Source organism: Anoplopoma fimbria, chromosome 19, assembly GCF_027596085.1.
Source record: "Anoplopoma fimbria isolate UVic2021 breed Golden Eagle Sablefish chromosome 19, Afim_UVic_2022, whole genome shotgun sequence".
Lineage (NCBI taxonomy): Eukaryota > Metazoa > Chordata > Actinopteri > Perciformes > Anoplopomatidae > Anoplopoma > Anoplopoma fimbria.
Genome location: NC_072467.1, coordinates 25765545 through 25909723, shown reverse-complemented (window position 1 = coordinate 25909723; position 144179 = coordinate 25765545). Strand labels below are relative to the sequence as shown.

At 40.1% G+C, this 144179-nt stretch overlaps 4 protein-coding genes and 1 long non-coding RNA gene across 7 annotated transcripts in view; 1 reads left to right on the top strand and 4 right to left on the bottom strand.

The window, feature by feature from the left end:
• LOC129108050 (F-actin-capping protein subunit alpha-2) overlaps positions 1 to 21119 on the bottom strand; it is a 23926-nt gene extending 2807 nt beyond the window's left edge. Inside the window, exons 1-8 of the mRNA XM_054619693.1 lie at positions 21046 to 21119; positions 8552 to 8615; positions 6935 to 6986; positions 6114 to 6177; positions 4389 to 4595; positions 2576 to 2655; positions 1067 to 1145; positions 603 to 674 (exon numbers count right to left, since the gene is read on the bottom strand). Of these exons, the coding sequence (XP_054475668.1) occupies positions 603 to 674; positions 1067 to 1145; positions 2576 to 2655; positions 4389 to 4595; positions 6114 to 6177; positions 6935 to 6986; positions 8552 to 8615; positions 21046 to 21084 (657 nt within the window). The 5' untranslated portion in view covers positions 21085 to 21119. The remainder of the gene's footprint in view (positions 1 to 602; positions 675 to 1066; positions 1146 to 2575; positions 2656 to 4388; positions 4596 to 6113; positions 6178 to 6934; positions 6987 to 8551; positions 8616 to 21045) is intronic.
• Positions 21120 to 33876: 12757 nt separating this feature from the next.
• met (MET proto-oncogene, receptor tyrosine kinase) lies at positions 33877 to 111751 on the bottom strand. Of its 3 annotated transcripts, none has more exons than XM_054620097.1 (21): positions 111631 to 111751; positions 108900 to 110100; positions 84650 to 84853; positions 77344 to 77472; positions 76788 to 76964; positions 74577 to 74734; positions 73675 to 73789; positions 73407 to 73543; positions 71865 to 72029; positions 70623 to 70722; positions 59484 to 59693; positions 55122 to 55271; positions 51680 to 51833; positions 50018 to 50152; positions 47532 to 47792; positions 44348 to 44428; positions 41403 to 41584; positions 41106 to 41215; positions 40266 to 40431; positions 40039 to 40175; positions 33877 to 36891 (listed from the first exon to the last, which is right to left on the bottom strand). In XM_054620097.1, exons 2-21 carry the CDS (start codon positions 110097 to 110099, stop codon positions 36597 to 36599), a joined length of 4266 nt encoding a protein of 1421 aa, XP_054476072.1. In that variant the 5' UTR covers position 110100; positions 111631 to 111751; the 3' UTR covers positions 33877 to 36596. The 3 variants fall into 3 exon arrangements, with proteins under 3 accessions (XP_054476072.1, XP_054476073.1, XP_054476074.1); XM_054620098.1 differs by lacking the exon at positions 111631 to 111751 and adding an exon at positions 111227 to 111293; XM_054620099.1 differs by lacking the exon at positions 50018 to 50152.
• LOC129108332 (uncharacterized) lies at positions 83460 to 91549 on the top strand. Its single transcript, XR_008531921.1, has 3 exons — positions 83460 to 83711; positions 90282 to 90346; positions 90580 to 91549. It is a non-coding gene; the product is annotated as an uncharacterized LOC129108332 (long non-coding RNA).
• A 14245-nt stretch (positions 111752 to 125996) lies between the features above and the next one.
• Positions 125997 to 137166, bottom strand: cav1 (caveolin 1). The gene is made up of 3 exons (XM_054620012.1): positions 136917 to 137166; positions 135893 to 136060; positions 125997 to 127934 (listed from the first exon to the last, which is right to left on the bottom strand). Exons 1-3 carry the CDS (start codon positions 136950 to 136952, stop codon positions 127593 to 127595), a joined length of 546 nt encoding a protein of 181 aa, XP_054475987.1. The 5' UTR covers positions 136953 to 137166; the 3' UTR covers positions 125997 to 127592.
• A 3558-nt stretch (positions 137167 to 140724) lies between these two features.
• cav2 (caveolin 2) overlaps positions 140725 to 144179 on the bottom strand; it is a 6110-nt gene continuing 2655 nt past the window's right edge. Inside the window, exon 3 of the mRNA XM_054620548.1 lies at positions 140725 to 143416. Coding sequence (XP_054476523.1) covers positions 143266 to 143416 — 151 coding nt within the window. The 3' untranslated portion in view covers positions 140725 to 143265. The remainder of the gene's footprint in view (positions 143417 to 144179) is intronic.

Genomic DNA, 144179 nt, shown 5'->3' with positions numbered 1-144179 from the left:
TGGTTTATGCTCTTAGATGCTTGTTTAAGAAAGGAGATGCACTTATGACTTCTGGTGACTAGTAGTTCTCTTGAATACCTATGTTGAATACACTTATTGTAAGTCGCTTTGGATAAAAGCGTCTGCTAAATGACTGTAATGTAATGTTTATGTTTCATTTGCACATTTTTTTTTATAAGGAAAGGTCAGACAGAACTTTTGAGTCTCATTTTGTAGAAAGACAAAGACAGAGAATCAGTCAGTAACTACAAGGTCGTATTCCATATTTGGACTGTGCAGTATTTGAACGACTACGGTCCTCGAGATGCACAATATACATCCAAGATGATTTCTCCGGTCAGAGCACATCGAATTTCCTCATCTCCCATTTTTGCACATAAAACTAGATTTACTGCCTCGCTGTTGTTTGCCTCCACAAACCAGTGAGGTTACATTTTACATCCATGTCTGTCCAAAATGTCAGCACTTCATCCCATTAGACATTCCTGTGAAATTGTCTTAATGAGCATATTTAGTGGATGTTTGTGTGAGATATTGTTGTTCATGATACGGATGGACGGACAACCCAGAAACATAACAGGAATGTGTTCGGTTATACTCACAGAAATAGACATGGACTCCTGGACCTCTTTGTGGCTCACCAGCTGAACGTTGCCGTCTTCATAGTAATGAACCTGGAACAGTTAAAAGGATAAGTTTCTCTTTGCACATAAAATTAATTCTGCAACTCAAAACAACACATGCAGAAAAAGGAGTGATAAAAGCTGTGTGGGTGAATTATCAAAATCCCCAGGAGTCTATTAAACACTCTGAAAGATAATGAGGCAATAATATGAAGATGATGAAGTGACTCTGGTGAATTAGATACCAGGAACACACAAAAAAAGTGTGGCAGAAATGATCCTAAAATTGACCAAAATAAACAAGCATTTGCATTTAGATGTTAAAAAACACCCGATACTGAAGCGTGTATTCAATTTAAATGTTCACATGGTACATATGCTAACACACATAACATCAAGCATGTTTGTTTTGTTCACATGGTGCAAGATTTTAATCAAAATACCTGGATTTTCATGATTCCTGCCACTTGAGTGGTGGAGGGGGAGACGGTGAATTTCCATTCTGACCTCCAGCGTCCGTTCCTGTGAGAGACGAAGAAAATAAAAAACAGACATTAATCGATTATGCATCTTTTAAAACATCACTTATGACTCTGTTACATAAAAAAGTGAGTTGGTAATAAACTCTGCTACAAATGATCTAGAATCATTCAGATCTTGAATTTGTAAAGATCCAAAGAGAGGTAGGAAACAGGGCGTTCTCATTTGAATCACCTTATCTCACGTCATATATCGAGATATATAAAGGAGATAACTCGAGATTCTATTCTTAAACATTCAGACAGGCGATTGATTAAAAGAATGAGTGGAACTGATAACTTCTCTTTTTTTTGTAGAATATTTTACTTGTTCAGATAGACCAAGACCCGATTTTGATAATTCTATATCTAAAGATGTAAAGAAGGTAAAACTGGCTAAAACCACACTTCCTGCTCTACGGACTTATCACTGCAAACATATGAAGGTATCCTAGTACTTTGGAAAAAGGAAAGAAGTCCCAACATTGAAACTTTGTCTCACAGAACTGCTCTTTTAAAGCAATAATAAGGCTTATTATTGTTTTCAAGAAAAGCTGTTTTTTCTTTCTTTATAACATGGTTGAATCCACAAAGACAATTCCAGCTGTTTATTCTTTTTTGTTTTTATGAGCACATTGAACACAATTTTGGTTTTTTGGTATATGATGTATATTCCATTGTATATTTAGCAGGGACGATGCACAATACATCCGTCATACCAGATACATTTAAAAGCTCATTTTCAGTATCAAAAACCAACACTTTCAAAAAAGCAGAAACAATAAAATAGCAATCGGGGAACTAAGAAAGCAAACAATGAACAAAATGAACAGCCTCTGCAAAAACAAACCACAGAAAAACTATTCGAAATTCCCAGTAGGGAGCTCAACAGCAACGACCCTTCAAACCATCAACAACAGACTTTCACTTCAGTTTCACATCCTCATCTTCAAACAAATCCGTCCCTTTGGTTCCTCATTGCAGAAACGCAGCCGTTAACGGTGGCAGTTACACACACAGGAGCTGTGAGATCGTTGCACCAAACAAGCCGTAAGCCCAGTAAAAACCCAGCAGCAAAGAGGATTGGTTCAGCTCTTATCCAATCAGATTAACCCGATCCGAAAACGGCTCAGCGACGCTTACGAGGGCCAACATCTACGGCTCCGGCGGCAATTAAATGAATGCCTTTGAAGCATCGTGTACGTATTTCAGCTCATTCAGTGCTTCAACATCTTTTTAAAAATTATTAAAATGAGTTTGTTTTAGGAATCGTCTCTGGGAATCCTACAAGCCCTGTTTGGTCTTTCTGAAAAAGAAGAACATCTTTGCCTGTCGTCCTAAAACTGCAAACTCCTGGAATAAATGTGTTGGGTTTTTTTTTTTTTACCAGTGGTGCAAAATGTACAATATTAAAAGCAGCGGTCTGAAACATACCAGAAGTTTTTTGGTTGAAACTGATGGCACTCGATGCACACGATGAGGGTTTGATGTCCGTCGATGGTTTTCCCGTAAATCTGAGGAGAGAGAGAATAAAAGAATATTCAGATTTTTTCACATGCAACAAGCTTTTCTTCTCACAGCCAATGAAAACGTTCATTCCACTTCACAGCTGTAAATGTGAAGTGACAGAACGAGAGGATGGTTTGTGGTTAACACCTCCCTAATTAAGCTCCGTTTGACGCGTAGCTGAGATAATGAAATACGTACAACAAAGTCACAGTCCGACACTTTCTTTTGTGTCTGCAGCAGAACTGCACTGCTCACTTTGCATTAATAAATAAGTAGGAAAACCTATAAAGCGGACTGCATCCCATTTTTATACCTTTTAATGCTGGCCCACTAGTACTTAATGCACTGTACTGGGTGTTCTTGTTCTTGTAGTCTCGGTTCACCGTGAACAACCACATTATGTTATTAAATAGAAATAATGAAGACTTGTATGTTGAGATGTTTGTCAAAAGAAAGAAAAAAGCTAAAAGTCGAGCAGTTGTCAGACACCACCTGACAAATCAACACTTTTTTACAGATAAAAATCCAACTTTTTAACTTAATTTGTCCTCGTATATGTTATCTTACCGTTAAAGACATCTTGCTACTTAGTGCACCACCCTGTTGTCTTTACAGAGGAATCAGATTTAAATGTGTTTGTGTGGTTTGTTTTTTTTACGCAATTCTTAGATTTCATTCTTCTACTCAAGATTGTACAAACATGTGCAACTTCAATCAGCTTGACTTGACTTTTGTTTAATAGCAAAGATATAGAAATGACTTCATGCATAATGTTCTGTGAGGTCACATTTACTTAAAATCTGTTCTGCATACCTGGCTGTTTTTCTGGGCAGTTACTAGGTTTTCTAACCTTTGCAATGAACCACCCTCTGAATGGCGCAATACAACCTAACTTGCTTTGGTTTTAGTGCACGGGTCATTTTATGCCTTCTTAACTTTAACTATCAGATTCCATTTATATGTTGTTGGAGAGAAGAAATCACATGCTGTTTGATGTCCATTAAGTTTTCATCAACTGACTTTTGGAGGTGAACTGCGCCCTATAAAAGATAAGACCCACTAAGCCGTTAGGAAAAAACCAATGACGTAGGTTACAACAGTATGCTAATGAATAAGATAATAAACAATGTCAACGTCAGCTGTGATAAGTTCGAACAAAAAGCAAAAAGGGTTAGTTCAGATTTTGTGGAGTCTGTTTGCCCTGAAGACAGTTTCAGTTCCGTCTGTAGATGAGAGTATCAAAGATATTTTAGCAAATCTAAAAAATATATATATTTGTATACTCTTGTACGCTATATTTAGGATATTTTCACCACTTTACCTTGAGATTTGAAGCCGTTATATCGCTCTTTTAATAGCCACCATACTCCATTGAAAAAAACAATGATTTTAGTACAAGTTGACAGTCTAACACTGCCTCCATCTGTAAGTTAGTTTAGTTATTGTGTCACCTTTGGATCTGAACAAATGTCCACAACAGTACATTGCTTTGCTTCCAGTCCATGATTCCTGTCTGCTTCTCTAAAACCTGGAGCGTGCCTAATGCCATTTAAATCAACTGTAGGTAAAACATGATGACTATGTATAAGAATATAGGATATGTGTGTATATATGTAGCAATGTCATCATTCAGGTCACATGGGAAAACGTATTAGAAGGGCTTCGTAAAGAAGTGCATCCACCATGGCTTTGTGACATTCGGTACATGGTTGTGGTAGTAAGCTAGGCTGTGACGTACGGTGCAGACTCCACTGGGATAGTGCTCCTTGACGTAGGCCCGGACGGCCGAGTCCACAGCGCTCCTCCAGGCCTCCAGGGAGCCTTCCACGTCCTGGGGCCGCGGGTCGCTGGCCTCCTTCCTCAGGTGGTCGAACTTGAAGGAGATCTTGTTCTTGGGGTCCAGGACCCGGCCGTTACCGAGGTCGCCATGCTCTGTGATTAAGACCTGGGGAGGAGAGGAGGAGAGGAAAGAGTTTAGAGTGAGAAAGAAAGAGGAAGAAGAGGTATCAGGAGAAAGAGGAAGGGACAAATGGATAAGAGTGGAAAAGACAAGAACAACAGGAGACTTTGTGTGCAGGGAGAGAAAAGTCTAGAGATTAATTAAAGGGATGCAATGAGGGGAAAAAAAGAGAAAAGGATGGAGACAAAAGACAGACAGAAAAACAAACGGCTGTCTAACACCTCGACAAACTCAGACGGGGGAATTTCAACCCGTGATGTGGCAACTGGAGGGACATGATGACATCTTTGCATAAGACGCTGCAATCGTTACTGAACACACCACACACACACACACACACACACACACACACACACACACACACACACACACACACACACACACACACACACACACACACACACACACACACACACACACACACACAGAAGATATTTAAATATTTAAATAAATACGAGTTTGTGATTTACCCTCTTCTCTGCTTTAAAGCCCATAAAGATCAGAATATTAGTGCAATAATAATAATAATAATGATAGGAATTAAATAATCTTGTTTCTTTTCCTGCCTAAGTATCTGTTGTTTTCCGTTATTGGCTCTTCTTTCCACTGTTTTAACATCATTAAAGCACTCTGTAATATGGGATGTAACTATTTGAATGCTGTGCTGCTCAGATAAACTGCAAATTATCCTTTTTTTTTTACTACTTTTTTACTTCATTTTTCATGTTGTAGTACTGCACTTTTGCTGAATGAGAACAAAGAAACACTATGAAGCTGCTGTTTTAATTCCTAGCATGTGCAGCAAAAAAAAAGTGACTTAAACCCACATGGATATAGATTATAGAATGCATGATTATAGCGGCTGGAGTTACCCCCTATGTGTCATGATTGTGTATTGTTTGGAGTTATAATATGAATTATTTAAATTACTACTCTTCTTTTAAATAATATTCCAATGCAAATGTGTTATTTTGAACATTGGGCATGATAAATACATTGTTTTACACTTCCAGTACGCCAAAATTATAAAAAAAATAACACAGCATTGAGGAGTCCCGACTAAAAAGCTAAATATTAAAATATATTTTGTAGTATATAAATACATATCGTACAGCAGCAACAGGCTTCTGAATGAACTGATTGAACAACACGTTAAAGACCAGAGTGATGAATGGGGTGGAGAGTTTATGAAGTAACAGGAAAGAAAAGAAATTAAAGGAAAACTTCAACCACAAAATGAGTATTTGTATTTGTTATTAAACGCGGCCTCTATTTACATAAATCCACCTTTTCTCAGATTTTTTGAATCTTCTTTCAACATGGAGGCATGTGAGAAAGTTTTCTTCAGGTATTCAAGGAAACACTGGAGGAGTAACTGATGAACAAATGGTCATTTTGTGGGTGATGTTTTTCTTTAAACTGATTTCAACCCATGATGTCACCCCGTCAGTCTCCGAGCTGCCACACCGTCTCTTTAAGCGAGAAGGTGAAGCGTAAACCCACCTGTTCCTCGTAGCCCTCCACCTTCACAGGGGTAAACTGGTCCAAGTTGTACTGCGCAAACGCACTGCAGAGAAAGAGACAAAGTGTTACTTCATACGCTCCAAACTCAGTACGTTATGCAAACATACTTAGTATTCTGAGCTGGATTTTAAAGATGTTTGACTTTATGATATATGATGACAGTGTTTGGGTAATATGGATGTAGACTAAAGCTGTAATGAGTCTACAGCTGAGGACTAATTCCTCTTTAACTTTCATTGATTGCCAGATTAAAGACAAAAAAAAGGAAACTCAGCTAGAATAAACATTACTAGATGCAATATTACCCTATAGATAAAAAAAACAAACATATATATATATATATATATATATATATATATATATGTATATATATAAAAAACAACAAGTTTATGGTGATGAATTTCCATTATTGAGATAATTGTGAATATCCTCACCAGTGACTTGATAAAGCCGTCTAGCTCGTCATAACGGAAATGATAAATAGAGCCTGACTCACACAATGGTGATATTTTTTTTATTTATCCTTAATTTATGCAGGAGGACCTTATGGTTTACCTTATTTAAGATGTTTTTTTCCTATCTGTGCTACAATCAAAACACTTATTTCTTTAAAAAATAACAAGGTAAAGAGATTCCAAAGTGTTTTAGTGCCATTTTAAGAGTTTTAAATATATCACAATTATCTTAGCCAGGATAGTCGGGAAATTTTCTTATCGTCATTTCATATGATGCGTGTTTTTGCTTCTGACTTTTTTGGGGGATTTTTCAAGACCTTAAGTAGTAGAAGAGGGGAGACTTACTGCGCTGCACCTTCCCTGAGGAGATTGTCATTGTTGAGCAGCAATCGCACATCTGAGGAGAAAGAAGTACAGCAGATCAGCACCATCACCACACACACACACACACACACACACACACACACACACACACACAAAAGACAAAGCTGCTCAGTCTTTGCATCATTTAAACCGAGGGGAGTGAAGCAGACATGGTGAATTAGCTCAGTGGAACGGAGGCTGTGAAACCACACAGAGATGAAAGAGGACAAAGTGGCGAGAGGGGACCACGGTTTTCTGTTTTAAGTGTGTGTGTGTGTGTGTGTGTGTGTGTGTGTGTGTGTGTGTGTGTGTGTGTGTGTGTGGTGTGTGTGCTGCTGTCGGGCCGCGATAAGAGGCAAGACGGGCGGTCCAGCCGGCGCTCCGCTGAGGTGACGACATTTATGGAGGATTTGACGATGCCAGAACACAGACTCATGCTCTCTCTCTCTCTCTCTCTCTCTCACTACTTTGACAGCGTGGCGTCGACGCTGGCGCTGCAGGGCGAGTTGTTATTTGGCCAAAACATCAGAGTCTCATTTTGCTTTCTAGGTGGAAAAAGTGGTACGATAAGTAACGCATGAATGGGGGCAATTTTTCATTTTCAGCTCCTGTTTTAGCAACTTCAAAAATGATCTTAAGTGGGAGTATTGTGAAAATATATGCCCAGTTATATATATATATATATATATATATATATATATATATATATATAAATAAAATAAAAGAAGTTTTTACACAGTATTTTGGTGTTATGACGGGTTAATAAAGCTCAAACAGCCACTTTGTTTTCACGTCAAACTGTTGCTGGAGACCTGATAGTAGGTAAACATTATATTTATACGTTATAATCTACTCACACAAGTTTGACTACTGCTGTGTCTACATATCTGGAGACTGGCGGCACCGTGGTTTTAAAGACGCCACCCTAATAAACATTCTAGCGATTCAGAGAATTCTTGACTACCGAAGTCTCAAAACTTATTTAATTCCCAAAATTTATATTCAATACTCTCCAACACACTTGTGAAAATCCTGATTTAGAAAATATGGTGTATGCAATTTTTGATCCAAAAGAATATTATCTAACGTGTGATAATGAAGGCATAGTAATGTTCCTTTGGCTTACACCTTTAAATTGTATTGATCACAATTATTCAAGCCTTATCTTTTTGTTTTTTATGGCATTCCCTACATAAAAGAATTATGCTGAAAACAATGACGTAAATAAAACATTTAGATAAGCCAAACGTGCACGAACACAAACACTGTCACGGTCAATTTACGTAGAATAAGCCCCGATTTGAGCGAAAACGTTTTCTCAAAAGAGAAAATTTGCAGATTTTCAACCATTTCTTTGTCACTGTGTCACGAAAAAAAAAGATGTGTCGGTTTAAAACTCTGGTCAAATCACTGCAGCACTACACAAAATATTAATATTAAAGATGCAATGTTTTCAAAGTGCTGTGTTTTCAACATCTTCATCCTGTAAACAGAGCTAGTTCTGAGCAATAACATCACATTTTACATGTCTGTAATTGTTATTCTACTAGTCCAGAAAACAAACTGATTGAATAGAGAAAGAGAAACAAAAAGACTCACCGTTGAACACTTCGTTGAACTCTCCCGGCGGGGCGTGGATGACGAAGTTAGCTGCTATGCGTACCTGCAGACAAAAAACAACAACAAGAAGGTGGTACAGGTTAAGAATGGAAGTCCTTTATATGACATAAAATACCAGCAAAAAACATTTACACGATGAATCAATCTTTATTACACATTGTCCAAAATTTGAGACGCCATATAACCTTTAAATATGTTTATTATGGATTGTTTTATTCCGTTTTTTTGACAATTTGCCGCTGTTCAAACTGAGAAAAACAGTGTTTTTTAATCATGAAAATAAGGGTTCGCTTATCCTGGTGCTTACTTTGCAGTACACTAATTCAAAACTCCCAATATAAACCCTGACTGTGTTCACACTGTGGCCAACAGAGGGTGTGATGCTACTGTGTCATAATCAAACTGAGGCGGTTCAATGTCTCGGCGCGTATGAGCAGTCATTTTTCTTCCCCTTCCTCATTTCCTCACTGTTCTTCTTCTGCTGCTGCTGCTGCTTTACCACAACACTTCCTGTTTCCAGGTCACATGTCAAACTGACAGCGAGAGGACGGCGGCCCCTCCCTCCCCACGCATGGTTTGCAGCCATATAAGGACATGAAAATGTGCTGAGGACTCCAGTGCACATTTACTCTCTCGCTGTACCTCTCTACATGTCTCAGCCCACCTCTATCACAAGCTGGTGTATCGGGGAAGTTCATATACATATATATATCTATGTGTGTGTGTGTGTGTGTGTGTGACAGGGTGTGTGTTTGTGTGTGTCTCCTGGGCCCTTATTAGTAGTGTGTGTACACAACTGATCTGGCTCTCGTGCAAAGCTGCAGATTGATTCTTGCTAATGAGCGATGCTGAGAGAAAGGAAGCCACTCGGGGAGGAACATGAGTGTGTGTGTGTGTGTGTGTGTGTGTGTGTGTGTGTGTGTGTGTGTGTGTGTGTGTGTGTGTTTGTGTGTGATGTTGAGATCAAAGTGCATCTGCATTTGTATCTTGCATCCTCTTTCATGAGATTTTCATGACACCCTTATGCTGTGTCAAAATCTGTGTGTGTGTGTGTGTGTGTGTGTGTGTGTGTGTGTGTGTGTGTGTGTCTCACATGCGATCGCTTTGTGAAAACAGCAGATATAAATAAATATCGTTTGCTTTTGTGACTCCACGTCCTCGTGGGAAAGACTCGTTTGCATCGGGTCTCCCTCGTTACACTGGACGGAAGTGTTTAAACAGACTTTCCCATGAGCGGGGGGGGGATCTCCCAGAAGCTTCAGGGGCATTCTAGAGGGTTTTATTCAGCTGCTTCTTGGAACGGGCCCCGAGTGAACGCAATGCGGAAATGTCTTAAAACCTGCATTCTCTCTACTGACCATCAGGGGGCGACTCCTCTGGTTGTATAGAAGTCTATGAGAAAATGACTCTACTTCTCTCTTGATTTATTCCCTCAGTAAACATTGTAAACATGAGTTTATGGTCTCAATCTCTAGTTTCAAGTCTTCTTCAATACAGCATGATGTTCATTTAGTAAATGATGCTCCATTTAGAGTCAAACAGACCATAAAGCAGGGGATGCTTTAGGGCGGGGCTACACACTGATTGACAGGTCAACACCAGAGACGTATACGGCGTCTCTACGTCACTCCTCCACAGTCCAAATACTATAACATCTGTTCATTGGTTTCGATAAAAACAACAAAGCGTACAACGAAAATCGTCGAACTCGAGGCTTCAAAACATCAGTCAACAAACCAATGGGTGACGTCACCATGACTACGTCCACTCCTTATATACATTCTATGCTGAGGATGTAACTGAAAGAACAACACCACCGTCTATCTGTAGCTTCTGTGACCTTAAGGGAAAAGATCAAATATGTAAGAAAGGTATTTGAAAGTCTAGTTTTTGTCTTCGTCAGTTTGAAAGTGTTTTTTCCTCTGTTTTGGTCTCCACACTGACAAATAACAATCTTTTATAAATCAGTGCTTAAATTACAAATAGAAAATGTATCGACAACAACTTTTGATAACGATTAATAGTAATAAGTCAAGCAAAAGTGCTGAAATTTGAGGATTTGTTTTTAAGTGTTACAGTGTAAATTCAATATATTTGGAGGGGTTCTAAGCAATTTGATCATCTTATGTTGAGGATAAGTGTAATAGGAAGGGGACTTTTTTTGACATTTCATAAACTTAATGATTGATTTTTCAGAAAAGTAGTGAATAATATAAAATAAACGCCATAAGGAATGGATGTCAAAATGCTTTATCTGGTAATTAAAGTATAGTATGCTAGTTATAGAAACACGGGACAGTTAATAATTACAAGAACTGCCATTTAAGACAAACCAAGACCCTCAACTTGCTCAAACATCTCACACAAAATTGAACTCTCATCTGGCCGTACCCAGATCTGGTTTCAATAAAGTCTATTAATAGAGTTTAAGTGCAGCGGCACCACTCTAACTGCTGCTGGACATTGAATGCACCGTCTCACAGTCGGGTATAAAGACGTTACGCTTCACTTTTTCTTTGTCTCATCTCGCTGTTTCAATGTAATGTAATATTGTAATGATATCCATGAATCCATTTTCTGAACCTTTATTCAATTCAGGGTCGTGGAGGGTTGGGGGCGGCTGAAGCCTTTTACCCAGCATGCCTTTGGTCTATTACTAGGATAACACGCACAAAAAAGACAAATACAGTCACACCTATAGGAAATTCAGTTTCCAATTTGCCGGCTAAAGACAGACTCAAATCTGAGAAAGCGACTGTTATTACATTTGAGATATTTTTATTCCCTACATGACAAGGGACGGTTTAACAATCTCATCTGACAGCTAACTGTTTTCGGGTTTCATGGAGAGAAGAGATGAGATGAAGCCGAGGGAGCGTTGTGGTTTGAAATGAAGCACTGACAGAAAGAGGAGGAGGTAGATGGATACTCCATTAGCGGATTATGAGTACGGCATTGACTGTTAAAAGCTAGTTAAGAACAGAGTAATACTTCCTCTTCCCTCTAAAGTACTTCAAACCCATTCTACTGATGCACCGAGACAACAGCCTGCGTCCTCCTACGGCAACAGAGCAACGAGACACTGAATCAAAAACTACCGTTATTTATATGTTAAACAAGCTGGACACAAAACTGTTTCTATTTTTGGCTCACTTCCATTTTTCTGCCTTGTTGCCTGCACTTTTACAGATCAAGAAAAAAGAAAATATCATTAAAGTTCTGCAGATGTTGAGGGATAGCAAGAGCCTTTTATCTTTGTTCTGTTGTGTCTGACTGGTTTCATGTATTCTGTGTTTTTTTAAGAGTCTAACAATGCAACTTAATTATGTCTTTAGTCCATGTTTCTATTAACATAATTATCACTCATTTATTGGATTTGCATGTCTTGTTTTTTGGAGCTTCTGTGATGCATTAATATTGCTTGACAATGTCGTATAATGGTGTTCTGAATATATAATAATATTATCTCCTGTTTTATTACTGTTTCTGCATATTGAAAATGATAAATGATGAATGACTGTCATTTTAATCATATATTCTGTGTTTTAGAGTAACAACTGTCCAGGGACAACAGATCAAAAATAGCCTCTTGGTGCATTAACAGTGAGGTTTTATTAATGTGCACTTTTCCTACCAAATAAACCAATGAACAGACCACAAAGACAAAAGAAAGTTTAGGCTAAATAATGTTATTTGAGACTAACTGATAACTTCAGACCAAACTTTTCTTAAAGTCTAATGCTAGCAGCCAGATGGAACCAGAATCATGGCCTCCTTTGTCGAGGTAATTACTGTTGAGCAGTAATTTGATTGTTGAGCTGGAGGTTAAGTATTCCTTCCAGTGGCAGTGTGTTACGCTGGGACTCGGGCCACTGGGACACTTCAGGAGCTCCGAGACCGAAATTTAGCTTCGAGCTTCTGACTGCTAACGTGCTACATGAAGGAGCGAGTTTGGTGGTGTTGAGCCCCAAAGAGGGATTGGACAATATAGGACTATATCCAGGAGGCAACATCTGGTTCTGAAGGGTGAAGCCAATGATGAAGTGTCTAAAAGCTGCATTCTCTCTCCTGTCCATCAGGGGGCGACTCCTCTGGTTGTATAGAAGTCTATGAGAAAATGACTCTACTTCTCTCTTGATTTATTCCCTCAGTAAACATTGTAAACATGAGTTTATGATGCTCCATTTAGAGTTTTCTTTTTTGGACGGTATAACTGTGACATAAAATATTCAAATGGTTACATACCTGGCCCCAAATCCTTTTTAACAAACATTTAATACAAATGTTCAACAGCTCTGAAGCTGAAAAGTTGTTTTTACCGATCTGTTTGTTAGAAAGACATCTCAAAAAGTTAAAGATTAGTTTGAGACTCAGTTCCTTTGGCCCTATGAATCTATATTTTTGATCTAGATCCCAGCTTATAAAACGTGAGGATTTACTGCTGTTTGTTCTGTTATTTGTAAATTAAATAGCTTTGAATTATTCACTCTTAAGCTATTTGAGGATGTTACTTTGTGCTATGGGAACTTTCCAGACGTTTTATAGACTAAACAATGAATGAAATAATAAAAACGTAATGTCAGATTAGCCGTTTGTTAAAGTTTAATATCTTGGACTTGCAAGCGAGCCGATGAGTTTTGCATTTAGGTGCAATATTCAGAGAAAAATATGTCCCTGAGGATAAATAATGAACCACTTTTTATGGAAGGTGCGGCATAAAAAAAATAATTGCACTACAGTTAATAGTAATATCTTTCTGCATTTAAAAAACACAAAAAAACTGACAGCAAGAGGCCGATTATTGCTGCCGTGAGTGCTTTGAAGTGCGAGCGAGCGTTCTCTAAATATGACTCAGTCATCATCGACATTATGATCTTGGAGAACGTCTCTTTTTTACTGTCTTTTTTTTTTTTTTTTTTAAACCAAAAGGAGCTGCAATAATAATACTGGAGCTAAAAGACACATTCACAAACATGGTACATAAATCCCCCCCCACAGAGCGGTGGGATCCTTGTATCTTTGGTCTCAGACACCAGCTGGTCTCTTCTCTTTCAACTCGCACACTGTATATTCATCCTCATATTACCCAGCAACCCCTCCTTTAGCTCCCAAAACAGACTGCACACCATGCCCCATAGTCCCACCCTCTGATGGAGCACCCTTTCCTTAATTCCCAAAGGACACCCGCTGACACTGAAACCACACTTAAAACTAATCCTTACATCTAAATCGCCTTATCACCCCCAATCCAGAGCGGAGGAAATAATAAAGAACACAGCAGGAGTAAACTGAAAGCAGTATTATTTATTTTTTGGGCCCAGCGGGCATTTTTAAGCTGCATCATCTCCCTGAGTTTGATCCTCTTCCCTGGCGTGCATCCATTTCAATATCCCAAATGGAAGAAGAAAAAAAAGACGGTGAAATGCTTTAAACGGAGCCGAGTTTAGAGGAAAAACCTGTCTGATTAGGGTGAATATTGGTGAGGGTGGGTGGGTGATGGGCTCGGGTGGGGGTGCAATAACTTATGAATAATAAGTCTACAGAGAGGAGGTGGAGGATCGTCAGACAGCCGGAGGCCAACTAGAAATGTTCCTCTGCTAATCGAAAAGGAGGAGGTGGAGGCTGGTGGGCTGGAGATTAAATTGAAGAAATGATGAGGGCGTAAATACAGTCGGAGGCAGATGTTTTAATGAAAGCTGGGGTTTCCTGATAGTAAAGATCATGACTTTTTCAATAATTAGGACTCTGTGGTTATACAGATTAATGCCTTTCTGGGGCCACTTCCTGTATATTCAGGTTGACACAATGCAACCTGCTCTACTGTCTACGCTGCAGGGTCACACATCTGTGCAAGTTTCAGTCCGTTAACTGCAAATCACGTAGAGACTGCACATCGTAAATGGGGTTTCAAGTTCTTAAGATTGATTTCCTTCCTCCCTTCCGGGCAGCCGCCAGTTTCGGTTCGTCTCAGTCGAGCTTTAATGTTAACTTTGGGAGACTTCAAACTTGCTCGGTAATCTGACATTTTAGAATTATTTCTGTCAAACGTATGTGAAAGTTTTGAGAAATGCAGCCTCTCTCTCTCTGTATGATTTATTGCTGTCTGCTACTTTGTCTTTTCTGATATTCGTCGAAAAGACATTTTTAAAATCCTCTAAACAGTCAATAAAAATGTCAAACATCTTGCAGAAGCGCATCACAAGTTACAGAGAGAAACCTATACAGTGATCACGTCCGTCTGCGTGAAAATTGATCACTATATTAGGATTGAATTTGATTTATTTCTCGTGCAGATTTACCATCTGATTGATATTTGCATGTTTATTACATGAATATAAAGTGATGAAACTGACAGCTTCTCTATTTAGTTCCCTAATTTTATTGACTGTTATCAAAATACAGTCCAGCTTTTTCAAGAGCAGCTTCAACCCCAGGCGCTTTCCTCACAGACAATGCATCTCTAGCAGCCATAACTAACCACCTTTCACACAGAAATGCGACATACTGCTGTAAAAAAAACATCCGCCGTCTCTTTAAGATGCTGACTGCTGCGAGTGCAATTTTTTTTTTTACATCTGGTGGTCATCAAAACTGTGAAAAAAGAGGATACTGTTTCTCAATGTTCGAGTGGACTACACAAGGTACCCTGAGGGACGCCGTTTTTGGCAGTTTGTGATTATCTCCAGCAGACTGGGTTTTTAATTTGGTGAAAAAAATGGCTCTAATGGGATGTTGACAAACTACTTCGATTCTGACAACAGAACATGCAAAGAAAAAAAAAACAGATATTTTGATGCTGCAAACTTTTTATAATTCAATGTTTAAAGCTTGCTAACTTTTCTGGATAGCTGGTGTAAAATTCAATTTCTGTTGCCAACACATGCATGCATATTTTTAATGATTTTAGCTGTAAAAAGAGACTATAATCAATGATTAATCTTACTGTTTATAATGACACAAACATCCAGGGATCAAACTTGTGTCCTCCCTGTACGGACTCTCACTGTGCTGCATAAATACTGCTTCCTCGTCCACTTTAGATGTGTACGTTTGTAACCTTCAGCCAACAACCCCAATGACCTCTCCTCACTCTGTGCTGGTAAAAGCAGTGTCATTTTACCCCCCCCATCAGCCAGCTATGCAATATACAGACTATCACTGGCGTTCATTACCACCTCCAGTATGCGGACACCACATCGCAAAGCCGCCGGTCTTTACACGTCAACATTTATCAGTTTATAGGAAACTCCTGGGTCAACCAGGTTGTTATCTGTCGTAACCCTTACACAGGGCATCAGTTTGAAGCCCCTGTACTCTTAAATGGTTAAACTCTCTCTCTTGAACTGCTGCAGGCGAGTACAGACAGCCATCCTCTGTGTATGCATTCTTCAGTTCAAGGGATGTGCTTCTGAGTTTCAAATTCTCAACTTTGCTATATCCTCTACGGTCTGATACAGCTGTTCACGAAGGGAAACTATGGGACACGTGAGGTTGTTGGGAGTTTCCAAAAGGCCCTTTAACGTCACCATTATCCAAAAAGGGAGTATACTTTGTCTAAGGTTTCTTTATCTCTTCTTTTCCAGACAGCAATCAAACATTCAAACTGGATAATTTGAGAATAACCCATAATTAAGTGAGTCATAAAGCAAGTTGATCTACACTAAAAACTATATTTTTCTACCTCCAGGATGGGATGCGTAGCCTAAATATCCAGACAGGTGTTATTCTTAAAATGGGATGTAGTAGATGCTTTCATTTATAATTTCCTACTGTACCGTGACTGCATGCATTATTTAAATAGGTGCCCCTGGTAGGAACCAAGCCTCGATCCCTGGTATTGTCAGCACTCTGCTATGCGTTGAAACAATTCACCTTCTTCTCCGACAGTATAATAAGTTAACTTAACTGCCCCCGTTCAAAAGGGCCAATAAAAAAGGACTAGCCAGCCACTTATTGAGCAATATCTAACAACTTAATGCTTCGGCCAATCTCTCTTATCACAGCGTAGGAAAGCATATCACTAACTGTACGACTGATAATCGAAACGGCATTTCCGCCACATGACTTTTGTTTTACGATTTATGGACTGTTTGAGTTTTGCCCGTCGTGAAACCGGAAGCACAAGATATTCCTGCTCCCTCACGGTGCTGGTGATCGAAAAGTCTGATATCAATCAATCGTTATTTTAAGATGCTCTTTCTTTGAAAATGGTAATTGAAACCAATTGTTAACCGTCTGGAGTCCTACATACGTATGCTCTACGACTCTGGTAAAGAGAGATTTGGGCTGAGTACCACACACAAAGACACTGCTGATTACATTATCTAAAAAGTTAAAGGGGGTGCCGTGTCATATCTCTTCTGGGAATTTTGTTGGCCGAAGGTTGAGCCGGAATATTTATTCAGCTTCCTCGTTTATCTCTGCTCACCAACAGACACAATGGCACTTATAGAAGAACTCACTTAAACTCTTTTTGCAATCAAACAAATAGTGAAACTCTGAAACATGCTGATAACTATATTGTGAATTCAACCAATCCACAACGGATCACAGTGCCTCATCAGCACTATCACATCCATAAAGCTTTGGGGAGAACCAAGACTATAAATAAACCATTTTACATCTCCTCTGGAATAAATGCCGTTTTCACGAGATTATGGATTCTCACAAAACCTGCTGACAGAATAGTCTGCTCTTTCTGAAACAGGAACCAAAGCGCAGACACCTCAGGGTTACTTTTGACCTAATACAACTCCGAAAACGCTTGCGAGAAAAATGTTCCTCTTGTGTAAAATACAAAGTAGACTACTCAATGGAAGCGTAAGCTACAGCTAAAACAAGGCGGGCTGCTGCGTGTGCATATTAATCTTGGTTGTAGGTAGTGGGTGTGTCTCCTCTGTCAATCATTTGGCCACGTAAACAGATTATTGTTTCAGGTATTTACTTGTAGAAAAAAAAAAAAACAATCAAGTTGACAGGTAATTGTAGTTTTAATCAGTGGTTGGTTTCTGGTTCTGGTACCTGCACAGTCACTTAAGTACAGATAAAGTTACCAACGCACATTTGAGTAATAGCAGTTTCCTGTTATACACATGTGTGGTTTCTTTGTTGTAATCAGGAAGTGGGCAAGCTGGTGCCTAAATGACTAAAAAAGACTAAAGCGGTACTTGTTATCCGTGTCAGAGACTCACTGTTTAATCATTTACAAATGGAAGAGACGCGTTAGAAATCCCCCATCATGGAGCTTTCAGGTGTTTTTTTCTGGGAAAGCAAAGTGACGCCGACACTGACAGCCACAACAGCAACAGACACAGAGATTTCTCATGGGACACATTCGGGAAGCACTTCACCGAGACAAACTCAAAGCTATTTATTGTATTAAAACACACTTTTCTACGGCTACCTGTCACAACAGCGTCTTCTTCTAAATCAGATAAAACAGTCGTCACAGGAATGAGTCAGATCACAGCGAGAAAGGGTTCCCACTAAAAGGAAGTTTGCAGATTTCTCGTTCATATGTAGAGGAAAGTACCAACAGATGTGTGCCAGGAGATTCAGGCTTTAGATGATCATTTTATCAGTTCACCACACATTTGGAGATTAATTCTGTGAATCATGAGCGGAGGAATTGTTCAAATTGACTAGCGAGTTTTCGGAAACTATTACTCAGTGTCAGTGTTAAAAAAGCCGTTGAAAAAGGGCTCATTTCCTCCTTTTGCAGTTTTTCTCAGCACTGGTCTAAAAAAAAAAAGAAGAAATGTCTGAAGGCCCAGAGCAGATGGCTGATAGCTCGGATCTAATACGCCAGAGAGACAGCCCTTCAAAGTACAAAAACACAACTGCGGTGTCTGCATGCAAAACTTGTGTTTTTTACAGCACAACAAACAATGCAATGGATGTAATCATTCATAACAGAGAGCGATCCAGGTCGCCAACCATCATTCTCAGTTTCAGGTATACAAAATTAGACTGTCCAGTCAAAGAAAAGTGACAAATGTGGTCAAGAGAGATCAAAATAATGTTCACAACACCAATACAGTTGTTACTAGCTTAACCACAGGCCAACACGATCAGCACCTGAAACCATTCTTTATATGGTGAAGTTGGCACATCACACGAGGTGACCACAAATCGCTCACACGGCCGAGGCCTCTGTAATGGAAACGCCTCGCTAACAGCTGATGTTTGTGTGTTGACGAGGACGACGCAGTCACACCCGAGGTTTAATGAGCTGCCTGGACTCTAAAGAACCTTCTGACTCATGGTGAAGAGATAAAACCAGGCCTCGTTCTAACTCTGAACCATTACATAACCTCGCCGAGTGGCAACTAATATAACACCTCATCATTTACGGTGGTATTAACAAGCTCGGTAGGAATTTAGGCTGCGAGGTCAGGACACAACATTAGGAATGGATCGCTTTAACTGTTTGTTTATTTGCCGTCTTTTTGCATATTTAATATTTTTGAGAATTTACTAAACATTTGAATGCACATAACAAGCAACCAGAGCTCAATGAGAGGCCTACAATTCGCTTTAAAAAAGGACATAAACAGAAACTTGACATCTGTACAATTGTAACTATTGAAGTATTGACTCTTTTTTTAATCAAATTTTCAATATATTGATAAATAGTCTCAGCAGTTGTGCTTCAAGCAGCACTTATGGAATAGATATGACTCTCTCAAAGCTGCTGTCAATGCGCCAAAACAAAAGGCAAACTATATCAACACACTTATTGGGATATTTCAATAAAATGCAAGTAGCGTTTCGTGTAAACAGCTCAGACACATGCAGCTGAACACTCATGTTGTTTCAGCGTATTGGCTGTTTTCTGTGCCGTTTTACGGAAATTAGAAAAAGAAACAGCCAGACAGTAACATGGGGTGTAATGGGAGTACGAACAGTGCTTCGGGTTAAGGGTATAAACCGTTTATAGCTGTATATATAACTTTTAAATGGGAAACACACAGATTTTAAATTGTATTTATATGTGTTTCCACATTTAAAAGTTAAATATATACAGCTATAAACCCTCTGTTTCAGGGTATTGGCCTATAAAAAGTTATTTATATACAGCTCTAAAGGGTATAAACCCTTTAGAGCTTTTACTTTTACACATACATACAGATGTTAAACTGTATTTATATGTTTCTCCATTTAAAAGTTAAATATACATATATATATAATAACTTTTAAACACATAAATAAAGATTTTAAACTGTATTTATACGCGTTTCTCCATTTAAAAGTTAAATATACACAGCTATAAAGGGTTTATACTCTTTATAACATCAAGACATGTATATATATATATATATAACTTTTAAACATATAAATACAGATTTTAAACTGTATTTATGTGTGTTTCTCCATTTAAAAGTTAAATATACACAGCTATAAAGGGTTTATATATAACATCAAGACATGTATATATATATATAACTTTTAAACATATAAACACAGATTTTAAACTGTATTTATGTGTTTCTCCATTTAAAAGTTATATATACATATATATACATACATATATATATACATATATATACATATATATATATACCCTATATACACAATACACACATATATATATTAACATATATAACACATATATATAATATACATATATTATATAATACATAGCTATAAAGGGTTTATACCCTTTATAACATCAGACATGTATATATTTAACTTTTAAACATATAAATACAGATTTAAAATGTATTTATATGTGTTTATATTTGTTTTCATACCATTAAAGCTAGTATATATATAACTTTTAAACACATAAATACAGATTTTAAAATGTATTTATACATGTTTCTTCATTTAAAAGTTACATATTATATATATATATATATATATATATATATATAGGGTGGCTGTATACATTATATATAAATAAATATATATATAAATAACTTTTAATATTTGTATTTTTCTCTTTTTGACATTTGTAAAACAGCACATTAATTAATAACAACAATAATAAATCATTATTTCTTTAAAGTGGTTAGCATGCTAGCTGCTAGCCTGCTACCCCTGAGCAGCTGTCTGTTAGCATCGCTATGCTAACCCTCTGAGCTAGCGGAAAACTTCCATAAACACAGAAACAACAGCGGACACGGTGACGGTGCGACAGCCCACACGTGGACAGCCATTAAGCAGCAATGTTGGGGTGGGTTTAGGGTGTGTGCACGGTCCCTATTCTGAGCCCGGACCCTACAAGGAGCCCCCGTCTGGAGGCTCGCAAAGGAGCGGAAGTTAGAGCTAAAAATAATGACGAGCGGCGGCGGCGGGTTCTGCTGAGGCCTGCTGGGAGATTCTGGAAAAACACGCGTTCTACGGAGCCCCGTGAGGGAAACGGGACGAGCCGGACGCATACGCATTCCGTGTGCAGGTGGAGACAATAGAGCGCCGGCAGAGCCGTCAGAACGGGCCCGTCCGGAGAGCGAAGCGGGGTTTTTCTTTACCTTCTCCTCGTCGGATAGCTGCTCCTCATGATCCGCCATCTTTTCTTCCGGCACCACCAGCTTGTCAGAGCGCCGTGACGTCACCGAGCGCGGAGGGGTGGATTCCCAGCCCCTCCCCCTCCCCCCTCTCCCCTCCCTCCTCCCCCTCCAAAATAAAATAAAATAAATAAATAAATACAGGAAAATAAAAGTATGAATAAATAAGGAAAATAAAAGTATAAATAAATAAAAAATAATTGTATAAATAAATACAGGAAAATAAAATAAAATTGTATAAATTAATAAATAAATACAGGAAAATAAAAGTATGAATTAATAAATAAATAAATAAGGATAAATAAAAATAAATGAATTAATAAGTATAAATAAATAAATGAATACAGGAAAATAAAAGTATGAATTAATAAATAAATAAATAAATACAGGAAAATAAAAGTATGAATTAATAAATAAATACAGGAAAATAAAAGTATGAATTAATAAATAAATAAATAAATACAGGAAAATAAAAGTATAAATTAATAAATAAATAAATACAGGAAAATAAAAGTATAAATAAATAAATAAAAAGGAAAATAAAAGTATAAATTAATAAATAAATAAATACAGGAAAATAAAAGTATAAATAAATAAATAAAGGACAATAAAAGTATAAATAAATGTATAAATAAATACAGGAAAATAAATGAATAAATAAATACAGGAAAATAAATGTATAAATAAATAAATAAATACAGGAAAATAAAAGTATAAATAAATAAATAAATGTTTGAATACAGAAATAAATAAGTAAAAGATTAATTAAATGCTTAAATAAATACAGTAATAAATAAATGCTTAAATAAATACTGAAATAATTAAATATATAAATAAATAAATAATTGTATAAATAAATACAGGAAAATAAAAGTATAAATAAATAAATGTTTGAATACAGAAATAAATAAGTAAAGAATAATTAAATGCTGAAATAAATACAGTAATAAATAAATGCTTAAATAAAAAAATATATAAATAAATGCTGAAATAATTATGGAAATGAGTACATTAATATATAGATAAATAAATAAAAGTTAAAATTCATGTTAATAATATTGATTCAATAATTTGCATGCTGCAAAATTATTATTTTTTTGTACATGCATTTGATTTATGAATACTAGTTAAGTTAAGTACTGTGCAGCTCTCTGACTTTATATATTTGTACATATATATCCTTCTGGTCTATTTTTGTGACGCTGTAATGCTACATTTCCCTCCTGGGTGTCAATAAATAAATAAAGTCTGAACATCTGCCACATATTTTAGATTACCATCTCTGTATATTGCTCTTATTTTACACATTTTCTACTGGGAACTTGTGCACATTCCTGAGACATTGTTTCTGCATTGTGCATCATTGCTGCACAAAAACGTGCTGCTCTTCATTTTTAAAAACAGATATACATCTTTTTTGTTGTTGTTTTACATATTTTTGTTATCAGGTTTCGGTTCTATTTGCTGTAGTACTTCCTTTTATCTTTTTTTATGATTTGACTATGTTTATTGCCATGCACCAAAACACAGAAGCAAATTCCTTGAATGCGATATCTTATTTAGCAAAAAAAACATGTTCCTTTCTTTCATGATTTCATTATCGGTCTCCTCTAGCAGTGTAAATTGTCTTCTTACTCTAAACGTCTCACACTTACCTGCTTAAATAAGCACATTAAAGTGCCTTTAATGCTGTATAGAATATACCAGAATTAAGGTTATTTTGTCAAATGCAACCTGACTGAGCATGCATGCTCTTTAACAGCAATATCTTTGTTTCATGTTCATGTAGACCCTCACAATTACATCTGAGCTTAAGTGCCTTGCTCATGGGCAACTTGTAATTAGATGCAACGGATAAGAGTAATTGAAAGAAAGCATTCCTCTTCCATACATGAGGGAAACTTCATATTTTAAGGTATAAATATGTCTTTTCATCATCAAAAAAAAGAGATGCTGCCACATTGTGTACATCATGTTTTTCACCACTAGAGGGCGAGCTAAGATTATATTCTGTAAAAGAATATTTTACTACTGAGGAATGAGGTCATCTTCATGGTCTGACTCATTCCCTTTCACACTGCCAGTAACCAAAAAAAAGATAGCATGTAACTTAATACTCAATACAAAAAGAGACAGAGGGAGGGTGAGACAGAGGGAGGGTGAGACAGAGAGAGACAGAGAGGTTTGTTAAATATTATCACAGATGGTGAGATGATTGTTAGCTTTAGGAGGTCTTCAAAGAATTCAGCTCCAGCAGTGAAGAAGAAGTCTGATTGAAAGGATTATTTTTAGTCACTGAAGTCTTGTTCTCTGCATCTTCCTGATCCATGCAGTATGAAACCTCCAAATGTGCACAAACACACAATCCAAATCCAACGTTTACATCAGCATTTGTTGCCTTAAGTCATGACGGAATTTTTGAAGATCCTTTGCAGGTAAAAGTAGTAAAACCACAATGAATAAAATACTCCATTTCAAGTAAAAGTTTAAGGTTTTCTTACTTAATGAAAGTAATTTTGTAAAATAGAATTATTAAGTTGCGTAAAATAGAAATATTATACTTAAATACTTTATGGGAGTAAATACTTTAAAGCTTACAACACACACAGAGAGGGGGAAGTGCTCCACTATATCTTTGTATAGCAAATTCTACTTCCTCTTTTTAATCTTTTTATGATCTTAATATGTTCATAGTCATGCATCTAAAAAAAACAAGAGACATGTATTGTATGTGAAACCATATTTGGCACAAAAAAACCCATGATTCTGATAATCTTATTTTATTTTATTTGAATATTGTACAGCACGTCTGAGATGCATATTAAGAATTGTTATATATTTTCTCACTTTTAGTACAGCTTTTTGGTATTAAAACAAATATGTTGCCTTCAGTCATTGAATAACTTTTTATGATCCTTTGCAGGTAAAAGTAGTAATACAACAATATAATAAAATACTCCATTTCAAGTAAAAGTTTTCAGGTTTTCTTACTTAAGAAAAGTAATGTTGTAAATTAGAATGATTAAGCTGCTTAAAATGGAAATATTATACTTAAATAGAGACTTTAAAGCTGAAAACAAGACAAAATTCAGAGCCCAGGTAGACATTACTCCACTATATCTTTATAAAGCAAATAGTTTTTTGCTGCTATATTAATGCTCTGAATATTTTATAGAGATACTTTAACATAAACCCCCTTTTTACATCTTCCACCTCTACTGTAGTACATCACAACAACTTTTTTTTTTCTTCACAGGTAGATTTGTGAGGTAATGTCAGGTTAAACCCCCATTTATCTACAAAAATAACCTGTCAAAGTAAACTGCTGCCTCACGGCCATGACTGTGATCTATAGCTCCTTTTGAAAAGACTCCAGTCCTGAAGCGATGCCAACACCTGTAGCTGTGTGTTTGTTTTGGTGGGGTCACATCATTACTCCCGTAGTCACCGTATTACATCACTATTACATGTGACAGCTGTGAAATTATAATTTGTGTCTTACAACAAGCCCGACTCTGTTCGTACTCTGTGTCATTACCGCATCTATCGTTACGGATCTGACACATTTAAAATCTATTCAGTCATGTTTTATTATTTTTTTGTCGCAGCTGTTTCTCAAAATCCCTTTAAATACTTTCTGGTCTTGGGGTTTGAACTTATTACATGCTTAATATATATAAATTATATATCAATACAATAATTATTCTGTCTGTATATACAATATTTTAGTTATTGTGGATTTTTTTTACATTTTTTGAACTTATTTAATATTCTTTACTGTTTTATTACTTATTTACTTATTTATAATACTTGTTTTGATCTTTTTTTTTTACTCATGTCTCTTGTTTGCACTATCCTCTCTGCTGCTGTAATCCTGCACATCTTGTATGTCAAATAGAAACTTGATGAAGCTCATAACAATCATCCAGTCTGTATCTTCCTCCTTTATGAAGCCCCTCCACCAGCACTGAATACTTCTGCTGCTTCAGATTTGGGATGATGAGGAACGCTGGAGCATCAAACCTGAGGGATTTTATCAAAAGTCCCTGTAATCTGCCTAGAACTTGAATGGCCTTTGTGTGGCCACTGGAGCCACTCATCACCTCCGGGGACTAAAGGGAGGCCCATTGAAAGCTCCCAAGTTTCTCTGCATCTGAAAGGGCCCGCCGCTCCATGACTAACTAACCCCCCCGGGTTAGTCACCTCGGATACTCATTACACTGCTCCCACTTGGACAATAATCAACGCCCGGCAGACTCAAAAGAGACTCTAAAACGTAGAGGTGTTAAAGACGCAGAATGATGAAGTGCTCAGATATATTAAAAAAAAAAAAAAAAACAGAACCTTTTTGTGTGAGTATCATTTTGGTTTCACCACGCTGAGTGATGGCGTCCCTCTCTGAGAGTATCAGTGTGAGAAATGTCTTCTTGGCAGTGCATGAAAGTGGAAGGAGGCAGCGCCATGGGGGATGAGTGAGACTGTGTTTCCACACCTCCTGACGGTATCTGGTGGAGTCTGCTTTGTGCCAGTTCAATAGCTGCCCGTGTTGAAATGTGGGCAGCAGCAGCAGCAACGCAGATGGATGAGGGTTTGTATAGTTATCCAGGATGCGGTTTTTGGAGATAGGTGATATGAGAAAGACGTTTTTTAAGCTGTTCTGTAGGCGTATAGCATGTCGATCTACCACTTTGGTGCAGACTAAAGTATCTCAACAACTATTGGTTGAATTCTCATGGAGTTTTGTGCAGACATTCATGATCCCCAGAAGATGTGATCCCCTGACTTTTCCTGTGGATTGGCACAAAGTTTTGCACAAGCATTCGTAGTTCCCAGACAAGGAATCCTACTGACTTTGGTAGTCCCCCGACTTTTGCTTTTGCACAGCGATACTGTGCATGCAGCCATAAATGAGCACCCAAAACAATATGCAGTTTTGGTGCAGCATTATGCGAGATTAGCTGTGGACAGACACGGAGATGCACACTCACTCACACACACACACACACACACACGCAGAACCAATCTCCCCTGCATGAGACAATAATAAATGAATTCACAGTGGTACATTTTTGTTTGTATTTGAATGTAAATAAGGTGCCATAGTGCATAAAAAGTATAAAATATAAGAATAACTGCAAAACTAACGGCATTCCCATCAGCCTGAGCTGTTCTTTGTGTTTCAATTAGCAGATGTTAACATGCTAAAACTGTGAACATTGTCATTGTGAGCATGTTGCTACGTTGGCATTAGCCTTTAGCTCGAAGCATTGCTGTGTCCAATCCTCACAGGACTGCAAACATGTCTGTATGGCTTTAAGATGTGTTCAATGTTTTTCCTTTTAGTTTTTTTTTATTATTCATTTGCAGATTTATTTGCAAGATATTGGTTTTGCTTTTGATGATGCTAGCGCCACCTGCCATGTGTGTGTATAGAAAAACCCACTGGTTAAAAAGAAAGAAATACCACTTCCACCTCCAGCCCTCCACGTGGTCTTGTGGGACTTTGGTGCCCCACTAAGCCACAGATATGGGCTTTCAACGGCAGTCTGCCCGTGATCACACTCCCCTGGAATTCTTCGGTTGGCCAGCACTCCCAGTCCTGATTATCGGCCCCTTTCACAGCGATTACATTTTTTTGGTCTGCGTGATTGCGGAGTTATTCTGGTGAAGAGGCTTCAAACCACACCGGTTAGTCAGTGAGAAAGTTGAGGATTTGAAACGTTCCTCAACTTGTCTCCAGGGTCATGCTCTAATATATTCTGACCTTTGATGCTGGAATGAACATCCTCAGCCAACAAGCCTGTAGGTCTGAATTTAAGAGGTGCTCACCATAAAGCACCATGTTGAATTATGGGTTTTCAGCCTCATCACACACACACACACACACACACACACACACACACACACACACACACACACACACACACACACACACACACACACACACACACACACACACACACACACACACAGGTTGCAGCTGAAGGTGAAACATGTGAGAAGTAGCTCACTTTTGATTTGTTGACGGTGGAAAACAGGTAGGTTGTGTGTTAAATAGCGTCTAGAGAGGGAAAAAATATAAATGTGTGCCAAAGTGAGACGTTAATCAACGGGAAAGACACATTGTTATGATTCAACGTGAGGGAAATATACAGAAATCATGTCGTGTTTTAACAGAATGGCCAACTAAATGCCTCTGAGAAATATTGACGTAATATTCTAAACATCTATAGAATAAAACTCTACGTGTGCATCAGAGGACATCCAAATGTCTTGGGAGAAAACTGTGTTTTGGTCAAAGGGTCACAACTGGGTCCTCTACTTTTTCTACTTCCACACTCAAAGGTGTAAAGAAAAAGACACCAAGTCTTCAGAAAAGCAGACATTTTTCCTCAAATATTATCATACCATTTATGGAATGTGTGGCTTTGGTTACTGAACAGATGTTCAAACATGTTTCCAGTTTGTGTGATGACACAGGCGGCAGGACTTTACACTTGTTTTTTCCCATAAAAGTTGATGTTCAGGTCTGATAACTGAATGTGGTCCATGCAACAAATTTAACATTTTGTGTGTGCATGGGTGTTTTATGGGACAATGGGTCCCTGGGCAAAGACATGCAAGAAGACTGAGGCCCAACCAACTCACACAGGAGCAAGAAACACAAACTTTACAGGTGTTCATTCTTTATTTGTAGTCATTTTGTGTCACTTTATAGGTGCTTTGTATCTCTTTGTAATACTTTTGTGTGTCTTTGTTGTTGCTTTGTGTCTTTCTGTGGGCATTTTGTCTCTCTTGTAATCATGTTGAGTCTCTTTGTAGTTGCTTTGTGTCTCTTTGCGCTAATTTTGTATCTTGCTTTTTGTCTTTTTGTGGACATTTTGTATCTCTTTGTAGTTACTTTGTATCTCTTTGTTGTTTCTTTGTGCCTCTTTTTGGATGCTTGAGTGTCTTTGTAGTTGATTTGTGTCTCTTTGTCGTAATTTTTTGTCTCTTTGTAGTTGATTTGTGTCTCTTTGTGGACATTATGTGTCTCTCTGTAATCATTTTGTCTCCCTTGATAGTCATTTTTAATGTCTTTGCAGTTGATTTGTGTCTCTTTGTGTTCATTTTGTATGTTTTTGTAATAATTGTGTCTCTCTTTGTGGTTGTTTTAACACTTTTTCATAGTCATTGTGAGTCGCTTTGTGTCTCTTTGCAGCTGTTTTGCATTCCATTATCATTGTTTTGGTCTCGTTGTAGTCTTTTTGTGTCTCCTTGTAGTCATTGTTTGTTTCTTTGTGGTCATTCTGAGTTTCTTTGAGTGACATTTTATAAGGGAATGCAGTGGCAGACTCAGGCTTTCTGAGGAGCAGGGGCCAAAAGAATAAAAAGGGAACCAGCTACATGCAGCGAGGCACCAGTGCGCAGAACGTTTTCTCCCTTTGAAAGGCATCCACTGGCTTTATCACAGTGTAAACTTGTTCATAAATATGGTGAAGCATGAAACATCAGACTCAGTTACTCTCCTCCATTGCTCAGGGCTTTGGTTTATTGTTCTCTTTACACAAAGTTATGTGTCGGCGTGAGCTTCAGTTTGATAGAAGTGGTTTCAAAATGGCAGCCCTTCCATAAACCCAGGCTCTGTGAAGTTCACGATGTCACGTTTTTTTATTGAGTTTTCATGGTTCACAGAGTTGCTGATTTAATTCTGTCATGAATCATGATTACTGAGTATTCTGTGGCATTCAGAAATGATGTTGTTTGCTTTCTATCCCCGTCAGTGAGATTTGATTTACAACTACTTTTTTACTACTATCTTTATTTTGTTATACTTCTTTTTCTGTCGCCTTTTATGTGGTTTATTCTGCACCAAATTTAAAGAATGGTCCTCTTGTACATATTTAATAATTTTGCTGTTGATGTGAATAATGCATGTGCAGATAGACATGGTATTTGCAGTCTTAGAAAAGTAGAAAAGAAAGTTCTACAGTACAAAATAATGAAGCAGATGCTCCTAAAACAAGTGTAACTTTTTATTTGCCTACTTTTGGATTTAGTTTTTATTGCAAGAGGAATAGAAACATAGAAATTCAATTTCTTTATATGTTTTGTACTTCTTTATTTGCTTGTTCTCGCTTTCTGTTTTTGTTTTTATTGTTTTTTTAAATGCAATTTTTATGTTGTCTTATTGTCTCATGTTTAATACATTTATATGTCCCTGTAAAGCACTTTGAATTGCCTTGGAGTCTGAATGTTGCTCTATAAATAAAATTGCATTGCCTTGCCTTTGGAAACTCACAAACTAATTCAACCCCTTGTTGTTTTATGAACTCCCATATCAAGCCGAGCACTAATTGTAATCTTTTATAACGGATAAGTGCAGCGAGTCGGCAGCCGATCTGTGACTCACTGCTGCAGCTGTGGTGCAACAATACTTCAAAGATAAAGCACTTCTCTCTCATGTGGTCTTCTTATTATTTTATGTGTCCAGCACCACTAACTCTGGATGAAGAGTCCACTGAAGGTGTAGGAACGGTGCAGAATCAATAGGGGGCGCCAACAATCCGAAAAACCCTTTGCTTTGGTGTGAAAGTTTCATTCTGATAGATATCTGATTGGTCTATGTATCAGAGGTACGTGTGTGAGTGTGTGTGTGTGTGTGTGTGTGAGTGTGTGTGTGTGTGTGTGTGTGTGTGTGTGTGTGTGTGTGTGTGTGTGTGTGTGTGTGTGTGTGTGTGTGTGTGGTTGGGGGTGGTGGGCATACTTCACCATCCGGTACCATCCACCTCCCTGGTTCCTCATACGCCAAAACTCATTAACAGTATAATGAGCCTGAGTTGACTCAGAAGGTCAGAGTAGCTGCTTCCTTATAAGTGTGTGTGTGTGTGTGTGTGTGTGTGTGTGTGTGTGTGTGTGTGTGTGTGTGTGTGAATGTGTGTGTGTTACAATGATACTCACTCAAGATATTTCCAGTATCCCGTTGACGGGAACCTGTTAGCTTAAAGGTTGGCAGTTTCCTCTTTTAATGGAGAACCAGTATTGGCATAAATTCTTGTCAGTTAAAACAGATTCTGATGATTTAATTGACAAATAAATAAATAAATAAATCTAAACGTCTATAGGAATTTTTTAAACCTGATGCATAATCCAGGTTCCAACTCAGTACGTAGCGGCGGAGGAGATATTTTACTTTAGATCTTTTCTTAAAGGCAAAATGAGTAGGACTTTCCTTAAAACAATGTAAAGACGCATTCAAAAGTAATCCCTCTTGACCCTCACATTAAGCTCCGCCCTAAAGCATACTCCTTTATTTATCATGCTGTATTGAAGAAGACTTGAAACTAGAGATTGAGACCATAAACTCATGTTTACAATGTTTACTGAGGGAATAAATCAAGAGAGAAGTAGAGTCATTTTCTCATAGACTTCGTGCAATAATTAATAGTAGATACATTTATACAAATATATAAAAGCTACAGAAATATAATCATCAAAATGTACTTAAAGTATTAGAAGTGAGTAAGATTGTGACACTGGGTTTTATTAATAATGATTGATTAATGCGTAAGCAGCTTTTTATGGTTGTAGCTGGTCGAGATAAAGCACATTAGAACTATTTAAAGGGGAACTCCACCAATTTTTACGCATTGAATTCAGTTTACTCATCACGAAGGAATGAAAACAGCTGCATGATTTCATCATCACGGTTATCTCAATTTGCACTCACATATTTACTTAAAACTAAATAATGACAGTTATGATGAAGTGCTCAGTAATGAGTCTTTTTTACAAACTGGAGTGTGGAGTTTAAACAATTCTTTTAATGAAAACAAAACAAAAGAAGCTACTGAGTTGCATTATGGGAGAATGTAGGATCAAATGTTTTTGGAGTTTGTCCCATAACAAAGTCTAAAAGTTAGGATGTTTCGACCTGTACTGCATTGATTTTGACTTTTTTTTAAACTTATTACGACAGCTGTCAAATAAAAGTAGTAAAATAAATATCCCCGCTGAAATGTAATAGAGTACAAGTTTAAAGTAGCATAACAAACTTGTCCCTGTTGAAATCAATTGTTAACTTAGTGAATTTAAAACATGCAAGTGTGTAATGTGAGTGTATGAGGTGTGTGTGTGTGTGTGTGTGTGTGTGTGTGTGTGTGTGTGTGTGTGTGTGTGTGTGTGTGTGTGTGTGTGTGTGTGTGTGTGTGTGTGTGTGTTCGGGTTCAACATACCGATGCTGCTGAATCACCTGGTGACTCCCTCGTACAAGAAACCTGCATCCTTTAACTTTTCTACTGGGATCCTGTCAACACCCACACCTGTCCTCTCTTTGAACGTGTGTGTGGCCGTGTTTTTAGCATGTATCACTTACAGCAGGAGACGGTCAAACACACACATAGGTTACACACACACACTGACACAGGTAGAGAACATGGAGGGGGGGGGTAATGGTGTTGACTTTGGAGGGGAACAGGAAGGAAAGTGGGGAGGTTGAGACTGTTAATGTGTTATTATGTCACTGCTGCTCAGCTTGCATTAACTAAGTATTTATGAGTCATTTTGAGTTTTTTTTATTTTCCATATAAGTCTCATGTGTTATGGAACAATTCTAGTGGAAAAAGTGACACTTCAAAAGTCATTTTTGCATTTCATTTATTAACACCGGTGCATTTTTTATGAGTAACAGCACAATTTTTGTTATTAAAGTTGCTAAATTTGTGACGTTTAGTAATTAAAATGTCCGCTGTGTCCCGTGCATACATGAGGCTTTGCTGATGTCAAAACACACGTTCTTAAACTGGTGATCAGAGGAGACCAGTAGCTGCTGGGAGGGCCAGGGAATGACTGAGAGTGAAGGGTGATGAGAGACACGAGGAGTCTGGTGCGTCAGGGAGAGATGGATGCTCAGAGTGAGATGCAAAGACAGACATGCCTCATGCTCGTGTTAGCCGGGGCTTAACATGGATTTCGTTGGGATAATTTAAGCCTGCAGGCGAAGATACTTCAGCGAGGTGGATGATAACTACGTCTGATGGCCCGTGTAGTGCTGGAAAATTCCACCACCGACCTCCTTACCTGTGTGTCTGTTTATCTCAGTCTATCTCACTCACAGCAGCTTCAGCTGTGATAAAAAACTAATTCTACCGAGAATCAACTTGGTTTAATTCTACCAAGTATAAAACTCACCTCTTCAAGAAGTACTACCCTGAGCCTTCTTATTGGATGTCTGCTCCTCACCGTATTAGTTTAAAACCTATTCTTATTGCTTATTAGTTTGTTGCACTTATTGCATTCGTATTAGTTTGTTGCACTTATTTATTCGTATTAGTTTGTTGCACTTATTGCATTCGTATTAGTTTGTTGCACTTATTGTATTCGTATTAGTTTGTTGCACTTATTGTATTCGTATTAGTTTGTTGCACTTATTGCATTCGTATTAGTTTGCTGCACTTATTGTATTCGTATTAGTTTGTTGCACTTATTGTATTCGTATTAGTTTGTTTCTGTACTTTTGCTCTGGTTTATACTTTAAGATGCTTGTTTAAGAAAGGAGATGCACTTATGACTTCTGGTGACTAGTAGTTCTCTTGAATACCTATGTTGAATACACTTATTGTAAGTCGCTTTGGATAAAAGCGTCTGCTAAATGACTGTAATGTAATGTAATGTATAAGGTTTGAAACAATGATAAAAAAGGCATTGACAACAAGAAAAAGTGAACTCAGTAGAGTGCAGATCTCTGCCAGGTGTGTCTGCTGTAAGGCAACTGTGACTTAATGAACAAAAAACACCACTGCTCCCTCCCCTCCGTCTAGACCACAAGTGTATCAGACATGTTTTTCACTTGCACATCTCACGCAACAGATAAGCTCTCATTTTAATCCATGCAGCTAAACTGCAGGTCACTGTGTAATGCTAACTCTGAACATAAACTGTTATTCCTGCTGTGTGTTCAGTTCCATTAGCAAAAATCAACGCAAGACTCAGCTAACAGCTAACTAGCTCTTCCCTTTAAACTTAAACTTTATTTTGATTGCCATATAGGCTGCAGAAACTGTCAGTCCTGCTGTGTGTTTAGTTCTGTTAGCTTTAGACAAAAACAACCTAGTTAGGTGAAAGAAAAGATCGTGGTTTGGGTTAATTTGTAGTTAAAATAACTACGATAGTTACGTGACAAATAAACCTAACGACTCTACAAGTTGCAGGTGACCGACCAACGGTCTCCTGGAGGAAAAACAGGTGTTTGTTGTATTTAAATATAACTCATAAGCCTGAGTTCTCTCATTTCTACATCGGAAAAGTTCTTGTAAAAGCTATTCAACTTTACAAAACTCCTGCGTTGCCGAGCAACCGCGAAAGGACAAAGCACACTCTCCTGAAAGCCACGGTCACGTCTCAGTTTTTGCAGAGGGAGGGGAGGAAAAGTCTAGACCGCCGCACTTACAGGGATCAAAAGGAGAGAGGGGAGCGAGAGGTGAAGGGTCAGAGGTCAACGCCAACCAGTGGGAACAAAGAACGGCGACTTCGTGTGAACAAAAGGCAGACAACAAAAGGCCAAAGACTGTGCTAAAAATGTTGCACAAACATGGACAACGTGAGGACGTATGATAAGTCTCTACAGCATCTAGAGTCTTATTGTGGCTGCTGCAACTCAATTGCAAAATGCCAATATATATGGACAGTATGATGCATGTGAGCAGATAGTAATTTAGACCTCAAGAACTTGTAATTACAGTCACAAATCCGTGCATTACGTTTGCCTCGAGGGCAGGTTTTGAGATGTTAATCTTGGAAAAGAAAGAATGTAAAGAATCTCTGATAGTATAGCTTTATTACACTGACAAGGTTGATTTGACATTACATAGGAACATGTACCTTCAGGATTTCTTATGTACAACAAAAATCATAGACACACACACACACAGAACAGACAGTGTTAAGAACAGACAAAGTGGTGGAGAGTCACATGATCAAAGTGACTTTTGAGTATCGTGCAGGGTTTCTTCAACTCTCTTATCAGCGAGATGCAAAACCCCCAAACAGATCCTCTACGATCCCTTCGCTTTATTTACAAGATGGCAGTGGTTTCGTCTAGAAAACAAACAGATTGATTAGGCGGCTTTGTTCATTGTTCACTTTTTTCACTCACTACTGGTCTTTAAATCGGACCAGATCTAAAGAAGAGGCTCATCATCATCGATACAAAAATATATAGTACAGCAATTTTTCTTGTCATAGCAAACATTCATTCCTGTCCGTCAATGGCCCAGTCACATCAGCAGCCATTCAGATAAAATAATAAAAACAAAAAAAACATAATCTGCTACACAAAGCAGACATAAAAGGGGGGCAATGACCTCAGCAAGTTTTAGCACATTTGCGACAAATGACGTTTAATTTGCATCACATCGAACCATTTAAATCAGAATTTTATGTGTTTTAGAAAAAAGAATTGTTGTTCAAAGCAGCCATTAGTTTCCATTCATTTCAGTTAAATATGAAAACCTTTAAAAGTTGATTGAGATGTGTAATCTATCATCCTATATCACTTAAAGATGTCACTAGAGGCGGCTCTTACTGGCGGCTTGAGGCTAGCATAACACACCTGTCAATGTTCAAGTTGCATTGTGGGTAACGTAGGTGTCACTTTGTAACAAGAGAAAATAATGTGTGTATATGTATATATAAATATACATATATATATATATATCAATATAAATCATTTAAATGACAAGGTTGTTATTATTACCAGTACACGAGTACACTAGCTAGCATGGACTCATTTTATGGTTCTGCTGTAAAACCCATATTTAGGAAATTAGTAGTAGATTACTACAGATTTTTTTATTTATTTATGAATACATATTCCTGAAGAATATTCTTCAGAGGGGATTATGCTGTTTTTAGGTCACATTTAAAGAAATCTATTTGCACTTAACAGTTCTTTTACACATAAGTGTGAAGTTTGTGCATGTTGTAACTGTTTCTATGTTTGCAAGAGATACAATTTTGTATTATGTGGATATGTTTTTGGTTTTTACGTGTAATGTTCCAGCAAAGAGGGTTCTAGTTTCAGAAATTGTGTTTTAGCAATTGCAAAAAGCTGTAACTGCTGACAAGTATTGTCCACGTAATCAAAACTTATTGTACACTCGATGTTGAATGTGATGGAGCAGCAGATTTTCATACCGTACAGAAATGAATGGAAGTTGGTGACTGCCTGGAACGGAATAAAAGTTGTACAGCATGCTTTTGAAATTGGTCAACAATTTGAGGTTAAGAAACTCAAATTTGCAAACACACTGTTAACACGGCCTGTTAACATTAAAATATATGGTCGTCATAAACATACAGTGATATACAGCTGATAGTCACATAGCAACACTCTGAAGCACGATGAACACGTTTTAACATGAAGCTCTTAGTGAAATCTTTGTGTTTTTTTGTTGGAATTTTGACAAATGTTGAAGATTAACAGCGTCTGATAAAACGAACCAAACGCGATTTAAAAAACGATCATGTCCTTTGTTTAAGGATCATTTTATATAACAGATGCTCTCTGTCAATCAAATGAAGGTAATTTGCTCCAAACCTCAAAGCTTTCATGTGTCTGCATGTTGTAACTGTTTTGAAATGATGGGACGTTTCAGATAAAAAAAAAAAGGACAATAAAAGGTGCTACCGTTTTTTCTCACTTGGAAACATCTGGGGATTTCACACAGATGAGTCATAGCGAAGCTGCAAGACTGTTTTATTTTGCCCCCCCAGGCAAATTAAAAGCTAATGGTCCAAATGTAATTACACAAATAAAGCATCCAGTGAACTGCACACAGGCAGCAGGTTTTGGTTTCCCTTCCTCTGTCACCAGCAAAATCCATCGACCTCGACAGAGCCTCGGCTTTTCCTCACCTGAGGGCGTCGCAATCTATCAAAGCAGGCTTTCCGTAGGAGGTGTGACATTTTTCTTACGCGACACAATGCACGTCCATTTGTCAAACATTCACATTACACAGACAACGCAAAAAAAAAAAAGAAGGTCCGAGGGCCACATCCGAGTATCGAAGAACGCAATGCCACCCAGAGAGCAGCAGAAACAGAAAATCGATCCTCTCAGTCGATGAGATCTTTTTTTTTGGGGTAGTTTTTGTCGAGTTGTGCTTCTCTCCGCTGGGAATCTTCGAAGAGGCGTTTTAATGCGTTGTGTAATCGTCTTGTAGGGGACGCGGGACGGTTGACCTCACGCTCCCCGGGGGTCAAGGAAAGGTCAGAAAAGTCGATAAGGTCGGCCCTATAGTTCATGGCAGATCCTGTCGTTTAGCGATTCCAGAGAAGGTCAAAGTTCACACGATCTATGTACATTGAGTGAACAGTCAAAGCTCCAAAGAAACTGTGTTTTTCCTCAGCATACAGTGTCCAGTGTTTGGCAAGTACATACAGTAGTTCTTCATCACCTCACTGCTTTCTCCTTTTGCTTTTTTTCCTCAATTATCTGAGTCTTTTTTTTCCACCTCCACTCTCCATTTTTTCCCCTCTCAGGTGCAGCATTCTCGCTCCGCCCGGAAAAAGAAGGCGGATTGGGTCGGCAGGGACGTGGAGGTGGAGGGGTCGGATGATGAAGACAAGGAGGAGGAAGCGTTGGTGGACGTGGAGGAGCTGAGGAGAGGTTGGTAGGGGCTCATCTTCTCGATGTTGACGTAGGTGGTGTTGAGCAGGACGTAGTGCTCCCCGCTGAAGCTGGAGAAGATGGCGGAGATGCGCGACTCCAGCTCGGAGAAGGAGGGCCGCCGCTCCGGCTTTGGATGCCAGCACTCGATCATCACCGTGTAGCTGGAGGGAGAGGAAAGGAGTCTTTTTTAAAAGCTGTTTAATGCTTTTATTTACATTATAGGGCTCATTGTTCCCTACTTCACACTATTTTATAGGCTAAACAATTAATAAGTTATTAAAAAAAAGTCCACGGATAATCTAAAAAATTAAAGGAGACATATAATGCAAAAGTTTTGGTTCATAATAGTATTTTGGGTTTCTACTAGAACTTATTTACATGCTTTAATGTTTAAAAAACACATTATTTTTCTCATACTGTCCATCTGTATGTACTTGTATTCAATCTCTGTCTGAAACGCTCTGTTTTAACGCCTGTCTCTTTAAGAACCGACTTCCCAAAAAAGCCCAGTCTGCTCCGATTGGTCAGCGTTTTCCCATCTTCCACATCTGCACTTTTTTACTTGCTATTTCAGTAGTGATATGTTTTGACGTTTTTATTTTAATTTCTTTACATTTTTGTGGGAGCATAAAGTTCTGTTTCTCCTCTCTCCTCTTGTAGAGTTTTTCCATGAAACAATAAATCATCTATTAGCCACCATTTGAACCCGTCTACCTTGATATTTTTAACTGTATCAGACGGGCTTTAATTCTGAAATGCTGCAATAGATATTAATAGTTATTTCAACACTCAGTCTTCCTCAAACATGCTGTAATTTATGCCTTCCTGTCAGGTGTAGTGCACGTGAAATGAAAAGGTCTTTATTATGTCAACCTGTCTTGAAGATAACTTTGCCATGGACCATCAATCATTTTTATCATTTTGCAAAAGAACTCTTTCTGACATCTCTGATATTGCCGTCAGTGATTCTCTCCAGAGTTTCTTCATTGTTAAAAATGAAGAAGAATGGCCCCATTACTTCACGTCAGAGGTATCTGCCAGCGGCTGCTATCACCCAGACGCCTCGTCAACGATCTGGAGTGAAGGATTGCGGGAAAGTTTTTCTGTTTAACTTACAGCTTGGGAACTTTGGGCCTCTGCCTCCCTCACCTGAACACTCCCACTCCCACTCTCTAATTTGCACTCACACTTTACTATAGACATGCAGTGAACACCGTGATGTTATCGGCATGGCATGAGATCACACTTGGCATTCGTTTTTCACTGTAGTTGCGGGTCAGAGGTTAATGGATAGACCAGTCTAGTTCAGTGAGTGCTGTATTGACACTGAAATACTTCGCTGTGATTTGATGTGAATTTTTCTAATAAATCAATGAATGTTTTGCTTCTTTCATACCTTATTACATGGAGGTTGCACATGTTTTAACTACGTCTGATAATGGTGGTATTTTATCGGCAGAAAATATATGTTTTGTCAAAGATGTGACTAAGGTTCAGTTCGGAGCTACCTCTAATTAGACCTGAAATAGTTACACAATGTCAGCATCTTTGATATGGACGGAACTCAAACTTCATTGTCATATATATATCAAGAAAAAAGATAACCATAGAAAGAGAATAGGAGTAGAACAGACATTGAACTGTTTTCAGAGGGCATTTGACAAGTACATAAGAAAATGGCGATTGTTTTTAGCTGAAATGGTGACAACACACAAGAGAGCGGATGGCTAGGTAGTTAGCTAAGTGAGGCGGTGTGGGTTATGGGCTCATTTTCTGTAACCTGCGTATCATTAAATCATGGTGGAATTAGCAAGCTAGCTAACTAGCCAGCTGTTCACGAGCTACTGAGCCAGCTAGCTAATATCACGATATGTAAATGCTACACTTGTTGCAGAAATAAGATGAACACAGTTGTCACTCATCTGGCGATAGCAATGTGTTTTCCTACGCTATAACAAGAGTTTGTGAATGAAGCGTTAAGTTGTTCAATTTTACTGATTATATCTGCTTTGTAACGTTACTACTCCACAACAAAAAGAGACAAATAAATAAATATCTGGCATTAGATTTTGATTCGAAACTTTCTTTGTGTTTTGTGGTGAAGCAAGAAAAGTGACTTCTATTTGACCCACTGCTGTGATGAGACTTAACGCTCGACTGTGAGTGTGTTTGAGATCGTTGCTAAGGTGGATGATGGATGATCTCGACTTGACTGGTTTATATTTATGACTTCAGCTTATTCTGCTCTATTTTTCACTTCCACCGGTTCCCCCTGCTGCCCTTTCCCGACTTCAGACTTTCCTCGTGATGTGTTTAAGTGCAGCTCTACAGTATATCACTCAAACTAAACGAGCTGTGGCACTTTGCGAGAGGAGGCGAATGGCAGGTGAGTACTCGTATGTATATATCAGGGGTCTCCAATGTTTTTTTCCCTCTGAGAGGGATTGATTTGACAAAATAAAAGCATCGAGAGCTGCTCATAGCAGACATAACTTCTGCCTTACTTTTATTGTGCTTTAATAACGCTTTCAGCCACCACAGTCATCACCTTTATTACAATCACATTATAGGCGAAGGGTTTTTTGTGTTTTGTTGAGTTGTTCACCATTAAATGAAGCCTCTATTGCTGCGCTAGCCTTCTTCTTTGGTTTGGTAAACAGAAATATTGTCTTTTAAGCATAGTTTTTTAGCTTTTTTACCTTCTCTGTTCGTAGACTTTTGGCCTTTTATTGGCCTCCATGGCTATTTTGTGCAGACATTGTCAAATCTTGTAGAAGCAACAGCATGTCAATCACAGTAAGTCCCGCCCTAAATGGAGCATCATTTACTAAATGAACATCATGCTGTATTGAAGAAGACTTGAAACTAGAGATTGAGACCATAAACTCATGTTTACAATGTTTACTGAGGGAATAAATCAAGAGAGAAGTAGAGTCATTTTCTCATAGACTTCTATACAACCAGAGGAGTCGCCCCCTAATGGTCAGTAGAGAGAATGCAATTTTTAGGACACTTCCGCATTGGCTTCACTCTGCAGAACTAGAGGTTGTCGCCTGGATGTAACACAAACTTCAAAGCAGCATAACTCTTTAAATTGACAGCTTATAATCATTTATATATAGTCATTTTGGGTCAGAAGGGGTTGTTTTTTTCTGTGAATTTGACTGAAAGGAAGTTTAAACGAAGTGACTTTGTGTTATCATATTTATTTATATATTCTTTGAACCTTTGGTGAGCGACTCAGAAACAGGAAGCTACTTGTTGGAATAGATATAAATGTGTTTGCGTGAGTGTGTGTGTGCACTTACAGAGCGTCAGGGCAGAACTCGGGCTGCAGCAGCCTCCTCCCCTGCATCAGAAACACGGTGATGTCAAAGGAGTTCACATCCGAATACGGTGGAGCTCCGCGGGTCATCAGTTCCCATAGCAACACGCCAAACGACCACTACGGGAAAAAACAAGAACATTAACTCCCACATGTTATTTACATCACATTTTTGTTGTACTGTATAAAATAATTGCCAAGAGCCCTCACCACGTCTGACTTGGTGGTGAACTTGTGCGTCTGCAGACTCTCCAGAGCCATCCACTTCACGGGCAGCTTGACTCCGCTCTTGTTGTGAACGCTGTAATATTCTTTATCGTAAACGTCTCTAGCCAGGCCGAAGTCTGCCACCTTCACCGTGTAGCTCTCATCCAGCCTGTCGGGGCAAAGAAAGAAATCACTTTTATTTATCATACTGGATTTTATTGTTTCCTGTTCTGTCCTCTTTCCTTCCCATTTGTATTTACTAAATATCACAATTTTAAGCTGAGTTTTGGCTGCTTTTTCTGACTGGAGCGTTCGTTACACGAAGTATTCAAGGACCGTAGAAAATATGAAAATCTTATGATTGTGACAGTTTTTTACAGCTTCTGGCTCACACACTGTAGATAAGAAGTGGACGTAGTCTTCGTGACGTCACCCATTGGTTTGTGGACTGCCTTTTTGAAGCCTCAAGTTTGGCGATTTGGACATCGCCATGTTGTTTTTTTGCAACCAATGAACAGAAGTTACCATATTTGGAATGCGGAGGAGTTACGATGAGAGCCCGCCCTAAAGCATCCCCTACTTTATGGTCTATTTGACTCTAAATGGAGCATCATTTACTAAATGAACATCATGCTGTATTGAAGAAGACTTGAAACTAGAGATTGAGACCATAAACTCATGTTTACAATGTTTACTGAGGGAATAAATCAAGAGAGAAGTAGAGTCATTTTATCATTGACTTCTATCTGTTCAGTGGGTTAATTCGATTTCGGTCTCATTTATAGTACCTTGCTGTAATTATTCTGTGATATACAGTCATGTGACATATAGATGTGAACTTACATGCAGTTCCTGGCAGCTAGGTCTCGGTGGACAAACTTCTTGCTGGCCAGATACTCCATCCCTCTGGCCACCTGCAGCCCGAAGCCCATCAGGTCCTTCACTGTTGGGTTCTGTTGGTAAAAAATGGCCATCAGAGGTCGGGAGACAAACAAATGACCTGGTTTGACATTGTTTCTATTTCTACTTGTGCTGTGTTGACTGATCTATGAAGAATATATATATATAAATGTCTTAATGTGCATTTCAAGAGCCTGGCAATAAATCACTACATGCATTGCGTCCATCTTGTGTACATACATGTCCTTCATCGCGTATGAAGTTGCGCAGGTCTCCGTGTTTCATGTAGGGCAGAACCACCAGCGGCGAGCCCTCCGGCGGGAGGCAGATCCCCAGCAGAGAGAGGACGTTCGGGTGGCTGAAGTCCTTCATGATGATCCCCTCCTTCAGGAACTGGGACACCTCTTCCAGATCCGTGATGCCTTCATAAAGAAATGTAAAGAAAACAACGTTAATAATGTGTAGATGAAGAAACCACAATGGCGTATTATAGTCACTGAGGGTGACTTTTGTTTTTTTAAACTACAGAGCCCCGAGAGGGGGGTAAAAAACTCTTTCTCTTTAATTTAAAGAAAATAAACTTTAATATTGATGAAAGTGTTTAATTTGTGAGAAAAAAAAAAATCACAAATTTACTAGAAAAATGCTAAATATTCTTTGAGATTACAATTGGGAATTTACAAGAACTTTACGAGGAAAAAAAAAGATTAAAGTAAAACATTTGGCCAAAGTCTGACTTTCATTGCACCAAAAGTTTTGTTCTTTGATAAGGACGGGGAAGATCCTGTTCATTTATGAACATAATGTTCAGATCAGTATGCATTGCACTTTATTATCCTCATGTCAGACCTGTTGTATATTTAATTTTTGCAAATTGGTTTTCCGTTAAATTCTAAATACTCCTGTTTCCAGTGTCCTCTCTGACGGACGGCCTCAGAGAGGAGAAGGCCCCAAAATACATATCCAATTTTTTTTCATCTTCTTTTTGTGTTCTTTTATGGACATACAAATATAATTTACATATTTAACACTCGGCTCAACATTGCAGGGATTAACGTTGGCGTCTGTGGTGTGATTTGGTTTCTCCAACCTTAAAAGAAATGGGGTTCATTGACCCAAAAAAACATTTTTTACAAGGTTCCTTTCTCTTTATTTATTTTTTTCATTGGTTCTTTTCTCTTAAATTTAGATTTTAATCCCCCTCCCAAAAATCTCTAATATTCATGTTTCATCTCATAAATTCTGAGTTTTGTCTTGGAATATAACCACCCTCTGCCTCTGTAATAAAAAAAAATGTAACCCACAAAAAAAAAAAAAAATGTAACCCACAATGCCCCTAATAAAACAGTTATATATATATATATATATATATATATATATAGATATATCCTAGAGCAAGTAAAGGACAGAAGATTTGGCGATTTGTTTGTTTTTTATGAAGTATATATTGAAGAGATCATTCAGACTACAGTTGAAGAGAGCAGCAGCTCTGCTGTACTGGAATCATCAGGAAGGTCATTCCTTATATACCTTTGGGAAAAAAAGGATGATGATGGTAATCAAGCAAAAGAAACCATATCCTCACCCCGACCTGACCCACGGCAAACTCCCATTTGCCAATTGCATCCCTGCCTCTGATGTCCCGCACTTTAGCCCCACTGACTCTGCTGTAATCTGGTTAGAGATGGAAGCTCTTTAGGCCTGGAGAAACCAGCCGATTGGCCTTCAATGGAGGTTAGAAACCCCCAAAAGATAGAAAGAGATGACGTTTGATTTCAGAGCCTCTATTATAAAAAATTACGTCATTTCATCTTTGGCTCTTCTACCTTCAACAACTCGTCTTACTAATAGTTATATTAGGGTAAAAGCTCTGACTCAAGGTCTCCAATATAACAAAAGAATGCCAAAAAACAACGACATGGCGCCCTGAGAAATCACTAAACTTAATAAAAAAGGTCCAAATCCCAGAGGACCAAACCCCAGCAGGCCAGAGCTCATCCCATCCCGCTGTGTTTGGTGGCTCCTCAGCGTTTCCTCCACATTACTGCTGCATCAATCTCCCCCGGACCGACTGACAGGTTACACGATTAGGGGGGACCCTAATGCCGTCCTCACCGTCGGACGCTCGTTCATCACCATCAGCTCGGCAAAAAAAAGGACGGATGAGATGAGATCCTTAATAACATTGTAGCGTTGTGATATCATACAATGAGTATGAATTATAAGCAGATGTAGGATGGAGAATAATTACGGTTGGATGTGAATATGTTTGGATAAAGGAGCGGGGGAATCTAAAAAACATAAGCTGCATTATTGTGAGTCTTAGGACTCCCCAATCCCTATATAAGAGAAATATAACATAATACGTCACTATAAGTTGGACATCAGGAGCCTTTTGTTGAACTTAAGCTTATGAAAAGACGTTACATAAACATGGAGTCCCATGCAACAGTAACTACGTGCTTTTGTAAGCAACATTCAGGCTGTTTTCATACACCTTTAGTAGCTACTATCTACAAAAAGATAATTCATTCATAATCCACGCGTTTTGTATGTGAGCCACGTTATTGTGAGCCATGGCGGGTGACGTAGTAGAAAGAGCAACAAAGTCTCCATAGGGTGGAGGTCGGGCGGTTCTAAAAAGACCAGACTTTCAACCAAGAGACTGACGTTTGTGTTCTGAAACCAGAAGTCAATGTTCACTAACTTCTTTCACTTCTGTAGTTATTTGAACCCAAACGATGACGTATTTTTTAGGTAACTTCCATACTTAAGTAATACCACAGAGTCCGTGATGTTGGACCACCATGTTTCTACAGAAGCCCAGAAAGGACAAACCAAACACTGGCTCTAAAGTCAAGCTTTTCAGCGCTTTTACATTACCTGAAGGCCACTGAAGTGCTCCGACATGCTTGTGAAACTGCGCTAACATGAGCTGCAGAGTGACGTATGTCTTCTGTTGCTCCTAAAGTAGGAGCACTTCACCCCCAAAACTTCTCCAGTAAAACTACTGCAGCTGTTGTACTGGGAAGATGGTACGGATGAATCTGAGAAAAATCTTATAAATGTGAAGAAAAAAAAAAGGCTTTTATGCCTTGTACATTCTTCTTGTGTCAGTTAAGAAGAAAACGTGTGATTTCGCTTATTTCTAAAGTCTTTTCCATGTAAAGTGGGATTGTACTTACGGTTCAGGGACTTGACGGCACAGTGCTGCTTCTGCCCGTCCGGCTCGAGCAGCGTTCCGTGGAAAACACATCCGAAGTGACCTGCAGGTTACAACACGACACGCCAATCAGAATTAGTCAGCTTCATTGAATTCAACAGCTCGTGTTTAAACCTGTGAAGCCTTCTGAATCAACCCACACATAGAAAAATAAGCCTCTCTGAAAGACATTTTATACAGTGACACATGAGATGAGATTTAAGTCCTAATGACGATGAGGTCCACCTGAGAAGAAAGGTGAACGCTGGCAGCCAGGATCAGTTTGTAGTCTGGGATGTTAACCAATCATTTCTTGTTATTAACTTTTTTCAAGGGGTGTAACGATACATCAATCTTGTTCGATATATCGCTTCAATGATCAGTGATTCAATATCATCGATATACATCATCATATTTAAGATACGCCTTTATTTTGACATTCCCAAGGCGCAGTCTCCCTCCTACAGAGCCCAGAATTAAAACTGTCAAATACTTTTTGAGTTGCTTTTGTAGTTGTATTGGAGGCCGGAGCCGAAACATCACCAGAGCCTGGTCATTTATTTGGCCTCTGCACAGAAGTACACCGAGTGCTTCTCACAACAAGATTCAAACTCCTTGTACAAGTGAACATTCTCGTCCAATAAACAAAAATCTGATTCTGATCATAAGCCTGTTGCTTAATGTTCTTGTCTTGATAGACGAGCCAGTGAACATCAGGTTTCCGGTAAACAGTAACAGCTGTATGGCACAATCTAAATGACTGTGAAGACCTTTGCCGGCCGTTTTGGGGATGTTGCGCAAGATTCCATCCCGATTTGTTGAAGCCCTCTTTTTAATTTTATTTCCAAGGCCAGAGCCACTATGATTAAGATCATGCATCCTGCCAGTTGGCTCCATTCATCACAGAATATCCAGAAATCAGACAAGAATATATCTATCCAACGTTCACGGGTATGAAGTAATGTTTAGAGCAGAAGCATGGAGGCGACGTTGTGCGTGCAGGTTTGAAAATGTCTGACTGAGTTGTTTTCAAACAGCTAATTCAGATTCTCTTAAGTTACCGTCACCCTCACACTAAATCTGCCCCCTCAAGTAACCCAGTATGAAGCTTTATTCATTAATGCCCCTCGCAGGCTGTTAGCCTATACCAAACCCCCCCCCCCCTTTGACTTATTGTGCATTTTATTGAATTATATCCTTTAAGTCGTGAGGGTTTCACCCCAGACTGGGAGGGGGGAGTGCGGGGAATGAAATGAGCGCGGCGTTCTCCTATCACGTCCTCTACAGATGTGTGAGGGTTTCGCATTACGACTCCCAACAATGGAGCCTGGGAATACTAGCTGTGAGCAAATCATCCAACGCCACTGCACCGAAATCGAGGCTCCTTTCTTCAGAAGGTTGCGTTTAGGGGTCTTTCTCTTCTTGATGTTGAATCCGATCCTCGGGTCTGACTCGCCTACTTAAGCGCCCACAATGTGAGGTGATTTTTGAGGCAATTAAGCTCCCTGTGGGCGACTTTATCTTTTTGCAATGCTGCACATAAATCTCAAATTGAATCTGAGCTCTCTGGATAATAATATCACTCCCACCAGGAATTGTTTGCAAAGGAACGTTTTTGTTATTATTTCTCCTTTTTTTTAAGCACCAAAGGTCAGAAGTGACAACATGCTGGATGCTAAATTGATTGGAATAAACAGAAAAGACTAAAAACTGACTTTTACATTTTAGAGATGGAAATGAAGATAGAGGCTTAAGTTGTGGTTGATGCAATTAAATGAATGTTTCATGCAATTTTTTATTTAATTTTTTGTGACAAATATGTAATGTTTACTAGCTGATTGAAGTAAGAATTATTTCTATACAGTTTAGGAAGCTTATAGTTTTCTCTATATTTATTATATCAAATATTATATTATATATATATTATTTTAATTATTGTTTTCAGGAAAACACTTATGGATCAGAAAATCTTTCATGTTTTATTGAATTGTGTATATCTTTTTTTCCCGTTGTTATTCCTGATAATGCTCAACCAAAGCTGTAGTAATCTTCTTAAATGCATTCTTCAGTGGTAACAGAGCATCATGCCCTGAATATGTTCTACCGGCCCTCTGATTAATGATAGTCAGTTCTGACATTCTGCTTTAAAAGCTTTGACACAGCGGTTTGTATTGACTGGATCGTTATTGATAACATTTTCTATTTAATAAATGTCTGTCGCGCTGTTTTATTTTGCACATTAGCAGCCAGTAGCTCCTTCCTGGAAAACGTTTTGTGTTTCTAGGAAATGGCCGAGAAATTGTTTGTATTTTACATATCCTCTTGTTGAGTGTAAGTAGAAGAAGAACTGGGTAACTATTATGAGAAGTACCATTGATGAACAGACAATAAAAAACACTGATGTTAAAAAAAAAATGAAAATGAAAAGTACATAAAAATACAATAATTACTTAATTGTTTGTGCAAGCAGTGCTGAAAGAATAATGTTACTAGAGCTCAACTTTTTGAACAGATCCAGTTCTGGAAGGGAAAATTTAATTCCTTCACTCTTTCGAAAATCCTTATATAAAGAGTTTTAAGCATGAAACCAACTACGAGATGAATCATGACCATAAAACATTTGGATTGAAGCAAACAAATAATCATTTCAAAATGGAATAAGGGCAATAGTACAAGACTGTGAACATAAATATTTTAAGAGTGAAAGAAGTACTCATCCCATAATTCATTACAAATGGCGACTCGCTGTCTTTTAAACTAACCCTTGTCGATCGAAAATGAGGACAGATTCAGCTCATTTCTATTTTCTAAGGCTAATGTCTCTCCTAAAATGTTTTCAGAAACATACTTCCGTGAACTTTCGTATTATAAGAGAAAGTTTCTAGACGAGCTGCCATGTTGGTCTGGTTTTTCACCAGAAGGGGCGGGGCTTAGCCTCTCAATATCGTAGTTTCATGATCTTGTAGCTCGTGGTAAGTCCACCTTGGATGGTTATGACATTATGTCTAATAATCAAAATCCTTGATTCACTTTTACTTATGGAACCTGAACTGTTGAGCTTTATTAACCTGAAATATTTTACCAAAACAAATAAAAACATAACCCAGTGATATTTAATACTTTAAAACGTTCTATTTTAGAAGTGAAAAAGTATTTCTGTGACCGACCTCTGCCGATGACCTGGTTGAGGTGGAGCAGCAGCTGCTCCCGGGCGATCACCACGTGCTGCACCTCGGTCAGCAGGTCCGGGTGGAGGCAGGACGGGTCGATGTGGACCGGGGCCATCAGCAGGGGGGACACCAGCTCGCCCTCCATTCCCAGACTCAGACCGCCTCCCAGTCTGCCCAGTCTGGGAGACAGCAGCTCCCCGTTGCCCCCGTAGATGGGAGGAGCCCCGCGGCACGTCTCGGGCCTGTCCATGCCCTGATCTGGAGAAGCAATGGAGGGGTCAAAGGTCAGTGACTGTATCAGCGGGAACCCTACAGAGGTCAAGGTGTGTCACATGATCAGAAAAGAACAGCTACAAAGGCAGAGAGGAACTTGACACTGTGGTGGAGGGAAGACGAGCTGGACAAAAACAAAAGTCTCTGATTTCTCCTGAGCTGCTGTTAGTGGAAAGAAACTGAATGCAAAAATATGAAAAACGTTTCCAAAGAAGGTGACAGAGGCGACTTAAAGACATAATTGTGAGCTCAGGTTTACGTTTACAACTGTTGAGACTAGACCCCAACTTCTCCCTGAGGACAAGCATTAGTTCATTAGTAATATATCTACTTTTTGGACACTTTTTTTAGGATAATTGCCCATCATACTCAGGATCATAATACATGAGGGATCCTCACGCCCTCAGGACTCAAGCTCAAGAAACCGAAACCATAGTAGTAGGTCAGTTTAAAATTTACAACCAAAAGGTTACTTTGGATCATGCTGGTAGTTATGTTTTTGAGTATGATCAATGAGTTCTTAGCAAAGCGTCCGGGGTTCAAATCCGACTGTTTGTTATATGTCATCCTCTCTCTCTAAACTTTCTAGACTATCACTATCAAATAATTGCAAAAGCCACCCAATATATTTAACTAATAATCTATAAAAGAAGAAATAATTAAATACATAATATATAATATATATGTTTAAAGTATATATTATATATAATAATATATAATGTATATATAAAGTATAATAAAGTATAATAATACAAATTAAAAATAATACAAATTAAAAAAATAAAACAACAAAAAAAAAAATTTGTGTGAAAGTGATACTTTCCAAAGCACCTACATCTGTGTGAATATCTACTTTGAGAGAAAAAAATACTTTTTTATCATTTAACACCTGCAGAATACCCCTAGTTAGTTAGTTTTCTAAATAATAAATCAAATCACACTGCTTGTTATATGAACGGGATCGCTTTCAGTGACTAACCAACAGAGAATTATCATTTACTCTGCAACTCTTTTCAAACCTTTATTAGTTTTAGTTTCATGGCTCACTAACTCTTTCCTCAGCGTAGGTTCTAGTGCTGACAATCAGTTGTTTGGTATTAGTCGACTACACTCCTTTGAATTGATTAGTCATTCTTTTTGCCTTTTTCATGCTGAATTACTTATTTCCAAGAAACTTATCAGCACATAGTCGACAAAATTGTATGAACTCGTTTCCAGCAACAACGGACACATTGAGATGAATCATAACCACGAAGGCCAAGAATTATTTGATGACTTTATCTACTGAAGAAAAGGTTTGATAAAAAGGACTAACAGGGAAGATCTGAAGTCCTTCTTTAACATATATTCTAAGCAAATTTGAGGATGTTTGTTCGTTATGAACATCAGAGAGACGTCAAGGAAAGAGTGAACAGCATGTATATAATATCTGTGTCTTCTAATCTGACTGAATTAAGACTCTGAAAAGCTTATAATTTAAAACAAATTAAATAAAAAAAGTAAATTTAAAAAGTAAACAACAAATTTAAATAAAAAAACCTTACACTTAAATACGTAAATAACTTATAAAACCTAATTAACTTTAAAAACGTAAACATTTTTATTAAACTTAAATAAAAAAAACTGAAACTTAAAAACAAACAATAAAAAAAACTTTAAAACTTACAAAAGCTTAAAACTTAAAATAAATAAAAAATCAAATAAAAAAAAATAACTTAAAATAATGTAAACGTAAAAGCTTACAATTCTAAATAAATACAATTAAAACCTAAATAACTTTAAAAAATGTAAAACTTAAAAAAGAGAAACTTCATTAAAGTAAAAAAACAACAACCTTAAACTTAAAAAAAAAAAGAAAATCTAAAACTTAAAAAAAGAGTTTCAAACTTCACTAAACTAGAGATAAAAAACAACCTTCAACTTATATATTTTCTTTTTAACAAAACATAAAACTTAAAAAACATTAAGGTTATGGGTTCTATGCTACACGGAGGATTTTGATCAGTGGATAAAGAAAAACATTTCCTTAAACCTGCGGTTGTTAGTTCAGAACTTGTTAAAGCATGCAACACTAGCATAGCATTCAGCCCCACAGGGAGGGAAGCAGGTAGATGGGAGGAGGGGAGGTAGGGAGGGAAGGAGGTAGGACGGGGAAGGAAGATGTCAGGAGGGGTGGTGGGAAGGGGGAGGGGCTTATCTGGTTGACGTACCCTCCATCAGGGTTGTTCTATAGTCCACCGACTCGTGGGACACCAATTCGTTAGTGGGGCTGACGCTCCTCGCGTTAGCCAGCCTGTCCAGATGCTGGATGTGACCCCGGCCATCATACCACACCTCAGACAGATCTAGAAGGAGAGGGAGGAAGGGGGGGGGAGAGAAGGAGTGAAGGAGACATAAAGGGGATATAGGAAGCGCGTAGAAGGAAAGGTGAGATAAAAGATAAAAGGGAGGGGGGGAGAGATGAGAGAATTACTCAGGAAGGCAAAGCGTTTCACCAGCTCACCAACTCACTGTCATAAAACCACCAGGCAGAACAAAGCCCAGCAGACTGACATGCACACGGGTTAGAGAGGACACGCTGAACTACAGGAGCATGTGTGCAAACGTATGAACACACACAGGCCGCTGCAGGGATGACATCATTTTGTAGTCCAACCAGGAAGTTAGCATCACACTGGTTCCCTTGCAAAAAGCCAGTGGGATTTTCCCCCATTCGATATTGGATTTTTGCAGAAAATAACCTCTGTGACAAACACACGTTTATGTTTCTTACAAGTTTTGTTCAGCAAGATTATATTAACAAATATAAACCACTTTTATGGTTTTTGAAGCACGAATAGAATCAGCAGACATACTGATGAGAGCGGTAATTACTGACTGTTTTACAACGAAGTGCAAAAATGCTGACTCAGTTGCTGGTTTCACGACTCATTCCTGCAGCATGCGATTGTATAGAATTAAAGATTCCATTTAAATGGAAGTTACAACGTCTTTATCTTCTGTCCTGTGACGTATCGCCCAATGTGCAGTGGCAAGAGAGGTTTAAATCAAAACCTTTGCATTTAATTGGGCCACTAGTGTATATGATGTTTTGTTTGTATACGCCCATGAGTGCAAGATGAGTCATCCAGGATGGTTTCATCCAGCATTCGTAGCAATACCTACTAAAAAATAACGCACCATAATTTGTTGATATCCCACTAAAGTTTTCATATGTTATCTTGTAAAAAAGTCTGCTAAAGCCCACACGGAGCGGACGGTAGGAGAGGTGGATGGGTCCAACAAACAGCGATATTTCAGCTGCTTTTTCCCCGTGTGAAACGAGAAGTCAATGTTTATGTTTTTGACACATAACTTTCTGACACGTACTTCAATAACGGGCACTTCCATGGTAATTTTAAACCAAAAAACTATCCGTTACTGAACTTAACCAAGTAGTTTTGTTGATTAAACCCAGCTGAGTTTATTTTGAAAAGACCGCATGCCTGTAATGAGCGTAAATTCACACGTGTTGTTGGACTTTTGTAGGAAAACGCATACAAAATTAGTCATTTTTTCTTTAACCGTTGTATGAGTATTCGATGAGTCATCAAACATTTGAAAACGCAACATCTTGATTCACTCACATATTTCATTGTCTTTTTACAGCTCACACATTTGTGTTGCTGCCTCTTCATTGCAAAATATTCAGAAAGTCACTCAATTTTTCAATATTCTGGCTAAACACAGTTGCATTTCACAAACCTCACTGGACTGGAGAGTCATAATATTTCAAAAGCAGGACTGTGAAATCGATGCCAGTCGGTCACTGTCTAAGATCAAAGCTGACCTTTGACCCCCTTGGAACCCCCCCGTCATGTCTCTTCTCTTACCGTCGATGTGTTTGTTCCTCCTCCACATGAGCAGCGTTCCCAGCAGCAGCAGCAGCAGACTGACGCACACGCAGCCCACGATGAGGCCCGTGTAGTCTGGCTCCTGAGCCAGCGTCACCTTGCCCAGGTGACGGATGGAGTCCGCCTGGCGCCACTGAGAGGAGGTAAAAGGAGGTTTGGGCCGTTAAGTACCATTGATAAACCCTCCATGCATACGGAGGTCAGAGGTCAGTGTGAAAGTTTGAATCCCAGCTCTACAGGATCGATATTATGTCATGCATGTCATATATACAAGAATTTAAAAGGCATTAAACTGGCATTCAGATATATGGTATGCAATAACACACACACACACACACACACACACACACACACACACACACACACACACACACACACACACACACACACACACACACACACACACACACACACACACACACACAGTCTGATTCCATAGTCTGGAGGCAGATTACAGCAGTGATATTGCTTCTGCTATTATTAAGTTTAGTGGAAATGAGGTTTCTGCTGCTGCAGATGGGACAATGTGTGTGTGTGTGTGTGTGTGTGTGTGTGTGTGTGTGTGTGTGTGTGTGTGTGTGTGTGTGTGTGTGTGTGGAGCTAAGGGATATTGGCTGACCGTCCCCTGAGATACAGGCTTTTTTCCCTCTGAAGGCCAGTTCACAAGTCAAGAGCGATGCAGCCGATAACGTGTCGGTCTGGAGAACGGCGACCGCTGGATTCTATCTTTGACGGATCGCAGCGTCTCATATTAGTTTGCATCATAACAGTTAGACGTGTGTCGCTTATTAAAGCTTCTATAACCCACCTGGAGGTTTGGAGGTTCATTTCATGCAAAATATGATGCTAAATTTGATACAGATTGTATAGAAGTCTATGAGAAAATGACTCTACTTCTCTCTTGATTTATTCCCTCAGTAAACATTGTAAACATGAGTTTATGGTCTCAATCTCTAGTTTCAAGTCTTCTTCAATACAGCATGATGTTCATTTAGTAAATGATGCTCCATTTAGAGTCAAATAGACCATAAAGCAGAGTATGTTTTAGGGCGGGGCTTACTGTGATTGACAGGTCCCTGAGTCACAGGTGCTAAACGTCCGTCCTGTTTAAACCCTCATTAATAAAAACACAGTGTGAGTGGAGGGGGTTTCGGTTCCTCTGACATTTCTGTCCTGTCTGTCCTTCTCATGACTTATATTAAAGTGACAGCTGGATGTTGAGCCCTTTCACTCAACACACTGTGTAATAAATTCTCCCTGAGCTGTTTTTTTTTTCTTCATTTTTTATTTTTTATTTTAATAAGGGACTTGCATTAGGACAGGAGAGTTATTGAAGTTTCCTGTAAATGATCTGGAGCGCTGAAGGAATGTGGTGTTTTCCATGAATTTTCCCAGAGAGCAGAATGAATATGAATCAATACGGCTGATCCTGAGACTGCTGTTAGAAAACTGGTAGAGTTAAGTCTGTCTGTACTTTCTGTTTTATTAATTGACAACCTCGAAATAAAAAAGGACACTTTAGTTAAATTGAAATAAACTAAAAATATTCAGTGCTAAACCACTTCTTGCACATCCATCTATTTGGATTTGATACGATATCTTTTATTGCCAAAATTCCTCCTTTGAGCCTGATAATACAAACAGTGTGGGATTTTCATATGAAAGTATTACAAGTGGATTTATGGATCTCTGCTGCACCGTATCCTCTTGTCTCAGAGCAGATGTTTGATACAGAATATTCTTGTTTGGACATCAAAGGGTTTTGATGTCCAAACAGGAATATTTGTGCTCATAGAACGAGGGTTTAGGGTAAAGAAGTTAATAGATATCACCATGAAACTTCCCCAGTTTATAACTAACATTAAGGAAATTATTCTTGTATAACATGTTTTGTGAAAATTGAATGTTTAAATATGCAAATGAGGTATTATCTTATTAAATATGTGCTAATTTAGATACATTTCCAAAACAGAAATCTGGAGATTGGCATGAAACACAGGTTTAACATTTTTGTTTTTGTTTTGTTAACATATAAGAGTTAAAGTTTTACAAAGGGATTTTTGGATATCTCTTTGTATCATCAGAAAATACCGTCAACAGCTGTAAAAAAAAACAGTTTTCTTCATATTTTTGGGAATAAAATGTTGTATAAATCAGGCTATGAATGATATATGAACAAACCCCTCTGTAGAAACCTTCAGAATATAGATCGGAATGAAACTGTAAAGTTTGGTGTATGTAAGAGCTACTGAAGTGGAGATTTATGAATCAGAGTCTGAGTAAAAACTCATTTAGAGAAAACGGCCTTTAAAGATATGTTTTGTCCCTATTCACTACAGTTGAATAGGGACATTTTTTTACTAATAGATATCAACATGAAACTTCCCAAGTTGATTATTTACATTAAGACAATTATTTTTTGTATTACAAGTTTTCTGAAATGTTATGTTTAAATAAAAAAAGAACACTGTCTATTAAATGATTGAAACATGCAAATTTGATTCAGATGAAGGTCATAATGATCTCCACGTCGGTATTTCGTTCAAGAGGTTTTAAAGGGAAAATACATTGGTAATAATAAAGATTCACAACAAGGGGAAAGCTCAAAGGTTGATTAATTAATTTACTGTTTTTCTTTGTTTTTCTTACTTTCTGCTGCTGGAGAAGAAACCGGTGTGCAAACTCTTCTCTTGTGTTCTTTACATCAAAGGAATAATGAGCTCATTCACTGACATGCAAATCAAATTAATCCGAGCATCAATAAACAACACACCCTGACACACACACGCACACGCACACACACACACACACTGCACTGACGTACAAACAGCACTTCAAACACACACTGAAGCTTTTCTTTGCTGGAACAAGACGTCTATTGATATGAGTGAAGAGTGTGTGTGTGTGTGTGTGTGTGTGTGTGTGTGTGTGTGTGTGTGTGTGTGTGTGTGTGTGTGTGTGTGTGTGTGTGTGTGTGTGTGTGCATTTATCATAAACTGGGTGTCACTACAAACAAAAGTCTTGCGGTGTCTGTTTAGATCAACTGTTGCACAGGCGATGGAGAGGTGGTGTGCATGTATAGGTGTGTACACGTGTGTGTGTGTGTGTGTGTGTGTGTGTGTGTGTGTGTGTGTGTGTGTGTGTGTGGGAATCTCTATACATGGCTTTGTAGTCTGTCTGTTGGAATATGTTAATGTGTGTGTTTCTACATCTCTATTTGTAGGTGACAAAGTGCAGAAGTTAATCTGAGGAGAAAAAAATATATATAGGCAATAAAAAGGTGTATAAAGTGAATTTATAACAATTTAAAAAAAACTGCTGAAGATCGAATGAACAGACGGACTGTTTCTTGTCTTAATGCAAAGTAAAAAAAGTACATTTCAGGTGTCTTGGCGTCTGTTAATGGAAGAGTGTGTCTCACCTCCACCTGCAGCTCCTTGGCGGTGGCGGCCTGCAGCTCGTTCGGGACGGTGCACTGCAGAGTGTTTCCAATCAGGATCAGACTCTCACAGCTGTGGTTGGAGACCGTCAGGACCTGACACTTCATCGCCTCCCGGTCCATATGGTCGCCCTGTGGGGGAGGGAAGGGGGAGAGAGAGAGAGAGAGAGAGAGAGAGAGAGAGAGAGAGAGCAAAAAGGGAAGGATGGAGTGAAGGATGGAGAACAGATTGAGATACAGAGGGAGAGAAAAAAGAGGGAGACAAATCAGGTCAACAGTTGCAAAAGGCTTGATTTCAAGTGACTAGTGCTAAGGTCAAAGGTCAGTGTGTCCAGACAATAGACTATATAAGAAGTGGATGTAGTCACCATTAACTGAAAACGAACTGTGAAAAGATTAAGGTTGTTAGATGAAAAAAACGGACAACTCCCAGATCAGCAACGTCGTAGTAGAGATCTGTCAATCACAAGGTAGCCCCGCCCTAAAGCATCCCCTGCTTTATGGTCTGTTTGACTCTAAATGGAGCATCATTTACTAAATGAACATCATGCTGTATTGAAGAAGACTTGAAACTAGAGATTGAGACCATAAACTCATGTTTACAATGTTTACTGAGGGAATAAATCAAGAGAGAAGTAGAGTCATTTTCTCATAGACTTCTATACAACCAGAGGAGTCGCCCCCTGATGGACACTAGAGAGAATGCAGCTTTAAAGCACTTCAGCACTGCTTGGTCAGCAGCTGGAACCAACAAAATGTTTAATTTCAAAATAAGTTGGCACCAAACTATTAAAAGTGCATAAAGAAATTTCAAAATTCAAGTTCCTTTGTGGTTTTTAAGTTAAAAGATACATGTCAATCGCCCTAAGCTGCAGGAGAGAGCAGCATCACTGAGATAGTGTCAGTTAAAGGCCTGTTCTCTGCCTGCAGGAAAAAAAAAATCAGGAACAAGAAGTGTCCATGCACACTGCAACTCTAAATAGGTTGCAGAAATGTGCATGCAATTTGGGAATACTGGGACACAAGATAGGGACAGAATGGGAGCAGCTTTAGGAGAAGCTCTGTGTTATGTAGAACGACTCTATTTAAAGGTACTAGAAGGAACATTCTGAATGTCATACTGATGCCTCTATATGACCTACATAAAGAAACCAGACCATCAGGGAGAATATTGGCTATTTTCTATATAGTTATTCTTGACGCCTGTATTGCTGGCCCTGATAGAGGTTTCCTAAATGGAGTCCGGTGCTCGGAAACAACACCTCTTTTGTCCACAGGGGGCGCCAAATCCACACAAAATGAACGTTCCTCGTAGTAGCTTTAATATTTAGTCGTAAGATCCGTATTATATGTACCGTGCTTGTAATTTTATAAAGGACACAAACAATAAAGTTGCATTCAATTTAGAGTGGAAGATGTTGTTTGACTGTTTGGTAAGTTTACTTTGGTATAAATCAATCACAGGCCACATAAGTGTGTTTGCAATAATGTAAAGACCTCCATAACTGGAGTCCTTAAACATTGACACTCTTCAAAAGGTTCCTAGTGAAGCTTTTAAACTATTTATAGGAACTTTTTGACACGGGTGCACGGTCTACAAAATGATACGAGTTTTATAGTCTGAAGCCATATTTTAGTAGCAACTTCATGGCTTGTTTAGGATGTATTTGGGATTTGGAAACAGAAGGCTGAAGTTAATCAGGAGCAGGTTTCTCCCTTCTGGCTGGAGTTCATCATGATTCACAGTGATGGAAATGACTGAGCGTGAACAAAGCTCGCTGCTGCTGCCGATGTGAGTAAGACTCAGCAACTTGTTCAATATTTGGGACGACACCAAACACCCCCTCTGAGATCTGACTGGAAGCACACACAGCGATTGTCTCACGTGAGCGCATGCTGTTTGACGGGAAGCTGTGAGAATACAACGCAGCATAATATGCTCTCTTTTCTCCAATCTACGAATCATTCTCTTTCACTTGTTTTTTTTAATTCCCATTCACTTTACGTTCCTTTCTCTCTCTCTCTCTCTCTCTCTCTCTCTCTCTTTCTCTCACACATAAACACACTTGTTTGAGTGCAGCAGAAGGCAATAAAGAGAATGATCACATTCCTTGCGTGACAGCTTGGGATTTTCCAATTTGACACAGAGTGGAGGCTCACACCTGTTCCTGCACTCTCTCTCTCTCACTCTCTCTCTCTCTCTCTCACACACACACACACACACTCACACACACACACACACACACACACACACACACACACACACACACACACACACACACACACACACACACACACACACACACACACACACACACACACACACTGCAGCAACACAGACCGCTAATTAACTTGCATTGCTATTAGTGGACACACACACTAAGACAACACTGCGTAACAAGATCGTCCAAAGCTAACCCTGTTCGGTCCACAAGCGTGACGGTACTGTACACACACACACACACACACACACACACACACACACACACACACACACAGCGGAGAAGGGTTATTGAAGTTATTAAAGAGCCGTCACAGTGGCTCTGAATACACTGTTATGATGATAAATGGAAGCGAGTCGCAGTCTCTCGTGATGTTATTGAGCCTGGCAACGCGCCAGAATCAACAGCATGGTTGTTTTAATGTGCTGCCTGGTGCCGAGCTGTCAGTCAACGTACGGACGTCCCTTTATTTGTCCTTTTATTGGCAGACATTTTTTTTGGGGGGGGTTTGAGTTATCAGATGGCGCTCAAATGAGCCCAGAGCTTGCTCTTTTACTGGAGGCCACTGTAAGGGTCAGGGTTATCAGATGGAGTTAAATGTGGCCTGTTTTGGTGCGATGCATTTTACCAACCCCCCCATCCTGGGCAAAACTAGGGGGTTTGTCTCGGTGGTTGGATTTAGCAGAGGGGCCAAGGTCATGTCTGGGAAAAGGGAGAAAGAAGAAAAAAAAAAGAAAAACCCTGCAAGAGGTTCAGAACAGCTGCTTCAAACCTTCAAGCTGCAGTCAACACAACAAGAAAACCACAATCGAAAGAAAGAAAAGACGAGAAATATGTTTTTCATTGTGTTTTTTAAAAAACAGGCTCAGGGGAATGTCGTGGGTAGCTTGTTTGAAAAAGCAAACAGCATTAATATGTCAAAAGCTTTGACCTTGGGCCGGCAGAACAATGCAAGTCAACGGAGAGAATATACATAGAGAGGTGTAGCAGTGGTGGAGGAGGATGGGGAGGTCGGGGTGGTGGGGGGTGTAAACGATGGGAAACAGACTCAACTTCCTGTTTTTCTTTCAGTATTGTTTCCTTCCCGACTTGACCCGGACTATGGAAGTGGCTGTACGTGTGAATGTGTGCATTGGGAGGCATAAACATGAACCTGCTTCCAAGTTGTGAATTCATCCCATTCAGTAAAACACCTGTAAACTACATTTATGAATTTAAATGAAGTGTAAAGTCGAACAAATCCGCAGTGTCGATTTTATTAACACAACTCTGCAGATCTGTAGCTCTTGCTGTTCTGTGAAGCACTTTCCAAGCGTTTCAAATTTGCCACAGCCCATACGAGGAGGTTTTATTACAACCTTACAATCGACCATTAACGTTTCTTCAGGTGTCTTGAGTTTCTGCACCTGTTTTCTGCAAGTGTTCGACCTGCTGGAGTTCACTTTGAGTCTTGTAGAATGCAGTTCTGTACCTGACATTTGCTCCTCTAGTGATATTTTTATACACGTTAGAGTAAATGAAAGTAAATAAAGTCGTAGGCTTCTCTCTTTAAACAGCCAATCGTGGCACAATTGACTAAGCCCCGCCCCCTGCTGCTACTCTATCAAGCTGTCAGAACTACGTTACCATGGAGCCCACACTGTCACTAACTGCACCTCGCGTAGAAATATTATCCAATTTTTGGGAAAACAAAAAAAGCAATTACAGAAGGGTCTACAATATGAGTTTGACAGATTTTCTTTCAGCAGTGAAACAGGTTAAAAAGATAAAGATCAAAACTAAAGCTACAGATCACAGTTTACAAGTGAATTATCACCTGGAGATCGAGAGAGAAGACAATGAATTTAAGGAACAACACTGTTCCTGTAAAGATGGGTTGGACTTTATTCACCGTTTCATTTAGTACCTTCAGTAGCTAATGTAGCATAGAAGTGCTAACGCTATTGAACGATGTGCTTATGTACTCCACAGGTTTTTATGTATAAACGCACATTTTAGAAACGTATATACAACCTCTCCTGGTTACGAGTATCACAAATTACTATTAAACCACGACATGGGGCAGGACTTAGCGAAGGGTCATTTGAACCTTTTAGCAGCTGGGTGTTTACTTCAGTCTTACCTTGAGCTCCACAATGCTCTTGTTGTCCTTGGAGGTGAGCTTTGGGTCCTGGAACTGGGGGTCCTCCACGTAGATCAGATCCCACTGATCCGTGTAGAAGCCGTCCAGGACGAACGCCACCTTGGTGACCACTGGCGGCTGCAGAGCCAGTTTGGCCAAAGAGGGTGTGGTGCACTGGATGGACGTCCGGTTCTCACCGTACACACAACTCTAGAACCAGAGAGAAAGAGGAGAACGTTACGGTTAGAAAAACGGTACTTTTGTAAAAGCAGGTTTTAGGAAATGAAGAGTTTATTAACATTAAAATAATTTCAACTGGCTTTGTTTGTATGTTTATCAGCCTGTCTCCTTTGATATTGTTATCCGAGCCAGGCGTAGGGTGCAGGGGGATCATGCGTTGGGTTGTGTGTGTGTGTGTGTGTCTGTCCACAAATTATCTCCCATACTACTGGATCCATCAGCCTATTTTTTTTCTCTGCTCAGTTATGACTGTATGCCCAAGAAAAATAAATGCTGACTCCTCGCTATTCTTGATTTTTTTATAACCTGGAACCCTTTCCGAGGTCTCTACCTTAAACCCAAGGTGAAGCGTTGTACCTAGAACCATCTGTGAAAGGTTCAATACAGAATCTCTCTTCAGACAACCCTTCATTAGTGTAATCCTCTCTGGAGGTTTCATTTAGAAACTTTAGACTTTCTAAGGGGGTCTTGTTTTTTTTATTTTACCAAGAACCCATTTATATTCAAAGGGTTTGATCCACAAACCACCCAGGGCGTTCTACAAATAACCCTTTTTTTTTTTATTGTAAGAGTTATTTAGAACCCCTAAAGGGTTTGATGTGGCGCAGTGCAACTACAAAAATCCTGGTTCACAATCACATTTTCCTTGAAGAACTCTTTCCCATAACGGGGGTTCATTGGATGAAAAGGGGTTTCAATGGAACCCTTGATCTCACAAAGAAACATTTAATCAAGAAAAAGGTTTCTGCAGGCTCAAACGGTTCCTGGTAGAACCTCAGCCCTTCGAGAATAACCCGTTTTTAATCCTTATCTCTAGGAGTTTACTGACTCTATATGCTTTCTGATCCCTGCCCCTAAATTTCACAACCACTGCCACTGTACATACCAACATCAAAACTCTTACCCATAACCTAAAGCTGATCAGCATACCAAAGTTGTTCCACACATACTGTTTGTATAAAGAAACACCAGCACACCTCAACCTCTTCCCTCCTACTCAGGTTAAAGACAGCTCCCTCCAGGTCTTCCCTCAGTCACAATGCAGATCCACCGTTCGGTAATCCTCAGTTTGGCAGCTCCCTTTATACTCAACACATCACATGAGACACCACCTGTTTTTTGGAGCCACTGCAGTGTTTACACGCATCGCCCAAGGGCACAACAGAGTTTTACCCCGTGTAGGATTCAGCCCACGTATAGGCCTCCAAGCGTTTGTGCTCAGTAAGAACCCCCAGTGAGAAACAGAAACACCCTAAGTCTTTATTTATTGAGGTGTGGAAGAGTTTCGTCTTGTTGAGGGTTGACTTCGCTTGTTGCATGGAAGAGTTCTAAACCTTATGTGTCAGAGTTAAGGTCTGACTCGTTTTGGCGGCTAAAGAAACACTGGACTTCATGTCTGTGTTAAAAGCAAGGTTGTCCTTTTTCTTGTTCCTCTGATAGTTTATGTTGAGATATTTTATAACACAATTACTAATTGAGTTCGGAAACTTCATGCATTTATCAAACTTTCTTTTAAAATTTCTTTTTTTTTTTAATATCTTTTTAATAATTAGATGAATAAACTTGAAACAACTTAAAACTATATATATTGTATATGTAAATTTAAAGAAAATCAAAACAAATTAGATCAAAATAAATAAGGTCAACTATGTTCAATATATTAAATAATATATCAAATAAATTAGACCAATGCAAATTAGATCAAATATGTCGTAGTACGCTGCCACAACTAAACACAAATATTTATATTTTGGTACACTGCACTCAACATTTTCCAGTTAGTAACTCAGCCAAAAAAAGGTGTGATGAGCTGGATTTATAGACAAAATGAAAGCATCAATTGTTTTCCTTATCTTTGGAAGCCGAAATCCGTATTAAAAAAAAACCGATTGGAAATAACTTTGATTAATCAACTATTCTGTCTTCTTATAGTTTATTATGATGGCAAATATAATTGACTTTGGTGCAACTGAACTTCATCAACTGGCTCATTGACAAATACCTTTTAAATGATCTGCATTTTTTGTTTCTTGTGTTGTTTCACCTGGTTAAACAGTATTTATATAGTATACTTGACTGGAGGGTGGATCAGGTGGACAGCTGGGCAGAAACCGTTGAAATCAAGCTAAAGCTTTAAGAAAAAAAGCAGTTTTTGTTTGCAACGTGGCTCATCTCACTCTGTTCTCTCCTACATTTCGATAAAGTAAATAAACAGTAAATCCACTGAGCTGTCAGTCGTTTTACAAACAGATTATTGGAGAGAATTCTGGGGAAGGAGCCCGGTTTTTATAATGGAACAGAATCCAAACGGGGGAGTTACTGGGATCTGGATCTGGGGCAACGTTCCCAGAAACAAGAAATCAATAGACAGACTGTAAAATACGGACACGGAAAATAAATGGGAACACTTATAGGAAAGCTGTTGTTGATACGTCTTGACAAGTAACAGTAGAATAAGTGGTTATGAGGCCAATAGTGTTTATAAAACTATCTATTATCCTCTTTTTCTTCCTGTCAACATGTGGTTTCTCTCTTTCCACCTTTATGTCTTATCTTCCATACTTCTGTGATCAGGCCGAGGTTAGGATTAAAGGAGGATGTGCTCTTTTTATCACGGAGGTTGTGGTTTATTAATGCAAACATGCATACAAAGCCGTTGTAAGAGGTGGGAAGGTGTGACATTTCTCCACTCAGGTGCGCATGAAACAAACAAGACTTGTTTGGCTGCACGCCGCGAGATCGATGCTGATGTTTGCGCTGCGGTGGCCAATGGTTGCGTGTTTTTATCCTTTGGGCTACAAAGGTAGATGTGTCCTTGAGTGGATAGTGCAAGAGGACAGGAGGCAGGAGGGAAAAAAGTGATCAATGGTTTATAATGGTTGTTGCAATACTGTACATTTCATTAGATTTAGAAGCCACTGCACTTTATCTCTAAATGTATTATAGATGTTGTACTGTTCTTTTATAGTTCCATACATCACAGACAGTGTAGATGTTCGGGGTAATATATACAAAACAATTACAAATCCAACATATTATCTATTAACTCAAATGCTTTCAGTTCTAAAAAATGTATTGCTATTTTGCCATATGCATGTTCTGTGTGAAAGTATTGATTGATTGATGATAAAAACAACTGTTTGAAAAAATATCTTGACTCATACCCGCTGTGTTAGTCCTTTTATTATTGTTTTTTATTATTCTTATATGAGATTTGAGGTCAATAAGTTGAAAACGACCAAAATAAACTAAACCAAACTTGATCTATATTCAAATTTAGTGAAATAAACACACATAAAACCTCTTAAAACAAACAAACCTCTGACATTAGACCAGTTGGGAACAATTGCGCTCACTGGACTACAGTGAGTAAGGTTTGTAACACTCCCAAAAAAAGCTCAACAAACTGGTTGGAATCTGACCTCCAGCACTTTGTCTGCCATCGGTCTCTGCCTACAGTAGCAGCAGCTCTGTCACTGAAACTTCCTCCTACACTTCCTGATCCGACTCCCCAGTGAGCTTCAGCGGCCCAGATGGACGCACGCGAACACAAGCACTCAAATCAACACAAGAATAAAGACATGGACACGTTTAAAAACACACGTTGAATGTGTCCATGTGTGTGTCTGAGGGTAGCGCCGGGTCGCCTAACAAAAGCAATCCAATTAACCTCAAACCACCAATAAGGAGCAGAGCAGGACTTCAGGGTAACCCCCCTCCACCCTCCACCCTCCTCCTCCACCACGTCTCCCACCGGTGCGTCGAAAAGGAAAAATATCCTGTGAATTAGTGGAAAAATCAGTCAGTTTCATTGTTCAGCGGACGTCTCCTCTCATTTAAGGTCGAGGAGGTGAAGGGCTGGAGGTCGGCGGCAGCTGTAAATACAATCGCTCTGAGGGCTCGGGGGTTGAGAGTTTCTTTTTTTTTTTCTTCTCCGCGGGGTGATGAGAGAACCAGCGATCCCGAAAAAAAAAACCTCCGCCGTCCCTGAAGGATCATTAGTGTAACAGCCTGCGAAAAGGGCCAAGTCATAACGGAGCTCCCACGTACAGAAGGGCCTGTCACATCGAGAGTGATTTATACCGGCGGAGGTTTTTTTCCCTTTTCTCCAGCGTTTCCTACCACGCTGTGTCGTGTTATTGTTTTCTTTGGCTTTAAGGCCTCCAGTTCAGCTGTGTGTCTGCTTATGATCTCAGTCTTTGAAGTGTACATTTCACTCACTTTCTTCTTCTTTTGTAACTTATGAATGTTAATAATAATAATAATAATTATGTGTTTCGCATCACTTCCTTATTTCTTTCTTCTTCTTCTTTCTGGCAAATGACCAGCTCTAAACTGCAATCATTAATCATTTATTGATGCTCTCTGAGTCACAGATTGACTTGTGTTAATACAAAATCTCCATTCTCCATTCATTTGACCCTTTTTCAAACTCCCATTTAAGTAAGTAAGTTAGTTACTTTGAGGAATAATGTCCCATCAGCACCTAGCTTGATGTTGCAGCAGATATTAAAAGGATCTCTATACGTTATTAAGAGCATTAATATAGCAGCAAACGTAAAGAAGAGTAAACCTAAAGTAACCTGAGCAGAGAATGAAGTTGCTTTCTATTCATGTGTGTTCTGTGTTTTGTTCACGTAGCCTGGCATGCCTTTTTTAGTGCATGTTAGCGCATGTTAGCATGTCCCACTGGTTAGCAGTTACAACTGTTATCGCCGCCCTTAACAACGGCGCCCATTCACCAGTTCCCCATCAGTTAGACACTGTTAGCTCTGTCGGCATTGTTTGCATGTTTCCTGTAATGTCATAAATATGAAATGTTACCAATTCCCCTCATTTTTAGATACCCTCCAGCTGTGGGAGAGGAAAGAGGCTTCGTGAGGCGTTCAGGTGTCAGTCGTTGGGGTAAGATGGATGGGAAGAGGAGTCTGAGATGAAACGAGCTGATTGGTGAATGCAGGCGACAGGTGTCTGGCTACGGTGAAGCTCCACCAAACCATCACTGGGTGCAAAGCAAGAACTGATCTGTGAACATTCACTGTTTTTTTTTTTCATGCAAGCTTTTCACGACGGATCGTAAAAAACGCTTTCATGTGTGTGGGAAAGCTGAGATTGGCTGAGACCAGGCTTTACTGGAGATCTGAGAGACAGATATCAAGTCTGGGTGGTTTTGTTTTTTCATGCCCAGACTCTGACGGAGACCCCTGAACGTCTCTCCAGTCTTCGGTGTGCAGATCTCTTGGATATGTGGAGAACAGATTTTCACCAACTGAATATTGCACGGCCGTATTGAGGGTCCGCGAACGCAGCTCCACGAGATGCTGGCTCACGTTACCCATGGTGGCGTTCCACTGGCGATGTAAAAACCTCTGGAGACGTTGGTTTGTGAGAGATCCTTCCCTCTATTCTGAGGGGTTAAGACAATAAGACACTTATACTGTCCCCTCCCAAGGCTGAGCCTCAACTCATCCCGTTTACTGGAAGGAATTTAACAGGCGACAGCTGTGGCCCAACGGGGCATGATCCCATCCTAAATCATTAGCAATGATAGCTTCATTTTATCCAGCGCTGCTCGCTTCAGGCTCTCACGCTTTCTCTCTCTCTCTCTCTCTCTCTCTCTCTCTAGGAAACTAGAAGTTTGTGTTTGTTATTCCTCTCCGGTCTGTTATTCCAGTTTAAACAAGAATAAACCGTCGGGGCCAAGGGTCTGCTTTAACGTGCCGCCTCTCAGTAATGCGAGAGATGTTTATTCGTCACATCGTCACGGAGAGGATTTACAAAAAAAACGGTTTCAGCGGTTTGCACGGTTTTAAAAGACTGTCGCAGCATGTGTTGGGAAAACTTGAAAGTGAACCCCGACTGCTGGTGCAAACTGTGCAATGCTGCAGCACCAGGTTACACATAAAGACCATTTGAACATGAACAGAGTGACCCTACTCCTCTGAGATTACAGCTGAAATTACACCCAGAGAACTCAAGCACAACGCAGAAAAAAAACCAAACTGGAGACCACATGTTTGGTCATTTTCTACTTGGCGTTTAAAAAAAATCCTAAAAATAGTTCCAGTCAGTTAACTGGAGATCAGTGAGCAGAGTATGTTAAACAGCAGGTAACCATAGCGACAAAACGGACCTGACCAAGAGTGAAACTGACTGCAAACAAACATCACACTTTTTCAACACAGCAATGATTTTCAGCAAAATCATTCATTGATTTAAGGGACAAAGCCTTTTTTTGAAAATCACTTTCACATTTAAATGAACAGAGCAAAGCTTTTACTTGGAAGTTGTGGGATAAGTTTCTGCTAATGTGCAAATCTTTGCATCGAATAAAACTTTAGTCACAGCTCCTGGAAGCAAAACTTTCTACCAAAAACATAATCAGGAAAGCAGACAATCCTGCTAATTTACAAATTTTTGCATCTAAATAAGAAATAAATTAAGTTTCTTCTTCACCTGAAAAGTGAAGCGAAAACATCTGGATCTCAACCTGGTTGATCCAGATGGCGCTTGATTTGATGTCCAGCGGAGTTTTGTACTAGCGGAGCATTTCAAAAGTCAATATCGGAGTCGATCATGTTTATTTAATTGTGGTAAGCCAAAATTCTGATATGTATTCAAATATTTGTGCAGCCCTAACACAGCTTCACCTTCAGCCAGACTTAAGAAATATATTAAATAATACATTTTCAATTAGTTTGTTTCATTTATCAGGACACTTTGTTGAATGCGATCACTACCAAGGTATTGAATGCAATGTGAACAGATAATTACAGCCTTCAAATGTCCAGTTTGCATGTTTTCTGACCTTTAAACTGTTTTTTTAACCTTCAATCCATCCGGAGAGAGTTGACCAAACAAACTGCTTCGCCACACACAAGAAAAACTTAAACGTGCATCAACAACTCGTACACTGTTGACCCCAGAGCAGAACTTAAGTCCACATGGGTGTCAGGTGAATTTTGGATTTCGAAGCGGCAATTCTTGGATCATAAACCTGATTACAGAGCGCTCCAGCTCAGGCACGTTTGTGTGTAACGAAGCCCCCGAGCTCTCCAGAGAGCCATCAACCGCTGACCTGAACACAGGTCAATGACCAGGGGAAGGGGAACTGAAAGACGAGACACTGCAGGGAGTGTGTGTGTGTGTGTGTGTGTGTGTGTGTGTGTGTGTGTGTGTGTGTGTGTGTGTGTGTGTGTGTGTGTGTGTGTGTGTGTGTGTGTGTGTGTGTAAAACAGAGAGAGAAACAAACAGGGGAAGAAAGACGGATTGCATATTTACTGAGCACATTATGATCTCCTGACTGAACCTGCAGCAGCGTGTGACTCAGGATGACAGATAAAAACCCTACAAAGCACTGCTTGTCCTCAAACTGCCTCCCTAAGGCAAACATCACACGCGCAGAACAGAGAACAACACACCTTCTCTATGTTTGTGTGTTGTGACTCACAGAGAAATATGTCACCTCCAGTCTGACACAATGAATGCTGTTAATGAGATATAAGGTGTTCAAAAAGTCCTCAATTGGTGGAAAAACCTTTGAAACTGGACTTGATAACAGGTTCAATTACTTTCATTTACTTGGAGTATTTTTTTGCAGTTCAATCGGTAGAAAATGTTGCTTCATTTATCTGTTTCCTTTAAATGATGTGGTATAACTTCAGCAGCAACTGCAATGAAAGTGAAGCTGTGAGACGGTTATCTGAGCGAGCTGTGAGAATGGATCAGGAGGTCAGTGAGGTCACAGAGTGAAGCCATGGAGGGTAGATACTGTGGTCAGTATCATTACTGCAGATAGCGGCAATTCTTTTCTGGCTGAAAACTTTGGTAGAAGTTCACAACAATCGCCAAATTAATATAGTTTTTTACCCTGGATGTTGCATTGGTCTCTAAAACTCTTAATATTCTGTTAGTTATTTTGTTCCAAACAGTGTTTATATTGTTAATTAAAGCTAATGTCGATGACTGCTGTTGTTGTCATTATTACTTTCACACAGTACTTCATTATTAAACGGCTAAAACCTAAAGTAAACTTTCACAATAAGAGCCCTAGAGATATAGACATTGTAACTGTTTACTCACTCAAATTCACTCAGAGCATTTTGCTGAAAAAAAAACTCAATAAACATATCTTACAGTAGTTTAGTCTATACAACAGTTATATATCTAGTCAGATGGTGCTCTGGGTCAATAGGATCCTGGTAGTTGGTCCTCAGACCTTTTATTGAAAATGTGTTGCAACTGTTGCAAATTCACATCGCTGCTGCTATGAATAGTTTAAGTGTGAAATATTCACATTTTTGAGTTGTTTTCTCGTCACGCCCCCCCGGTGTGTGAAGGATACGATAACGAGACGGCATCAACGTCATTAAACACTAAGAGTGACGTAGTCAACATGCAATATTGTTGACGAAAAAAAGACGAGACTATAATGTAGTTTAAAAAATAAAGACTTCTCTTTATTTTCTTTAACGAATAAAAAGAGAAGAAGCTTTTTTTTTTTTCTTCAATGCAGCAGTTTCTCACAATGAGCACAGTCAAGGAGAACTTGGAGTAACTTATTGAGTTAAAGTTAACAGAGGCAACAACACGGCTTTAGAGAAAGAAACAAGGTGATGTGTTGGCTCGACTAGATTGACTGAAATGTTCAATGTATTCAGAGGAACCAAGGACCAAAACAGTTTTCATTGTCGTTAAAGTTATGTTTTCTTTGACCAAGATAAAAACTTGACTTAAAGACAACAGGATGAGATTGATTAAATATAATATATTAAGACTAAATTAAAAAAAAGTTCCAAAACGAAGAGACAGTGTCTTGAGACATGAAATAATAAAGGACATGTCTACGCTAGATTCAAGAAAAAAATCCACTTGAAAGATTTGAAACATGTCTTTGCAGTGAAAACCAGTCTTGAACACTTTTAAAAACTATGGAATATTAGGGAGATTTTTGCAGTTAGACTTGCAGTTAGTGTATTTAGCCTTCCTCTGTCCATGTATGATCCCATATTATAACATATATGCTGTAGAATGGCTGCGATCAGACAGGAGCACTGATGAAAACCTTTAAATGTCTTTATAACTAAAACCAAGCATGGCTGCGATCAGACAGGAGCACTGATGAAAACCTTTAAATGTCTTTATAACTAAAACCAAGCACTTTGACTTATGACCTGGACGACACATTAAACATCATTTTAAAGCCCTTATAATTAAAATACATCAATTCTGGACATGTTTGATGATCTGCAGACAGCGCGGTGAAAGCCTGGAGAATGTCAGGGTTGAATAATTTAAAACACCTCCAGGCCGCCTCCAGTCTAAGGGAGCGATGACGTTCTCCCAGAATGCAGAACCATTTCCCTGCAATAAGTAGAATAAAGTCTGAGAGGCTGAGCAGAAACAGAGCGTCCTCCAGGCCTCGCTCCGCTACTGTGCGTGAGTCAGACGTGACAGCTGGTTCCTACAGATCAGACCGTGGAGTTTCCATTTCCTTTCTTCTCCAGTTTACACTTTAGCTCCTTTTCTCTGTTCATTCTGGATGTTTTTTTGGGGGGAGCTTGTGTGTATAATGACAAAACCATGCATGTGACAGCGAGGTATTTGCCTGCTGTTCAACATGTGCTATTCCAAATGGGGTCATTTTTTAAAAACCTTATAAGGAGACACAGGAACTAAACTTAGGAACTAAAGCTGAGTTTTCTGGAAGTTTAAAGTTCCGACAACTTTTCAAGGACCTTAAAAGGTTCCTTCAGCCCGTCGTAGTCTACGTTTCAATAGCGGCAAATAAGACAAACTAGTCCGCTGATGTATGAGAAAGCAACATGTGATGCCTGTTTCATCTGAAAAACAAGTCCAAAAAGCCTTGGTTTGTCTCACTGAACGACATTTACTGCTGCACAATATTTGCAATGTAATGAATTAATCGCAGAAGAGGGAAATGAAACTAAGAGCGTCCGTCTCCACGGTAAACCATGTGTTGAGTGTTTGATGGTTATATCTTTAGAAGATAACCAAGTCAAGTTGCAGTTTATATCCATGTCTTTAATAATGTCATCACTTCATCATTTCATGCTATTAGACAATTGTGTGAATTTCTCATATGAATTCATGATTAATGCCCAAAAAAAGTGTTTTGTGAGGTCACAGTGACCTTTGACGCCAATAATATAATCAGCCCGGGTGTGCATTTCTGCAATTTTTTTCCTTTTCTTGTTTACACCAACCTTAGATCTGTTTTTTTTTCTTGATGCGAGCAGATGCAATTGGTTTGCGCACATTGCTTTTCTTTACGAGTTTATCGAGCCAACGACTTTAGTTTCTGATGTTCAAAAATTCCAATTTGTCACCAATGAAATACCCTCCAGGCATCCTGAGATATTGCATTCACGAGAATGGACTGACGGACAACCCGAAAACTTTCAGGAAGTACTACCTCCGAACCAGGGACCTTTCTTGGGGGAACTTAATCTAGATCCTGGTTCCTTAAAACGGTTCCGAGTATCTGGGGAAACGTCCTGCGGTCTACAAGGGGCTTAAATCATTCATTCATGTTTGCATTTCCACTTCATTTCAAGAAATCCTAAATTAAAACATTGGTTTCCGCTCATGATGTCAATGTGATGTTTGAACAGGTGTTGGAAAGGAGACGAGCAGGGATGTTAAAGAGAGATTGAAACGCCAGCAGGGAAAGAAATCTGTCTTTGAACTAACACTGACTTCTTGAGTGTTTTTATGCTTCTTTCCCCCAAACAATTAATAAATCAAATGTAGGATATACACTGTAGACGGGTATTTCTTTGCTTCACCAAAGCTTAACCTCAACTCAGATTGTGCAAACTTTTGTAATCCAAATGACGGATATCTATTTTGGTGTTATGACACCCTACTTGTACTCACCACATGGAAGACCTTGGCGTCCTGACCCGTGGTGAGGACCATCTGGGGCTGCAGGCCGGACTGGAGGAAGAAGCCGTGAGCCGACACCGTGCAGCCTCCACTACAGTGATGAGAGAGGATGTTAGCGTTAGCATCAGTCGGAGACACAGTAGATCCCCACTGGGAGAGACCTGCTGTTAGCATTAGCAGTTTAGCCACTCATCACCTCCCACTCGTTTCCTCCTGCTGTAAAACTACAGCATGAATCTTTCATTTCCAGTCACACTCACATTCTCATGCTCCTGTGCCTCTGTAACGGTGAAGAAAGATGCGAGGGCTCATATTAGGAGGAAATGTTTTCAAGTTGACTTTGACAAATTATGATCTCCAAACCATTTCGGAAAAATGCAATTGTATAAACAGCTCATTGCTGGCCACCGGACAGATGTGGATGATACAACGATGAACGACTCTTCACAAGGACCATGGATTTTCAGCCAATTGGACAAATGAAAGTTGAGGTCGACGGATGTAACGGCGCCGATTGGACGTAAGACACATCTCGTACTTCGAGTTGACATATGCGACACGTTTTCAGATAATTTCTTCCCGCAAAAGTTATCTCTCAAATATAGAAAGCAACAACTTCAGGCAAAGAAATCCTTCAACTGATTGACGATCTCTCTTTTAAAGTATCCAGACACCAAACTCTCCATTCATGATATGAAGTCTCACACTTTCGGATCGTCCTTCCAACATGAACAGTTTGGAAGAGAGGCATTTGACCAATTAACAGAATGCACAGAAGACCTAATCCTGGTTGTGGGGGAGGGAGGTATACCAGCTGATTAACCGGCTATCAGCTTTTTTTCCTGAACGAAACTATTGGTTTTACATCATTTTGTAAAACTATGGTCGTCCTCTCAATGAAATCCTTTGTTCCAAGTGGTTTCATGCCTTTGGGTTAAGCTCCAAGTAGCTTGGTGGATAAATAGGGGGGACGACTTATCAATTTGGTTTCTCATCAGACAATATTTTAAGAGAAACACAGCCAAACATCAAAAGAAAGGACAATATATGGCTGAAGATCACCCAGCAGCTGGGATATGATGAAGATGGTAATGTAGCTAATATGCTCTTACTAACGTTATATTTTTTATATAAATGAACAGATGAGGGATTTTCCTTCACCATTAATTTGCATCACACAGATGAGAAACAGCTTTAAGACTAAAATCCATATTTTGAGGGATTAGAACCAACCTGACGAAGGAGCGTGAGGGCTGGATGCTGTTGATGATGGGGTCTTGGTTAAAGGTGAACGGCGTGGGCGCGTGGCGCTCCACCGAATCCACCGTCAGCTTCACGGGTTGCTTGGAGGGAACGGCGTGCGGAGGCGTCTTGCAGGTCAGCATGGTGGAGGACACGCTGATGGTGGAGGACGGGGTCAGAGTGAGGTGGGGGGGGGGAGAAGGAGTAAACACACAGAATATGTTGTCGTGTTAGCGTGTACAGTGGTAGCCATTGTCCTCCATTCATGCATTGCAATTCACGATTGAGCGGGAGAAGAGGGAGAATGACGAAAAAATGCTGAGAGAAGAATGAAAAAAAGACCTTTGACCGACTTTAACCTCCATCTCAGAGGAAAAATGTTCCCAGTAAAATGACAGTAATGTAAGACACATTTTAATTTGTTTACCAAACACAGTCCCTTTACTGAACATATGTCCTGATTTGGCAAACTTGCAAACCTTAAGACTTCAAAAATAGGGAGGATTTGGGAACCAAAGCGTGGTTCAGGGGTCCTTTGTTAGACTTTGCTTCCTGAATTCTGGTGACTTTTATAGACTCGAATTAGCAAAATGGAACTTCAACAGCATTTTATGTTAAATACTTTAAACTTTACTTTTAATCCTTGGGAAAGAATACGGAATAATTATCTTCTCTGACGTGAACTTGCGTGAATCAGTTCATTCATTCATTTTTTGCCCCTGCTTGACCATTTCTTCCTCTTAGTACTCTCCATTTCTATATCAGTCCCTCACTTACTGAAGGCCCTTTTCAAAAACAACGTAACAACGGCACCACAGGGATCTCTAACCCATGTTTTCAAATGGCTTCGGCAGGGCCACAACGTTTTTTCCCTGCGTCGCGCAAAGCCCAACTTTGACCTGAATTCGGTGCATTTTCTTTTGCCGGTAAAGTATACATAGAGCAGCCTATATTACACTTCTATTTGGTGCTGAAGCTGCAACTTTCAGTAAATCTTTTCACAGGCTGCCCTTGTAGGTTGAGCGCACAGCGGCAGTGATAGTTCCCCAAAAGTGAAGCCAAAACATCTGGATTTTAAACGTCAACATTGCAGTCGATCATGTTCATTTAATTGTGGGAAGCTGATATCCTGATCCCGATTTATATTTGATGTATTGTGCAGCCCCGTTGATGTAAGCGCCGCTCAAAACGTGTTGTGTCGTGAGCAGCCTCTCTTTCGCTGGTAAACGACCTTTGGTGAAGCTGTGTTGTTTTCTTGGTGAAAACAGTAGGGCTTATACACAATGCACAGTGCCAGAAACGGGATGTGATAACAAAAAGGAAAAAAAAGGTGTGAAAATTTGTCAGAAATCGGGATAATTACAGGAAAATTGGGACTCAGGGAGGAAACCGGTTAAATCTTAAGGGGATGGCAAGTATGTGTACCGTACAACCCCCACAATTCCTTTCTAGGAAAGAAAATATCACAAGCACTCGATATGCATTGTTTTTGAAGAAGACGAGAGGGAGAAAGAGAAAGAAAAGAGAACTGACCTCTGGATCTTACAGGCTGCTTTCCCTATCGTCACCTCACGCTTGTTCCCGGTGTCCAGGAAGGCTCCTCTGATGGTCAGCATGGTGTTTCCGGACTTCGGCCCGAATGTGGGGAAGATTTCGTGGATAACGGGGTCCTGGATGCAGAGAAACTTTCAATAACTCTGTCTAATGTTTAGCAACTAGCGCTTTGCATACATATGTGAAATAGTCCACGTATTCTGCACAAAGTGGAACTGAACAGAGGGGGAAAAGACGGCATTCTTACCACAAAGGTGAAGCCCTCCATCGTGGCGACCTTGTGGCCACTTGTGACCTTCACCGCGTGTCCTGATGGGGTGAAGTTCCCACTGAACACTGGGGAACACTGCATCTCAGTCCACCTAAACACAACCCCCACCACCACCGATACAAGACAACACACAGACCAGACATTATACTCTACCGCAGCCTACCCAGCGTTTATCCTAATTCAATGATGACCCACTGCACAAAGAGGCAATCTTCATGTTGGATTGGGGAGGTAGTGTGTTTTTCCCCCAGTTTGTAATGAGGTTGTTTGCAGCAAAGAGGGGTCTTTTGAATGGGACATGGGCCCCGGTGGATTTGTGAGAGTGGAAAGTTTGGATTTCTTTTTCCCAGCAATTTTTCAGTTAGGGGAGTCATGTGTTGAATGTGGAGACAGAGGGAGGGGTGGAGGCTTCTTAACATTCTTCCTTCAACACAATACCCCCCTATTAAACTCCCGCTCTGCCCCTATAGGACGCCAGCGTACGGGTCGCTTTATCTCGTAAACACCCGTCTCTGTCTCTATCTTTTCACAGACGCCGAGCAGGAACGGACACGACTTTCAAAAAAATATGGAAGCCCATTTCCACCACTGTGATGACAAAAATAAAGATCCTGTGAGTCATAATAATGAGATAGTAAGTCATAATTATGAGATAGTAAGTCATACTAATGAGATAGTAAGTCATAATAATGAGGTAATAAGTCAGAAATATGAGAAGCTTTCTCAATATAATGACTTAAAGGATCTTTATTTTTTTCATCACAGTGGCAGATATGGGCTTCCACACAAAAACAAAACAACCAACCACAGAACACACACAAAAAAGGGAACAAGATGTATTTATGAAGATATGGAGGCAGAAAAACAAAAACACCCACCTGTTGATGTTGTCCTGTCGGGGCAGTCTGCAGGGAGCTCCTCCCACCTCCACCGTCACCATGGAGGCCTTGAAGCTCTCCGACTTGTCGAAGCCGAAGCTGCTGCCGCACATCGTCACGACCGTAGAGCCTCGAATCGGTCCGGAGGGCGGGAAAACCTGACGGCACCGACAGACAACATTTAAAACTTATAGTATGAGATCGTGATAATACAACACTTTATTTGATTCCTGTTATAAAGAGGATGTTCCTCACCATGAAACTTCCTCAGATGATTACTTATTTTTGGGCAAATGTTTCTTTGTTTGACAGATTTGTCTGAAATATTATGTTTACATATGCAAATGATGCCTTATCTTATTAAATATGTCCTTATTTGCGAACATTTCCAGATCAGAAATCTGCACATTGAATAAAGCCAGGTTTCATTTGTTGACATATTAGAGTAAAACGTTTTTACAGAGGGTATTTTGGATTTTCTTTGTATAACTCCATCAGAAAATACTGTTAATGCCAATTTCCATGTTTTTAGTAACAAAATGATGTATAAATCCGGCTATGAATGATATATGGACAAAACCCTCTGAAAAAACTATTACAAGTTTTCTGAAATGTTATGTTTCAATATGCAAATGGGGCTTTATCTTAGGGTAACTTGGTGAATTTAGTAAAAATCTATGGACGCAGATAGACAAAGAAGTTAAATAAACACCTAAATCTGTATTTTTCATGCTTTCTTTGGATATTACAGAAGCAAAATGGCCCCAAATCTCAAGCAGTGCATGAAAACACTGTTTTTTCCTGTTGTGTCTCCCTTAATCCTCTCAATTCAATGATATTGTACATAAACTCTTTCCTTCCAATAAAGCTCAATTATTTCCTTAGATGGGTAGTCAATACATTTCATTAGGTATCAAATGGAGTTGGATTTTGTTTCTGTAATGCATTTTTTCTCAAGAAATTATGTTCCGAGACCTAGAAAGTAAAACAGTGTTGAGCACCATGCAACCTTTCTGCAGACGGTTACAGCTCTTTTTAAAATATTTCCAGAGGAAGAGGTGTTTTTTTCTCGTCTCATTAACCCATTTTGTTGCATTTAGGGCAGCGGAGGTAGCTTGGTGTTGTGTCTTTTTTTTTTCTATATATGGAGACAGTCTGACAGCATGAGGTGCAACATTAAAGTGAGAAAGAATGAACGCCACCCACTCTGAGCTCAGTAACGTCTCACTCAGTCAGAGCTCAGTGGTAAAATAGGACGGTGCTGCTGTAAAACAGGCTGGTGATGACCTTCACAAAGGTCACACCGTCGAGACAAATACAGCGCAAACATACAGATGGAGAGTTCAAAGGACGGCAGGTTATTGGGGCTATTTTCGGAAGGGGACGAGAGAGAGAAAGTACAGAATGTAAAACCATCCTTTGTGATATCAGACGCTGAGAGCCACTACTCTGGAAGTGAACAGAGTCCTCGTTACGTAAGAAACAAACTTCTTTTAACCCAAATATGATTTACTAAACTTAACCAAGTAGGTTTTGTTTTTTTCCCCAAACCACATTGACCATAAACTGTATATAAAAAGTGGACGTTGTCCACCCATTGGTTGGTGGAATGAATTTTTTAAGCCTCGAGTTCTGTGTTTTGGCCGTCGCTATCTTGTTTTTTTAGTAAACAGTGACCATATTTGGACTAAGGAGGAGTGAAGTACAGACGCCGTAGACAGCTCTGGTAGAGACCTGTCAATCACAAGGTAGCCCCGCCCTGAATCCGAATCAGAAACCCTTTATTTCCAAGTATGTAAGACATACAAGGAATTTGGCCAGGTGATAGGTGCGTATCAGTAGACACAGTGCAATAGTAGTAATAGTCAAGTGTATATTAATATTATACACATGACTATTTAATATTTTTATGGTCTATTTGGCTTCACTTTTCAGACTTGAAAGTTCCATGCAGCTTTACTAATGCGCATTAAAAATGACAGACTTTCCTTCATGGATCGTTGAATGCAGCACTTCAAAATACGACAAAAGGGGCAGGAAGCCGATCCTTATACGATATCATAGGGGCATTTATTATGCTAATCTACAAGTATCATGAACTTGTGCTCAGTTATGCACGGGTGGCATTCAACATAATTCAATAATACAAAAAACTAGGTCAGTGAACCTGCAGCCCTGATCATCACCAGGGTGACCGGTCGCTGTGGTTACCTTAGTGATGACGGGTGTGCAGTATTCCTGGGTCCAGAGGGAGGAGGAGGGACACTGGTCGGCCCTGGTGCAGCGTCCGTCACACCAGCCGCATTCGGTTACCCGCGACGACAGCAAACAGGAAGTACAGGTGGTCAGCTGACCACAGCCGGGGCCAATCAGAGGGACCCTGGTGATCTATAGAGAGAGGAAGACGAGATAAAGTCTGTTTGTGTGTCGGACAGAAGTGAAGAAACACAACAGAGTGTTTCCCCCGCAGAGAGAAGTGTTCGGTAGCAGAACGCTCGCGGTGAAACCTCCAGGATCATTATTCTCTTTGATCTGTTGGCTCCGATCCGTGTTTACTGTTATTGTGATCACACACTAATGCCAGACATTCGTACAGATTATGTTCCTGATGTGATTCAAAGGAGAACACAGGACAGTCTTAAACTACTGAATCTGTAGAATACGACATTTTCTCTACTTGACATTAAGTTTTATCTGTAAACTGATCCCCAAAGAACCAAAAAAGGTGCATTTCTTTTGTTCTTAATCTCCGTGGTTATTGACCCACCTTGTTCCCCGTCGCCATCAGCAGGGCTCCGTCCGAGCCGTTGGCGTCCAGAAGCGCCACGCTGGCAGAGACGGGTCTCAAGTCCAGGTGTACGTTGACGTGTGGAGTGGCAACTCGGGAGAACAGCACCTGAAAGAAGGAGGAACGTTGTGATCATCTTAAAGGGGCATTTATTTAATGTGACTCATAAACGGCATTACTTGTAGCCTGATTAGGTGGATTCTGGAGTTATAGCGAGAGAAACAAGCTGCAATGCGAGGTAATATTCAAAATGCTTTAACAAGAAAACTACTTTTCTAAGACACTTATCTTGCAAATATACAAACTACTGGTTTGGTATAGAGAAAGAGCTTTAAACCAGCCATTTGGGTAACTCAAGTATTGAGTCATTGCGGCTGCTCAACAACCTTAGATTTCTTATGAGCAGTGAAATCTGGATTATTAAAACTCCAAAACATCTCCAGAAAGACTCCACACAAATTGTAAGAAATATTAGTAAACTGTTTTCATGCATTCAACTATAATCTGTTCTGAATTTGGAGTAAATTACATAGAAATCCACCTATATATATATATATATATATATATATATATATATATATATCTTTACTCTTTAATGTTCGACCTGCTGCAGTAAGTCGTTCGTATTTCTCAACGAATAATCACGCATGTCAGCTGAGGACACCTGATTGTTTCCCATTGTCATTGTGTTTGCACACCGATACGCACCACGAATTTCAGGAGAAGGAAATATTACACGTGTTGAATATACAACAACAGATCCACAGCATCCCCTCAGGGCGAACCAAGCCACCAGGATGAAAAAACTGGAACAGGTTTTTTGTTTTTTTTGGCACGATGGCCGGGAGTTTGGTTGAAGGAATATGATCCAGGATTGTGTCATCTTTACTTCTTTCACTGGAGTTACAATGTTTGCTCTAAATCCAGTGTCATGGTCTGGAAAACAAAGTCTTAATAGACCTTTCTTGGTTTAGACATTTTCAATTGGCACAGCAGGAGAGCAACAGATGTAACTAATACTAGTGATCTGTTTCCACCAAGACCTTCCTGGTAATTTCAGCCCCGGGGAGTCCTTTTTTAAAGGACCTCAAAGTTTCCTTTGGCTCATTGTCATAGCGTTCTAAAGACCTGCAAAGATTAGGCATATTAGTCCGCAAGATGTGTTTCATGAAAACGCTTTCAACAAGGTCAGTGGATTATGTTGAGGTACTGAGTCATGATTTCTGGAAAGAGACATTGCTGTTGAGTTTTCTTTTTTATTTGGCGCTTAAAGCACCACAATCCGACTGATGAAATCTAGTTCTTTTATTTTTTAAGAGAAAGCAGACATCCCTACAGCCGATGTCGCAAAATCTTTGCAACTCTCACCATAAAACAGTCTGGATCGATAAAGATCCCTACAGTTGAGGAATAGTTCACCAGCAACTTGGTTAAAAAATCTTCAGAATTAACAGGATTTATTATATTATTTCAATGCAAACTTTTTTTAACAACTTAAACAGGAATTAAAATCCATTATAAAGTTTATATTACTTAAATAGAAATGTCCATCGACACCGATCCTTACAGAAAAGTACCATTAAAATAATATCAAGGTACATTTTATGTCTTATATGTTTTTTACCCCTTAGAATGAGTACAAAAAACACCTTTAACAATCACTATCCTCGCTTCACAAACACTGGAGTCAGAGACACTTACAATCTATTCAGTAGAATTCATGCAATTCGCATTTGACAGCTACAAAAATAGTCTCAGCTCCTGCTTTTCACTGCCTGCAGGCACAAAACATTGATGTCATGAATTAATTGCATTTCATTTGAAGTACATACTCTGTCTTAAGAGAGACTTTAAACCTAAACGGTTACTTCAACATTGTGTCCTCTGACATGTCGGTAGGTGTTTCAGACACACAAATGCTCCTTCCCATCTTTCCATAACATACACTTTTGTTTGACTATCTCACACACACACACACACACACACACACACACACACACACACACACACACACACACACACACACACACACACACACACACACACACACACACACATTTACACATTTGCACACACGCACACACACACAAGCCTGGGCAGTCAGCACACACCTGGAACAGCATTTATCATTTGCGGTTACGCTGCAATTACAAGCCTGGGAGCAAACAGAACAGAACAGGGTCTCTAATGGGGGTGTGTGGTTGCTCCAGTTACAACCGAGCCCCTGAAATTATACACACACACACACACCACACACACACATACACCACACACACACACACACACACACACACACACACACACACACACACACACACACAAATAGATGTAGTCCATGCGCACACATGTCAGGATGAAGCTGCAATGCTCCAGAAAAACAAAGCACTGACGAGACTCCGCAGGGACGGGAGTATTCCAGTAAATACCTCTGCATTGTGAACTTTAAATGTGATTTTTGTCGGTTGGCTGATACCCCGCTCGCCCTCTTGCCCCCTCACCCCCTCACCCCTTCACCTCACCCTCAGAAAAAGGCCTTGTTTATTCCAGCGTCATTCCTCCCACTGTTTGAGCCGTCATGATCAACGCTGGCTTTGTGACAGCCAGTATAATGGGTGGCTTTCCGCTGGGGACGAGGCCATACAACAGGCATCTCTCTGGAGGTAATAGCGGTGTAAATTACAGCTTATTGTATTAAGCAGGCTGGGGGGGGGTTTGGCCTCCAAACACGGCCACTGTGTTATTCCCACAGTGGCCCCAAACTGAAGCCGAGGGAAACACTTCCTGAGCCAGAAAACAACGCTCTTTTTCTTTTTTCTTTTTTTTTTTTCTTTCTTTCACTGCCTCGACTCCACGTTTACCGCTGGGAGCCACCAGGAAACCGATGTACATGAAAAGTTGACAGGTTCGGGTTAACAATGAAACGAGCTGCCGAGGAGGGAAAAGACGAACGCCCCTCACAGATTCTTATTGTGGCTGACCTTTGGGAGAGAGTAGGTGGCCGGAGGGTCGCCAGTTCAAGTGAGCAGAGAAAGTGAATGAAGCTACAAACCTTTGAGCGAGGTTTTCAATAAGTTATCCAGATAATTACAACTTGGGTCTTTTGAAGCCATTTATATCCGTTATAATAACATTTTACCCCAAAAAGTAAGTGCTGCGATCTGGGAACAACAAGTTAATCAGAATATCTAAACCATTCAGCCTTTTCTTATACACTATTTTTCATACATACAAAAAGTAATGCATTAAATTTGTGAAGAGCGACAAGGGGCTCAGTGTGCATAGGTAGGTCCAAAAACACTGGACTTTCACCCAGGAGACCGTTGTTCCTGTCTCTTGTGAAACCAACATTGACCTAGTTGTCACATACTTTTCTACTTAAGTGACGGCATTCACGTACGTTTTTTAACGTATTTTGTTACATATCTTACATGCTAATTTTACATAAACATACTTATTTTGACCCAAACCACAGTCTTTTCCTTAACCTAATAAAGAAGTTTTGATGCAAAAAGAAATCTACGTTGGGAGTTTATTTTGAAAAGAGACTGCATGCATAAAACAAGCAGATACTGTACATTTCCTGGGAACAAGCATAGTTTATTTTGAAAGTGGAACCTGAACCTTACACGCCGTCCCTGACGCAACCAATCCTGACTGATTATTAGCGTTAGAAATGGAAGCCGAATCTATGAGAATAAGACCAAAGTTGAAAGACTGCAGTCGTACTGTGCAAAACACAAAGATCCATGAATGAGGAGGAGGAGGTCACTGAAAATGAGTCTAAAGATCAAAAACAAAATCCTGTTTGCTCTCCGAGTTTTCTTCTACCTATCATCTCTTTGTTGCATCGTTCGTTTAGGTTTCTTGGAAAGCTTCTTTCCTGCTTTGTCTCCTTCTCCCCCATCTCTTCCTCTACCTCCACCCTCTTTCTTTGGTGTCTCTCTTTCTCTTTTCTATCTATTAAATCAACTCCAATCTAATCAATTCATTTGTACCTGTACGATCAGACAGAAAACTGTATCGCTAAATCATCAATACTGCTGCAGTCATACTAACGACTTATAGCTAATGAAAGTGAAGAAATATCAGCGTTCAGTTCTTTTCAAATCTTTCCCTCTCGTGCTTCTCCGTCAGATGATAGGCAGAACATATTTGATAAAATGCAGAGTTTGGCAGTGCGGGACAGCTGCTAAAACAATGAAGCTCGGCCAACTCAGCCAACCATCAAAAAAACAACCGAAAAAGAAAAAGTGAAGAAGCCCGAGTGAGGGTTGTGTGTGTGTGTGTGTGTGTGTGTGTGTGTGTGTGTGTGTGTGTGTGTGTGTGTGTGTGTGTGTGTGTGTGTGTGTGTGTGTGTGTGGAGTTTGATGGTAGAGAAACACACAGCAACAGCTGCACGGGACGCTCAGCGAGTAGAAAATGCCGTGTGAGTGAACGTGTCAGCGAGGCCCGCCGTTCACCATTAACGTGCCGTTCCTCTTGTAAGCCTCCTCGCCCCTCATACCACCCCCCTCATACCACCTCCACCCTCCTCCATCCTTCCCTTCCCATGCAGCTGTCGGCCTTTCTTTTTTTTCTTTTTTACACGTCTCTGTTGCCTTTTTTTTTTTTCATTTTTTCATGCGTGTCTTTTCATTCTTGTGTTTCAAAAACACGTGAGGTAATTCAGCTTTTCACTTTGTTTTGTTACATTTGGTGGTCGTTGTATTTTGGTAGTCCTGCACTGGACCGATGCACCGACACGGCTTCACTCACTTCACTTTACTCTGCAGCTGTAACCACTGAAGGGGTAGAGCGTACAGTTAAAACAAAAGAATCTGAAACAACACATGAAAAGGGAAAGGAAAGTGAGTCAGCCGCTGACATGATGCCTCGTCATATTGACTTAATTAAGATAGATGCCAAAAATGCTATTCAGCGCTTCAAAACAACAGCAATGCAATCATCAGATCTCCAACAGGCTAAATCCAACATTTGAACAGCAGGTGCACTGGCACAAAACAGCTACAAATTTACTTCATGTGCCAAATCTGAGTCTGGAAAGTCATGAAAACTTGTTCACTTAACATTTATGGGGTGATTTGTATGCATTTAGTTGAAGGACAACTTTTTGTTTAGACAACTAAGTAACTAGAAGCCACTGTTTCAAAAGTATTTGATTCTTTTTTATGTAAATAGTTTAAGAAACCTTTATATTTCTGTAGAATTTAGCCTTATTTTAACATCTTTTGACCTGCAAGTTACAAAATCAATGCTTACTTGGAAGTCAAATACCTGCAAAAAAGGAGGAGCGATCTCTAACAAGACCTTAAATTCTCTGCGGCAGTCTTGGCCAAAAACTGCTGATCAAAGCTTCAGAAAGCGAGTTTAAATGTCAGCGCTGCAATTAAAAGATAACTTGCAATCAAGGCCAGCTGCTCAAAGACGCATAAATCTTGGCATAAAAAGCACATCACCTTTTATGGAAGAGGGACGAGGAGTGGAGTAGGAGGCGGCTACTTCTGCAGACCTTTGAAGGTGTTTCAATTATTTTGACCATGTTACAAAGTCGATCATCTTGTCCGTGTATCATGTGTACCAGCGCTTCAAATCCACCAGTGTCACCAAAATAAAAGCCTGCAAATTCATGATGGTGGAGTCTGAGTCCAGTTAAGTCTTTATGATGAATTTGCACGTAAATCCAATAGAAATGGCTTTGAAAGGAATCTAATTATAGCTCGACATTAATCAATTAGTTTTTAATTGTGCAATAAAACTTTTTTTATTAAATCTGGATTTACTTTCTAGTTTTGCTAAACTCTGATTAGAACTTATCTTAGAATACAGGAATCCTTGCTGGTGCTACCCAGCCTTGAGCCCTATTGACAGGCCGTGTATGAGACGTTGAAAGCAGCTGACAAACGATCAGGAGCTTGTAATCCACTGTTGGTTTGTACAATGATAAGGCCAAATGGACTGTTTGCTCAGATGGCAGACTGGAACGTGGGGCCCTTTTGGAGGCTCGCTGAGCACAGGTCAAAGGTAAGCAAATTGTGCAAACAGAAAGGTCCTGGTGCTCCATCATAGTTTCCCACAACCTGCCTGCTAGCAGAGGACACCTGGAGCTGACATGGGTGTGTATGTCGAGTCTCCTGCAGGAGCGCTTTCACTGCTCACATACCGACATCCTGCTGAAATTTACATGAACGATGAGCGAGGGGAAGCCGCACCGAGAGGCTCTCTGTTTAAGCCTAACTGCTAGTATCTTCCATGCAAATGTGGTTCCTGCATGGATGGATTATCATGAACACCGGAGACCATAGACTGTATATCAGAAGAGGACGTAGTCATCATGACGTCACCCAATGGTTTGTGGACTGATGTTTTGAAGCCCCGAGTTTGGTGATTGAATTACAGCTGTTGCCATATTGTTGTTTTTTGCAGCCAATGAACAGATGTTACCATATTTGGAATGTGGAGGAGTGACGTAGTGACCCCGTATACGTCTCTGGTAGCAGCAGCGACCTGTCAATCACAGTACGCCCGTCCTAAAGCATACCCTGCTTTACGGCCTATTTCACTTAAAAAAAGAAAGGTTTTATTGTGACCCTGAAAAATGCAAAGATTACAGCATCTAGTATGATATCTGCTAATGAGCACTGGCACATTGTTGGCACAGTCTTAAAAACATCCTTGATGGAGAGTTTTGGAGTCTGGTAGATGTGGTTTTGATGACTTGAAGGTGAAAAGATGGAAACTAAAACTAAAGTTAAAAAAGATTGTAACGTCTATTTCAGTTGCATTTTGTAACAGCGTACTCTCCTTTATGGTCTGTTTGACTCTAAATGGAGCATCATTTACTAAATGAACATCATGCTGTATTGAAGAAGACTTGAAACTAGAGATTGAGACCATAAACTCATGTTTACAATGTTTACTGAGGGAATAAACCAAGAGAGAAGTAGAGTCATTTTCTGCTGGTCAGTAGAGAGAATTCAAGATTCAAGCAAATTCCGCATTGGCTTCACTGGGCAGAACCGAAGGTTACCGCCTGCCAGGGATGCAAACTCGCCACCTGCCCAGAGCTAAACACGTAAATTCATAAATGAATATAAAACGCCCCTCCAAAAGCAGCCGAATTTGGTTGCACAACCCACAACCACACAGCATTAGGACTGTACTGAAAGGTTTGAAGCTTCATTCATAACATTGACATTGGAATGATTATCAATGAAGTGATCTAGCAGCAATCTAACTGCACCATAAGTTACATGGTCTCCTGCCAGCTTTTTAAAGACTTCTTTACCTGTATGTGGCGTCCGTCGGCGGTGCCCAGGTATGCCACTGCACGGCCGTGCACTGGCACCACGGTGATAGACGTTACCAAGGTGTTCGTCAACTCTTTGTGCCAGTACTCGAGTCTCTGGACGAACTGGGTCACCTGCAGGCGGTACTCTCCCTCTTTCCCCAAGTGGATCCCCTCGTGTGGGCCGCAGTCGTCCGATGAACTCTGCAAAGAAATGACAAAAAAGGCCTCAGTTAGAATGAAGAAATCCTTGTGGTGTGCACCAAGAATAACAAAGAATACAGAAAGAATAACAGTGCAGAGAGCTTCTTATTGTGGTTACAGGCGTGATATCGATATGATTCAAGGCCCCGCCAAGAAATGTCGCCAACTTCATGTTTAACATTGACGAACATCCACTTTAAAGTCGTCACATTTTTCATTTTCTGGGAATCGTCAGCAAGATTCAGATCTCCTTATCCAAACACTTCGCTCTACTAAAAAAACACTTGTTATATAATATCATCTCCTTTCATATCTGGCCACAGATGGGGGGAGGGTTAAGAGCCAAACCTCCTATGCCTCCCCCACCCTCCTCCCTCCTTAGCTACTCTTTCATCAGGCCCTGCTCGTAATGGAGGTCTCGGCATGATAGCACCTCCGGGGCGAGTACACGCTTTGTTGAATAGAAGTTTAAGGGGACGGCAGGATTTCATGGGAAACAGCGAGAAGACTTTCCTGCTGTTTTTCTTTTTTCATTCCATGGGAAAAAAAACAACTTTTCTCCCCATCCAAACTGAGCAACCACATCTCGACTTTCTCTACTTTCTCACATGAGTTTAGTTTAGTTTTCAAACGTCGCTGGGTTGAGCAGATTGTTGTGTCTGGAGCCTTTGGAGCATACAGTGAAAGCACCGACTGTAGCCAGAGCTGGACTGAGGGCCTTTTCTCTATCCCCCCCCCCCACCACTCTCTCTCTCTCTCTCTCTCTCTCTCTCTCTCTCTCTCTCTCTCTCTCTCTCTCTCTCTCTCTCTCTCTCTCTCTCTCTCTCTCTCTCTCTCTCTCTCTCTCTCTCTCTCTCTCTCTCTCTCTCTCTCTCTCGCTGCTCCGGCTCTTTTTGTGTTTAGTCATGGCCTCCCGTCCCAGCCTCAGGTTTCATTAATTATTAATGACCCAGAGGGTGCCGGGCCTCTTGTGGCTCTTAAGGTCCTTGACCTGACTGCCTGACCAGTCCTGAGCTTTCTGTTGTTTTCTCAACTTCAGTGGATGATGACCTCTTCAGTGGAGTCACAAAGAGGTGAAGGGGACGGGGAGGGAGGGGGGGGGAGTACAGGTAGAGAGGTTATGAAGACCTGTGGACGGCTTCTTTCAAAGCGCCTCACTGTGCCATTAATGCAATAAAGATTCAGCAGGAAACTTCGCCGAGATCACGGGAATGATTGTGACCTTGGTTTCGACCTTTTGTTGTGTCTTAAGGCCTTGAAACACTGCGGACATTACAGATAAAGAACTCTAAAAATGTGAAAAACTAATAATATAAATCTAGAGCTCTTATTTTGAAAGGTAGGAACAGAAGGAGTGGATCTGGTCTGCCCTGCCTTTGTCAAGGTTGAAAGAAGATATTTTGCCCTTTTGTTTCAGACTACATAACCTCCCTGTTGTCGTTTCATAAATATAGATGCAACTAAAAACATTCTGCACAACGTGATTGGTCGATGCTTTTATTCACGTTGCGAAAGCTCAGAAAAATAAACCTCTTTACAGTAGCTGTGTAATATTCGCGTTCTGTGTGAAAGTATAGTTCGTAAAAATATATTAACGTGCAAATAAACAGCACAAAAGAATCACCTCCACTGTGTAAAGCCCTTAAAAAGGGACAGTTCACCCCAAAATCTAAGATACATATTTAAGATTTTAAGATACTATTTATCATCAATCTAGATTGTTTCAATGGAAGATTTTGGCCTTAGACATGTCTTACTTCTCTCCAGTATAATGGGACTATAAAGCACTTGGCTTGTGGCGCTCAAAGTGCTTAAACTATTAGTTTCTACAGTTAACGGCTTGGACCAAGCTCTGTGTTTTTTGGGGTTGTTTTAAACACTACAAGCCCAGTGGTGAAATCTAGTCTGATTGTATGGGATAGAAAGCAGACATCATTACACTCAAAAAACTATCTTACTGAGAAATAGCACTACAGGTAAGAGGACAAATATGTACTTTTGATTTTGGGTTGAACTGAACCTTTTAAGGGTAAAGACTGATCTTGATGCATCAAACAAAGTTGGTTTTAATCACTCACAGACACTTATGATCTCTTTCTGCCTCAACACCTAAAGCACTACCTCATTATTTGTGGTTTTTGTGAAACACGCTGCATTTCTTCGATGTAGATCTCAAAGGCGAGCTTTGAAGATGAGGAGAACAATGGAGTAATAAATCAGCAGAGTTTCTTCCCCTGGTGACATCACACAGCTGAGGCAGAGGAAAGCAGAGAAATCTGGCAAACTGGGAAGTAAACCTCGGCTAAATGAAATGTCCTCGTGGCCAGTGGCAGCAGTTGGACAGACAACGGGAGAAAAATGTGGAGGAAATTGAAAGCTGGCTGTCAAGGCTGGATGTTTTTAACGAGTTGGTGCAGCCAGCTGATCTGCACTAAATTACTGAGGGGTTAAAGAGAGTGTAAACCGGATGAGAAGTGACAGTTTGTGACTGAAGTTGGATAAAGATACGGACAAGTCGGAAGAGTTGAGGGTTTTGATGAAGTCTGAGGCAGAAGAAACGTCTCCTCCTCTTCAGACATGATGGACAGGTTGTCCTTTGATGTGCAAAGAACACGTTTCAAATGTCTACTTTTAGCCAGAGCTTCAGTTTAAAATACGATCCATCGTAAAAAAAACATGAGAGTCTGCCAAAGCAGATAGAGGCGTCATCGCCGTGGAGATTCTGCCACGCGGCTCAATAAACAGGCCCTGGGTTGATTATTTTCAGAGCAAACAAACAGGACTTTGGGGGTTGTTTGGTTGAAGCGGAGCAGGACGATGGGAGGGAGGACTGGAAAGGTCTTGGAGGCATTCCTCTGCTTAAGCTGAGGTATGTCTGAGGATCAAGGCAATGGAAATGGACAGTGGAAAAGGCTGTTATGAAAAGCTCCGTTTGAAGCGCCGCTGCTGTTATCCATGGCTGCTTCTTCGCCCGGAGAGAGAGAGTTTAAGAGGACGTCAAACCGTCATGGACACAGAAATGGAGGCAAACGGGTTCCTCCAGAAAGCAATGAAAACCTCTACTGACCACCGCAGAGTTGAGAGAAAGGTTTACAGCTCAGTTTGTGATAGAAAAGAGCGGGGAAAATGTATTTTTCTTTATTGATATATTATTAAAGATGTCACAATACCAGAATTTTTGGGGTCAATACCATTACCCGTGAAATTCACGATTTTCGATACCCTACAGGATCAAAACAGGCAGCAATCTACGGTTCTGAAGAGTGAAGCCAATGCCTGCATTCTCTCTAGTGTCCATCAGGGGGCGACTCCTCTGGTTGTATAGAAGTCTATGAGAAAATGACTCTACTTCTCTCTTGATTTATTCCCTCAGTAAACATTGTAAACATGAGTTTATGGTCTCAATCTCTAGTTTCAAGTCTTCTTCAATACAGCATGATGTTCATTTAGTAAATGATGCTCCATTTAGAGTCAAACAGACCATAAAGGAGAGTACGCTGTTACAAAATGCAACTGAAATAGACGTTACAATCTTTTTTAATTTTAGTTTTAGTTTCCATCTTTTCACCTTCAAGTCATCAAAACCACATCTACCAGACTCCAAAACTCTCCATCAAGGATGTTTTTAAGACTGTGCCAACAATGTGCCAGTGCTCATTAGCAGATATCATACTAGATGCTGTAATCTTTGCATTTTTCAGGGTCACAATACAACCTTTCTTTTTTTAAATTTAACACTGTGGTTGAATAAAAGTATAAAGTATTGAGGTCTGGTACCCAGCCCTAAAGGATGATTAATCATCTAGTATGAATAAAACTATAATTGTCCATTACTCTATTACTTATACTGATTCCATTTGAAGTTCTTTCCCCTTTCATTCATCTCTTGGAAGATTTATGATTTTGACAAGTGCCCCTGATGTTCTACATCTTTCAGGTCGTTCTGTGAGCGTGTCTTTCAGCCGTAGAACAGGCACCGTGGGGCAGATAGTCGTGAAACATCGCACATCTTTTGCCCCATTTCTAACCAGCAGCCATTGTCCCCCAAAACAACGGTGTGGCGATAGGGTTTCGGTGTCGTGGGGCTCCTAAAACCCCTCGCGGCGCGGCTCAGAAGAGTCAAGAAGAAGGGGGGGTGAAAGGCGATCCGCGTGGTCTAATGTTGTTTTCATACTCTCACTGTGGCCCCTGGGTCCCGTGTGTGTGAATAGACACACTAATGCCTGAATTATAAACCATGGACTGGGTTACCAGCAGCAGAGGGTTTGGATACAAACACTGTCACTGCCGTGCAGAAAATAGTGGCGAAGGCGCTCTCGCTAATGTACAAAATACACACACACCGTGCTGCGGAGGCTTAGCCCGAGTTAGCAGACTTGCACGCATGCACAAAGTGTGTGTGTGTGTGTGTGTGTGTGTGTGTGTCTCGTCGCCGGGACGCTCAGCTGGCTCTCTCACTGGAATAACAGACCTTTGACCTGCGGATTGCTCCGGACAGCAGCGAGGTTCGGTTGTCGCCGGGGTGTGTGGAAATGCAATTTTTGTTTAAAGAGACAGAAAGTGAAATGCAAAGGAATGTAGACTGCAGAAATAGGTCTATGTGTGTGTGTGTGTGTGTTGTTGCGGGACACACATTAAGAGCACTCCACCTGGACTTACGGTGCACGTTACTCTGCAACCTGACTCTCAGTTGCTGTAATGACCGTGAAATGTGTGTGTGCGTGTCTCGAGTATACGCAGGTGGTTGGTTGCACCAAGCGCATGGAGCCATGTGTTAATGTGTGTGTGTGTGTGTGTGTGTGTGTGTGTGTGTGTGTGTGTGTGTGTGTGTGTGTGTGTGTGTGTGTGTGTGTGTGTGTGTTGCTGTCAGGGTGTTAGGGACAGTTAAGGGAGTGAGAGAAGCTGACAATAAGGCGAGGACACATTCGAGTCACCAGACAGGACGACAGCTCTGTTTGTAACAGCCTCACACATAAACAGGTCCAGCAGATGACGAGGAGAGCAACATGTGAGGTTGGCAGTGAAATTCGACTTTCAGAAACGTGAAACGACATACAAAATGAGTAAAAAGGAGGGACTGTAGGGACATATTTTAAATATCTTTTATATATAATATGGTAAAAACTGTGATTACTTACATTAATATTTTTTTGTATGTCAAGTTTTCTGAAATGTATGTTTAAATATGCAAATGAGGCATTATCTAATGGTAACTTTTGGTGACTCTAGGAGAAATCTTCAGACACAAATAGACAAAGTAGTAAAATAAACACCTACATGTGTATTTTTGTTTTCCAGTATTTTGAAAAAAGAAATTAGACCAAAATCTCATAATTGGTCAGCCTAATTTTAATGTATTTGTTGACTACAGTGATTCACCGCCCACAAACTACAATTATCCAAAAATAGCACTCTTTTTCTAAAACAGATCACTTCCCCCTGACCAGAAGAAGACTCTCACACACTACTGGCAGAAGAATATTCTCATGTTCAGTAAGAAGTTGTTGTTTCATAAAATCTGAAAGCCTTTCTGCCCCCCCATCCCCCTTTCCTGAGTTTAATTTTGCCCCTTTTGCCCACCTGCTCTCCTAACCCCTCCTTCAATTCTTCTCTTGACTAACCACCTTCCTCTCTTTTTCTCTGTTTCCTTATCCTCCCTGCACACACACACACACAGAAACAAACACACACACATAATAAATAATCTGTGTGTGTGTGTCCTCCAGGTTTCTCCCACATATGAACAATGCAGCTTCCATCCTCTCAGCACCACTAAATCACCGACCGGACTGTGAATGATGATCCTGCATCCTCCGTCTCCTCCGCCTCCAATGGGAGACTTTAAATATCATCTCTGAGAAAACAGTGACGGGATGATTTTTCACCACCGCTCAACACTGCTTTTTCTGCTCTTATAAACAGACTTTCCCCCCCCTCTTCTTCATCATCGGATATCTGGGAGTTATGGGATTCAAAACAAGCGGGAAGAATGATGGACTGCTGAGGTCGGTGATTTCTGGGGGCCAGAGGAAACTTATTTCTGCCTCGTCTGGGAACTTTTTTGATTCCACTTCCACTTAACAGCAACAGATGAGCTTTCCAGAGTCGAAAACCCACATTTGGGTCAGACTGACACAGTAGCTAAAGTTACAGTTTGCAGATCAAAGGGAATTAGGAAGGTCGACTCCTTAATAAATTCTTACATGCAGAGATAGAGATGAGTTATTAATAATTTCACATGGAGAAGTTAATGAAATTATTCAATAAGACCACTTTCTGTGGTATTTACATAACAGATGGGTCTTTTTCCCGCTGATGAGGATATTGCATTTCATCCGTGCAGCTCTTATCCTAGGTGTTCCATAAAAGCTCCTGACATATGAAATACTTTACACCACATAAACCCGGGCTTGTCATGCTCGACTTGCATTTTCTGGATGAATCGTACAATAAAACGTCCGCGAAGGGACTTGCACGATTCTCCCTGACTTTTATTTGTTGGAACGCTGAGGTCACATCGATAGTTGTGACATCTGCTGTGAGGATGCTGAGACGAGGACCTTCATGATGGTTAAAACAGGCTGCTTGTGATGGAAGCGAGTCAGGATTGTTAGCTTTTTCAACTGTCGTGCTAATGTTAAGATGCCCAGAAGCACAAATTTAATTTAAATCAGAATGATATTTAGTTTTGGTTTAATTTTCTAGCACACAAAAGTTTTTCTGCAAAGAAACTCAAACTTTCAATGTTTTATTTCACTGATATAGCTAGTTGCCTAAATAAAAAAAACACGTGTTGAGATAGTATTGTTATTGTGCATTGATGAGCTGGTAGTTTAAAATCAGTACCCTGCATTTTGTGGTGTTACAGGTGAAGAAAGATGCAGGTAATTACGGCACAAATAGCCTAAAAATGTTTATAATTAATATTATTTTGGATTATGTAGGGTAGGGAACCACTTCCTGAATTTAATTTGATATAATACCACAACTTTGAGGTTCAAGTGGCCTCAGCTTTAAAAAGGTAATAAGAGCCTGTCATTTGTAGTTTCTGACATACGATACTGGTGTGGAGTAAGGCGTCGCGATATGACCAAAATCTTCTATCATGATACAGGTCATTCCGTGTCCAATCTCGATATATATCACGATATAGGTGATGGCTTCTTTCCAAATCCTACTGTTCTACTTCAAGCCTCTTTGCTCAAAACCACACCAGTCTTCAAACTCTCTGTAAAGTTTTCTGACTGCAAATACTCAAAACCACCTCTGTGGTAGTTCCTGATACATCCCTTCCTGAGCTGTACACACTATTTTATTCTGGGTTAATGGATCTTAAAGGTTGGAGAAGCTCGAGACTGGAAGGTTTCCAGGTAATGTAAAGTGTGATGTAAAAACAAAACCGCCTTCTTCAGACGATAATTCATTCCTGAGGAATGATTGTAGGCATGTGCTTGTTTTGACAAGATTCCATAGAAAGGAATTAAATGATCCTTTTGAATTATTGCTCAACTCTGTTATCACGCCATTCAGATTGGTTTCATTTGTCAAGGTTTTGTGAACTCTGTCTCAATACATACCTCATGTCATGTCATTTGTACTCTGACTCAAAAGCTGTCCTCACTGTGGGACCATCTTCTTGTAAGTAGTACCAAACATGCACATCTATTTTATAATAAATGTCATTTTTTTAACAGTATGAGCACCAGAGACAAAACTCCATTCACCCCCATTGTATCTCAAATCTCAAAACTTGGACAAAAACCATCTGCTTATAGAAAACCACCATGTGTTCTAGAGAAAGTATGTTTTTGTCCAGACTGCAGATCTGGTCCTCTGGAGCTGCAACAGCAAGATGGAACGTTTCATTTTCTTGAGTGAACCCAAACTTTAAATTTATTAGCGTTTACATTCACATCAGATGAATGGTGAAGGTAGTGCGTGCTTTTTATATATATAGTCCCTGAGGGGTAAAAAGGCTACAAGCGTAATGTGGATGAAGATGGCTGTAAACACCCTAAAACACTCTGTCTTAATACTTTCCAACTGCTCTTTTGGGATTTTTCAGGTTGCAAATGAGCGGCACGTCTTGCTCTGCTTTTTCCACCTGCATATTTATCACTCTGGACATTATTTTAGAGCATTAATGTCTTTCTGAGGTCAGATCAATCTCAAATCTTGCAGCAAAGCGGCGTGATTAGTCGTTTTTCACTGAAGCCGCTGTCTTTTCCTACATATGCTCTTAATTATAGAAACACACAGATGTAAAGGGGCGGTGGGCGGGGGTGATTTAGTGTCAAAGGCTGCCTCGGAGAGTTAGCACCGATCATTTATTGCATGACTTTATTAGCATTAGCGTAGCTCTCACATTGATTGCTACACTCAGAGCTTGGGTGGGGGGGTTAAAAGTACATCTGTTCTCTTCATTGAAAACGTCAAAATAATTGATCCTTCATGCCGAGGAGGACTGCATTCGATTTGAAATGGGGGATACGCACGCAAGGATTAAAACTGACATATTTCAAAGTTATTCAGCAATGTTTTTTTTGCAGAATTCCTTCTTCTTTGCAGTCAGAATAATGAAATCCACCCCGACGGAGCAGATCGTAGCGTAATCTTCATGATTTCCCCGTGAGTAGAAATAGCCCAAAAAACCCTTTAAAGCATCTGCTATCACGAATATAAGCGTCTCTTTCTGCTCCTTGTTTTTTTTTCAGATCTGAGGAGCAACTTTATCTATCTTGGATTGAACTGCAGGGGCCTTTGCTCATATATGAGGCGAGGGAGGGGGGGGGGACGACAACAGGCAGCTGGAGAGCAGCAGCCGTTGAGGAGCAGCCAGATAACCTCAGGTTGTAAATGCCGCCGGCTTATCAACCCGAGGGTCGACACGAGAGGCAAAACACGCAGGTTTCTACGTCTTGGCTATGGATCCTGGATGAGAGGAGGTCACCGACGGGAAATCAGACCAGAGCCTGATGAGGAAAACAAAACAACAACGAGTGCAGAAGAAGAATCTGAAATATAGCGGGATGGAAAGAAATGTCCTGTGTTTTTTTTATTGCTCACTGGCACGGCCTTTCATAATTGTCCCATTTCATAAGCGACACAGAAAAAGCAAATGTAATATTCCAGAAGCTTTGCATGGAAACAAACTAGAGCTAAATATAACGGCGGGATGCCACGGACACGCAAACAGCCAAAACCTCATCAAAACCTCATCAAAACCGCCTCAGAAAACAGAAGGGGAGTTTTTTTTCTTCTTTTTTTTTCTTTTTTTTATAGGAGCAAATCTTTATGAAGTCACCATAAAATAATTCACTGCAGGCCGTGACAGCTTGCAGGTGGCGGACGTTCCTCGCGCCGCTTCAGAGACACGGAGCAAACAAAAACCAGCCTCCGTCCTCCGGGAGCCGACCGTGAGTGCAACAATGCAGAATTGTGCTACATTTCTACACACTTGTTAAAACTCCTGGAAGTTGGCATCTGGCTTCTGCAGCGTTGCTCAGCCTCATTCTTACACACTTGCACACATATATAAAAAGACCCTCAGTGTATCGGGCTCTGAATAATTTTTGCTGCAGCTGCTTTGCGCTCACTTTTCTGAACCGAGCGGGCCCGAAGCCAGAATTTCTAATGCCCAGGAATGGAGGATCTCAGAATACAGACTTCAAGATGAGGGCTAAGCTCCATGTTTTGCTTTGGAACATGTGCAGGCTGGAAGGTGTGTGATGCAACCTAACTATAACAATGGTTTCTTGACCTGAAATAAGACTGGTAATCATTTTTCCACCAGAATAATAAACAATTTAGGACTTGGAACCTAAGAAAAACTGATCCTGCATTCAAATTAAACTAGAACATACCACTTTAAAAAGTTATTTTTAGCTTTAAACCAAAGCAATCTTGTGGCAGAGCCCAGCTGCTGACAAAAGAAGGCTTTTAACCGTAAAAAACGCAGCACTCAGTTCCGAGAAAAGCCACTCAGACCTCTCAGGTGTGAGCTTGCCTTCCTCCTGCGATATGATTCAAGCCGAGATCACCGATGAGGAGGATAAGATCAAAGCCCGCAGAGACAATATCTTCCGTTTTCCAGGGATTGACTAGATAGCCTCTCTGTTTGTGGTGCATTGTTTGGGAGAGCGGACGGAGAGATGGGGAGGAGGGGTTTTCTTCTCTCTTTGCCTCCATTACTTGAGTACACAGTCAGACTCAATCCCTCGGCTGGCATTGTGTGGGGATTACTGGTTGAATGGAGTGGGGGGGTGGTGGGAGGGATTAGACCCAGGAATGACGCTTTGTCCACTTCCATTTGGTTAAGAAAATGTAGCTTATCTGTGTGTTCGTGGAGGGATGTTGAAATGGTTGATAGAGATGTAAATGAGACCGAAGATGTCCACATCAGAGGAAATTTAAAAGGGCCAGTTCACCAAAAAATGACACTTTATCACTTAACTCTGAAGGTAAATTAATATGCAGATGATTTTTGGTTGTATTTGTCCAAGTTTTGAGACTTATAAAACTTAGATCAACCCTTAGAGGTTTTTTTTGTCCTCTTTAGGGGCAGATAGCAGGTTAACAGTATGTTCCAAATAGAAGTGTTGTCATTACTTTTTTGAGTCATAAATCTGTGATAAAACCAAATTAATTAATTTAAATAATTTGTAAAAGTGTATAAAGGTTTAGAGCTTTATGATGGAGGTAAATTATGTCCATTCCCAAGCTCTGTTGGGTCTCATAGGCAATTTTTGGGTTGATACCATTTGTTACACCGATTTAATGCTACATTCAACCATTTTTTCCACTCAAGAATGGATTAAAAATTTCAAAATACCACCAAAATAACACATTAAGACACCAAGACCTTGAGGAACACTATGTTAAACGTCAATATTCAGCAATTGGTTGGCGATCCCTTCTGTTCTGGAAACTACTCAGAAAATCCCTTATTGTAAATATAGCGATGCAAGGCATACATCCCATGAATTCCCCAGATCTGTGGTTTGTGGTTGTAAAGTTTCATGTGGCTGTGATTATAATAGAGGGCACGAAGGGTAATTTTATACAGTAATGTTGAGTTCTAAAAAATGCTCATCCACAAATAAATGGCTACTTAGGGTCCTACTATTCATGGTATTGCTAAATTCTCAGCTCTCTAGTCATACCCAAAAGGCCCAGAATAGGCGAAAATATCACAACAACACGATTGGTACCAGCGGATTCATTAGGTCATCTAGTTTCATGTGATACCATGATGGTATATAACCCTAGCTGTACATTCTGTCTGCTACAGCCTCTTAAAGACGGTAAAGTCGGTGGGACTCAGTGGGTTAAGTCCTACAATATGAACCACCTAAAAGTTTCTGTCCACTAAATGGTATCAACCTGTTCATCAACCAGACTACACAAACAACCTGCACCTTGCCTCTTTCATGTTCCCCTCACTGCAAGAACTAAAGCTTGAGAAATATGGAGATGAGGTAAGCTATCATTTGTATCTCCGCTGCTTCTTCTTCTTCTGCAGCCGCAGGCCTGCCGGAACGATTTGCTGCTCTGCTGAACTCTGCGATTATGAGCGTTTTTCAAAGGGCCAGACTGAGACCTTATGACAAAGCTTGGAAGGACCCAGAGCCAAGGAAATGAGAGTGATCCGGGGGTCGAGGTGAGGCCGCCGCTCGGGACGGCAGCAGGAGAAAAAAGGAGATTGCTTTTTGTCCTTCATTGGGAGCGCGGGGGGATGACAGATAAGCATCCACACGCCTCGTTTCAGTAGAGAGCAGGATATCACCATGTGGTGAAATGGAAGAGGAGGAGGCACGCCGCTGATTAGGAAATAGCTCGGGGGCCTTGACTCATAAGCTCAGCGGAGCAGATCTCCTTCATATTTGACACTAAAACAACTGCACCACCACCAATGGCTTCTGGGCCTGCTGGCAGACGCGTTTAAGGAATCCAATCAGAGTGGAGTCTGTCAGCGGGATGGTATTTGAGGTATCTCATCTACCTTAGATTTGTTCCAAAACAGAAGAAAAAGATAATGACTCAGTCACAACGATCAAGGAGCTTTGTGTGGCTGACTGGAAACGAGTACTCGCAGACTTTGAGGCGTTTTCAGGAGAAAGTTTAGTTCTGTCCAACTGTCAAATCGTGGAATGCTTGGAGGCTCCCTCAGACATTTTGAGCCCTTTATAAGTCCGCATTTCAGCAGACTTTTCCCAAGGGAATTACCCACAATTCATAGCGACGTGACGTTAAACACAAGGCGTTACAAGTGGAAACGCTGAAGCCGGAGACATAAAAAAAAGGTTAACAAAGAGGACGGCACATTGGTTTTCAGCCCCGCAAATTATACTTACTCAGAAACACTAAGGACTAACGATGCATACAAACTCTATATTACTATAATACACAGATTTATTCATCAAACATTTCATTTCGTTATTGAAACAGTTTTGACAAAACGAGTAAATCGATTATTTGACAATTACCTCTCATCTCGTGAGGCAGGAGCTTTGAGGATGTTCAAATCAGGGAGAATTATTAAAAAACAAAATAAATAACCACAATTGTCTAGGAAACGTGATATGTCTCAGCAAAGAGCTGTCCCATTCGTATTTACACCAATTCGAGCACTTGCAGCCTCTCACGCTTAACCATTTAACAGGTGAGTTAAATCCCTGGACTTTGTGATTGGGCCGAAGTATTTTATCCATCAACCAATCACAGCGAAGGAAAGAACTAAAAAATTCACCAGCATCATTTTGCAGTAGAGTTGCAACTTACTATTTCTTTATTTCCTAATTGATATTGTAAAACTGCTTGTTTTGTCCCACTAACACTCAAACCCCCCAAAAGATATTACATTTACAATGCTATAAAAGAGAAAAAAAGCAGCAATGACTGACGTAAAAACAGAGACGTAAAAGCGCTAAAAATGTTATCAGCTGTGGCCTTAATTTAACAGTATTTGGCTGATGTTGGCTGCTGGTAATTTCCCACCCTGCTGTATTGGAAGACATCTTGCAGGCACCGGCAGTTTGCATATTTACTACTCCACTCGTTATCTAGGGAACAAAGATAAGATGTGCACACAAAAGCCTCTGCAAAAGGATTTACACACACCACACACACACACACACACACACACAACACACACACACACACACACACACACACACACACACACACACACACACACACACACACACACACACACACACACACACACACACACACACACACACACACACACACACACACACTTACAGCTTTTGAGCTAAAAAAAAAAAAAAAAAGAACTCCTGGGATAATTATTAACTTTGTGGATTCAAAACTAAACACAGTGAAATCATGTAGAAAACCGTCCAGGAAATGCCTGCAGACACGGATCGACCCGATGCTAAGGAGGTGAACGGGCGTGACTGTTTTATCTTCTTTAAAATAATTCTGACATCTGTTGATCTGTAAGGTGATGATTTGTGAGATTTATGAACTGTTGGGGCACCCGGTTGCCACGGCTTCCAGGCGAGTTTGATCCAAGGCTAACCTTTAGCATCAGGCCATGACGTTGTGTAAAGTAAATGTTTTTGTTCCTGATGTGCTGTGCAGCTGGATGTGGGTGCTGACCGAGACTCGCCTCACACAGAGGGAGCTGCCTGGACTCGGCTGCCAGGTGACGCAGCCGTACACCTGAGGGTGGAGCGTCACTGGAAACACAAGGCGGAGTTTTCCACGATGTTTAAACACGTAAACAGTAGCTGCACGCACTGATACGGCTGATTGTTGCACTGAAGCAGCCAATTGTATCATTTTTCTTTTTGACTTCGACATTTAAACTCTTCACTGAAACACCAAATTTGACAATTAAAATAATATTTAATGGCTGCACATAACTACTTTTGTTGGACAATATATTAGTCCCAGAAATAATAGCGATAAATTATATTATTGTCATTTAAAGACCATTTTATGCCACTGATAAAATGATAATTATATAGCATAAGAATGCAAGTTAAGAGAGCAAGCTTTTAATTATTGAGGAAATTCATTTGGAATGTTAATGGAAAATTAAAATATTCTAAATGAATAAAACTTGAATAAAATAAAACCCCACAGCCAAAATAATAAGTAAAATGGACCCTCTGGCTCTGTTAACAAAAAATGTGCAAGGCTAATACTTGTGTGAATTCAGGCATTAAGTTTGCTAAAATGTTGGTGCTATTTTTATGTAAACCAACATGCATGTAAACAATAACAGCAATATTGAGTTAAGCAAAAATGATCAAGGTTATTATTTATTATTTTCTCAATTAATGGAGTAATTGTCTGGTCCATGAATTGTCAGATCTTTTGATAAACTGATCATCATTCATTATGAGTTCATAGACCAACAGATTGAATCAAAAAATAGTTTCACCTCTAGAATATCTAAAAACGTCCAAATCAAGTGCATTAAATTTGCTATTATTTCGCTGTTATTTGATATTTTTATAGATTTAATGTCCGCTGATCTGACATAAAAAAAAAAACAGCTCCAAAAAAAACCGTCAACAATGTGTTCAACTCTGCTGTGTGTGAAAGTGTGTGTCATGATGAGACAGACGCAGGTTCACAAAACACAACGGCTCTAATCTCATTCTCCTTACACACACACACACACACACACACACACACACACACACACACACACACACACACACACACACACACACAACACACAACACAGCCTTTATATCAAAATGGAGTAAAAAAGGACAGGACTGGACAGGAACGTAGGATTTTCATTCTTTTGTTGTTTACTGTACGCCTCTGGAGACCAGCCCGATCTCTGAGAGCACCTCTGGGTTCTGCGCCCGGCTTAGCGATGGCACGGACAGGCTCGGGCATGCGGGACAAAATCTGTGACATCTGTGGTGGAACGAACCCGGAGAGGGCAGTGGTGCTTCTTCACTAACTTTGTTTTTATGTTTATGTCGATCCTAGGTAGGATCTTAGGGAAGACTCGCTTCTTGTGTGGCATGCCACAGACATAAAATCTAACAGACAAATTCCTCTAATCATGAGCAATCACATATAGAAAAAAAGAAAATTTGCCATCCTACATCAACCCAGGTAGATTCCAAATCAGGAAACCAAGGACTCTTTTTATACAACTGAAAAACAGACTTTTATATATCAGATTTCTGGGAAATTTATCAATGTTTTTAAAGTAATAGTTCATATGTGATTTTTTTCATTATAAATTGGGTTTTTGTCTCCAGTTAAAACACTTTTATAATCATGTTTCTCCCTACTACTTCTGCATACTCCTATTTCTCTGTACTTGCAGCACTTACTGCACGTCAGTCTCTCCTGGACGGGAAATAGGAAAATAGTTTGAGAGCTTAATCCAGCGTATTGAGTTATAAAAACAGTATTTCCAGTGATGCATTTTCTGGCTGCCAAATAGCGGTAAATGTTTATATACTTCATTATATCACCAGTTCCAATTCAAACACTAAAATGACACCTCAGCTTATCTAATGTCGGCTTTGCATCATCTAAAAAGAAGAAGAGACTCCTGAATATGTTTTCTGGATGATGGTAATGTTGATGTTAGGTTGCATCTGGTTCATGCAGAAGGAGAGCTGAAGCGAACAAATACCAGTTTAGTGATGGCATGAGCAGGCTCGGGCATGTGGGGCGAGAAAACGTGACATCCACAGCGGAACCCGTTGAATCAGCAGCATTACTGAGAAATATTCACAGCACTGAGTCCGTCTATTGTCATCCGTCGCTGGAAAACTACCATGAATGCATGAAATATCAGGGGGCTTTTAAACTGATGACTGACTGATCTGTAATTGGTGTTATTAGAGCACATCTTTTATAACAGCAGGGGGATTTTTTTATAGCTTCGACACATGCTGTGTTATTCGCTGTAAGGCAACTTTTGCAAACTCCTACATGTCTGATAAAAGCAAATATACATTTTATATGACAGTTTCATGTCACAGCTCCCAGTGAAATATAGATTAGAAGCAGATTTGCAGTGTGCTTAAAGCTCCTGCATATTTCCCACGTGGTATTTTTATGTGTTTCATGTTTTCATGCTGCAGCTCTTTGAAGCTGTTGTTTTGAAAAGTGCAAGGTGAATTAAGTTGACTCACCCTGTGTGTCATGAAAATCTAAATTTGGAAACAAATGCACCTACAAACAGAAGTTCTTTTGATGCTTTTAGGGCGAGTTCAAGTTAAGTTTTTAAGGTTCTATAAGGAAAGACAAGTGAAGTCAAATTGCAAAGTAAAGATGTGATTCTTAACTGAATGCTGACCAATAAAAACACCTGTGTTAGTAGGTTTTATGTTTTTAGATTTTTTGTACTGGTATTTATCTTTTACTGTTTGGGATTTTACCAGGTCAAATGTCTGAAGTCATGTCAAGATTTTGTCAAGTCTCAAGTCCCCATTTTCTTGTCTTAAGTCTGACTTGAGCCTAAGTTTTAAGTCTAAAGTAAAAAATCTCTTTTTCTAGTCAAGTAAAGTCAATATTAGGACTGTCTCTGTATCAGATTTTTTTATTGTTAATTATTGTCATGGCCAATAGAACTAACACAACAACATTAGCGGTATACTTTAATCTATAGAAAATTTGATAAATTTAATTTAAAATGTTGTCTGTGAAGAAACATTGCTGACTCCTTGAAGAGGAAGCTCTTCCTATGTAGATATAAACGGCTTATTCTAAGCTAACGAAAACACAAAGATTCTTAGTTTCAGGTGATTGTTAAATAAAGAAAATTAGTCATGAATATCATAATCAATAAATCCCCCATAACGCTAAACAATGCTCCTTTAAGAGTGGCATATGCATGGTGAGTACTTGTCACCTCTGCTGAATGCTCATCTCTACATTGTTTGATTTAGAGTGTATGGAAATTTCTCACGCGTTAATAAAACGAAATCATATCTTATCTATTGACCGAACAATGACGCCAATGTAATTCTTGGAAGTCACATTACTGGATCTTTATATTGTATTTCATAATCAGAAACTATAAGGAATTCCTTAACACAATAACAGAAAATGAATGGGCATCTATGGCAGCTTGTTTAGAGCGTGTTCATTTAAAACAGGCGAGCTAATTAAAATGACTGTCGGTCAAAAGTGTCTCCCAGCTGGAATTATATTACACACACTACAATCAATCAGGACGAAGATTCAATTTAAAAGCAATCAGCATTTGGTGGGTTTTCTGGAATCAATGGTAATCCGATGATAATTTTGACCCGTGGCTGATCTTTTATTTTTAGTCTCAAATGTTCCTGCTCCCTCAATAGACTTATGGGAATGGGTGCCATGTGCGTCCACAGGCCGGCCACGGCTCTGCACACTACATTACCCAACAAAATGGCCTTGCTTGTCTTCTTTTAGGCAATACTATCAAGCCACAGCACATTCTGGGGGTCGGATCAATAGTTTAAAGAGCGCTTTTGATATGAGAGGTAGTTGAGCTACTGGGATTATTTACTCAAGAATGATTCATATTATGTTGTTGCTCGACTCAGGGCAAGTTTTGACATCCATGCTTGTAAAAAATAATTAGTTAGAGTATCATAGTGGCTCAGTAAGTGCTCAAAAATGCAAGTAGTGTGTGTGCACCAAGATTAATGATTATGCATTTCCACGAGGCCTTTGTAAATAGTAGAATGGACTCACTATCAGCTCAACCGTTTAAAATCGGTTCTCCTTTTGCTGAAATTGCGAACTGAGGCCTTTTTTTTTTTTTTTTTTTTTTTAAAGGAACTCCTTTTTAGTTTTTTTGCTTCTATAAATGCTGCTTACATCAAAAGCTTAATTATTAAAAATATATTCTAAACTTCTCCTTGAAATGGAGGTTAATGTTTTGAAACTCCGGCACAGGAATCAGAAGTCGTATTCAACGCCTCACCATGACGAACAACAATTATGACTTCAGTTTCATGCTCTTCATGTAACTGAGAGCAGCCCGAAGACAGAAACAGCCCCGGAGAAACAATCAGAACGGCAGATTTGTTCCATCACGAGACGGCTCGAAAAGAGAGCCACTCATCATTACAACATTTATCATATCTCGCTGCCTAAACTGGAGTTAAGAAGCTGAGCCATCATGAGCTGACAACCAGCACTTAAAAAACTTCAAACGAGCTCTTTCGCGGAGCTTTCGACCTCTTCCAGACCCCATTGGGAGTTTTCCACCACAAACACACAGTTTTGTGAAGCAAATGACCAAAAACAACCTCCGGTGTGCTTCAGAATTCCTCCTCCGAGTGTTTTTGTCCTTTTTATGAATTTATGGTTGCGCTTATCTCTCACAAAGCTCACAATAACAGAGAGTCTACCTGCCATATGCCACTGAATACAAGTCATAAATCTATTAGGCAGTGCTATGATTAGGTGATTCAACAGGCGTACAGCACGAGCATCAGACGGACAGTTGTTCAATGGTCTTTCGTCGTTAGAGCTTGTTTCTTAACCTGGCAGCAAGAGGACAAGAGGATACACGTAAGGCTGTCAGCAATAAAAAAGAGAACTTGGGGGAAAAAACGGCTTCACAGTTGCACGGAGATAAAAGCTCTTTTGGCTGCGGCCGTTCAACACTTGACCTGCTGCGTCTGCGTGTTTTTGGAAGTTCAAACTCAAACAAAATTTGAAACAGAAGTTTTTTTGTTGCAATTTGTCTTCGCTGAGTCCTGCAGAGGAAAAAAAAGTCAGTGGTCTGTTTTGGTTTTGAAGAAACTAAAAAGGGATCGTTGAGTGAGGACAGCATAAAAGAATGAAGTCACCATCATTCAAAGTCAACTTTTAAATCACATCAAAGCTGCTCAGAGTACTACTCAGAGTTAGAAACAGAAGGACTCTACGATAATTATACAGCACAGAGATGCTCCTGTACCTCCTGCAAATACTGAAGTCATGCCTCACGCCGACCCAGTAATCAAGTGAGTCAGGAGGAAAGAATGTCTAATAATGGAATAGCACACTCTCACTCTGAGAGATCAAAACAACAGTTTTCATACCACCAGTCACTGTCAAGAGGTGGATGAAGACAATCACTGTTTTGGGGTTTCAGGAAAGAAAGGTTTTCCCAGCATTTGTCGCTGCGTATAATACAACAGTACAAGTAGTAGTAATCATTCATTTTCTGTCCTCATTTTCCAATAAAGCGTTCAATTAAGTGAGACAAACCGCCTTGCTGTGGTATTCTTCTGCCAACCAGTCAAGTTGCAGTTTACATCTATGTCTCTCAAAAATGTCATAATTTCATCCTATTAGACATTTGGGTGAAATTGTCTTATTTTACCCTTTCTTATGCCCTCCCCCTGCTGCTACTCCTACAAGCTGTTAGAGCTACCATGGAGCCCACACACTGTCACTACCTGCACTCCCTGAAAAAACATGATCTAATATTTGGGAAAAAAGGCAAAGCAAGGACAAGCAGACAGGAAAGGGTCTACAATGTGTGTTTGAAGGCTGTATCCAGGATGTCCAGCTGATTCAGGAGAGAAAACAGGTTAAAAAAGTTAAAGATAGAAGAATGAGCCACCACATCGCCTGGTGATTGACACGGAAAACAATAAAATTAAGGAACAACACGGTTCCCGTAAAGCCTGGTAGGTCTTTATTTACTGTTACAATCATTAAAAAGTAACTGCACCATGTGTATATATTCAGTATACTTTGCTAACACTAGTTAATGATGTGCTAATATACTCTGCTAGTTTTAGCTCAACAGGTTTTTACGTAGACACATAACATTTTAGAAACCTAAATCCTTGCAACATTTCAGGTTAACAAGTATCACTTTTACACAACGTTTAACCATGACCAGCTCCAAATCCAATAAACCAGCCTGAACATGAAGAACATCTGAAACCATTGACGAGAGTCTATGGAGCAGAGACTGATAGATGTCGGACCCTGGTCAGAGCTGACCAACGCTAATCTATGATTGGCCAGTCTGCTTTCGGGGGGTGGAACTAAGGGCCCATTAGTAGATCAACAGAGGAGCATTGACCTTAACTTCTGATCATCAAAATATAAGCAGTTCATTCTTCAGTCCAGCTGGAAATTTGCGCCAAATTTTAGAAAAACTCCCTCCAGGCATTCCTGAGAGTTCACCTTCACAGGAATTGGACAGTAGAGAACTCGTTCAACCCAAAAACATGAGGCCTCCTAACATTTCTGTTTACGATGTGGTGGCATTCAAATGCTTATTATACCTACCCTTTTACTGAGCATATTCTAACAAGCAACTCATTCACCACTACATTTTGGTTTTACAAAAAAAAACTAAAAGCAGTTATTACACAGTTTGAAGCCGGAAAATGAGGCATCAGTGATCTGATTTGCAACGGGATGATTTTGACTTTGATCCAGAAGCTCAACAGCCTCTGTGAGTAATCAGTTTACAGCTGAGGACTCCTGACTTTTACAAACTCCAAGTAAGCACAAAATGTGTTCACTGTTAAGAATTAAAAAAAGGTAAAAGGTCGTCAACTATTGAACTCTTTCCACATCATTCTCCCTGACCACAAAACGTAGCATCCAAAATTCTACAATTCACATTCAAATGTGTTCAAAAATGGGTTTCCCCTGAGTGTACCAAATAATTGACCTGTGTGATCAGCTCAAGATGCCTCGAAAAGTCGATAGATGATCATACTGTTCAATCACAAACAGCCAACCAGATAAAAAGGCTCTTTGGTTTTGCGACTTCCACTTTCCCACAGGTGCTGGTAACAGGTGGGGGTCGCGGTGGAGAGGGGTAAGAGGCCTCGCCAGCGTGGCCGGCTGCCACAGCGGGTCAGGGGATCATCTTCCGCCCAGCTGCTGATGCCCTGTTATCCCCGAGCCATTCATCACGGCTCGCTGAGAGTCAGATATGCGCTGCCCCCGAACCCCCCCAAAGCTCCCAGCATTCCTCACTTTCCCCTGTGGATCTCCTCCACCGCTGATAGCTGTCAGGGCTGTGCTGTGGTACCCAAACACCCACCCACCATGTATTTGCATGTATTTGCAAAGCTGGTTCGAATCCTTTCTACGAACCACATGTCACTCTTCATGTCTGTCCTTCTGATCTCTTCACTGCAGCCCATGTCCACCAAATCATCACACACAGTACTGAACTTTTTTGCATCCTTTACACTTTTGCCAAACGATTTGCAATGCATGCCTTGAGTTTTACATTTTTATAATCTTTCCAAGCAGCCACTGGTTTCCATTATGTTCTGTGTAGTATGAAAATCAGTTAGTTGGCTTTATTAAAAACTTGCTTGTGTTGTGCAATCCACCCAGATCTCAGTTTATTCTATATCTTGTGTTCTAGTATTACGTCCAGGAACATACATGGGTCATGCTATTCAACCTATGGACGTTTAGTGGAGGGAACTCACCAACAAAGAAGAAAAAGCAGGGAAGGAGTAGAAGAGATCTAGTTGATAGATACATCTCACTATAAGACAAGGAATCTCTATCCTTCTGTCTGTCTGTGTGTCCTTTGCATATCTCAAGAATCCGATCAACTGATCAACGATTGCTGAAGACCCAAAGGAGTGCAGTGTCAAATTTGGTGCAATTTAGACATGCAACATGTTTAATATTAAAGCAAAAGATGATCTGTGCGGCAGCGGTGGGCGGGGCTTCAGGGCTCTGAGGACTGAGCCAAGCATTTCGTCTTGGCTTTACAGAATGCAGCTCATTGACTGCTGTTTACTTTTGCCACTGGATACACTAACGTAACTAACGTTACAACCAAACTGTTTTTCACCTGGTTTGAAACCAAAATGCTTTCTACCCATGGTGTTATGATGCACGGTTGTGGTTTGCTGCCAAGCAACACCAGCAATACATATTCCTACAATGATAGCACATGCTGCAATGTTCAAACTAGTTTCTAATACAAAAAATATCCTGCAAACACACACACACACACACACACACACACACACACACACACACACACACACACACACACACACACACACACACACACACACACACACACACACAAACACAAACACACACACACACACACACACACAGTGTTTTGACAGACGTCTTTGTCAGGGTCCTGTATGTGCTTGCACTTTGACAGCGTATTCAGTGTATTAAAGAAAAATCCAGGAGACTAAGTTAATCCGCTGCCTGACTGATGCCGAGGTTAAGCAAAGATGAAGTCAGAGAGGGTGCAGCACCAAGCAGGGCTCACATCGACGGACCCTCTGACAGTTAACTCCATGTCATTATTGATTAGGGTGATTCAACCAATTGATTGAGTCAATGTTGATGGATTGGAGGTGAGTGACTACAGGCGAGGTAACAACTGGCTTGTGGCAGCATGGAGAGTGGGAGTGGGAGGGGGGAAGGTTACATCAGAACAATGCATTTGAAGTCCAACACAAATACAACAGCAGGCACTTACAATATTCCCTAGTGATGCTCTGCAAGGCCAGTACTTAAATCATCTTAACTTTCAGCATGTTTAACTGGCTTTTCCCCCTCAGTACTCAACAACTGAAACACTAATGATTGAATAACACAATGATCAGCTGCATAGAAGTCAGGTGACTGACCCAACCAGTGGAGACCCTCCCAATGGTCTTTACTGTACGTTTAGGGATCATTGTCTTGATACTTGGCTAAGTTGACCAAATATGGATGTAAATGGCCTCAAATTTAAGCTGACAGTCCGCTCTTTAACCTCGTAGTCACTGTTCCATTTCATGTCCAATGTGTCGAGACAAGACTATGAAAAAGGGGCCATTTAAATCCACGACCATGAGAATGCAAAACCGGCATTTAAGGATCTTTTAAAACACTTCAAAAATAATACTAATCACACTATAATCTGGAATTTGTTTCTTCACATGTTCTTATGATACAGACTTTCATGCATGAATGCTTTGTACGAGAGGGGTCGGAGGTCAGGGGCAGGTCATGCTCCAGTGTCTTGCTCAAGGACACTTGAACACAATGACACAAGGACACAAAGGGTCCAGTAGACACACTGGCTGCCTGAACCTTGAGACCACCCAGTTACTGAAACAAGTCTCTCCAGCCAACAAGCATACCTGCCTGGGGTGAATAAACATCCAAGGCCTGTAACTCTTAAAGATAAAAACCAAGCCATGCATATATCACAGATGACTGTAAAAGGCTTATTTTATGTGTCTGAAAGACGTCGTAAAACCACATCATGATGACGCTCTAACTGTTGCTGAGACTGTAATTTGGTCTTTGGGACTCAGTCAACATCACTCTGGATAAAAACTAAACGAAGAATTTTGTCAGGGCTTGGTGTCAGCTTCAGTGTGAAGAAAAAAAATCAACATATACAGTATTACCTGGACACAAAGACAGGCCACGCAAATGCCTTGAAAGCCCACCCTAAAGCATCCCCTGCTTTATGGTCTATATGACTCTAAATGGAGCATCATTTACTAAATGAACATCATGCTGTATTGAAGAAGACTTGAAACTATAGATTGAGACCATAAACTCATGTTTATAATGTTTACTGAGGGAATAAATCAAGTGAGAAGTAGAGTCATTTTCTCATTTTTGCAACCAGAGGAGTCGCCCCCTGCTGGTCAGTGGAGAGAATGCAAGTTTTAAAGAAACTTCTACATCGGCTTCACTCAGCAGAACCGGAGTTGCCACCTGGTTTGAAGCTACCACGTTTGTGCAGGCTGTACACTTATAATTAAGCTCCTTAAAGAGTAATCTATGTCTCTGTTGAGTATAAAAAGTGTCTTATATGTACATATGAATACAGCAGTACCCATTGGAGTGGTTGCCATCACACATAACTTCAGCCAAAAAAAAAAGAAATCATACATCTTTGCTGAAAATTGCTGAAAATCTGTCAAACCTTTAGCAGAATAGACAAATGTCTTTTCCAGCTTTCTTTAATAAATAGAGTTTCAATATTCATTGTGCTTTTTTGTCAGTTGAGCAAAGACCAACATTTATTTTGACTTCTACAATGTCTACCTCTACACAATAAGCCCAGCCCGCTCCCCGCACTTACCACATTGTAGCAGGACTTCTTGACTGATCCAGTGAAGTGATACGGGTCTACTGTGTTGCACCTCTGCATGTACATCTTGAACATGTTGTTGATGTGATTCAGGGACATGATGCAGACGGCTGAGTTCGCGGTCGGCTCCGGGGAGTTCGGTTTTCCCCTGGCGAACGCGGCAAACAGCACGTCGTCGGCTTCCTCCACTTTCAGCTGCTTCTGCAGCTCAACGTCGCCGCCCACCTTGGTGACGTGTGCCGCCTGGAGGATGTTGAACACCTTCATGTCTTCCACGGAGCGCCGTCGCCTTTTATCGGTGCTGATGCACTCGAGGGGCATCTCCACGTAGCGGCGGATCTCCAGGTCCGAGGAGCACATGCGGACTATGCGGGTGTGGTAGGCCTGGGAGTCCCTGTTCACCTGCTGAACTGTGAGGAAGTAGGTGAAAGGTCCACTGTGGAAGGAGTAAACGTAGCGCAGGTAGTAGTTTCCACGTAGAGGCGGGATCAGGTCCATGTGGGAGCGGGCGGAGAAGAAAGTGAAGCCGTCCTGGCTCGTCTTCATCTTCCGCAAAGAAATGGTGTGCGGATGCGTCGCAGGGCCCGATACGTTTCCAAAACCCGGGATTTCAGAGTTCCCAACAAAAAACTTCATGACGTTGCTTTCCACATTGAGCACCTGAGAGCCAGAAGGGCTGACCACGACATCCAAGTCGCTGGGCTGACCCTTGCGCTGCCTGGCCTTGTCGACGAAGCATGACACTTGTTCGTCTACGGTTTTCGGGCTGATGTCGTCATACAGGACGTGGCGGCGGCAAATACCGTTGTCTGCCGAGCCGCAGCTGTACAACCCCTTGTCGTAAATGTTCTCCAACACCAAAGCGATGTTGTGGTTGTCCACCCTGCCGCCGACGCTTTCGCCGGGCAGTTTCTTGCCACAGGTTTCGTTGGCTAGCAGCGGCCCCGTGTGGTACTCCGACAGCTTTGTGAGGTTCGGGGCCAGAGCGTAGATTCTGTTCACGGCCCCGACGTAGACGATCCCATCCAGCGTCACCATGTTCTGGATCGGGAAGTCTGCAGTGAACGTTGGGAGCTCGTAGGAGATGGAGAGGTCGAGAGCGGTGGTCTGGGATGATTTATCACACTGGCTCTTCGCGTCGGGGCACAAGACCCACAGCAGCATGACGGCATGAAGCGAGCGGCGATTCATCCTGTTCCAGAAATAAGAGACATGAGAAATTAGTTGGTGAAACATGCCTGCTGGAACACAGAGAACTCAAAACGTTCATCATGAATATCTCTGAATAGGTGGCCTCAATTGTCTGGAGTGTGAATGTGTGGGAAAAAAGGCGCAGGCTGTGCTGAATAGGGGGGAGGAGAAAATAGAGGAACACCGAAATCCCTTTTTAGACTCATAAATGGAACCGTGTCAGGGTATAAAACCAGGGTTTACTCACTCCACCACAAGCAGTGAAACCCATTCATTCTGAAGTGACTGAAGGCTCTATGGCGACACAAAGCTCCAACATCAGCCTGCTGATCATCAGCGCTGCAACTTCTGACTCCACTGACCCAAGACCAACCCCGCAGCCAGACCTGGGTGAGCACTTCTGCGGTGCTCGAGCTCCGCTACTCCGAGTGACCACAGCGGGAGGCAGAGCAGTGAATCACCCAGAGAGAGCAATTGCTCTGCAGGGCGACGCAACCACAGGCCTAAGTTTAGACAGCAAAGGGCCCAAGGGAGCGGAGATAAACTCAATTAAAACAAACAAGGCTGGAAGGGAGAAGGCAAAGGGGGACCATCCTGCAGGATGATAAATAACCCCAGCAAACTAAATGGTAATCCACTGGGAGATGCTTTTAGGGGGGGGGGAGTGCAACACCAGAGAATTTGCAAAATGTGCATTTGCATGCTCCCTATCTGCATGCGGTTTGACCACGAATCCTTGTAAACCAAAACAAGGCAAAAGCATCCAGCGCAGTGGTTTTTTTTTTTTTTTTTTTTTACATGCATACCCGCAGTGTTGCATAAACTTAGAGATTCCCTGTGGGCACATTTTGACTTATGACTGAAATCTCACAGCTATTTAGTTTTTTTTAGAGTGTTTTCAGAGTTGTGTTTCATCTTATCACAGTGTTTTGGGGAGAATATATAGAGGCAGAAAGACAGGTGCTTAAAGGCAAAACTCAAATAGAAGTTTGGAGCAGATAATAATACTAATAAGTGTTATTAAGACATAATATAAGAAAACAAGGCAACACTGTAGGGAGATAATGGTGATATAGTGGGAAAATAAAGATTTAAAAACAGTATTCATTTAGAAGAACATTACACACTTTTTGAGCTTTTCTTTTATGAAGGATATGGTGAGTATCGTCCTGTTTTGGTCCAAATTATGAGTAACAGTGGACACATTATGCGCACCTGCAGCAGACACAATAAATGTAAGTCTGTTGTTTTCAGAAGGACAAAGGGAGGTGGAAGCAGTGAAAATGTTTTCGGTTTGAGAGGAAAGTGACTCATGGCAAAAAAGGTCTCCGAAAACACAACGCTGATGAAATTGTGGCAGGAGAACAGAAAAAAAACACACATTTCAAAACAGGCTGTGGTGGAGGAGGAGGAGGAGGAGGAGGAGGAGGGTCTGTGCGTCTTTACGCATGGAAACACGGTTTGAGTGAAACAAAAATAAGAGACAAGTGAAGAGATTGTGAGAAGCAGCAGTAGAGAACATGAAGCTCACCTGTTATGAGCACCAGTGCTGTGTGTCCCCTGGACTCAGATCATATTCTGCTCTCTCTGGGAGCGAGGACTTCTTGACTTTCTCATCAAAGTCCAAACTGATCGCTGTGGATGTTCTCCTCTCTTCTCTTCTCCCTGAAAAGAATAATCCAATTTGTTTCAAACTCCAGATTCTCTCCAGCTGAAAGCACTGACTGACTGACTGAATGACTGGCTGGCTGACTGACTGCATCCAGCAGAAACACGCTCTCTCACATCTCAGCTCTCTCTCTCTCTCTCTCTCTCTCTCTCTCTCTTGGTGCGTAAAGCTCCTCCTCCTTCTCTCCAGACTCTGTGACGCGTCCAGGTGCTGCCTCGGCTCCTCTCTGCGTGGAGCTCAGGTGAGACACTCAGACCCAGAAAACCGAGCAAAGTGAGAATGATGAGCTCTGGTTAGTGGTCATCATGTGGCACAGAAGCATCAGTTACAACAAGAGAGATTAGATCTTCAAAGGAAGCGTTATTTAACGTTTTTATGTTTTTTTTTTTTATGTATCATGTAGTGCCTTACTTTAAAATGACAACATAAATAACTTTTTTGTAAAATTTTGTACATTAATATATCCTTAAATGCAAATTAGTCTTTATTACATGCACATTCTTAGTTTTACCTGACCTAAAACTACTTGGTTTGAAGGGATTTATCCACCAAAATCATCTTCGTACAAGATTGGCTAACACTTAGGCCCGTTGGACCTGTAGAGATGATAAATCTAAGTAGGTATTTCTTTTTGAATTTACAAGTATAAGAAAGTTACACCAAGAAGAGGTCTGGCTGAGTCACCAGCATGTGACAAGTTTAAATGACAAAGCGTTGAGGCTTCACACACATTCTGCAAATGTGCCATTTGCTATATGTTCCTATAGATTTCCTATATAGACTGCCTGCAACATGGTTTCCATTTTTCAGGTAAAATAGTCAGTAACAATCTATAATAAAATGATATGCTCATTCTACACAAAGTAAAAAAAAAAAGAACTACAACTATTAATTGAATTAAAACAATAAGTTCACTTTTTTGGGGGGGTATTTTTGTCATATATTTTTGAAGTAATTATTGCTGGGTAATATGTTTGTTGATTACTTCCAATGTCCAGTATCTTTTTGATCATGTGACAAGATGGTGCGGTGTACACGAGCAAGACTGATTAACTGAGCATGTCTGTAAACGGAGCGAACATTAATTTCAAACATAAATGCGTCAGTGAGTTACTACAGTGCCTGTTGTAATCAACATTACGCCATTTCCTTGTGGAAGTTAATGTTAATGAAACATATTTTTATGATCACAGCTTCATGTTAGATGACACGGAACCTAAAGAAAAGGTCACAAAGGTAACACCAAAGGAGGTCTATCTTTCTTCTCCAACCTCCACCTGACTCCTCCAGCCGCTCCGCTGTGACTCAGAAGGCTGGTTGTCACGTTAAAACGGCTCACTCAGCCATAAATAATGAGCTACGTTTTAAAGGCTAGCCCAACTGTGTGTGTACGTGTGTGTGTGTGTGTGTGTGTGTGTGTGTGTGTGTGTGTGTGTGTCTCTCAGCAATGAATCACAGTGGCCAACACCAAAAAATTCCTTTGTCCCACTTCCTGAAAGGAGGGCAGTAGGAATGGAGACTGTAAACCCTGATAACAGAGTGTGGATGCAGAAGTAATAGGTATACAGAGCGGCTCACTTTCTGACAGTGGCAGTGACATGTGAGGGTTTAATGAGACAGACAGTCAGAGGACGAGCGTGTTCAAGTGGGTCGACGAGTGATGTGATGGGATCTGTGACATCTTCTTTGTAAAACTAGACATGTTGGACGAGAGCAGTTTCCTCTCTTCTCCCCCTTTTCCTGTTTTTAACGATAGAACGGCTCGGCTGCTTTTACATGTCTGCCTCACTCATTCCTACCAGTCTAACTGATCATCTTTGACTTCACATGGAGACGTTTTCTGGACGTTCTCCCTAAATTCATCAATGTTTCCATGCTGTTGCCTCTGACATCACACTAGAAGGCCCTTAAATTGTCACAGTACAGACCATTGACGAGGAATCTTTATTTACAATGAACAGGGAGAAGCAGTGGACCTAAAGGTCACTAATTAACATTCTTGTTTGTTTAATCTGTACGAAACTTTAAGTGTAAAAGCAACAGTTGATGGTTTTACCGGGGGTTATGAGCAGGATTTCGTTTTCCTTCTTGGAGTCTTGTTGTTGAGAGCTCAGCAATAAACATACCTTCTCAAATGTTGAAATGTCCCTTTAGGTTCACAAAGCTATTTTACTGGATACAGACACTGTAAAACCTCTGCTGTCATGGATGGATAACAGAACGGGTCTACTGGGCACAGGTGCAGAGGCCCCTCGAAGGCCACCCTGGCCTTCACTTACATAAATGTCACTTAAAGAAACACAAACCAACACGGAAAAGACTCAAAAAGACCACAAAGAAACAACAAAAGTCACCTAAAACAACTTCAAAGAGACACAAATCAAATGCAACGTGAAACAAAACAACTACAAAGTGGCACAAAAAACTACAAAGTGATAGAAAACAACAACAAAGTGAAACAAAACATCTTCAAAGTAAAACAAAAAACAAAATACAAAACAATCTTCAAAGTAAAACAAAACAACTACAAAGTAATACAAAACAACTACAAAGTGATACAAAACAACTACAAATAAAACAAAACAAACAAAGTAATTACAAAGTGATACAAAACAACTACAAAGTAATACAAAACAACTACAAAGTGATACAAAACAACTACAAAGTAATACAAAACAACTACAAAGTAATACAAAACAACTACAAAGTGATACAAAACAACTACAAAGTGATAAAGAACCACTACATATTGCTACAAAACAACTACATAGAGACATAACAAAACACTACAAAGTGAAACAAAACAACTACAAAGTGATATAAAACCACTACATATTGCTACAAAACAACTACATAGAGACATAAAAAAACTACAAATTGACACAAAACAACTACAAAAATATTCTTAACAACCATAAAGTTGACGTGTCTTGCTCCCATATAGGACCCATGCTGGGGCCTTTTGCATCTCTGTGACCGGTGACCATTGTCCCTAATATTGTCTTTGCCTTCTGTATCTCTCTTTTACCTTCTCACTTATTTGAATCACATCTGGTTCACAAATAAAAATTCATTTCAAGTTTGTTCTTGCAAAAAAAAAAGAAAAGTGTTCTTATAAAAGCTCATTGTGTGAAGCTCCATTTTCATATACTTGAGCAATATGTTCCACAACACACTCCTTGGCTCTTTGTAGTCGGTGTATGTTAGAGGAACTGTGTTTTTTGCCGTACCTCTGGGCTTTTTCTGACGCAGTTGCCAAGGGGTGTGTCTGATACAGGGTGTGTGTGTGTGGGTGTGTGTGTGTGTGTGTGTGTGTGTGTGTGTGTGTGTGTGTGTGTGTGTGTGTGTGTGTGTGTGTGTGTGTGTGTGTGTCTGACTGTATACCCGAGGGGTGTGTCTGTGTGGCTCCTGTGGTGGTAAACTACATTTTGGCTCTGGGCCTCTTGTCTTGGCGTGGAGGAGGAGAAGGAGAAGGAGAAGGAGAAGGAGAAGGTCGGTCGGGTGGTGAACCTCACACTGCCGGCATGCAGAATGTGGAAACCCCAGAGTATGACATGCGCTGCAGGAATGATCTGCATCCTGTCACCACAACACCTGCAGCACTACGACCAAGTCTATTTTCTGTGCATGTTTTGGTCCAGGCTGCACAGAAACATAAAAAAAAAAAATCGAAGGATAAGATATGGCCGTTTGCATGAAGTGTCTAACAACAGGGACACTGTTATAGGAAATTAATGTTGCTGTTGAATCAATTTGAATGGATGAAATTGAACTGCGAGGAAGGACTTATCGGCCAATAAAACTATCAAATCCCTGCAGCCAGATTGCCAAAATCAGCTGGAAAGCCTAAAACAAGAAGTGTGGCAGTAGATTAAACCATCCAAACCTGGATGTGCATGACTAAATACCATTTTTGTTTTTCTTTTAAAGTGACCTGACACTTTGAATCCCTCTACAACAGCAGGAGTCTGACCCAGTATGGCGCCATCTGCTGGTACACAAGGTGAACAGGCACTTTTAGACATAAGGGGAGCTTCAGGTCTGGCTTATTTCCCAGCTACTCAAGTACTTTGATTTTTCATTTAAGGAAAAGTAGCAGTACCACAGCGTGAAAATACTCCCTTAAAAGTAAAAGTCATGCATTTAAAATCTTACTTGAGTTAAAGTACAAAAGTTTCAGCATCAAAAAGTACCAAAAATATAAGAATTTATTTTGCAGAATGCTCCATTTCAGAATAGAACGTATTATTGGATGCAATTTGTGAATAATTAATGTGTTCATAACTTGAATGTTGGAGCTGATAACGGTGGAGCTAATTTGAACCTACTTATATATATATATATATATATATATATATATATATATATATATATACTTTATATACTGTTGGGTTTGTGAATTTCCCCCCTGTGGATCAATAATGTGATAATACGTCGTCATTTATTCATTAATTATATTTTTGGGTTATAAATCTGAATCTGTAAAGTAACTAAAGTTGTCAGATTAATTTAAAAAGTGCATTATTTCCCTCTGAGATGTGGTGGAGTAGAAGTATAAAGAAGCAGGACAAGTAAAAGTACATGTATTGAGTTACTTTCCTCCACTGAAGTGACTGAATAGAAAGTGAATAATCTACACAGATAATCGTACGGTGTTGCTCCACCAGAGGTTATTTATCACCGGCAGGGTCAATACAAACCCTGGTTAACTGCTGACCGGGACAGTAAACTGTGATTGATGCTTTTGACCCATCGGAGGGTTCGTTCTGCGGCTTCATTCTGTGGATGGACTCGTTACCTTCCTTTAGCTCGCGGTGATTAAGTGTGTCATCACTCAGCTGTGTATCTCCACAGAGAAGCTTCTTCAGCAGGAATCTTCACGTGACGGATAACGACAGAAACGTTCATAAAAGGTTTCTTGTAAACAGATGGTAAAGGGAGGATTGTTTTTTTTTTTGCTGATGCTCTCGTCTATACTGTTCTTTTACGAGAGAGCGCTTTAGTATCAAAGAGTCGAGGCTGTTAAAGACAAAGATTAAGTGTGGATGCTTATTTAAGTTGATGTCTGCAGTGTGTCTAAGATTGCTAAAAATATGACGATGATGTTGTTCTTCTTGTGGAAAAAGATGCACCTGCTTACCAAATTTTCACCAGCCGCATTGCATTCTGGTTGATTTTCTGCTACGCTGGTATCAAATTGAGAGTTGAATATCAGCCAAAATTGACCCCTCAGCCTTTGAATTGAAAGGATAGATAATTCCGACCTCTAAATTCATGAGGTCACACAACTCGTCCACAATACTATGTTTATTCCCCAGATGTTTTTGGAATTGTTGCCTCCATCAGGGTGTAAAAGTGACATTTACATTTACTGGATCTACTATAAAAATAACGGCAAGTAAAGCGTAAACTATCTACTTGGCTTGATACAACTGAAGCTAAAAGAGCTGCTTATGTGTAACTACACTGCAAAAAAGCCTTCATTTCAACAGGTAATTAAGTGATTCCCATAGTCAGGCTTTAAAGGTGCTATATATATATATTTATATATTTATATACTCTTGCCTGTATATATATATAAATATATATATATATATATATATATATACAGGCAAGAGTATTGCCTCTCAACGGATCTCAACATGGCGACAGCTGAGCCATTTACCCATTATCAACGAAAATCTGATTAATGCTTCCAAATTCCATATATTGCACCTTTAAATCTAGCTTTTTGGAAAAAGATGATGAAAAGAAATCTGATTGTTGAACTGGATGCAAAGCCTAGAAAATATAAAGATTAAGGCCCTTATTACCAAAATTACGAAAGAACATAAAGAACATTCTTGAAATAAGTTGATTTTAGTTTTTTATCAGAATTAATAGTTTTCTTTTTCAAATGTGATGCCATATTGTTTCCTGCATAGACTGGACCTTTTTTAACCTTTATGGTTTTACAGCTTTCCAGCCATCGGACTCGTTCTCAGACACAAATCAGTTCTCCCATCTTCCTCGGCCTCGGTCTCAGATAAAGTCACTCCTAATGAAAAAGGAAATCAAAAGATTAAAATCTCATACTTCACAGGAAATGGTCACCGCAGCAGATGGGCAAGAAAACAGTCAGTCAATAAGTCGCTGCTGTGTCTGTATCCGTCAATCTGTCCGGGGGATGGATGGAGTCACAGCAGCTCGACCAAGAACCCGACGGAGGCCATCGGTGGAGGAGTAAATATGATAAGAAGCTCACAGACATTCGTGGCTTTAAGAACACATCGTCCATTCATATCCTTCTGATGTTTCACAAGACATATACAGCTCAGATTGAATGTGATTACGTTTCAGTTTATTAGACAGCGTTCAAGACGTGTGATGAATATTTAAACGAGACTGAGAATGACAGCAAGGAATTCAGACACTAGTAAATCAACTTAAAAAGATCTGCAGCATGTTTAATAATAACATTTACGTTCTGTAATGAGACATCCTACTCTGCTCACGTAGTTGGAACAACTCAGCTACAGATTAGCGGTCTTTGTCTTTGCTCTTTGACCCCGAGTTACTGTAAAATCCTCCTCTGGTTCTATAATGTCATCAAATATTTATTTTTTTTGCAAAATAAAGAAGTCTCGGCTGCATTCAGTATGCTCCGTTTCCATTTCCCTCTGCTGTGTCATCCCCGTCTTGTTGAGCTGTTTATGTGAAGCCTTCAAGAGCTCTTCAACCCTCCCGTCCTGGTTGTTTATCCGTGGAAGCTTTGATTTAAATAAACCACGGTTAAGTTTCAGTGATATCCCACTCTATTTTGTATATTGCTGCATATACTGTGTACTTATTCTCCACTTGTACCTCATTCTGCTCATTTCAATGCAAAGAGTAATCTCCTGTAGGTATTTAAGTAATGTTCTTGAAGATTTTTATCCAAATAAATGTCTGTTCAAGGGGCTGGATTTGAAATTCAGTGCATTTCTATGATACAGGGATTGTATCCACGTGGCTCTCAACATGGCAACAGCTGAGCAGGCAGCTACGGTGCTAACAGCGTTATTAATCCACTTATATCTTTACACAGCGAATCGTTGTTTGCTGCTGTATTAATGCTCTGAATTTAGAATTTAGCACCTTTAAATCACTTTCTATCAACAGGTTACACAATGGTGATTGAGGCAATGGCCGACCAATGAAAAGTCCTTTATTTACAGTATTATGTATCATCAAAAGGGTTTTGTTCTGAAAAATAACACAACAGTCAATGTTCAGAATAAAAGAGAAATGCATATGACACTTTTCTAAATCTACTTTTTAGTCTACTTCAAGTGATCAGCAGCTCTTGCATGTCTTGGTTTGTGTTACTTTTCTAGAATTTGATAACACATTTTCTCAAGTAAATGTCTGTTTCGCTCTCCTCTAACACATTATTTCATCTGGTTTATCTGGATCCTGAAAGTTCTTTGTGTTTAAGATAAGATAACATAGGATAAGATAAAATAAAAAATAAACCTTTATTGATCCCCACAGGACAAAATAATGTGTTGCAGGACCACAAGGGCAGAAATGAGTCCAGATACATGAAGGTAAAAATCAATAGATAAATAATTTTAAGTATTTTGAATAAGAATTAAATACAATAGTAGAGGGCAGATCTCCACCAGGTTTGCCTGCAAAAAACACTGCTGTAATGATTGAATGAATACAACCGTCACCTGGCTGACCCCTTGTACAAGATATCATTTAATTGCATGAAAATAAACTACACTGCAATCATACAAATCGTGTGCGTTGACTTTCGGTGTTGACATGGCAACGTATATACACTGGCCTTTATAAGCGGCAGTTATAATTTACGCAAAAAAAAAATATATGAGTGATGGCAACCAAGACATATCCTTTAGCCTGCAGCAATGACTTGGCATAAAAAATATTATGCAGAATGCGAGTTTGGTGGCGGACAGACACAGAGGTGCACACTCTTGGAGGCACGCACACATGACCAATCGCATTATCCTCTTACGAAGAACTCTAAAAGAGCAATGACACTCAAAGTTTGAGGTAGTTTTGAACAAGCGGAGTCAATACCCCAGGAAGAGTCGTTGTCTCTAAGATTGATTGGTTGGTGATCTCTGGGAAATGCAGTTCAGAAACAGCACAGCAACAAAACTTGAGGCAGAATCAACACAGACGTGTTGTTTACGTTGTCTCAAACAGATGTGGTAAAAGTGACCTATCCTGTCTAAGGAGTGCACAGACAGACTGACGGAGGACCAGGTGTTACCGAGGTGAGGAACATCTGTAAAGGTCTGCTGCGGTGGACGCTGAGCCCGAGGGGACGAATCTTTACCAGCCTCCTTCTCGCCTGATGTCATAACTCGCTTCGTCATTCTCCACTATTCACCGCCGTAACAGCTGACAGAGCTTGAAGCCAAAGATGACACAGCCTGTTGGAAAGCCTTGGATGTGGGATTTCTCTTTGTGAACGTCTTGTTTTCAATACAAGTGCGATCACAAAGGAGCTTCTGTAAATCTATCAATGAGCAAAGCAAATGAAAGAGACCGTCCTGTACAATATGTCACATGCAGCATGAAGCATCACAAATGGAGTGTCAGTGAGAACAAAAGCACTTGCTGTTCCTTTCTGCTCAATAGGAGGCTTCAGAAATCAATAAAGATGCCATTGTTTAAGGTTGAGGTTTATACTTTTCAATATATGAGCTGTCAATGGGCGAAGGCAGGTTACACCCTGGACAGGTCGCCAGCCTATCACAGGGCTCAATATATGATACTGCTTCTTTTGTCATATCTTATGAATTTTTGTATCTTTATATTATGTTTTGGCTGCAAGGTTTATTTCCAAAAGCTATAATCATTGAGAAATGCAGGTGGATTTGCCTTTAGTATAACTGAAAAATCACATTTATCTATGTGAATTAAAGGCAAACACTGTGTGTGTGTGTGTGTGTGTGTGTGTGTGTGTGTGTGTGTGTGTGTGTGTGTGTGTGTGTGTGTGTGTGTGTGTGTGTGTGTGTGTGTGTGTTTGTGGGGGTCAAACCAGGACAGCAGCAGCTCCTCTGAGGGGTTTGTTTGTTGAAACAGGACATGCTGGAGAACACAGAGGGCAGTGTGTGTGGGATCTGACCCGAGAAAGTGACTTTGTGAAAAAAAACACCCAAAAAAACAACCTGTCAGAAATGTGTTTCAGCTGCAGATGTCTGTTAACGGATCAGAGAGGCTGCAGCTCCTCCGGATGAGCCGCTGATCAATGTGCAATCAGTCAGCGCCCACTCATGGTTGTGAGTAAGAGTACTTTACAGACAAGCAGATAAAAGACATAAAAAGAAACCTGTTAAAAGAACACATAAAAGATAAGATGAATGAAAGTAGAATAAAGGATTAAGAAGGACGAGTGCATTAAATCAACTAATAAAAAATAAATGAGAACCACCGTCACACTCCAGATTTGAAGCTAGTGGAAGAAGAAAGTGTAGAGACTAATGTGGTTTGTTTTTTGGTTTTTTTATGAGAACTCTAACAGCTGCATTTTGCACAAGCTGAAGCTGTTTGATGGTCATTTTTTCTAGGAAGGCCTGTGAGTAGTCTACCCTGCTGTAAATAACAGCATGAATGGGTTTGCATGAATCATGTTTTGACATAAAGCCTCTAAGTTATTTAAGATGGTAAAAACCTGATAAAGATATTGTTTTTACATGTTTTTTAAAACTGACATCGACATCAATCTCTCTTATTTTCCCCCAAATAAGAAAAAACCTGTATAAACTATGACATGGAACAGTGGGGTCAGAGGTCAGGCCTTAAAAGACTTCCACCTAAACAAAACCTCACAAAAACAGTGACGTAGATGTTAAAGCATCCTCTAAACCTCCGTCTTTAGCGGAGGTGAATGATATATTCCGATGGCAGCAAATCAAACAGAAGGTCTGAAGAAGTCTCCCTCTAATCATACCCGTGTCTGTAACGAGAGGAAACAGCTGCTGAGGAGGTTTTTAAAAAGCCACGATGTTTCCGTCACCTCTGACTCTCCTCTGCTGACGCTCACTGAGTCATGGAGGGAGGAGAGAGACCGAGCATCATGTTCAGGTGTTTATGTGGCTCACACTTATGGGCCGAAGAAGTCATAAATCATCTGAAGAGGGCAGATAAAGCAGTCGACAGTTCTCTCATAAACATATCAGTGTTGATTTATTTATGTTAAATATGCAAAACCTCCCGCCACTCAAAGAGTTAAACGATGCAATGCTGCAAAATCGTAATAAGAGACACCTTTATTGTTGTACGTGTGCACATGCATAATAAGATTATTTTTTTTTGCATCTCTCTCGATGTAGTTGCAACAATGCTGGACAAATAAAGGTAAATAATAGTCAGGATTGTTACGTACTGTTATGTACTGAAGTTATATATATAAGCACAGATGACCAATAATGAAATATAATAAAAAATAATACATCTATACAAGTCACATGTGCTGTAAGTAGTAAACAATACATATAGTGCAAATAAATAAATATTTGTAATACATTTAAATAAAACTTGATAGATTTGAATTAAACTTTTAGATACAAAAAAGTACTGTTAAATGTGAATAAATACATTTAAAAGATTACATTTGAATTTCAATAAAATTGATTTTAATTAAATTAATTTATAACAAATTAGTAAAAAAAAAACACTTTGCACTTTAAGTAATGTTGTAAATTGAATTGACACAGAATATTGGGACTTTAAAGTGGACAGTTGGCATCAAACATTAAAATACAAACATGAAAAATAACACCACATACTGTAGTTTGGTGTATTTTTGTCCAGGGGCTGTTTTTCATGGTTTGGACAAGGCTCTTCATTTTCAATGAAGGGAAATCTGAATACTGAATAGTTTGCTTCAAACATTCTGGCAACAGTTTGTTCCTGTTTCAACATCACAATTCTAGCCCCTTTAGAAAAAGGCTGTTCTCAGTTTGGTGTTGAAGAACCTGATTGTTCTGCACAGAGCCCTGACCTAAATCACATTTTAATTTTTTTCCATGACCTGGAACGGCGAGGCCGACCTGATCCTCCAACATCAGTGTGGGACCTCGTTAATGATCTTGTGGCTGAATGTGAACAAATCCCTTCCCTTTGGCTATATAACATATATTTATGCATTTCTTAAGTCATCCCACTAGAGGGAGTTGTTGCATTGTAAAAGCTGAGGCGAGCAACTCAAAAAGTGAGTCAGGAGATTTCATAAAAGACAATTTTCTATTTCTATTCACATTCACACGGTGGATGGTGGAGCCTTTTCCAGCATGCACCTCAGCTGAATAACACCTAGATGTTTTCCACTCCATGCTCAGACTCAGCACAGATATTTCACACACTGATATTCTTATTTATTGGTAGTTTAGAGTCTTTGATCCAGCTGACCTGTGGAGAACTGAGGCCTGGAGAGAACATGCAAACACGGCAGAGAACGGGATCAAACCGAAGGGTCTATCCTCAGTGGAGGACGATACAGCAGCTGAACCACCAACAAGGACAATACAGTGTTTCTGCTAACTTTTGCTCCTTAAATACAAATCATATATTCCATATTCTCTTATCATTTTGGATGTTTTTTTTTTCTTCTCATTACAGGAAGCCACTAATTTGCATTAAATTCTGTATAGTATGAAAACAAACTTGCATTATGTCGGTACTGTTTGTTTGTTTGTTTGTTTGTTTGTTTGTATCTTTGTCTGGGAAGGGGAGGGAACAAGAATAAGAAAAAAACAAAAGAGTAAGAATTAAAACATTCATAAACAATAGAGGAATACATATTAAGCGTATTAAAAGTTATACTGACACCAGTGCAAAATAGAAACGCAGTAAGAGTAAGATAGGTTTATCAAAAATGATTCAATTAAAATAGGAAAAGTTCATTTCAGCAACAGAAGTATAAAAACAAAAGTAAAAATATAAAGTGTATAATATGCAACACTAATGCGTAATAGATACTGTCATTTTTATTGTGCAAATGAACATCAAGTTTTCATTGATTTGTCACCAATGATATGAAAATGAATGGAAGCAAATAGCTGCTTGAAAAGTAGGAAAATGACATCCATTATACATTAAAAACACTTGAAAGCACGGCTATTGTCCTTTGATTCTTCACCATTACACCAGGCGGGTAGGTTTCTAGTAGAGCGTATGACCCTCCAAATGATGTCAGGTGGAACAGACAAACTGACCCCCGCACAGAGGAGCGTTGAGCTCCAGCAGCTGGAGGTAACATCTCATTCTGCCATGAGCTCACCGTCCAATCGCGTCCCGTCTAGCGTGGAGGTAACAGAGCCGTGTCTGTGTTCTCTCGTCCTCCTGTTATGTCTGCTTTGGTCCCTCACTGAGAACCTTTGGAAAAATGATTTTGCATCCTGATCAGGAAGTGTTGCAGGTTGTGGAGGTTGTTTCTGTCCATGCAAATGTCTTGTTTTGTTTTTTGTTTGTTATTATATTTTCAACCATATCTACCTTCAGCCCAGGAGCTTAGTTGGGATTTAAATTCACCATGGATGAACTTTACTTTGTTATACTTTTAAATATGCTATCCCTATCTAACCCTAGTTGGTGCCTCTCATACATCAAACAGCCAACCAGTATTTTTCTAATTGTCATCTGCTCACCTGGATCAAATAATAATTATTTCAGCTAAAGCAGATTTTTAACCTTTCATTTTACGATGTGACTGTTTTTAATCCAAATGGAGAACTTCTACATGTATCATTTCTTGAATTAACAAATAGCAAAAATGAAGGGAAGCGGCTACGAATATGTTTTATTGTGCAGCAGATGGATTATTATCATTTTTTGTTATCCATATTGACCGAAGAGTCTTGGACACATACTTTTGGTCCTGAACTGTCTTCATGTTTTGGGTCCTACAGTCACAATGAGGATAAATTAAAGGTAATTATAGATATTTTAGATGATATGCCTCCAAATTTGTGATGATTTGGAGAAAGGCCGTGCTCAAAAACCAGAACAGAAATGGTTTTCCCAAATTGCTGTTGAAAGAGTTAACTGGCCTGCACAAAGCTCTGACTTTAACCCAAACCAGCACCTGAACTGGAATGCCGACTACGATCCAGGACTTACGGACCAACGCTGGTCCCTGACCTGACCGTCCTCTTGAGGCTGAACGGGAGCAAAATCCCTGCAGCCTGGTGGCAAAATCCTGCAGCTTTCCCAGAAGATTGGAGGATGTTGTAGCAGAAAATCGATGCCCATGGTTTTGAAAATGATCAAACCAATCACATATAGTTATGTTTGGTTTTCCACATATTTATTGGCCATTTACTCTGACAAAAATGTCATGAGACACAAACTGGGACTTGTCTTCAACCAGTGTCGGCTCCATAAATTGAAACAAGGCAGCAGTTAGCAGCTCACACTGTTCTCCCCTTTTGTGTCCTTGAATGCCCCTTGAAGGATTAAAACAATGAACCTCTGTTGGGTCGAGTGTTACAAATGTTTCTTTTGAACAATTCGGTTTACAGTCAGAGTCCAGGCTTGCCTCGGGCTGCATAATTATGTGCCTGCTTATGGTGGAAATTAAGTTAAATTAAGTAAAGAGACTTGACTGTAGTCTCTCTAGCATTGCCCAACACCTATGTGTTTATCGAGTAACCATGGCGATGTTGTGCCAGGCCCGGGGGGGAAGCCTGTGAGCAGCACTACTGACACAGACACATACAAGTACTACAACTGCTGCTGGAAATTATTTTTCAGCTGCTTTTGCTTCGGCTTCATTATGTGTTTTTTTTTCCACCAGTAGCTTAAACTGGCTGGTCCCTGCAATCCGGATGAATGAAACCAGTCACCAAGTATCTGCTGTGAGTCACTGCACAATTAGATTTGCTATGACTCAATATCACAAGTAAAAAAAAAAAGAACAAAAAATCCACTGTTTGTGTTTGACTTTTATAAAAGGCACGCGCTAAAGAAACTGAAGATGACAAACCAAACAAATGCACACTGGATTATATTAAATTTTAATGTGCACAGCGTGATATTGTACAGTAAAAGCAACAAAGGGGGGAAAAAAACATATTTTCTTATAAAAAATATCACCTTTGGAGCTTAAAAACACTCAATTCAAGGTACAGGTGCTGTGATATTACCATCCCTGTGAGAAGACAGCAGGTAGACTGAAGGTGACGGAGTCAAAGCGTAGCGTAGTGTCTCAATATAGCATACCCCCCACCCCACCCCCCTCCCCATTGCAGAAACCCCATCCAATAGTCCCTCCCTCCGCCCATCTCTGGGTCGGGAGGCATCAGTTTGACGCTTATCAGCGTCGTGTCCACAGTCAATTTACTTGGGGTAAAAATTAAAAACAAAAAAACAAAAAAAGATGAATGGGTTGCAAAATAATGACCAGATAACAACTTAAATGCATTAAAAAAAAAATATCACACATTCCATCTCACATTATCTTAATTCCAATGCATTAACCTGTGCAAGTACCACAGCGCATAAGAAACATCTCCACACAAGCTTGTCACTGCACCACCCAGAGCGCAGAGCGTCCAAAAGTGACCGCTAGTATTCTGCTACCTCTGCTAATATAGACAGGAGATCTCCAATAGTGCTATTCACTAACAATACTTTCCCATAGATTAGTGCACTGGAATGAGGCCATAGCTTGTATACAGTACATACAGGATAGTAAAACAACATCATACAAGTTAAACCCACAAAGTTCTTCATATTCATAGTGTAGGGAAAAAAAAGAAGCATTCACTATGGGACTATGGTGCATTTAAGAGCTTCACTGGAAAATAAAAAAGGCCAAAGTTGGTCAGTAAACCCACAAAGGAGTTCAAAAAGAATCATTTATGTAAAAAAAAAATGAAATGCTGACAATCTCAGTCAAACACACGAGGATAATGGTGATGATGGAGTTTTTGGTTTTGAGGTGGAGATGGAGCAAAGCGAGTGAGCTGAGATGCAGATGGTGGGGCAGGCGTGTGGCGGTGGCGGACGGCGAGTTGCTGGCAAGGGCGAAGCAGGTGCATGCAGGAACGAGGGCAGGTTCAGTGTGTCAGACTGCTGGGAAGCCAGGGGAAAGGGGGAAGGACAGGGGGGCGGCTGGCTTTGGTGGGTTGGAGGTCACGGGGGGGGGGGGGGGGGAGCGGATGGAGGGATGTTGCTGTGCTGTTTCGGCTCGCAGGCTTGTTTTGATTTTGCTGAGTCAGATAGAATTTGGCAGCGCTCACTCGTTCTCTCCGCTTTGACCCCCCCTAACCCCCGACGTCCAGCCGCCCTGCCCTGCCCAACGGCTCCAAAAAAACCAAAAAAACACAAACACTAATAAGCGCCAGAGAAGACGGTGGTACAACCTGACATCCCCTCTTCACATGAATCACTCAGAGTGAGAAGCTCTCCACAAAAAGAATGGAAGGAATTTACATCATTTGGCAAAAAATGACAGAAAAACAGAAATGAAGCTTGGTCGCTTGCTTGATAAAAATTAACAGAGAGGAATAAAAAAAACTAAAAAACAACAACAAAAACCCCGGAGAACGACCCTTTGATTTCCTGTGCCCACCCGTTTGGTAACGCCAACACTGGAGAGAAACAAACAGCTGGTGGAAAAAGGCGGGGTCAGGTGCCATGTGACCACGCCTCTTCACTTCCAGCTCTGGAAAAGTCTCACCTCGCGTTTTCCAGAGGTCTATTTTTTCTTCTTCTTCTTCTTCTCTGTTGTGACTTTTCCCTCCATCTGTGTTGCTCTAGCCCTCCCGTCTTCCCTCCCCCTCTTTCCGTTAATCCTCCTCCTCCCTTTTTCGTGGACGTTAAACCTCCTTGGTCGTGCTGATTCGGATGCTGCTGAGGCACTTGCCCATGGCCTCGAACAGCGGGTCGCAGAAGGTGTGCACGCAGATGGAGTACACGCGGCTGACGCAGTGGATCTCGATCAGGTAGCTCTTGACGCACGGCACCACGGCCCAGATGTGCAGGAAGGACAGGATGGCGAAGAAGATACCCCAGATCAGCGCCAGGGGGATGCCGACCAGGGCCGTCAGCAGCCGGTAGCACCAGTACTTGGTGACGGTGAAGGTGGTGAAGCTAGCTTTCCACACGCCGTCGAAGCTGTAGGTCCCTTCAGGCTCGGCGATCACGTCCTCAAAGTCTACCTGAAGACGGAGGAAGAAGAAGAAGAGTAAGAATATGTTGGCAAAAAAAGAACTGGAGCAAGTCTTTCTACCGTTTGACTAGTATTTTGAAACCTAGCGTTTGGCATTTAGGCAGTCGCCATCTTGTTTTTTTTGCAACCAGAAGTGATACGACAGGGTGGAGCTATGAATAAGCGCTGAATAAGACACTTTTAGGCGACCAAAATGTTTCATTTAAGTTTCATATACTGAAAACACTGTGAAAGGGTTAAAGTTCTAAGAAGAAAACTACTACCACGTTGTTTTAGCGACCTGTCAATCACAAGGTAGCCCCGCCCTAAAGCATACTCTTTATTATGGTCTATTTGACTCTAAATGGACCATAATTTACTAAATGAACATAATGCTGTATTGAAGAAGACTTGAAACTAGAGATTAGGACCATAAACTCATGTTTACAATGTTTACTGAGGGAATAAATCAAGAGAGAAGTAGAGTCATTTTCTCATAGACTTCTATACAATCAGACCTCTTTTTGAAACCGGAGGCCAATAGAGGTAATGCAGGTTTAAAGACACTTCCACATTGGCTTCACTCATCAGAAGTGGAGGTTGCCGCCTGGTCTTGTGAGAGAATCAATCATTTATAGAATATGATTTTACAATTACATTGGGCACAAAAGGCTCTGCCCTTAAAGTAGTTTGAAGAAAGCCAGCAGCAGCGAGGATTATATGAGAGAACCAATGCCCCCTTAGCAAACACATGCATCATATCAGGTACACCTGCATGAATCTGATTGGATGTTTCAGTCAGCTGGTTTACAAAGCAGCTGCTAGATGAGCCACTGATGATGAAGCTAACGTCAGCCTGACTTTAGTGCTTTGTCTGAATTTATGCAAGCTCCATTTTAACTGCCATAGATTTACATGTTTTTTACATGTCTCATCATTACGACTTGTTGAATACCTCTATCCGCCGCCAATATTGTTTCACAAGAGCCCTGATATAGTGCAAGTTAAACTTTCACACAGACGCTACAGTCCTTTCCGTATAATTTCCATATAAATCAGCAACTTCACTCCCTGTTGGAGGGTGGGATTCCTAGCAAGATTCCCATCTCCCCTTGCAGAGACTGGTACACAGTCTCACCACCAACCAACACACCGCCCTGCCCGAAAATACTGATTGCTACACACACACAAAATCTGTATCTGGCATCTGCTTCACTTTCTGCAAAGGATCTTTGTCTCCAGAGCATCTCGAAAACATCAAACTCAGATGGATGGATGGATAGATCTATAGATAGATGTAAAGATGTATAGATGCTTAGATGTAAAGATAGGTGGATGGTTGGATGGATGGATGGATGGATGGATGGATGGATGGATGGATGGATGGATGGATGGATGGATGGATGGATGGATAGATAGATAGATAGATAGATAGATAGATAGATAGATAGATAGATAGATAGATAGATAGATAGATAGATAGATAGATAGATAGATAGATAGCCACAGATGGAGCAGATGTAGCTGTCTGTCTGTTTGGCGGTTTAAAGACACCACGTCAACATTTGATATCTAAATAATTCTCAGACTAAATCGAGTTCCTAGAAGCTTTTAGCCGATGTAAACACTCGCTGTGTGGTACGTCTTTGGAAGAATTCTGCGGTGCACAGAATGTGTTTTACATTTCTGTTTTGTGTGGAATAAACAAAGAAAACCTGTAAAGTTAGTGTGACCAGTGACGGTGAAACAACCTGCAGAAAAACTCAACGTTCATCAGCAGAAAAAAAAAGCCAGAAACGGAGACGTCTCTGCACCGCCCTCCTCCACCTCCCATCAGGACGAACAGGAACATGGTGCTTCTTTTCTCTGTAAACACATCTCTCAGGCTGTTAAATGTGACAATCCCTGTGAGTGTCCGTGACCTGGGCATATTCTCTCCCTCTCATTTTCTCCACCGGCTTCTGAGCGTAGAGTCAATATTTATTTTACAGTTACTTGGAGACGGTGTCTCGTCTAACAGACTCGTTGTCCTACTGAGGGCCGATGGCTGCAATATCAATAAGTCACGCAGATATTATCCAGTGTCACCCTGACAGTGAAATGGAAAAGTCCTAAGTGAGATACTATCCAGTGTTTGGAAGACGTGATGCCCACTTACACAAGCTGACTGGCGGTATCAAAGACATTATGGTTTACTTTTTTCCATTTTAGATCTCTTAAAAAGAACTTTATCTTTTAATCGATACCCACATCTCAATTTTAAGACACCGAATCATCCGATTTGTAATGCTTTATATTTATGCTTGAATGGAGATATTTGTCATCATTTAAAGGCTGCACAACTACTCACGCTATATCTGTCTGTTAAATGCTAAGCTGTTAGCTTAGTTTATAGCAGCATGAAGACTAGAGGCAAGGGTTAAAAGCTAGCTAGCTCTGGCCGGAGGTAACCAGCATCTCTGAAACTCTAATTTACTTAGTAACTTGTTTAATCTGTACAAAAACCAAGCAAACCTTAGTGTCAAAACATCAAGTTGTGTTTTTACAGTGAGAAAAGTCAGTATTTCTGGCCAACAAGTCGGCAACATTTCAAATCCCAACTTGACGTTTTAACACTTTGCTTTTGCACGGATTAAACAAATTGACTTAATCGTCAATTTATCGTTGACTTCGCTGTGTGCCCAATTTTGCGAGCTTTTTCACCCCTTTTAAATATGTATGACTCCACATACTTCGATCTTCTGACCTTACTCAGCAGGAAAATGAATAAACACATTTCCCTAATAAATCTGCCAGGGCAGGAAGGACATTTCACTGTTCCAGTAATTTTCAAGATATGAAACAAGAAAGAACAAGGGAGGTAGCTACTTTAGAATTAAGAAAAATGTTAACTTAATTGAAAAAAATCAACACTTTTAGAAACATTTTTCACTTGTTCTAAAAACTTTGGAGACAAAAAAGATATTTACGTCTAGAATTCACTTTGTGCAGACTATAAAACACATCTTAAAGCTCACTTTTATCCTGTTATTCATTATGTTAGAGTAAATATGTTATTTTTTCAATCCTGGATGTCTTATTTTGTAACAGAGCTCTCTTTTGCCTCCAACAGAAGTTTGTAAGTCCAATTCTATAACTCCAAGCAGCAGCATAAAGCTTCTCTCACAGCACCAACTGGCTGCTCTCACGACAGCCTTATAATATAAATCTGACTGCAGCCACAAAACCAGCGCTGCGTCCATTCAGTTTTTCCATAGCTACAAATTTTAAAGTGGACCCACTCTGCTGCAGTTTCCAGGACTTTGATTGCAGAGCGGCACAGAAACAACCACAGCGGGATGGTGGAGAGTGAAGCTGTTTGGTGCTTTTTAAAAAGTTTTCTTTTTAAATGCTGTTCTGTTTGCAACAATTTGAGGAATCGTTAGCGTAAGTTTGGCAAAAGCATTAACTTCAGATTCAACTGTTTGGTTTGAATTTTTTGCTTCTTCAGACTTCACCCTGAAATTACTTCATTGCTATATGAAGACTTCTGTAAATACAATACTTTTTGATCAAAGTAAGGATGTTTTTGAGGGAGAACATCACAAAATTCCACAATTTCTGACTTATTCCTCAAGATTTTGCAGTTTCTGAATCAAGAAATTCAATAATTTAGACATCTACATTATAAAAACACCACAATCTTGTGTTCTTTTACTGCAGCGGGCCGGTTATGCTTGGTCAAAGCCTAAATCAGAGGAGTCTCGGGTCAGCATGTGACGAGACGGCAAGGCGACCGTATTATGGAGCTAATAAGGCAATGTGCTATTTCCAGAGCTCTATCTTCAGGCTGTCAACTATGCTTGAATAGACAAAGTGGGTCGCTGGTGGAGAAGGCCAGAGTGAAGCACATTAATGGACTCTTCTGTTGGTTTGAGAGTTTCGGTTAAAGTTGGAGGAGATGTTTGGTTTGATTTAGGAGAGATTAGGATGATTGGCAGCGGAGACATCAGACACAGGCTGTAGGTTTTGTTTTACATCAGAATAGTTTCACTTAGGTGTACTTTTGATTCAGAAATCATCTAAAAAGAACAAGTTTATATAATGCAAATTGAAACTCAGAGAACAAATGAATTTGGCACATTGGCCTGGATAATAACTACTTGCTAAATATCAAACTTTAAGAATCTTGGATGTTAACATCTCTTTTGCACATATTTTTGCGATGTATTCATAGATTTGTTGAATTTGCATGAGATCTGGATGGAAAGAAATCCTACTGATGCTGAAAGAGTTTGCATAAATAAGCACGACGAGACGTCTCAACCCAACATGTGATCGTTTAGTTCTGATAAAAGCACAGAAATAGTCAAAACTGAAGGTGTGAAATCCTCACAAAACAATGAGGATAAATCTATAAACATTCCAGAATGAGGTGGTCAAGTAAAAATAATCTACTTCTAATCATAGGCTCTGCCGTCCCAGAGGGAGTGTTTCATTCCTTTCATTTTGACCTGAAGGACTTTGGATCAAACTTCTCACAACTCCCTTTAGAAAATGGTCTCCAGAGGGAGCATTTCCATTCCTGTCTGCTATATAAAGACCAACAAACTCTCCAGAGGAAGGAATAAAAAATAAAAAACTCTTCGCAGGGCAAACGCCACATGCATGTCGGTAATGGAACAGGGTTTGATGTGGCCAGGTGATTGAGGCCAGCTGCAGCAGCAACAAGAGAACAGCTTGTGTTCCTTTTCTTACAGGAATGCACTGTGTGTGTGTGTTTGTGTGTTTGTGTAAACTACATACAGCATGTCTGCATGTGAGGGGTTGGGGGGGGGTGTTCGCTGGAAGGGATTCCCTGCTTGTGCTTTTCATTGGGGCACACCAAACACACGCTTCCACTTGGCAGAGCTGTTTCATTGACCTCAAAGCACCTCAGCGGCTCACTGTAGAAACTACCGGCTCATCAGAGTCAATTCTGAGATCCAGAGGGACACAGTGGGCATCTTTGGGTTCCTAACCATCAAAAGCATTTCTTTAGTTTAGTTTTCAGAGCCTTTACTTAAAGGAACAATTAATAGATTACATAAAACCAATGGAATCTATTCGTTTTATTAGTATATGCGTTTCCACGTAGGCCACCGTAGTTCTTCTACACATTTGGCACATGGGAGTTGGTAAGTTTTAGTTGGTCGCAATCTGCAACCTCGCCACTAGATGCAGCCAAATCCTCCACAGTAGAACTTTAAAGGGGACATATCATGCTCTTTTTGAAGTTCATATCTGTATTTTGTATCTAAAATAACATGTTTACATGCTTTAACGTTCAAAAAAACTCTTTATTTTTCTCAAACTGTCCGTTTGAATACATCTGTATTCAACCTCTGTCTGAAACGCTCCGTTCTAGCGCCTGTCTCTTTAAGCCCCCCCTTCTGAAAAAAAGCCCAGTCTGCTCTGATTGGCTGGCGAGAAAAATATGATGCACATTTGCAAAGGTTGTTCTAAAGCCATAGGTTGAGATACTCAGATGGGGGGCAGTATATTCTAATGAGCCTGCATGTGAAATAGGAAACTAAATCTGATTGGCTGGTTGAATCACATGTTTTCTGATGTAGCACACAAAAAACTGAATGGGTTGTCTTATTTCACATTTTGTGGGTTGGTGAGCACTCCAGATATCCAAGTGTACAGGCATTAAAAAAAGTGAGGTTTTAAGTCCCCTTTAAGCAAAAGTCACAATAACACAATGCAAAACAAGATACTCCATTAAAAGTAAAAGTATGATAAGAAAGATGCACTCAAAGTAAAAGTGCTAATTTAGCGTTCTTCAATTTATTGTGACCTGTGATTGGCCCACTACTGCAGCAGCTACAACCCATACAGCCAGGAATGCGTGGTTCTGAACACAGAGATATCTGCTAGCTGGGCGGCTAGCAGCTAACTGTGCTAACCCCCGTGGGGAAGGCGATATCAGCAGTCACCTCAGTATGAGCGCTTAGCCAGTGGGACCACAGCTTTCATGCACGTGATGGGCATCACAGTAAACACTCTATATAGTATTGGTATTAGCCATTTTTAAAAACGATACTAAGCGTCAGCCGAAGCAGCTTAACATACCTTTGGGGATGTTTGATTCTCACTAGAAGACTGCATTGTATTTTATATGGTCATTTGAAAATCTCAATCGGCAACTAGTTTCTGTAGCTGGAAATCCTTTGATTGTACTAGATGAATATACTTGAATAAACTAAAAGCGCCTCATTATTTTGTTGTACTAAAGTAAATATACATATACTTCAAGCCTCTGGCTCTCTACAGTTCCCTACAAAAGTTTTTACAGCGCATGTGATTTTGGACAATTTCACCAGCAGTCTGTTTGAGTTGATTAGAGAGGGGCGGGACAATCACCAAGCTGCATTCTATTCTGAGACTGGAAGGAGAGTCTGACTCACTGTCACAATGGAGGAGAACTGGGAGGGAGAGAAAGCAGAGAGTGGTGGAGGAAGTGAAGGCAAAGTCGCTTTGGTGAAACTGTTCATGTGGCAGAACTGGAAGAAGGATATTAATCCGACTATGCTTTTTGTAGCATTTTTCCTTTGTTTTTCATACTTCCAATACACTAAATGTACCTTCTTTCCCTTGCCAAAAAATAGCAATTGTGAATTTATCACATGTGAAGCAAATTTCACATATTTGCCACATGGGAAAGAAGTTAGATATCCGCACATGTAGGTTTCAGACATTTCACAGGTGATACATTCACATCTTATAAGAACATATATTTGAAAATGTGAAATGTAAGACATCTCATGTGACAGCATTTCACATAATGCAGTCACATTTAGGCTTATGTGTTTTTCCCATGTGATGAATCTCACACATGCTTTTTGTTCTCATTCTGAATACTTCACAAGCATCCGAAGATGGTACTTTGATTTAATGGATGTATTTACTCTGTTTGTGATCAAAACGCCATGCCAATGAAATCAATGTCATTACAGTCAGTAATCCAATAGTTATCCAATAAGGATCTCAGCATCTTTCTACTCAATGTCAGACTGACAGTAATCATTCAGCCAATAAAAAGCACCACATGGACATTTGCTGCTCTGAGGCACCTCCAGGCATGTGGGGAAGGAGGGTGAAAGAGGGAGGGAGAGAAGGGAGTAGAATGGGAGGAAAGAAGGGAGGAGAGATGGGGAGTGGTGAGGGATATCCCCCGCAGACAGACTACTACTTGGGGTGTTTCCCTGTTTTAACAAGGCAGAGTTCAGGCATTTCAAAGAGCTGACCCCTCCCGTCCCACGCAGCGAGCCGTTTGACCCCCACAAGACCGCCCCAGCTGTGGAGCAGGGCGGCCGGGCCTCGGACAGCTCCTACAGACGCGTCAGGTGGCTTCCAGCGCACCACACCTCTGCTGCTACAACCTCTCTCTCTCTCCCTCCTTCTGCTAAACTCCTTTAAACCAAATAAACACTCCACGCAAGCCAGGCTGATCTCTTATGGAAAGAACTACACTTTTCCCCACAGCAAGGCGTGTGCAACTGTGGGAAGAATGTTGTGTTCCAACAACAGGAAATTCATAATGTTTCCTCTGCTGGTGGGAGGATGTTCCAGTTTTCAAGTCTAGATATTTACACGCGTGGATAGCTTGCCACTGAGCCTCAGTGGGCTTTCATACATCTGCAGAGTCTTTCCCATAATAGGGGAAAGCCACTGAGGGAGAGCACTGCTGGAAACCAGTGCAGTGCGCAATGGAGCTGCGCCTCTGGCACCCACAACCCCACATAACACCAGTTTGACAGCTCATTTCTGCCCAGTTTCCCAAAGTTTATTTCAGTTTACTGTGATTGTCAGGCAGCAGAAGTTAAGAGCAAACTATGCAACAGGTACTCTGGTGAAGTTATGGTTTCAGTAAATAGATAAAACTCTCAACAGCTGCAGGTTTAACTCCAAATATAAGTAACCAGCCCTCCAGGTTTGACTCACCTTGACTACATCGTCGTTTATGCGCTTCGGGTCCCGGTTGACCAGGTCGATCTCTTTGGTGTGGATGTCATCCATCGTCTTCTCGTTCATACTGTCGTTGTCCATGTCTTTGTTGTTAGGTTTGTAAATGTTCCCTTGTTTTCGGATGAACGGCGAATGCAGAAACTCCTGTGAAGGATCCGGAGGAGACAGGAGAGAGAAAGGGAAGAGAGTGAGAAAGGAGGAGGGATAGTGGATAGTGTGCAGTGCGATCGGAGTGGGAGAGAGACTGGAGCTGTGTTACCAGCCTGCCCAGCAAACAGGGATGGGTTTAAATGAGCAGAAGGCGAAGCACCACACCCCTCCATCCAGCCGCCAGGGGTGCTCACCACCCGGAGAGGAAACCAACATACTGTTGATCCAACATGTACCTGACAGCATGGAGACGCTTTTTTAAGAAGAATATTCCAAATTAAACACTTTTTTCCCAGGAGAAGCTGTTGCAGAAATATATTCACTGATATGTTTGAAGTAATTAAGTTAACAACTATATTTGTAATCCATACATGGGTACTTTTAAGCAACGTTTCCGTGTCCATCGCTTTAAAACGGTGTGCGTAAAAGGAGCACATTGCCCAGAACTACTCCGTCCTCAGTGGATATTTTAAGCACTTTCTCATTTTTTTTTATTCTATGATTTCATTATTGAGTATTCAAGCATGTTCATGATTCATGACTGGGTGAGTCTTGGTTGTGTGTTGACTCTCCTGGGAGCTTTTACGCACGGACATGGAGACGACTGTGCGTAAAAGCAACCCTCGGCTGTTCTGTTATTATAAAGTTTTAAGCAGGTTAAATCTCACACATATGTCCTAATGCATGCTCAATGATCCTTGACATTCCCCCTGAACGTGTGGGAGAAGCGTTCACAAGTAGGTGCCAGAAAATAAGATAAGGATTGTGGAAAAACAGAACATCCAAATGTCCTTCACGGATGCAAATTGTGAGGGAATAATCAGCTCCTCAATGGAGATCCATACTGTACCTCTTCTGTCTCGCCGTCCTTCAGTCCTCCTGTCATGCTGTCCTCTGGTTTGAGCAGATCAACGCGGTGAAACAGACGTGGAGACAATAAAGGAAGCAGGGTAGGAGGCGTGGAGGAGAAGTGAGAGGACCGGGGCTGTTCTCAGGGACCTGTATGGTCATCTAACTCCTGCCCTTTTCACTGGACGTGACTAGAATATGAAGATGCAAAAGAGGAAACCTGTGAGCAGAGATCAGGAGAGCCACCCAGGAACCTCCTCGACCTGAGGGGGAAAAGAGACTGACTGCCTTCTCAAACTGTAGGAGTGTTGTGACTGTACACTGGAGTGGATATACTATATTTGGGGATGGAGGAAGAGCATAATAACCTTTTTGTTCAGTGAAGTGTGGGTGTTAATTGGGAATGGCAAGGTGTGGGTATTTGCCATACCTTAGCCTGAGGGAGACCCATTCAAGTCATAGAAGAGAGAGAGGAACATATAATCAAAAGAGAAAGGAATAAATAAGGAAACTAGAAGAGCATTCAACCCTCATTTATTGAACTATTCCAGCAAATGTAAAAACCCAGTCTGTCATCTACTCTCAGACAATATGTTTATTGTAATATTTACAGCTCTGATGGACCCGGATATGGTGCATTGACACTCTCAGCTGTTGTTCTCAGCTTCACAAGGCTGTGAAGCCATGCTGGTCTCTCTGGTTTGTTTACGTTCTTGTATCAGCTCACCTTGGAGTGACACCAGCTGGTTCACTCAGCTGTTTTCTGGATGGATGTGATAGGAGCAACTTTTATTTTTGTGTGTCAGCTGGGAATAGCACTGAAATAATAGAGTGTTTCCACATTTTTAAGGGTTCTAACATTTTTTATTTGAGAGGAACATGCATATTTGAGAGAAATGTGCATTGAGGTTGTTTTGTTTTGTTTTGAGCATTTTATCTGTTCAATCAATTCTGGGTTGTCCTATACCACGTGGATTTAATACATGGCCAATAAATACTTTACTAATGCTTTATACACTAGATTAGTAACTAAGGTAATTTAATTACTACTCACGGGTTTCAAAAATTCAACAAGCCATCAAGTCTGCAGTTAAACATATTAATTATTTAAGCCATTTAAAAGTATTTTAGATAATAAGTCAACAGGCTTGTAAGTGTTAATGTCAATAAAGTGATTTTTAGTAACCTAAAATAATTACATAATAACATAATTTCAGTAAAAATTGAAATAAAAAAAACCCAGAAAAATATATAAAACATTAAAATAAAACATTAAAATAAAAAAAAATATATATATATATGAAATTATTTTAAAAAAGTAAAAATGTATAAATTGAATTAAAAAAAAATGACCTGGATAGTAAATAATCTATTGACTAATAATACAGCCAAAGTTGCTTTAACTGATTCTAAAGGGTGCAAAGTGGAACCAAGATTTCTAAGAATTCTCTTTAAGTCTAAGTGTCACCGCCATCACATTGTGTGTGTTAGTCTTCTCCTTTCTACAAGTCGATACACTGAAACTGAGATTGAAGACTCTAAGTGTTTTCATTTTTCTTTCTCTCATTCTGCTGGTTTTAATGCAGCAATTAAATAATGAAGTGTGCAGTGAATCTTAGTTTTTAACATAGTAACTTACTTAAGCAGGTGTGGCATGGATCAAAACACCCAAAATAAAACCTGTTTTTAACAAAAGTGTTATGTTGCTGTTGACTCACAGAGGAGGCTATATCAGCAGTTTTAGAATATTCGCTGTTTGAGAAATACCATATGAACAGCTGCAGGATTCAAAATTATGGAAAAAGTTAAAAAAAATGATAATTTAGTGTCAAAGTCAGGCTACAGCATATAGAAGGTTCTGGCCTCCAGCACCCAAACATCACCTTATGAGGAGAGTGAATCGTGGTTCCACATCAGCAGAAAAGGATCTGCTTAAGTTTACGATAAGACTATCAAACACATGTAAATGAGTGTTTCAGGGCAGTGACAGAACAGGTTTGTTCACAGCGGATTCTCTCAGTCTGGAGGATGGAGCTCTGAAAGCCGTGGGATCAACGTGAATGCTCGACACCATGACGACCTTTCTGACCTTGAAAAAGTGATGCAAACTCTTTTAAAGCAACTGGTGGCCCAAAAGTGAAAAATAACTCACTTTTAAAAGGAATGCTTCACCCCCAAAATGTTAATTTGTATCTCAATTACTCACCCGTGATACCTTGAATAAGTGATTCTTCGTTTCTATTCGAACGAACAATCAAAAGAAGGAGAAAAGTCTTGATGAATTAAAGTAAATGTCATTTTTAACAGAGGGGGGTGGACCCTGTTTAAGGTGAAAGGTTTTGCTTATTCAATTAAATAAATATCTTACGACTTGATAATGACACTTGGATTATACTAAACGAGTTGTGTGGTAGTTTGTAGTTTTGCAGTTGTTAATCACTGGCAACTATTGACTAGTCGAGCCAAAGTTGCCAAAAGTTGCCAAAAGTAACTGATATACAAATGATCACTCTATGGGATAACAGTCTATTTATTATATATATTATATATTTGAAGGCTTTACACTGGATTCGTTACATTTTTATTATGGTGCCTAACTAGAAGTAAACATAATTATTTCAATGACACAGCAGAAACAAAGTAGGAACTGATATAAGAGATGTTCTCCCAGTATGAAGGCAGCATGTGATTTCTTGTCTGATGCGTATATTGACCAACACACAGGAAATGATGGAGCTATCACATGTGCTATGTTTAGCTCAGTGGACACGGGACTGATAGGAACCCCTGAATATCATAGAGGGAGAGCTTGTAACATAGCAACAAAGGCAACAGTCAGTCAAGTATAATAGTCATTTTGGAGTAGTAGCGACAGGAGACAAGAAAAAAGAGTAAGCTCTATATATATATATAATTGAAATACGAACAAACTATATATGAGAAAAACCTTCAGATTTTAGATAAGAATGAAACTGGAAAGTTTGGTGTATGTAAGAGCTACTGAAGTAGAGATTTCTGTCTCAGTCTGAGAAAAAAAATATTTGAAGAAATGGTCTTTAAAGATATGTTTAGTTAAATAACATACATGTTGAAGACACTACAGGTGAATGGGGTAAAAAAAACAACTAATAGATATCATTATGAAACTTCCCCAGTTGATTACTGACATTATGACAGTTATTTTTTGCATTACAAGTTTTCTGAAATTTCATGTTTAAATATGCAAACAAGGCGTTATCTAATGGTCATTTTTGGTGAATTCAGGAGAAATCCACAGACGCAAATAGACAAAATAGTAAAATAAACATCTAAATGTGCATTTTGAATGTTTTCCTTCTCCTTGTCTACAAGACAACATGTTATAGAAGCAAATTAGCACCAAATATCAAAATGTACCAGTGCATGTTTGTACCTGCAGTGTCTTGAAAAAAAAAGGACAAAAAGGGTGTGTGCTGGAGAAGCTTAAGTCTGAGAACAAAAGACTTTCAGACACTGAACACCAACAGATAATAGCAGGTATTTAGCACTGAAGGACATTGTAGCAGGGTAGTTAAACTTAGTAGTAGTATGGAAACATCACAAGTGAATATTGTGTGTAGAGGTGCTGGTGCAGGCCTGCAGCGCAGCCTTGGGTCACGTTCCATCGACCCCACAGCTCATCTTTGTGTCGGAAAAGTGTCTTGTGCAATTTCAGCAGAGTGATTTACGAGGCCTCTCTGGCACTCGGCTGCAAAATCCCAACCACACTCATCTCCTGTGACAGAATAAGAAGAAACCACACACAGAGACATGACCTCGAGGGGGGAAAAAAGTCTTTATTTCGTTCATGAAGAACACATTTGAGGCGAAAGCTCCAAAACGAGGAAATCGACAAAGCAACAGTTCAAAATAGAAGAATTTTACAGACAGATACGTGTCACGTTATGAATTATTTCCCTTAATGGATAAGCTGAGGGTTGATTAGTGCTACGTGGTTTTGCCGAGGGGAGAAAAAAAGCTTCAGCCACACACCTGCGTCTTCCACTCTTGCACAACCCTACCTTGACGCTCCGGTAAACACTCGCACGTTGGCTGGCAGCTTGTCAGAAGTAGAGCATCCATGAAAGGATTTCAAAAGCTCTGATCGAACGGCTGCCAGAAAAAACAAACATCACGTCATGTCATTTGCTGTGTTGGCGGTAAAAGCTGTTGCGTGATGTTTCTTTAGAAGCAGGTTTACTCACTTTTAACTGGAAAATCTGGATGATAACCAACAACCTATTGTAACAACTTCATGCCAACTTTGTAACAATCTGTAATTTTGTACAGCAATAATTTCACTTTCGCTTCCTGAATTCTTATGTTGGAATAACATCCCCCACTGCAATACATTGAGCCATGAAAAGTCATGTGACAATGGATCAAATGAGGAGTTCACTTGCTGTATTGTTAAATGAACCCACGGAGATTGACGGCTCTACTCGGTTTTTTTTAGCTACTTTTAGTTCATTGATTTGTCTTTAACTGCACTTTTGCTGAATGGTTCAGTTTCTGCAACCTCAGCAACCCCGTTTTCAAAAAAGCATCAGGCGGCCATTTTCAGAAAAATAAGCTCTGATAAACAGCAGGCAATGTTAGCATTGTTAGCAACTAGCTTCAAGTGAAAGTGGCCCGAGAAAAAAGGATGTTGTGTGTGTTTGTTTATCAGAGTTAATGTCAAATCAGTACAAGTACGTTCCTAACACTTCTCTTTATATCGCCTTCTAAATTTCAGATTGTACAGTAAGTGCTAACCGTGCAGGCTTTGTACCTTTAATTCAACTTGATCAAATCCACCGCAATAAAATCCCACTGCTGTCTGATCCATTCCGGCTATAGAAATATTAAATCCAGCCTATAATCTAGCAGCGCTGTAGCGAAACAACAACCTCTAAATCAAACATGCATGTACCAGAGTCTCAGCTCGACTGAAGCTTCAACCAAACACAGTACGAAATATGTTCACTCAAGTGAAGTCCTCACATAGCGCCAAATGTTGAGAATTGGTTGTCGCATAAATAATAAATTAGAAAGCCCTCTTCCATTATATCCAATATGTTAAAACAACTATATTGCGTAAAGTTCCCTGTACGTCCGTATAAAAGCAAAATGCCCAATATCATAGCCAATGCACTATGAAATAAACACAGCAGATTACAGTAATAAAAGCCTGGAAATGTGCAACAAGCTGCATTTTAGCATTTGCTATTCATATAAACTTCTCTCATACTCTAAATAAGTTCATTACATTCAACCTCTAGCTGAATTACTTGCAATATATACAAATTATGAAAAAAGCTGATATATTACATCTCTCAGCGAGTCAGCAGAATGTTTGCTGATCCCACGGCTCGCTCAGCCACAAAGTAATGGAATGACAAGAATTTTTTTTTTTTGTTTTGGTCACAAAAAACAGCTCCATTTTGGGTGGTGCTCATGAGCTATTCATAAAGTCCCAAATAGTATGAGGAACATTTAATTTCCTGTAGTGATGTCACTAGTAAACCCTAAAGGCCGAGGTGAGGTTTTGTTGATTTTCAGATTAAATGACAACAAGGATTAATTAAGATTTCCAGGTAAACTGTAACTGTAAATGTTTTTAAAGGCATTTAATCCCTATGTTTTAATGTGTATCAAGTCCTGACTAAAAATTTCAATATATTCAATTGTTTGTTACACAGATGTTGCCTTTCCAACAAATTTAACGGAGCTTTGAAGACGTCTTTTACCCGCAAATGATCAAATTAATGCTTACTAAGCCCGATTCTTTTATTCATCCTTGTAATAATTTAAACCCAGTCGTCAGAAAAAGACCATGTTGGTGTTGTGTGTTTCTGCAAACAATGGGACTTTTCTAAAATACGTTCCATATCAGCTGCCGATCAGCAGAAATGCACAATTAGCCAAGTTTAAGATAACAAAACTACTCGGTTAAGGACATTACAACCACCAGTAGTGGGATTTCCTTGCGTAATGTCACCTAACAATTATCTTTTGGTTTCACTAGGGACATAGCGGTCTCCTTGGTGAAAGTCGTGTGTTTGTTTGACCCATCCATCCACCCGTGATTGGAACGAACTTTCATACAACGGTACTTTAAATAATGGTTGCTGCTGAACTACGTCTCTTGCTCTGACCGAATGCAAAAACGTCGACATTTAACAAATCCGTGGTTTGCAGAAACATATTTTTCTGCCGACTGGGCTGATGAATTTATAGTTATCAGTATTTTATGCGGCACTCCTCAGGGTTTCACATTTGACTTTATAAAGAGCTCACGTATCCCGCTACAAGCATCAGTCACTCGTTTCGTCCTACACTTCTTTCCCGCATCAGTACTCGGTGGTCTTCACTTGAACGGAGGACAGGATCTTTCCCATACTGTGGAAGAGTGGCGTTACGAACATGTCCGTCAGACTCTTCCACACCACCTGGATGGATGGTAAGAGCATCATGAAGCTCCGGATCACCGGCATCACCAACCTGGAAGGACGAGGTCAAAGGTCACTTCAGAACAGATCCTGAGAAATGATGCTTTTAGTTCTTTAGTTTAATTTTCTTGTTTATGTTCATTTGAATCCTCACTCCTAATAACATATTTTTGGAGATGGACAAGTACAATCTATATTGTTTTTCGACTGATCTAAGGAGCTCATCTCTACAGGGGGAAATGCAACTGAGTTTTAGCGATTTTGAGATGTAAAGGAGGTTACGCATTTTACAATCCAGTCGCCAGATAAAAAATGTCCTCATTGTACGTTTTCTTTAAACAAATACGAATACGTTGTATGTCGGCGTTCCTGAACCAAAAACATGTTAAATATCAGCCTCGTATCACGCTCGCAGAAACTCAAATTGCAAGTGGTTAACGTTGTGAAACGATCGGTTAGGTTTAGGCAACAAAACTACTTGGTTAAGGTTTGAAAAAAGAGATCATGGTTTGTGTTTAAAAGCATAGCATGACAACCATAAGAATGTTACTATTGTAAATTAATATTCACCACTCTTAGTGGACTTTTTAATGTAACAATTTACGTAAAACAATTTGAATTAAAACGACATAACGTAAAGCGTAACCTCAAATAACTTAACGTAAAACAATGTTTCACAGCGACCCTAACAGCGCTCTCCTGGGTGAAAGTCTCTTGTCTTTTGACCCGTGGACTTTCCCGCTTGTTAGAAACGTTATCATACAACGTAACTTTAAAATAACGGTCCCTCAATATACAACGTCAAGGACCAAACT

What these genes read in the sequence shown, in the direction of transcription:
- cav1 (XM_054620012.1), bottom strand. Translation starts at nt 136,952, where the DNA reads ATGACAGGAGGACTGAAGGACGGCGAGACAGAAGAG. An exon ending in AGGACGGCGAGACAGAAGAG is followed by an intron (nt 136,061 to 136,916) that starts GTACAGTATGGA and finishes GATCCTTCACAG; the next exon opens with GAGTTTCTGCATTCGCCGTT. An exon ending in TAAACGACGATGTAGTCAAG is followed by an intron (nt 127,935 to 135,892) that starts GTGAGTCAAACC and finishes CTCCGTCTTCAG; the next exon opens with GTAGACTTTGAGGACGTGAT.
- met (XM_054620097.1), bottom strand. Translation starts at nt 110,099, where the DNA reads ATGAATCGCCGCTCGCTTCATGCCGTCATGCTGCTGTGGGTCTTGTGC. An exon ending in AGAAGTCCTGCTACAATGTG is followed by an intron (nt 84,854 to 108,899) that starts GTAAGTGCGGGG and finishes ATTTCTTTGCAG; the next exon opens with AGTTCATCGGACGACTGCGG. An exon ending in TCATACGCGATGAAGGACAT is followed by an intron (nt 41,216 to 41,402) that starts GTATGTACACAA and finishes TTTTACCAACAG; the next exon opens with AACCCAACAGTGAAGGACCT.